The 124,783-nt window shown below is 42.9% G+C and overlaps 1 protein-coding gene across 10 annotated transcripts; it reads right to left on the bottom strand.

Moving 5' to 3' along the window:
• Window positions 1-11,106: 11,106 nt before the first annotated feature.
• Window positions 11,107-112,737, bottom strand: ATP2B3 (ATPase plasma membrane Ca2+ transporting 3). Of its 10 annotated transcripts, none has more exons than XM_032210736.1 (22): window positions 112,533-112,737; window positions 93,455-93,652; window positions 89,798-90,055; window positions 87,878-88,003; window positions 85,369-85,499; window positions 77,689-77,706; window positions 73,954-73,987; window positions 68,321-68,485; window positions 65,600-65,814; window positions 63,795-64,037; window positions 60,081-60,322; window positions 57,794-58,028; window positions 54,647-54,826; window positions 53,724-53,811; window positions 53,400-53,506; window positions 48,498-48,689; window positions 41,992-42,205; window positions 39,305-39,516; window positions 36,848-36,955; window positions 34,953-35,135; window positions 25,845-25,931; window positions 11,107-11,430 (listed from the first exon to the last, which is right to left on the bottom strand). In XM_032210736.1, exons 1-22 carry the CDS (start codon window positions 112,735-112,737, stop codon window positions 11,107-11,109), a joined length of 3,765 nt encoding a protein of 1,254 aa, XP_032066627.1. The 10 variants fall into 10 exon arrangements, with proteins under 10 accessions (XP_032066627.1, XP_032066626.1, XP_032066631.1 ...); XM_032210735.1 differs by having other exon boundaries at window positions 73,954-73,995; window positions 85,374-85,499; XM_032210740.1 differs by lacking the exons at window positions 25,845-25,931; window positions 77,689-77,706 and adding an exon at window positions 83,520-83,523 and having other exon boundaries at window positions 73,954-73,995.
• Window positions 112,738-124,783: the final 12,046 nt, after the last annotated feature.

Raw genomic sequence — 124,783 nt, 5'->3', positions numbered from 1 at the left:
TCTTGTTCTTAATCTGGATGTTTTCAGTATTATTATTCTTTTTCAAATGTTTTTAGTATTTTAACTGTAATATATACAATTATATAGTTGAAAGCTGCCCAGAGTTATTGGCTGAGGTGCCCTACTGTAGAAATTGAATGAATGAATAAATGAAAAAATGAATGAATAAATAAATAAATAACATTGAACCTCCCTAAACTTATATCTCATTTTACTTGCATCTTTTAGACAGTTGGGAATTCAGTATAAAACTGTAGCTGTTCACCTTTGAGGAACCGAAGCAGAGATAAGCAAGAAATACCTCACATAAGACCAAGGAGACATTTGACTTTTTCTATATAACATAATTTTGTTCTTCCAAAGACAGGCGTTCCAACCATTTAGGCTGTATCCTTGCTCTATTAATTAAAAGCAATGCAATGCCAAAACTATAAATTCAATATCGGGGGGGGGGGGGGGGAGATTTTCACTTTCATGTTTTTTAAACATATATCTAAAATACAGTGTATTATTTGAAGTAAGTGATCTAGGTAAGTATGGGAATAGACAGGTGAATATCTGGACAGCTGATTGTATCTCTCAGTAGAAATACCATGTTTCCCCGAAAATAAGACAGGGTCTTATTTTCTTGTCACCCCCAAAATAGGCGCTTGGCCTTATTTTCAGGGAGGTCTTATTATTTTTGAGGTGCAGGAGGCCCCTTAACCTCGGCCTGTGGCCCATGGATCAGCTGATCCAGAGAGGGCTGGAAGTTCTATCTCTGTTTCTGGCACACTCTTTCCAGCCCTAGTGTCTCTGGGCCTGCCACTCATTTTGCAGCTGCCACTAAGAGAAGCGGTATAGTAGCTAGGATTTGTGATAGTGGCCTCTGCAAGGCTGTTCCATGTGGATGGCAGGGCCATGTTGCCCCCTTCCCCCCTGCCAGGAAATAGTGGGGACCATCTGCGCATGCAGGTAAATATTTTAGGGGAGGTCTTATTTTCAGGGAAACAGGGTACATACTGTATTTGTAGAACATGTGTGATACACGTATGCAGCACTGTGGTTCTCAAATTGTGTTGCAATACCCTAAAGGGCCACAGCTATGGGATATTTTAATTTTTTGAGTAAAACAGTGATGTGCAACGCCTGCGGAACACTGCAACTAATAGCTTGAGATAATTCAGTTTTGGCTTAGGGGTACCTTGAAAATATTACTGAGACATTAAAGGCACCATAAAATAGAATTTTGGCCTAGGAGAAAACTTTGGAAATGTTTGGCATATCATATGAGCAGAACATTTTGTTTAATTGACGATTTTAATGCCAGGAGCTTAGATTTAACACGAGACAGGCAGGGCTTGTTTAAAGTAAAATAATTCTTGCAAATCAGCTGCATCATCTAGATCAGGGGTGTCCAACCTTAAGTCAATTTAAGACCTGTGGATTTCAACTCCCAAATTTTCCCTGGCTAGCAATGCTGGCTGAAGAATTCTGGAGTTGAAGCCCACAGGTCTTAAAAAATGGCCAAGGTTCGACATCCCTGATCCCGATTTAATCTCTTTAAGATTAAAATAGCATTTTACAGAGATACCACACAAATGGGAGTTTGTCTAGGAACACTGATTACAATTTTCACTTATGTAATATTAGTATTTTTCAAGTGTGTGTGCATGATTTCTTGCCGCAGTTAAGTCGATCATCTGAGGTAAGGAACTTATGGGGACATCACTCATAGTCATGAATTTAAAAAAAAAAATCCTCAACTTGAGAGAAAAAAATAACCAAGCCAGAAAACAGGAAAAAGCTGGCAACCTCTCAACTGTTTTGTTTTTTGTAGCAGCTGGGAAGAGAATGCAAAAAATGCTGGTGGATTTGCTAGTGGATGAAGCTGATTGGGACAAGGGATTATAGAGTTTTTTGTGTTGTGTGAATAACATCACTTAGTAGTGGACTTAAGCTTGGTCTTTCCCTTTCGCAGACATGGCCTTTGTTTTAACCAGGAGCTTCCAAATAGTGTCTGAAGTTTATAAACATGAGATGGTGAAATAATTCTCCATAGCTTCGGTATTTTTGAGATAATGGAAAGAACGTGAATAAGGTGTTCCAAGCAATGCACTGTGTACTCTCCAAGCAGTTCATACTCCATGCTATGGATACAAGGCAAAGGCTTCTGATTCTATGCCAAAGAAAAAACATACCCCTTTAAAACTGATGTATGTATGTATGTATGTATGTATGTGTGTGTGTGTATGTATGTATGTATGTATGTATGTATGTATGTATATGTATGCATTGCTTTCATTGTTAAGTATATCTTCTTAACCATAAAGGCTAGAAACTTGTGTCTTTCTAAACTAACATTGGGATTTTGGGGAATTGAAGTCCGGTGCTGCCTTTCTCTGGAGTTTGGAGCAGTTTTCAGTGCCAGCAGATTTAGTTGCAAGGATTTTTGAGAGAGAACTTGGTTCATGGCCTACGTTTCTAATTTTTGTACAAAGAACATGGTAAGAGTATAAAATGAGGTGAAAAACCTAGGAAGCATGACTTATGGAAGGAGAACTCTCAATTCTTCTCGGTCACTTCTGTATTTGTGTATATTTGTGTTTCTGCTGCCCCTCGTGTTACCTCTCACTACCCTTGTCTATTTCCATGATGGCAAGTCTATGGCCCGCGTGCTGGAAGTGTCACACAGAGCCATCTCTATGAGCACGCGAGCTGTCGCCTGTTGCTCTTCCGGCTTCCAGCGCGCTGACCCGCTAGCTTTCACGTGCATGAGAGCACCGGAAACTTAGAAGAGCAGCCGCCCGGTGCGCATGCGGTGCTGAAAAGGTTCACCAATACTCAGAGGTGGGTTCCTACCAGTTCGCACCTATTCGGTAGAACCGGTTTGTCAAATCTACCGAACGGGTTAGAAGAGGTTCCACCAGTGGACCCAGAAAGCAGGCCACACCTACAGAAGAGGTTCCAAACTTTTTTGAAACCCACCACTGGTCCTTGGATATGATTATTCTACACTATCATGCTCCTATTTATAAAACTCAGTGCCTCTGTGAAAGGTAAGGATGACTACTGCGTTTGTGGTGCAATCAGAACATTGCGGGTGTTGAAGTTGTTTTAACGCGAACCAAAGATGCCTTTTAAAAAACAAGTTTACATCATATTCTTATGCCTGCCAGTGCTGGGTGTGGGGTAATTTAAGGTGGTTCTGACAAGTGTCGTTGGCATCTTCATATCCGGTCACATGGGCGGCAAGCCACTCCCATCTGGTCACATGGGCGGCAAGCCACTCCCACAAAGGAGGCCACACCCACAGAGTAGGTTCGAACAATTTTTGAAACCCACCACTGCCAATACTGGTCTATTTATTTGGATGTGGAAGCATGTGCCATTCTGGGTCATATGATTGGGGGATTGTCGGAGAAGATGCTGCCAATTTGATATCTTTTTCTCCTCAAAAATACTTTTATTTCTTCCCACAAGACATGCCTCCAGTTGTTAGACTATGATATTTCTCCACCACTTCCTTTCTCACTCAGTTTGTCACTTTCTTCTGACTGAAGTAGTTCAAAGCAGCTCCAGATTTCCTTTAATGGAACAGAGCACATTAGAGATGCTTTCTTGCATCTAAATTTAAGGAATTTGGACTTTCCCAAATAAAGATTTAATTTTTTTAACCCAAGAAGAATGTTTCAGCACACACAGAAAAAGTGCTCCTACTTTTTGAATGTCTCTGTTTATACTTTCGTTCTGCTTTATAAATTTATGCCTTTTACATTTTTTTTGGGGGGGGTGATGAGTAAAAGGATACCCTGTTTGATTGTTTTGGTAATGTTTACAGTTTTGAGGTTTTAAAATTTTACATATTTTAGTTCCTGCCATGGACATTTTATATAAATGTTTTGGTTGCTTGAAATGACTGTAAACTGTGGTATGGCAGGAATAGAAATAAATAAATAATCTGGGACAAGAGAGAGGAGCTTAGCAAATTCTGGATTTCTGCCCAACTATCTCTCTCATCCATCATGTTTTTTCTGGAATGTTTTCTCTCTTACCCCCTGGCCAGGTTCAGTCTATTTTCAAACTCCAGTTTTTTTTGCTGGCTTTTTCTGTCATGCCACATTTGGCTTCCTTCTGTTCGATTTTCAGAGATTTGGCTGATGGACAGAGAGACATACGAACAGATTTCTGAGCCCCTTTTCGTAGTTTCTTTCTGGCATGGTGCTGACTTGGAGAGGGGGGGAAAAGTCTGTTTGCTGTGATAGTTTTCTACAGAATTTAGCATTTTTATAACACAATCTTGTAGGCGTTGGTTCAATCCCGCTTTCATTGGAATGGATTTCAGATACATCTGTTTAGGTCTGCATAGTAGCAGCAGCAAATAGTAGCAGGATTAGAACTTTAGAAGAACGAGAGGCAAGCTTAAATAGAGAAACAATGGCTTATACTTTTGAAACATTGTGAAGCTCAGTTTGATCCAGTAATCCTGAATAGTGGTGGATTTAGGGTAGTTACCACACATTCCAGTGGAAGACAGTGGAACTTTTAAAAAGAACTAGGTAAATTCTTAGAGGTCAATTATTTTAGTTATTAATACTGATGGTAAATGGATCTTCCACATTTAGGTATACATTTGAGCCCTATTTCTTGGCAACACCTAATGTGGCATCTGTCTGACTCGTGTCTGTCTATGGAAAGGAAAGGAGTCCCTGTGGATTTTACTCTGCTAGTCATAATGACTATAGGGGGCGGTGCTCATCTCTGTTTCAAGGGCCATTGAGCCAGCGATGGCTGAAGATGTTTCTGCAGTCATGTCGCCAGTATGACATCACAGAGCGCTGTTATGTTCCCACTGAAACGGTACCTATTTATCTATTCATATTTGCATGCTTCCAAACTGTTAAGTGGGCAGGAGCTAGGCGCAGACAGGAGCTCACCCCAACACACAATGCTTGGGTCTCAAACCTGTGCTGTTGGCTTTCCAGCTGACAAGCCCAGTATCTTAACCGCTGAGCCATCTTGCTGTCCATACCTTATTGTTGTGACCCAGCAGGAGCCGTTGGAGCTGCCGATGGACTCCGATAGCGAGGGACCCTATGAGTTGGCTCTGGAAAATGTGGAGGACCCTGGGCAGGATTCAGACTCTGAGCAGGGAGCAGAGAGGCTGGTTGGCCACTAGGAGGTGCCTGAGGCATGGAGCAGTGGTGAAGATCAAAGGGAGTTTGTCCCTGATGCCAGGCAAAGAAGGGCAGAGCAACGGAGGCGGCAGTTACGGAGACAGACTCATAAGAGATAATCAAGCCCAGGTGGTTGTGGCTTTGCTCCTCCCAAGAGAGTATATAAGAAGAGACTTTGGGAGGAGACCTTTTGCAGGACACAACCGTTCATACCAAGCTGGAGAAGCTCTTGTGTGTATTGTATCTCTTATCTGTGGGAGTCTGGGTTGCTGCCACAGTCTTGCCTGTGAGTAATTACAGTGAATAAAGCGTGGCTAACAGTAAGCCTGTGTCGGCGTTAATCACCAGATGGAGGGGGGTCAGAACACCTTATTATGAAATTCCCTTAATTTTTGCCTAATTTGTATTGGAGAGAGAATTCTGAAAGAGACACATCTTCAGCCAGATCCAGCAGGGCAGTTCTCGTACCTCACGTAATTCAGTTGCTGCATATTTCTTGTCTTAACAGAATAGCCAGATATAGTCACTACAAATACTATTCTTCTGCAAGGAAGCAGAGAACGTTGTGCTAGATATCTGAGTAAAGTTGACTCAACTTTTAAAGGAAATACACTACAAGTCAGCTACTCTTGAATTTTACCTTCTGTCTAGGAATTGGTAACAGTGCATTAATGTAAGCCGCCCAAAGTCACCTTGAAGTGAGATGGGTGACAAATCAATCTAACAAGTAAATAAATTAAAGATAGATATTAATGCAGTGTTTCTCAACCTTGGCAACTTGAAGATGTCTGGACTTCAACTCCCAGAATTCCCCAGCCAGCGAATGCTGGCTGGGGAATTCTGGGAGTTGAAGTCCGGACATCTTCAAGTTGCCAAGGTTGAGAAACACTGCATTAATGCAATCCTAATTAGGCTGCAGCTAGTCTCCCTGGAGCATCAGCTGTTCCTTAAACACGGCCCACTGTTTACGGTGCTTGCTTGTCTGTGCCAGTTGGCCATTCATGAACTCTGAAGCCCTTTGTTTCAGCCATTGCTAAACTGACTGACGTTTGACAGGCATTTGCAATATACGAGCACGTGCACAAATGCAAACACATCATATCCATACATTGTTTCAAGCCGTCAACTAGAATTTGGTGCAGAATTCAAAAATTGATTTGGGACTCTGTTCCAGACACAGGAAAAGAAGAACTTAAATGCATCTTTTCAGTCTTTCCATGAAAAAAAAAATCTATTGCCCCAGGTTCTGTAATGATGCTCTTAAGCAGCTGGAAATCAGAAATGATTAGTGTTCTGTGACCCGTCAAATGCGCGCCTGACAAAAGCGCACCGAAAAAACCGCGGCGAGAAAACCGCGAGGTCGAAAGCGCTCCCACAAAAGAGCGCCGACAAAACTGCACCCACAAAAGCGTGATTAGGGTTAAGGTAAGAGTTAGGGTTAGGGTTAGGGTTAGGGTTAGGATTAAGGTTATTATGTTGTTTTTGCGTTGTTTCTTGATGGCGCGCTTGCATCGGCACGCATTTGTCGGCGCGCTTCTATGGGCACGATTTCGACCTCACGGTTTTCTCGCCGCGGTTTTGTCGGCGCGCTTTTGTCAGGCGCGCATTTGTCGGTGAACCTTAGTGTTCTACTTTGGATTATCCAGAGATTCACCAGCAGATCCTAAACTGTCTTCTTTCTGGATCTGATGCATTTACATCAATGCATGATGTATCCTACGTAAATTCATCATGCATTAAAAGGAGGGAACAGTGATAAAGTGGTGTGATAGGAACAGATTCAGGTAGATTGGTAATACCTACTAGTCCATTGTTTGGCTGTTCATTATGCTCCAGAATTTGTGGTAGTGATGTTTCCTAGTCCTTCCTATTGATGCCAAGGACTAAGCTGGAGATTTTCAGCTTCTAAAGTTTGACTCCGATATTGAATTACAGATAATCTGCATAAGTATTGCTATACAGAATTAAATCCAGGATGCAGTTAAGTACAACAAAAGAGTGTTTTAAAAAACTACTATAAGAAGCAGGGGTGGGTTTCAGGCGGTTCGCGGCGGTCCCCGCGAACCGGTTGGTCGGTGAACCCGGAAGTAAGTAACTTCCGGGAACGCCGAAGGATCCACCCGCCCGCCCGCGTTTCTTACCCGGTTTTGACGAGTTCTGCGCTTCCACGTATGCGCAGAACGCATACAGTGCCTGTGCGATCCTCCAGGAGCAGCTGGAGCATCGCACAGGCGCTAGTACGCATGCGTGCACTGCGCGCGTGCACGAGGACGCCGCCGGCCCCGTTCCAACCGAACCGGTTGGAACGGGGCGAGAAACCCACCCCTGATAAGAAGTGATAGGTTTTGTCCATGTGAGGCTCTTTTACTGAATGAGGCTAGTTTCCCCCAATAACCCGATGGCTTTTGTAATAACCAGATCCATTTTAATAAAACCAGTTCCTGGCTACTTCGAGCTTTATGCTTGTGGATTTTTTTTCAGTCTCTTTCATTAGGACAAATGTACAAGCACTGTTTTTTAAACTTATTTATTATTCTTTTTTTTAAAAAATCCCCTTCATCCTCTTCCCATTAGAATATGGTTTAGAAAAGAAATGTCCCCCCAACAAGAATGGATTCTTCTCCCCTCTTCCCCCTTGGAGTGAATGTCCTTTTCCTTCCCAAGTTGTGAACAAAACTCACTTGTAAATGGCTGGCAAATTTACAGCGACAAAAGTGACCTTTTTCTTTGTTTGAATATTTTTTTTAAATATTTATAATTGTTTCTATCAATAATATCTACAATATTGAATGAAAAGAAGCCCAGGTTGAGACAAAAGTGTTCCTTGGCTCCATTCCCCTTCCCTGAAAACTAAATGATTTTAAGATTTTGGATTTTTTTTTTTTAAAAAAAAGAAAACATTCAGATGAGGAAAAAAAGCAGAAAAAAAGCTCGCTTTTGTTATTTTGTTCTTAGAAAGAAAAGACGGCAACAAAGAGATTTACAGATGGGTTTGGCATTTGCCCTTCCGAAGGAGGGATGGCTTTTCTGATAGTGCTGTAGCTGGTATTTTCAAGCAGGCTTGCCCTAGGAAATACAAAACATGTAACATGTTGAATCATGATGAATGGTCAGTTGTAATGTGATGGGTGGAGGAAAATGACACTGCCAGAGTTCTAGAGGGTCTCATCTCTGCAGCCTAAGTCAAACAGTCTGAGGATGTGTGCCCTTCACCCCTCACCAAGTACTACTTGGTCATCCTATCGGACTGAGAACCAGGAATGCCTTTCAGATGGCAGCTGGTGCCACTCCATGTTTGAAAACTATTAGGGATTGAAGCTTTTCAGCAAACTTTCATATTGAAAGGATTTGGACCCTCATAATTCATTTAAGACCGTACATAATTTTTTGTCCCTGGCAACCTTTACCTCTTCTACAGCATTTTATTGCCTACTACAATATCAACTTTTACTATTAATGTAGATATTTTAGATTTGTATTGTTTGGGGGGGGGGGAATGCTGAAATCATGTTTAACCCAGTGCCCTTCTGGTGATAAAAAAATAATAATTTGATAGTTATATATGACAAAATCCAATATACTGGTACTCTCTTGAATTTTGATCAGCGTAGGGCCTAGTTGATGCTGTACAATTATTTTCAGTATGTCCCTCTGTAACTGGTCTAACGTATATTACTGAAACTTTTAAATGTGGTGGTCTTCACTCAGCCACAAGTGCCTTAGACAATTTGCTCATTTCCTCTCAGCCAGCACAGGATTATTAGCAATAGCAATAGCAGTTAGACTTATATACCGCTTCATAGGGCTTTTAGCCCTCTCTAAGCGGTTTACAGAGTCAGCATATTGCCCCCAACAACAATCCGGGTCCTCATTTTACCCACCTCGGAAGGATGGAAGGCTGAGTCGACCCTGAGCCGGTGAGATTTGAACAGCCGAACTGCAGAACTGCAGTCAGCTGAAGTAGCCTGCAGTGCTGCATTTAACCACTGCGCCACCTCGGCTCTTGTAAAACTTTAAACTTTATTGTAAAGTTAACACAAAACAATCCATAGCAGCCTACTTAGAGCTTGTGAGAGGATATAAGTGAAATGTTAAGTCTACTCGGAGGATTAGTATAATATAAAAATCAAGAATTTTCAGGAACTATTTCTGTTCTCTTGAGCATTTGATACAGGAGATATAAAGGACTCATAATATGCACTTTCCCACAAATTAGTATTGGCACTGGAAATTTTCAAGGCAGCTTCCCTGAAATGAAGCTCATTTCAGTGTTGCCTATGGATTACTACATCTGTTTTCCATAATGTTCCTCCAAACCCTCTGTGTACATTGAGTCTTGTATTTTGTCTTATTGGCGGGGTTCCATCCCCCCCCCTCCAAGATGCAGTTTGAATTTGCTTATTGAGAGAATTGCTAAGGCTGAGCTCAGTTCCTCATGTGCAAAGAACTAGACCCAAGGCAAGTTTTGTCATGAAAGTTTTGAATCCATTTGGAATCTCAGAATTAGCACATACTGCAGAAATATCCTCCCAATCAGTGCAAAGTGGGCATTTCGAAGTCATCGTAACTCAACTAGACTCTGGAATAAGATAGAATACAAAAGTAATTTTAAAGTGGTAAATTCAAGCTGCAGTGTGGAGATGAATAGCCATTATCGGCCATGCAGTCTTGTGCAATCACTGCATGTATATTTTTCTAGGTTTACTCACAACCATGAGGGTAGGAAATCTTTGCGGTGGTAGTTGGTGTTTTGAAAATTAAATGATTCTCAGATATATAATTTTCTGACAAATCTGTCAAATAATGCATGCTCTAATTTAGTGATCTTACGCAACAGGAAAGATGTTCTGTTCTTTCTTACAAAGTATAAACTTTATCTTCTTTTCCCACCCTAAATTCTCTGTATCGTTCAGTTATTGGATGTTTGGTAAAATCACTACCTAAAGAAGCATACAGATTGTGAGCACTGGTGGAGGGGAGGGGGGGAGGAAGAGAAATGCCCCCCTCAAATGGGACCCCACTTTTGGTCACTTTTTTGTGAAATTGCTGAAAAGGCCCAAATTTGTGTCACTGCAATCACACCCTACTTTCAGTCACACTATATCTGCACTATCCAACAAAAATCATCATCATCATCATCATTTTGGTTACTCATTGTTCCACAGTCAATTCCCCTCCTAATAGAAGGGAATCTTTTTTTCTTTTTCCTGGCAAATCCTGATATAAAATACAAGCTCCAGCAAACAATGTATTTTTTTTTCTTTTTTCTTTAAAAAAAGCAAAATTGCCCCAGACTGAAATTCCATTGGGGGAGGGGGAAGAAGAAAGGAGAGTTTGATAACAGGCATGCGTTATGATCAGAAAATCCGTTAATACATCTGTCGGTTGGTATCATATATATATGTATATATATATGTATATATATTTTAGGATAATAGTTGTCTAGATTATTCCTCTTTTTTTCCTTTTTTTTTTTGTTTTTCTTCCTTTTTCTGGTGCAAATATAGTTTCTTTTTTAAACATTGGGGCTGGGGGAGAGGAGAAAAAAGAGGTCCCACAAGAAAAAATCAAAGCAACCCCCCCAATTGCAGAATCATTTGTGGGTTTGGTGAGTGTGGTTGTGTCCAAAAGCACCCCAAAGAACAGATTAGAGAAATGGGTGGTTTTCCTGTACACTCCCTGGGCTCAGCCCAATGCTCTCGCGTGATTGAAGAAAACTTCTCTCCCCCTCTACGATTTGCTTTCCTTGCATCAAGTCAGCGTGTCTCTGGTTGCCTGAGCCATCCAATGGCAGAAAACCTTGTCCTTTTCCACTCCATTGAGTCCAAGAGGTGAAGTGTCATCTCCTGTCGGCTTCCCATCCTTCCTTAGCTAGCCTACCTCCCGGGAGGAACTGGACACCTCTTGTTGTGAACAAAGTCAATTCAACTGGTTGCATGGTAGGGTTGTGTTAGAGGGAGGTTTCCATGCTGTGGAGTGGGCTAACTGGGCTGCATGAGGAGGTAGGTGTCTTGCTGACATCGGTGCTAAGGTAGATGCCACTGTCGATGGCATTGTTGTTCTTGTTGGGAGATGGTGGGGGACTGGCCCTGAAGTGCTGTCTTAGGGGACCCTCGGTCTCCTCCACGTCTGTATCGTCAATGAGAGGAATGTTGTGGATGTAGTCGTTGATCAAGAACTCAGGCGTTGTCATGAAATTATGGATGGAGGTCTTGGTGTCTGGCTTCTCCAGCCCTTCATAGAGTGAACTACGGAACGCTTTCACTACGCGGATCTGCAGAGAAGGCCAAAAGGAAGGAAAAGAGAGTCAATGAAAAGTTGACTTAGAGCTGCCCAATGCCAGGCCATATTTGCGGATCTTGCTAATTGTCATCCTTTGCCATCTCAGCTTGATCTAGGAGAAGGCTGAAGAGATGGGATAGGAACCATTAATCCTAAATATAATTTCCGCCTGATTCCAGCCACTGGACATAAGGCAGTGCTGACCAAGTGTTATCAGTGTTTCTCCACTTTGTTGCAAATATCCTAGCAAAGGGGTTCTCTGCACTGAAGGCAACTTGACACTACAAATATGTGTTAAATCCGCATCATTTTAATGGTGATATAATCCTGCAGGACTGTACTTTAGTGATGAGACTAAAACTTTGTTAGAATTGCCTTCCCTTCCCCATTTAAAACATTGCAATTCCCTTGGGATAAGGAATGACTATTAAGCCAATATAAATATTGTGTCAACATGTGTGGAAAAACTTTTTACTAAGGATGCCAGCAACTGAAAGAATACTTGAAAGGTCTATGCTTACCTACCTTCCAAGGATTATTATGAGCAGAAACTAAAATTACTAAAATAAGATGGTGAAACAGCAGCTGGGTTATGGATGACATCAATTTAATGCTGCTATGCCAGATTCTCACTACCATATTGCTACTCAGCTCCTCTGCCTTCTCTCTATTCTTGGTGTTTGTCCAATGCTCCCTTTTTTATTGTCCATAGTTTGTCTTGGGTTAAGAGAGCCGAGGTGGCGCAGTGGTTAGGGTGCAGTACTGCAGGCCACTTCAGCTGACTGTTATCTGCAGTTCAGCGGTTCTAATCTCACTGGCTCAAGGTTGACTCAGCCTTCCATCCTTCCGAGGTGGGTGAAGTGAGGACCCAGACTGTGGGGGCGATATGCTGACTCTGTAAACCGCTTAGAGAGGGCTGAAAGCCCTATGAAGCGGTATATAAGTCTAACTGCTATTGCTATTGCTATTAATCAGAACTGGTCCTGTGACAAATTGCTTAACATGTAGCTGAGGAGAGAGGAGCCTTCAGTCACAAGGAATAAAATGAAAATGGGCGCAGAACTTAAAAGAATGAGACGTGAATGGTTTAAAAAAAAAACAGGGATAGGAAATGAGAGGAATATGTGGACAACTAAATATTATGCTTAGTGACAATCCAGCAATTGTAGAAAACAGCGTTTGCATATGTGTGCAATGTGGTGGTGGTGGTGGTATTAGACATGAGTTAAATCTAAAGTAATGGGAATGAAAAAATGAAGGATTCAACCTCATTCAGGAAATGTCCATGTTCTAAGAAGAGCCGAGGTGGCGCAGTGGTTAGAGTGCAGTACTGCAGGCCACTTCAGCTGACTGTTATCTGCAGTTCAGCGGTTCAAATCTCACCGGCTCAAGGTTGACTCAGCCTTCCATCCTTCCGAGGTGGGTGAAATGAGGACCCAGACTGTGGGGGCGATATGCTGACTCTGTAAACCGCTTAGAGAGGGCTGAAAGCCCTATGAAGTGGTATATAAGTCTAACTGCTATTGCTATGGCTATTGGTTGAAGGATTGGGAATGGCATTTTGTACTTGCTTGTGGCTTATTGTAAGCTAGTCTTACTTCCTCCATACTGGTTTCTTCCCTGTGACCCGAATCTTGCTCCAGAATGGATGCCAGCATTTCAAAACATGGAGAAAAATCTAATCAAATGGTTCACTGAGAGTCGACCCTGACTTTCTCTTGCTTGTTCCAGCGACATAAGTAAATGTACCTGCTGCTTCTTTTAAGGAGGCACTGGGGAAATTCCACCCCACCTCCCTCCCAGTGAACCTGGCTGCCAGCTTACATCTCAAGACATTGTGGCTGTAGTGCGTTATGAGTACATATCTCTGGGCACTTTGCATACAGCATGGAGGTCAATGTTTTATAATCTATGGTGGATTTTGGTGTGGAGAAGGAGGGACTTCTCTCATGCTTCTTGGATAGGACTAGCCCCTTTGGTGAAGGCCCAGAAGGTTTGGTGATGAAGAGGAGATACATAAATGTTGATAGGGTCGTGACCCGTCAAAACCGCGGTCCACAAAATCGCGGTCGACGAAAGCGCGCATTTGACGTCATCACAGCGCGACGGAAAAAATTAAAAATTGAAATAAAAATAAAATTAAAGCAAGCCGATTCACATAAAGGTAAGGGTTAGGTTTAGGGTTAGGGTTAGGGTTAGGTTAAGGGTTAGGGTTAGGTTTAGAGCGTTAGGGTTACGTTTAGCGTTACGTTAAAGGTTAGCGTTAGGTTTAGCGTTAGGTTAGGGGTTAGGTTTAGGGTTAGATTTAGGCTTAGGTTAAGGGTTAGGTTTAGGGTTAGGTTTAGGGTTAGGTTTGGGGGGGTTAGGATAAGATTTTCGCTTTATTTTTACATTTTTCGATCACAGCGCGATGTTTTCGTCGCGCTGTGATGACGTCAAATGCGCGCTTTCGTCGACCGCGATTTTGTCGTCCGCGGTTTTGTGGTGGAACCGATAGGGTTGCATGCTTAATGGGGAGGAGAAAGATTGAGGCAATCCTAGCCAATTGCATGCATCTGACTGTCTTCTTGCCACATCATGCTTGGGGGCCAGGATCCAGCTCCTTTATCAAAATGATGAGTTGGGGAGAATCAACCTGAGAAGTCTAAAAGAGACAGGCAAAGCCCTCCAAAAATTAGGAAAAGTAAACAAATTGCAAGCAAAACCAAATGAAGAACGAAACTCCCAAACTAAAGCAATTTGGAAGCATGCAGTAAGGGCAGAAATGTGGGGTCAGAATTCCCAAAGGCAACTTATAAGATACCGTAAATAATGGAGCAGAAGGAACATGATGTTGGGAAGTTCCTTAATTATCGTTCCTATCTTGGAGAGAAATGTGTATGTGTGAGTGGGGGAGAGAGAGAGTGGGAGGGAGGAGAGAGATGAGAGAAGACAAGGGAATAAATAAAACATTTAATTCTAAAAGTATTCAATTGGTTGCTGTGTCTTTACGTATATATGTGTGCAGCAGGGGGCTTATTGCAGAGAGGCAGGGAGGCAGATTGTTGTGCAATCTTGTAAACTGGAGAGACATTACCTTCAAGCCAGAATTGAACAGAGGCTTTGGAGCTCAAAGCTAAAATTTCCCTCAGCTTTAGCCGAAGGATCTGAGAAAATGGAAAGATGTTCAGTTTACTTTGCACCATATTTGGAACGTCTGTTTTGGCCTTTAGAGCCAGTTTAGGGTAGTGGTTAAGGCACCAGGCTAGAAACCAAGAGATGGTGAGTTCTAATCCTGCCTTAGGTATGCAGCCCAGCAGAGGGATCTTGGGCCATTTGTGCTAAGATGAAAGTGACAGCATTGCAAGAATCCCAGCAACTCAATTATGTGGGAGTCAGTTTGATGTAGTGGTTAATGCACCAGGCTAGAAACTGGAAGACTGTGGTGACCAGATTTTCAGATTGGTAAAGTGGGACACCATTGACCCGGGGGGAACGACACTTCAGAGAAATAAAAACTTTTTTTTTAACGGCGTCCTTTTTAAAATTGTTTTCTTTCTTTTGAAAAATCGGGACTTTTTGAACACACTGCGGGACACGGGACAAATTATTAAAAATCGTGACTGTCCCGCCAAAAGCGGGACGTCTGGTCACCTTATGCTATTCCTGCCTTAAACACAAAAATGGCTGGGGAACCTTGGGCCAGCCACACTTGCTCAGCCTAGGGAGGAGGCAAGGTCAAACCACTTATGAAATCTTGCCAGGAAAATTGCAAGGGACGTATCCAGATAGTCACAAAGAGTCAACTGTGACTCAATGGCACAAATGAATAAATAATTGGCTTTTAGTCCAAGTCTTAAATTAATCACAGAGAATTATTTTGACACCAAAATCATGTCAGGATTGAATTCTAAGTATCTTGCTAATTTCATAATTCCTTAATAGAGATTATTCCCTCTGACAATGTCTGGTAAACCCTATTTGCTTTAACACAGTTCAGTGCCAAGTAGATTTTATGTTCCTTATTGTGAAGTTGGAAATAATCTGCTGTGATCTAATCCTAGTTTCTGTTACAGACATCTTCAAAATAAATTGGGGCATTGATTATTAAATTGTTCCATTTCAAGAGGATTGGTATGTCGCATCCACTGTTAACTTCTGAACGGGGAACCATTTCGATTTTCTGCTTAAATCCAAAATGGCTTCTGTTAATTTTATTTAAGCAAAACATTATTGTTTTGTTTCCTTAATATTTCTTGTTTTCAGATCTGCTGGATCATACAACCACTTTGAGGATGGTGGAAAACATTTTTAGGAAGGGGATACTTTTAAGTACAAAAGGAGAAAAATAGCTGCATGTGACTTGACATCAAGTGCATTTGGATCTGCAACTCGGAGGGCAGAAGGGGAGAGAAGCATCTGTCGGTTATTAACGATATGCTTCACTTCTTCGTTTGCAAAATGTGAAGGAGAAGTGCGCCCTACTTATTTTGCAGAGGTATCTTGATTTGCCTACCTGCATATATGCAACCTCAGCTAGGCCCATCTCCATTTGGGAGTGGGTTTGGTATGTTCTTATATAGAGCCGAGGTGGCGCAGTGGTTAAATGCAGCACTGCAGGCTACTTCAGCTGACTGCAGTTCTGCAGTTCAGCTGTTCAAATCTCAGGGTTGACTCAGCCTTCCATCCTTCCGAGGTGGGTAAAATGAGGACCCGGATTGTTGTTGGGGGCAATATGCTGACTCTGTAAACTGCTTAGAGAGGGCTGAAAGCCCTATGAAGCGGTATATAAGTCTAACTGCTATTGCTAACTGCTATATATGCCTCACCAAACCCAACAGATGGTGGATAGGCTACCCAACTGGGCTAAACATTTCAGCAGATAGGCTAGAAGTTAAGTTGAACTGAAGGAAAAAAATGAAAGAATGCTTTTTTTTTTCACCCTTAAAATGACTGGAAACATGAAATAATTGTTATTCTGGGGAGGGAGGGAGGGGGGGAGGGAGGAGAAACCAACCAAAACCAGCATTCCCCAAGTATCTGTTCAGTTTTGTTGTTGACATCATCAGGCTTGATCCCTAAATCAAGCCATGGACCCCGTGGGCAAGCTGACCTCTTGGAAAGAAGCACACGGTGCTGTGCAAATGGAAGTGCATGATGGTTGGCAGCTGCCGACACATACAGCAAAAAGCCCCGCGGGAGACTTCCAAGGTGCATGTGGCAAAAGCAGAGATGGCGGGGGGGAGAGGTGGCTTTCATGCTGCAAGTAAGTCAGGGCAGGAAGTCCCAGAGAGACTTCAGAAAAGCGGAACGGCACAGACACACAGTGAAAACGCCTCCAGTTACAGCCGCAGGAGAGGAAGAGAAGAGAAAAGACCCATGCATTGTTGCAACAGTACAGTAAACGTTCGAGTATTGAGGCCCATCCTTGCTGTTTAGGGGAGGAGACGAGGGAAGAGGGGGGGGGATAATGAGTTCATGCTCGGCCATCGGGCCCTCTGTCCATGCCTCACAGGCTTCCCTCCTGCCCCTACAGTGGCCAGAAGCGACAAGAGAGAAGATGAGTCAGCAAGTTGAGGTGAAAAAGCACAAGGTGGTGATGGGGAACCCTTCCAGGACATCCATTCTTCAGGCACTTTCTGCAATTGGCATTTGATTCCTTAGCGTTACCCTGCACCGAAGCGTTTGGAAAATCTGAGTGGAAGTGTTTCACTGTCTTCTCATATTTATGTCTCTACTACAGAGGTTAACTGATTTAATAAGCATTCCTTCCTAGGAAGACTTCAGTTCAGAGCCACGAGCTTTGCTAATATATTCCCTAAGGGAAAGTGATGTGTGCTAAAAAGTCTTATCAGCATCTGTGCTATTATTAACTACCTGAAACTTCAGATCTGGGTTTAAACAATGGTGGGAATTTTGCATGAATTTATGGCCCTTTCCTTAACCAGGGAAAACAGCTGGTTCTCATCTCTTCATTAAAAGCCAAAAGTCAATCAACCGGCCACATTTTAGCTGCTAGGATCTAACATGATCCAGAGGTAAAACTGTGGGTAGATTAAAGAGCAGGACTATTGCAAACAGAGGTTGGTTAATTTTGAATTCCTGAACCCAAAGTACACGTACTCATATATGAAATGATAATTTTTGCAAGCAATTTCTGCCTGACTCCAATGGCATGGGTTCATATTTCTCTTTTAGCTCCGATTCGAAAACAGCTGCCACACCTCAGGAATAAAGCAAAACCTGCATGTGTCCAGCTCTTCCTTAAAATCCCTAAATTATAGGCAGAGATCCCTAAATGATACAGCTTATCGCTATTTTGAAGTGATAACTAGGCTGTAATGACTGGATCTAGCAAATCTCTGGAATGGAGATAAGCTGAATATGCATTTTTAGGAGTTGTTACAAGGTACTTTATCATTGAGCCAAATTTTACAAGAACTATATGGGACATAGATTTCAGAAAATAGACACCTCTTCTTTATTATTACAGTGTTACAATATTTGCATGTTTCAACGCTTGAAAAATGAAAGATAAGTAAAGATATTTAAAGATATTTTGACCGGATTGCGCCACTACGGCCCCTCCAGGTCAGCGGCCCCCGGAGGCCTCCTTGGTTTACTGAGGAGCTCCGGGAGATAAAGCGCCGGAGGAGACGCCTAGAGCACTCGTGGAGGTCCGATAGGTCCGGGTCGAAGCGGGCACTTTTAACAGCATGCACCAAGGAGTATATTCGGACTTTAAGAACAGCAAAAAGAACATACATTGCCTCCTTGGTAGCGTCCGCCGAGTCCCGCCCAGCTGCCCTGTTTAGGATAACCCGCTCCCTCCTAAATAGGAGGGAGACGGGGGACCCTTACAGGGTAAGGCTGAGGAGTATGTCCAGTTCTTGGCGGACAAAGTTGCCCGGTTTCGAGCGGACCTGGACTCCACCCCAGTAGATCCAGCCGGGACACAAGGGGAAGACTTGGCAAACCATCTCTGGGTTGAGTTTCAGGAAGTTGCCTCTGGGGATGTGGACAAGGCTATGCGAGCTGTGAGTGCCTCCACCTGTATACTGGACCCGTGTCCCTCCTGGCTGGTTGCCAACAGCAGTGAGGTGACACGAGGCTGGATCCAGGCAGTTGTTACCGCCTCTCTTCGGGAGGGGTACTTCCCCACCACGCTTAAGACAGCGGTGGTGAGACCCCTCCTGAAGAAACCGTCCTTGGATCCAGCTGTCCTTAATAACTATCGTCCAGTCTCCAACCTCCCCTTTGTGGGGAAGGTTGTTGAGAAGGTGGTGGCTCTCCAGCTTCAGCGTACTTTGGAGGAAGCTAACTATCTTGACCCCTTCCAGTCTGGCTTCAGACCCGGTTACAGCACAGAAACCGCTTTGGTCGCATTGACCGATGATCTCTGGAGAGCTAGGGATGGAGGCCATGCTTCCATCCTAGTTCTCCTTGACCTCTCAGCGGCTTTCGATACCATCGACCATGGTATCCTTCTGCGACGACTGCGGGAGATAGGGGTGGGCGGCACTGTTTTACAGTGGTTCTCCTCCTATCTCTCGGACAGGTCGCAGTCGGTGTTGGTGGGAGGGCAGAGATCGTCCCTGAGGCCCCTAACTTATGGGGTGCCGCAGGGGTCGGTCATATCCCCCCTACTATTTAACATATACATGAAACCGCTGGGCGAGATCATTCGGAGGCACGGGATAAAATACCATCAATATGCGGACGATACACAGTTGTATCTGTCCGCCCCGTGCCAACTCAATGAAGCGGTGGACGTGATGAACCGGGGTCTTGAGGCCGTTAAAGACTGGATGAGAGCAAACAAACTGATACTCAACCCAGACAAGACCGAGTGGCTGTTGTGTTTTCCTCCCAAAAATTTGACCAACGTACCATCACTCAGGCTGGGGGGACAAAATCTACACCCCTCAGACAGGGCCCGCAACTTGGGAGTCCTCCTGGACCCACAGCTGACTTTTGACCACCATCTTTCAGCTGTGACCAGGGGGGCATTTGCCCAGGTTCGCCTGGTGCGCCAGTTGCGGCCCTACCTGAATCGGGAGGCTCTCACAACAGTCACTCGAGCCCTTGTGATCTCTAGGCTGGAATACTGCAATGTGCTCTACATGGGGCTGCCCTTGAAGAGTATCCGGAGACTTCAGCTAATTCAGAATGCGGCCGCGCGAGTGATCGTGGGCGCACCACGGTTCGCCCACATAACACCGATCCTCCGTGAGCTGCGCTGGCTACCTGTCGATCTCCGGGTACACTTCAAGGTCCTACTCACCACCTATAAAGCGCTCCATGGTAGTGGATCTGGCTATTTGAGAGACCGCCTTCTGCCAATTACCTCCCTGCGCCCCATCAGATCGCATAGAGTTGGCCTCCTCCGTATTCCATCCGCCAGTCAGTGCCGACTGGCGACTACGCGGAGGAGAGCCTTCTCTGTTGCAGCTCCGACGCTATGGAACAATCTCCCCGTGGAGATTCGTACCCTCACCACTGTCCAGGCCTTCCGCACAGCCCTCAAGAACTGGCTAGCCCGTCAGGCCTGGGGATAAGTCTACTTTCGCCCCTCCCGAATGCCGAGTGAATGTTGTGTTTTACTGTTTAATTTACTTTGTTCACATTTCTTTCTGTATTTGTCCTTCACTCCCTTTCCCCTTTGATTGTAAGCCGCCCTGAGTCCCCTCAGGGAAAAGGGCGGCCTATAAATTTGCAATAAATACCAAAAAATACCAAATTTAAGTATGGGAATCTGGCATGTTATGGCTCAAATTCTCATTAGTGTTTTATTACCACACTCATAAAATTATCTGTGGATAATAATTATCAGTGGTTAATAAAATTACCAAAGATTGAGTAGGCAATCCTTCAGTGACAGGAGATATACGGGTAGTCCTCGATTTACAACCACAATTGAGGCCAAAATTTATGTTGTTAAGTGAAATAGTTGTTAAATGAACTTTGCCTTTTCTTGCCACGGTTGTTAAATGATATGTTGGTAGTTGATAAGTCAGGAACCCAATTGTCAAGTGAATCTGGCTTCACCATTGACTTTGCTTGTCAGAGAGTCACAAAAAGTGATCACATGAATTTGGGCCATAGCAACAGTCATAAATATGAACCTGTTGCCAAGCACCTGAACGTTGGTCACATGATCATGGGGATGCTGCAAAGATCCTAAGTATGAAAAACTCTCATGGGTCACAATTTTCAGTATCGTCGTAACTTTGAATGGTCACTAAATGAATGAACTGTAAGTCAAGGACTACTTATACTTCAAAAACACCAAGGGAGTGAGAATAGGATTTCCAAGTGGTTTGTATCGTTGTGGCTTTTGTTTTTTTTGAGAGGTGCTCCTTTGGGGCACCTATTAAGGTGAAATAAAAACTCAAATGCCATTTTCACTTTGGTACTAGAAACTATTAGGCAGTTTCATCTTAATTTCTTAGCAGTTTGGCTGCACGGTTTCTGAAAACGTCTGGAATTGCAATAATAATAATAATAATAATAATGGGAAAGGGAGATAAATTAGATCACTCTCTTTGGTATGTGACTCCAAATGAGTCCCTGCTGTGGAAAATGTGGTCTTGTGTAGAGAGATTTCGCGTATTATAAATTAGGGGTTCCGCTCTTGATGGAATTTGGGGAAACCCTGCCAGGGTTAGCTCCTATTGGTGCATGTAGTGCTCAAAGTCCCCATGAATAAGCAAAAAGCAGCAGTGATGGGATGACTTTAGGAGAAGAAGAAGAAAATAAAAAAAATAAAGGAATTGTGGGAGGGAGGGAGTGTTTCCTTGTGGTTTTTTTTTTTATTAAACATGAAAGGAAATTTCCAGCTGGTATAGAGGTGGCTCCATCCATGACATCTTGGAAGCTGAAAAGCAAAAAGGGAGGGAAACTTCATAAGGGGAGGGTACCCGGGGCAGGGACTAAGACAGGGTATTCATTTCAGGCTCCAGAGAGAGAAGATTTTTTTAAAAATTCTGATTTTATTTTTTTTAGGACAGCAGCTGTTGCGCCAGGCCAAAGCAGTACCTTAATTTGACAAAGCTATAAGCCAAGTCTATAGGTTTTATGGCCGCCTTTTTTTATTTCTTTGAAAAGGTTTATGGTTGCAGTTTAAATATTGCAATTTGCAGTCTTATAACTGAACACTGCTAGAGAATTTGTGAGGTTCCACTAGCCTTCCGATGTAATTCCTTCAATTTATAATATCTTGATATTGCTTATTGATTAAATGAAACTGAACTATTGTTCTTCGAGCAATAAACAAATCATAATTCCTGGTTTTTTTTTTAAATACACTTTTGAAGAGAGAGGGGATTGGTGTTTGAATCTTTGATCTTGCTGGTAAAGCGAATGCAATAGGAGAGCAAAGTTATTTCACCTATGTAAACTCAAAATGTGTCATGACTCAGTTAACAAATGAAATGCCTCTAATGAAAGACATACTTATTCATTTGAATGATTTATATAGCTGCCTCTCTCACAATAGCGACTTCGTTCACTGTGTTGGTGTGACTCCTATCACAGTCCACAGTCTATATAGCAATGTTGGTGAAACTTTTCGGCACCGAGTGCCGAAATGGGAGTGTGCACACGGGGAGGGGGGGGCAGAAACTGGAAGATCAGCTCCTCAGCATGCATGTGTGGGAGCGCCGGAAACCGGAAGATCAGTTGTGAGCTTGTGGTTTCCAGTGCACACGTCCCAGTCACCTAGTCTTCCGGTTTCCGGCGTGCGTGCGTGCGTGCGTGCGCAAAGACCAGCTGGCCAGCACCCCCTTGCGTGTGTAGCAAGGAAAAACAGGTTTCATCTGTACTCAGTTCATTTGTACTCTCAATGCAGACTCCATCAGGGGTGTCAAACTCAATGTCAGACCTGCAGTCATATTCCTTTTAGGATCTTTCGCCTGCCACACTCTCTGTTATTTTCTATGCTATTACTAGCCATGACACTCGATTTCATTGAGGGCCGCATCAGGGTTGTGTTTGACCTGGTTCACCGACAAATGTGCGCTCGACAAAAGCGTGCCGACAAAACCGTAGCGGGAAAACCGCGAGTTCTAAATCACGCTGATGAATGAGCGCAGAAGCGCGCTGACAACAGCGCGCCGACAAAAGCACACCAACAAAAGCGCGCCTTCAACGAACAATAACCACGAGTTCTAAACCTAAACCTAACCCTAAACCTAACCCAAACCTAACCCTAACCCTAAACCTAATCCTAAACCGAACCCTAACCCTAACCCTAACCCTAACCCTAACCCAAACCTAACCCTAAACCGAACCCTAAACCGAACCCTAAACCGAACCCTAAACCTAACCTTAAACCTAACCCTAACCCTAACCCTAAACCTAACCCTAAACCTAACCCTAAACCTAACCCTAAACCTAATCCTAAACCTAACTTTTACCTTAACTGAAATTGCGCTTTTGTGGGCGCGGTTTTGTCAGTGCGTTGTTGTGGCACGTTTATGACATTGCGGTTTTCTTACCGTGGTTTTGTCGGCAAGCTTTTTTTCGTGCGCGCATTTGTCGGGTCATGGTTTGACCTTGGGGGCGGGCATCGTCAGGCTGGGTGTGGCCAGCTCAATATCACTCATGGTGGCCAAGTGCTAAGGCAGGACTTCCCTCAGACCCTCCCTCCCATTATAACCTTCCTTCCTTCCTTTTCTTCTTTTCCCTTCTCTTCCTTCTCCTTTCTTCTTCCTTTTCCTCCTTCCTTATTTTTCCTTCCTTGCTCTCTTCCCATCTTCCCTTATTTTTTCTTTGTCTTTCCTCTTTCCCTTTCTCCTTTCCCGTCCCTTCTTGGATGCTCAAATGCAAAAGGGGAAATATTTGCTTTTCGTTTGTTTTGCTAGCCTTCTGCCAGTAAAAACGGAGCTCGGGTGGGGGAGCTTCGAGGTAAAGTGAGATCTTGGGCGCCAAAACAGTGTTACCACATAGGCCTGCTGGAAAGCGGGGGTTTTGTTGTTGTTTTTTGGCTGAAACTGCACTGAAATAAAGACTTTTACACGGGGGACTTTGACCTCAGAGGGTTTTTTGGGGGGAGAATGTGCTAATAGACAAGCATTCGGACAATGGAAGCTGCTAATTGGCCTTTCTGTTTCACAGACCAAAAATGTTTCAATCTGTTCTGTGAGCCTGAAAAGACAAGATTCCCCCGTGGAAAATGTAGGGAGGAGAAACCCATTTGCCATCCATAACATGATTCCTAAAAAAAGAAATATAATTATCAGAAACGAAAAGAAAAAAGGAACAAAAACACAACAGCATTTCCAAGATGCAGAAGGTGGGAAAAGATTCCCAAGGACATTAAAGTGATGGATATCAATTGCCCAAAGAGCGGACAGCAGCTCGCTGGAAGGGAGGAAAAGAGTTTAATATAAAGGCAGCCTTTAGAGAGACAGAGAGAGAGAGAGAGAAAGAGAGAGAGAGAGAGAGCTGCTAATAGTGCAGCAAAGATGACAAGGCCATACTCGAAGGTTTACGTTGTAGGTTATGCCCCCATTGAAAAGCAAGATCACTGCATGTCATACCAAAAGGCACCATGAATCTACCACACCACACCACAATGCCGGCATGACCACCAGCATGGCTTTGACTGGTTCAAAGAAAAACCGAAACAAAAAGAAATCATTGAAATATTCTAAACAAACCAACTTGCCAAGAATATACCTGGGACTGGCAGCTGGAGAACGTGGTGGCTTACCTTTGAGGGTCTTTCAATTGTAGTGCCAAAAAAATGAGAAATAACTCTTTTCAAGTAGGCAAGGAAGAATTGGTACAGTTTTTGATGAGCGATGGGGTGGGTGAGGGAACAGAAAAGGGGGATAAAAGGAGCAGGGGAACCATTTCTTTTCACTGACATACAGAGGAACTGATCCATGACATCACGGAGGTGCCTTCAAGAAACACGTTCTTGCCTTTCACTTAAGAGGTCCACTTTCCTGACTTCCCATCCCCAGAATTCTGCATTTCTATCAATATTTTAGTCTTTTCTATGGACACCTTTTAAAACTCTTGAATGTCCAACCCAAGGCAGCATCTTTTTCCCAGAATCAATCTTCTTCAGAGTGATTCTTGTTTGTTCAGAAACTTCCTACAATAAACCCCTTGCTGTTAATGATAGATGAATAGTTATCTCCTTTGCCAATTTCTTCCACCCTATCCGCTCTCTAGATTACAAATCTGAGCCAGTTTTTAAATCCATTTCACTATTCAACCATCCATCAGGGACCTTAGAACATATTTTTCACTCTAAGGGTTATATTAATGCTATTTGAATTGTCATGGCTTCAGACCAGGATTCTTTTAGAAATCTGCACTTTCTACTACTAACCTTCATTACTTTAGTTCATCTGGTCCATCGGGATGTGGGAGAATGCTGTTTCAGTTGTCTCTAGCGAAGATGTGCCCAGAAGCAGAGATTTATGACAGCTCCTTCCCACCCCCACTGGGAAAAACATTTGGAGCAAAATTATATAACTCCGAAGATTCTTTGGAGGCAGGCGTACCTCTAAACCTGTTTTTATGGCAATTTGGGTGTGAAGTGCGGATGGCAAACTATCTTTGAACTTGTAGAGCCGTCTCCATGAGAATCTGTTTTGGAGCAGTTTCGGTTTATTCTAAAGGGCGTTCCGGTTGCCTCCAGATTTAATTCAGACCATCGTTGCCTTGATCTTCCGACTAAGTCATTGAGGCAGGAATATAAAAATCTACTCCAAATGTTTTGTGCCCTGATCTGGAATTTGCCCCTTTGCGCTCTCTGTGCCTCCTTCCCCATCTCTTACATGCAACAGCAAGTGACACACACCAAACGACACAATAAACACCAATCACTGTCAAAATGCGTGGCTAGATCAAGAAATGAGGGCTGGATCCCCAGCTGGCGTCCTTTCCCCTTGCTCCCTCTCATCTGAGTGCTCAGCTCCTCCCCATGGCCCAGCCCGCACCCCACCAGCTGGGGATCTGACTCCAGTCCATTAAAAACCAGCAGCCACGGAGAGAGAAAGTGAACGAGGCGAGCAAACCAAGGAGAGAGAGAGAGAAAAGGGGGTGCAGGTGGTTAAAGAAGGAGAGGCAAAGCGTAGAAATTGTATGGCTTTATAGAAGTTGGGAATCCGGCCTGCCTGAGGCCGGACAGAGTTAAAAACGGAAAGAAATCATATTGCAACGGTGGCTGCAGCAACGAGGGACTGAGGGATGGGGGGAGTGGGTGGATAGAGAGAGAGAGAAGGGAAGGGAAGGGATATTGTAGGAGGGGCAGAAATAGAATGGGGTGGGGTGGGGGGGGGTTCGGTCTTGTTTTGCTTTTTGTTTTAAATCACAAGCAGTAAGAGGAAATCAAGACTCACTCCCGGTACCGGCGCTGGCATTTGCGGCGGAGAGAATTACGTGAGTGGGGGTAGAAATATTGGTTACATCGTGCAGTTGACTGAGGACGGAAGAGCGGCGTCGGACAGCCCCCTGAAAGGAGCCGCTTCTCTTGAAGGTGCTAACTACCTCCATCTGCAGGAGAGAAAATGAGATAGAAAATTTGGGTGGCAGCGGACAGTGGCTGCAAATGGAACAGCCCGTGCCAGCCAAAATTGGCCATGCTGGGTACTTGGCCTCCTGCCAAAGACTGAAGCATTGTGTGCCAGAGACCAGCTGGTGGGAGTTGGCACCACCCTGATGTTCTTTGATGGAGAAAGCAAGTTGCACCAGCAGAAGATCGAGGAAACTGGTCACCCAAAGGCTCCGTTTCTGGATCGTTGACACAAAAGTACAAACCCACAGTTATGTTACTCCAGAATTGTTCAGGGAAAAACCAATCACTGGATAAATAGATTCCCACCCTCCTATTAAGAACAGAGCACAAGGCACACCTGAACTGTCAAACTCACTGCCGGAAGATGTGCTGAAGGGCTACGCATCAGGATGAATCATAAAGACACATAATTCCACCTTTTGAGTATCGCCAGACAGCCTCAGGCAAGGAGAAAGGGTTATAAAAACATTTCCAAAATCTCAAATTGCTGTGTTTGAATTACTTTTATAATTTTGGTCTTCAAAAACCCATTCCACCCTTCTCACCCGTGTCTTTTTTTTTAGCGTGACTAAGGAATTGCATATTGGAGAGCGAACAGTACAGAGGAGGTAAAGGCTTGAGGGATGGCCAAGCATAGGAAGATGTTTGAGCATCAACTTGATTGCATCTCAGAGGATCTCAATTTATCCTATACTAGTGTTATTCCTTCCTGTTTTCAAATTCAAAAGTAAAATGAAAAGTATACTATTGCTGTCAGGCCACATCTGGGCCCAGGGTTTCAGTCATCACTCTGCATGGGTTCAGTAAGGATAGAGCCGAGGTGGCGCAGTGGTTAGAATGCAGCACTGCAGGCTACTTCAGCTGACTGCAGTTCAGCAGTTCGGCTGTTCAAATCTCACCGGCACAAGGTTGACTCAGCCTTCCATCCTTCCGAGGTGGGTGAAATGAGGACCTGGATTGTTGGGGGCAATATGCTGACTCTGTAAACCGCTTAGAGAGGGCTGAAAGCCCTATGAAGCGGTGTATAAGTCTAACTGCTATTGCTATTGCTATTGCTATTGAGAAAGATCCAACTTCCAGAAATTCTTGAATTTTACAATTTCTTCATTCACAGGGATGGACCCTTGGATAATATTGTGCTTCATTTTTTGACTCTTTCTGAGCATAGATCACTACAGTATATAAAAGGCTACACTTACAATGTGCCCAACACTCTAAATTTTCCTACTTGTAAAAGTTTGCAGTTTGATTTTGAGTTTGAGTCCAGTGCATATTTTCACCTAAACATGGCTGAAATTTCTCCTGAGGCCAAGACCTCCATCCTGCACGTTCTTCCAAGTACAGAAATGGATTGATCTGGCATTTGAATTTTAGCTTGAGCTTGAAAATAAAACAAGGGCTTCCACAACTTGTCCTAAATTGTGTAGCGTCCCCAGCTCCCTTTTCCCTGCTCAATATCCCTTCACTTCTGCCCTCAAAGCATCAAATTACTCTGCCTAATTACAGTACTAGCCCTATAATGGAACATTGAGATCTACTTCCCATGGATAGGAGAGGAAATTCTAATCCTTTTCTGATGTTTCCACAGTATTTTCAAATAAACGTTTAATTTCAAAATGGCCGGACATAAACCTGAATAAGCATGATAACTCAGAAGGCCTACCAAATATAATACTTTGGCAAAAAGTATGAACCTTCTAGGAATCCATAACTCTCTGCAGTGCAAGCTTTGTATAGTATACAGTTCTACAGTCACTTGGAAAATAAATAAGAGAAAAGGTGAAGAAATAATAGGCCATGATGTGGATATGGTAAAAAAACAAAACAATCTTGGTTCAAAATTAGGTTATGCAAGTATAAACCTTGGAGAAAGAGCAAAGGATTGTAAATTATCAATATGAATAATATAACTGGTATAACTGAAATCTCTTGCAGCTGAGCCCATCTTTATTACAGAATCACAGAACTGGGAAAAGCTTAATTCCCTCTTCTCAGTTTAAGAAATTACTCTTCAATCCCAGAAATAATTCCAATGGGATTCCTGTATATACATGTGGATAAGCCCATCCATGGATAAGCTGACCCTCAGTTTTTAAACCAAACTAACTTTGAAAAATGTGCCACTATGGATAAACCTGTTGTTAAAATTAAACATACACCAATTTCAAGGGTCAGTTTATCCACACATGGGCTTATCTGTGAATATATACAAGATACACACAGCTGATGAGAGCTAAATAGCTTGAAATAGATCTATACTAGTCTCCCTTTATCTATTTATCAGCACAAATACAACACAAATGTAACAAAGGCAACAGTAAAAATATTGGCTTTCTGTCTGGATGGTCTCTTATGACGAGCCGATGGACAGAGAATGGAAGCAGTGAACTTCCTCCCATATTTGGGCATACCAGGGGTTGTGACTTTATATATATATATATATATATATATATATATATATATATATATATATATATATATGTGTGTGTGTGTGTGTGTGTGTGTGTGTGTGTGTGTGTGTGTGTGTGTGTGTGTGTGTGCGCGCGCGTGCGCGCGCGCACGCACATATATATATATATATATATATATATATATATATATATATATATATATATATATATATATGGATATGTTTGTATCCTTGTGAAAAAGAAATATGAAGGGGAAGGAGGAATTTAGGATCCACCTTTTGTCACCTTGAAACATATCCATTGTCAGACTCTACTTTAAATTCTAAGCATGAATGTACACCCATTTATTACATGTCTTCCCACGCTCCCTGCAAAAAAAGAAAAAGAAAAAAGAAAAGGAAGGAAGGAAGGAAGAAAGAAAAAAGAAAGAAAGAAAAAAGAAGCAAGTTTATGCATTCAGGATATTGATATATTCAGTGGGATCAGCGCATAAAACTATCCGTGGCACTTTTAGACTGGAAAGATGTATAACACCCCCACCCCCATAGAGTAGAGGTTCAGCACTATTTTTCTATGTGTGGGGAAATTTTGGTGATGTTTCACATGAAAAAACTTCCAATGTGAATATGTAGATATTACTTGCAATGGGACATTATGTAGAAAAGCTTGTTCATATGAATTCTATTGAATTCATAAATGCTATGTATTATATCAAGGAACCCCAACTTTCTATTTTTAAGAGTAGTCAGGTGTGTCACAAATAGCTGGGAAGGGGGAAAGTCTTAGTGAGGAATTATTATTATTGTCGTTGTTGTTGACATATTATTGTTAATCCAAGATCATAAAAGTTCTCAAAAAAGGAAGGCTTTATATGATGCATCCTGTTATAAATATAATTGTGTTTGAGGAGTACTGCATTCTACTCTTTCAATATAATTCATGGCTATCAATCAGGGGTGGGTTCCGGCTTCTGCTACTGCTGGTTCGCTCAGGGATGTGCTTTTGATGCACGCTATACACACATGCACAGTACTAAAAAAATTCTTATTATAGCTATTCTTATAGCAAAAAACAAGATGGCGCCGCCAATATGACCAGTTCAGGGGCGTGGCAGGTCAAGTTACTACCTACTCAGCAGAATTGATCCGAACCGGTAGGAACCCACTTCTGCTACCAATAGTATTTGGACAGTATCACAAAATCAGCATGGCCCAAAGGGAGCCTAGTAAAAGTGGAGTGAATGTTCCCACTGCATATGGCATGTCCGCTTCAAGGTGCTGGTCGTAACCTATAAAGCCCTACAGGGCATCGGACCTGGGTATCTGAGAGACCGCCTCCTGCCGATTACCTCCCTCAGACCGATCAGATCTCACAGGTTGGGTCTCCTCCGGATTCCATCTGCCAGCCAATGTCGGCTGGCGACTCCCCGGGGGAGAGCCTTCTCTGTTGCAGCTCCAGCCCTCTGGAATGACCTCCCTGTGGAGATCCGGACCCTTACTACCCTCCTGGCCTTCCGCAAAGCCACCAAGTCCTGGCTGCTCCAGCAGGCCGGGGAGCTTGTGAAACATCCAGCCCCACGGAAATTGTGAATGTTGTGTTTTTAAAGTGTTGTCTTTGTCTTTGTCTATTTATCCCCTTTCCCTTGTCTATTGTGAGCCGCCCGGAGTCCTTCGGGAGTGGGCGGCATACAAGACAAATAAATACAATACAATACAATACATGCATCTATCCATGGTACAAACATACATTGACAGCTTCTTTATATTCCACTGTGTCCCCATGTTGCTCATCCTGTTCCAAGTAGGATTAAGGTATTTTTCTTATATTTATTTTGATAGCCTCAAGCTGTCTAAAATTTAGTAAGCTTTCTCACCCCTTACCTTGGAGGAAAGTGAGGTAATGGTAGAGACTGGGAATAGAGATAAGATAGGGATTAACAAAGGGCTCAGCAAATATCATGCCAGTATTCTTATCTGCTGACTGGTAGATGGCTGAACAGCACATCAGAAATGGGGAAAGACCCACGAACTTACCAGGATGGGTTTTGCCAAATCAATCTTTGAGCTTTACTCCCCCACTTTTGCAATAGGAAACATGTCGCTTATACTGGCATGTACTAAAACTTCTTTAGGAGGTCACAAGATGGTTAAATTAGGCATACAGATCCAGATAAACCACTCAGTTTGGAGATTATAATCATGGTACAAACCAGTTTTCAGTTCTTGATCTCCTGCTGGTGCAAATGGTATGAGCAGGCAGAAGCAGGAGAATTTCCAATTGGATACCAGTAGGTTTTGGTGCAAGCAAGGCGTTTTTGAACTACAGGAACCTCCCTGCTCCCCTCTCCTTTGGTTAACCAGCCTTGTAGAAGCTGTCCTTGTTTTGACTTAATTTGACTCAGGTGAGTGTGGCGCTGTTGCTGCAACTTACATCCCAAGGGGATGAAGTTGATTTAGTAGGCTGCGATGAGGGGTCTGCCCTGAATGAAAGGAACTGGGTTTAAGCATGCCTGAAACGTCTACATTCCATCCTGGAAGCCCTGGTTCTTACCCCTGAAGGGGAAGATTGGGAGGGGAGCCAGATTCCTGGGTTCTGTCATGAAAGATGGGGCTCATGGGGCACCCTTCATCAGTGTAAGTCGATTAAGAGCCGTTGTTGTGGGGAAGGGTTGGAAGACATGATGCTTGGATGGCAGTCATTTCATTTTAACCATTCAACAGCAATTTTGATACATCACATGCTATTGGTCATATCTCATCATGCTCCTGGTCAGGGAACTTCCTTGATCCAAGAGCATCAACTCTCAAGGCGGGAACATTTTTTTTTTTACATGCTAAAAGAAAAAAAAAAAGAATTGCAACAAGGCACATGTCCCGCCCCCTCTTTGAGGCAAGGGATAGGTGGGGAAAGGCTGCAATCAGAAAGCATGTAATTAGAACATAGAAGCCAGACATGGGTGTCTTTGGAATCATGCCGCTCACATGGACCACTGGTGACCACTCATACCTGTGTACAAATGCTATAAATATCCGAGGAGGAACAGCCTACCTTCCTATGAGTTCTGGGTCCCACCCTTCCTCCAGGGACCTTAACTTGTTGTTGGGTGATGATTGCATTGGAAATTGCCCACAAATTTATGAGCGCAACTTTTATTGCGCTTGATCATCCTTGCTTTAATTTTTGTTTAAAAGGAACAGTTCTTTATACGCCCAGGTAAATCAATGCAGATCTTTATAAGCCCAGGTAAATCAAATTAATTATTAATTAGAATGATTTCGGGTTGTTTCCAAACTGCAGGATTCTAAACTTACTCAGTCATTATTTTTTTCTGCAATAAATTGTATGTTGAGTGGTAATTGATCACTTTTGTGGGGAGATATTTCACCCCCACCCCACCCCCAATCTACTAGAAGATGTAATTTAACTTTGTGGGTAATGAGTAATTTAAGTCATATATTTATAAATTTGCTTCCACCACAAATCCGCGAAGCCCTTCTGCGCGGAGACATAAGCGCGAAGACTAATTCGCGCCGTTCTAAGCGCTAAGGAAGAACGCGACCCTACCATGATGACATAATCGCGGAGGGCAAAATCGCGCATTCCCAAGCACTTAGTACTCTAAACCTAACCCTAAACCTAACCCTAAACCTAACGCTAAACCTAACCCTAACGCTAAACCTAACCCTAAACCTAACCCTAAACCTAACCCTAAAACAAACCCCTAAACCTAATCCTAACGCTTACCTTAAATGAAGTCGGCTTTCTGAAGCGCCCTTCTGTTGCTGCGCTGTTGTCGCGGCGGTGATGACTCGCGGCGATGACATCGCGGCTTTAGCGCCGCGATTTTATCGCCGCGATTTTGACCAGCGCAGTTTTGACGTGCCACGATAAATTTAGCATGCTGACTGGCACAATGTTTCAGGTTTATTGAATTGGTTTTTTAAAAAAAATAAAAGCTGAAATGGATTTTAGGTGGCGCAGTGGTTAAATGCAGCACTGCAGGCTACTGCTAGATCAGCAGTTCAGCGGTTCAAATCTCACCGGCTCAGGGTTGACTCAGCCTTCCATCCTTCCGAGGTGGGTAAAATGAGGACCCAGATTGTTGGGGGCAATATGCTGACTCTCTGTAAACCGCTTAGAGAGGGCTGAAAGCCCTATGAAGCGGTATATAAGTCTACTGCTATTGCTATTGCTATTTTAGTCCAAATATAAAGGCTTACTAAAAATACTGCCAAAACAGCTATCTGAAAAGTGAAATACATTACTAAGAAAAGAGCAGCATTAACTATCCAAAACATCTCTGTACTCATCAAAGCCACACCTCTTTAAAAACAAGTGGGGAATTTGAGAGATTGTGCTGTTGTTCCACTCCTTACAAAATGAATAAAATAAAATTTCATGAATTTTCAAAAGAAGATAAAAGAGGCACCAAAAATATATATATATATGAGAGCAGGAATTTGAGATAGATGTTTGATAACTGCTCCATCTCCATCCCAGGTAGTGAAGTTTTGACTATATGAATTCCAAAATAAATATCAGTGGCATCCTGAACAGAAGGATTTCCAATGGGATTGAAGTGGTATCTTTCATATTTTACAGTCCTATTTCTTTCTAGACTTCCCCCCACTTTTTTTCTTTCTGTCAAAATGCCACTTCCTCTTAAAGGTACAGTGCTCTTGCTGTATCAGATAAATTACAAATGCCAGATGGAACATGCATCTACCGGTAATCTAAATTTCTTGGGAACTCTGGCTTTGTGGAGTTTGTCTTACTGATAAAAGCAAAGCCCCTTCTTATATTTTAATCCATTATAATGTGTTCCATGCAGCTCGCCATCACAAAAGGAAATGCTGTGTGCACGCAGGGAGATTTCTCCTGCTTCTCATTTGATGCCCAGGGATTCAACCAAAAATTGATTGGCCAATTTTTTTTTGCCCAGAAGGCAGCCAAGATATAGCTATAATGTCTTACCTTCCCCCATATCAGTGTTTCTCAACCTTGGCGACTTTAAGCCCTGTGGGCTTCAACTCCTAGAATCCCCCAGCCAGCTGTGCTGGCTGGGGGATTCTGGGAGTTGAAGTCCACAGGACTTAAAGTCGCCAAGTTGAAGAAACACTGCCCCATATTCTGGGAGTTGAAGTCCACAGGACTTAAAGTCGCCAAGTTGAAGAAACACTGCCCCATATTCTGGGAGTTGAAGTCCACAGGACTTAAAGTCGCCAAGGTTGAGAAACACTGCCCCATATTCTTTCATTTTTCAACTGATAAACATATATTTGTCTTTCAGATGCAAATATTTCTTTCCTAAAATCCATTTCAGCCAAAGAAAGAAGGGCTTTTGAAAGAGACTAAACTGACTTCACCTTGTTTGTGTCTCGCTACACTTATACAAGGAATATGCCCAATTATGTCTTAGGTACTCATTAGTGATACAAGTTGCAAACTGGGCTTGTTTCCAATACTGGGTCCACTTGTGAACTAACACACAAGCCTGCTCTTTGTGACATCCTGTCCCTGCACATGAGCAAGGAGCGAAGTAATAAAATAAAGATTCAGCAGGCTGTTATGCGTGAGGCCCCAGCTCTAGTACCATCATGGACATTTGGATCAAGCTCCCCCCCCCCCCCAAAAAAAAACAGATACAACATGCCATAGCCAGCATTATATTTGGGCCACTTTGGATAGTAGTATATGTTATGTAGCTCTTAACCATTATCATCTTTCTCCATGGAAATGCACAAGCCACATGGTGGGGTTTAATAACCGTGTGGTCAAAGCTGAGTCAGTTTGTTGCCATAATCATATTGGATGTCCTTGGACAAGACAAAGAGCTGAGGTGGCGCAGTGGTTAAATGCAGCACTGCAGGCCACTTCAGCTGACTGCAGTTCTGCAGTTCGGCTGTTCAAATCTCACTAGCTCAAGGTTGACTCAGCCTTCCATCCTTCCGAGGTGGGTGAAATGAGGACCCGGATTGTTGGGGGCGATATGCTTAGAGAGGGCTGAAAGCCCTATGAAGTGGTACATAAGTCTAACTGCTATTGCTATTGCTATTGCTATCCTGTTTGAGCTACTTTTCTTACTTTATCTGATGAGCATCTAGCTGTATGAATTATTACCACTAACTCTACTACAATGTTCCTTATTGGTACTGGTATTATACTGACTATGGCACTACTGTTACAATTGCTGTCACTGTCTTAGTGGCAGATTCACTGTCTTTTTCTTGGACAATTTTTCAGTAGCCCAACAACAACAACACTCCCCCCCCCCCAAATCACCATCCCATTTCTGCTTCTATAAGCTGCCCCTGTTCATGCATCCAAGCACGGCATTCATTAGTTTATTCTCTTGAAACAAGGCAGTGTGGAAATGCTTGGCATTAAAGGTCTCTCTCTCTCTCTCCACCAGGCATGAGCATCAGGGTGAAACCACCATGTCCTGGGAAGGGGTAGGAGATAACCAGATGAGAGGTTTGTCTTCAAGTCACCGCTAAAGCAAAGGAAGGATTGGGTAAGGGGGTGGGGTGGGGAGGGAAGCACTAGTCAGAATCAGATGTGAGGAGGCTCCTCCCCACTGTCTCATACCTGGGTCTGGATGCGGTTGAGGCCACGGAACCACAAGATCTGGCCACGGCGCAGCTCTCGCTCGGCATGGTCAATTTCCTCCTCATCCTCAGCCATTTCCTCATCTGTCATCTCATCCTTACCAGGGCCATGTCCTGCTTCCTTCAGGCATTTAAGATGGTTGGTAGGGATGGTGGCAATGACCTGCAGTGGGGAGTAAATACCCAGTCTTTTCTCTGAATAGAAGATGCTCTACATGGGGCTGCCCTTGAAGAGCATTCGGAGACTTCAGTTTGTCCAGAATGCAGCCGCGCGAGCGATTGTGGGTGCACCTCGGTACACCCACATCACACCTATCCTCCGCGAGCTGAACTGGCTGCCTATAGGTCTTCGGATACGCTTCAAGGCGCTAGTCGTCACTTATAAAGCCCTTCATGGTATTGGACCTGGGTACTTGAGAGACCGCCTGCTGCCAATTACCTCCAACAGACCGATTAGATCCCACAGATTAGGCCTCCTCCGAATTCCATCCGTTGGCCAATGCCGATTGGCTACCACCTGGAGGAGGGCCTTCTCTGTGGCTGCTCCGGCCCTCTGGAACGAGCTCCCCGTGGAGATTCGGACCCTCACCACCCTTCAGGCTTTCCCCAAAGCCCTTAAAACCTGGCTGTTCCGACAGGCCTGGGGCTGATGAGTTCTTGTCCCCGCTCGAATGGTGTGGTTGTTGATTGTTTTAAATTGTGGTATTGTTTTGTCCGTGTCTTTTTTGTTTTTGTTTGTATCCCCCCCCCCTGACTTGGTTTGTGAGCCACCCTGAGTCCCTCTGGGAATAGGGCGGCATAGAAATACAATAAAATCGAAAATGGAAATCGAAAATCGAAATCGAAAGATATCTATTGCTCAGTTTCAATATTTTTCAGGGGGGGGAAACAGTAATAGTGATGGGACATGGGGCAACCACAGATCGCTTAATGAAAACAAATAGCTCAGTAGGCCATGGATGTGGAAAAGACATATAGTGCCAAGGTGGCGCAGTGGTTAAATGCAGCACTGCAGGCTACTTCAGCTGACTGCAGTTCAGCAGTTCGGCTGTTCAAATCTCACCGGCTCAGGGTTGACTCAGCCTTCCATCCTTCCGAGGTGGGTAAAATGAGGACCTGGACTGTGGGGGCAAGTTGCTGACTCTGTAAACCGCTTAGAGAGGGCTGAAAGCACTATGAAGCGGTATATAAGTCTAACTATTGCTATTGCATATTCCATGCTAGGTGTCAAGCCTGAATTTTATCGGGATGTGGCTTTTCACCAGCAGTGCCAACATGATGTATCCAAATAAATTTGTTCTTTGAGGAAAAGCAATGCCTCGGAGTTCAATCTGTGGTGGATGCATTATTTGGAGCCTGACATTAAGGGTGATTAGGAAATACTCTAGATAATACTACATTGCAAAAATATACAGTTGTAATATAAAAGTAGTATAATAATTTTATGCAAATCTATAGGGCAATGGGTGAAAAAGAGCAGCAACAGTTTTATAGGTCTGGAGCATCTTATCTGAGGACCCAGATTGTTGGGGGCAATATGCTGACTCTCTGTAACCCGCTTAGAGAGGCCTGAAAGGCCTATGAAGCGGTATATAAGTCTACTGCTATTGCTATTGCTATTGCTATCTATGGGCAAATTTGAAATGAAGAAGATTCCCTTGAAAAAAAAAGTGGGATAGATAAGTATGGGAAGAAAGAGAGGTATACAATTCTATAAATGGTGCAGCAAAAATGACTAAGAAAAACTTTTCTTCTCTCCTGTTTCATATTTTTTTTTGGGAGGGGGCATAAATCTGAAAACAAGACCTGGAAGGAAATACCAGTACTGATGGAGAAGTAAGATAGAGCATATACTGGTGTAAATGATTTCCTTACCTGTCCCCAGACGAGTTCCCCGAAGCCCACAAAAAGACACCACAGCCATTGCTCTGCGTTCAGTGGAGAACAGCTGAATGGTTTCCCCCCAAACTGGACAATGACGATCTGTAGGGTGGGAGTGGGGAGAACAGAGGGATGGTAAGTTGATAGCCAACTTTTTAGTACTAGAAGAGACTTGCCTGAACAGGACAGAAGGAAAATCTGGGTCAGATGCAGGACTAAGAACAGATAGGAACAGATCCAGGATCTGAGGAACCAGATCCTCAGGTAAATGTAAGAAAAGGGTTTGAAAACAAAGGACCAAAATATTATGTGTTGCAGGGTAAGAAGCACCAGAGGTCTGATGCTCAATGCAAATAAAGTATCTGAGACAAACTGTCTAAATACAAATAATCCATGCATGCATGTATCCATCCATCCCTCCATCTCTCCATCTCTCCATCTCTCCATCCCTCCATCTCTCCATCCCTCTATCCTTCCGTGACCCGTCAAAACCGCGCTCGACTAAACCGCGCCCGATTAAACTGCGTCGCTGATGTCATCAACAGGGCGACAACAGCCAGCGCGGAGAAAGAAGGGCGCTTTAAATAGCGCTTTGAAAGCAAGCCGATTCAACTTAAGGTAAGGGTTAGGTTTAGGGTTAGGTTTAAGGTTAGGTTTAGGGTTAGGTTAAGGGTTGGGGTTAAGTTAAGGGTTAGGGTTAGGGTTAGGGTTAGGTTAAGGGTTAGGATTAGGTTTAGGGTTAGGTTAAGGGTTAGGTTTAGGGTTAGGTTAAGGGTTAGGTTTAGGGTTAGGTTTAGGATTAGGTTTAGGGGGGTTAGGTTTAGGTTTAGGGGTTAATTTTAGGTTTAGGGTTTACAGCGTGCTTCTGTCCCCGCGCTGTTGTCGCCCTGTTGATGACGTCAGCGACGTGGTTTAGTCGGGCGCAGTTTAGTCGAGCGCGGTTTTGTGGTGGAACCCTATCCTTCACTCCGCCTCACTATATAGACCATGTAATCAACTCCACAAGAAGGCTAAAGCTACATTAATAGAGATCAGAATCAGAATCCAACACATTTAAATAATAATAATAATAACAGAATCTTCCAAGCCCGGTTTTGCTGCCCCTCCTCCCACTTCTTATATTTCCTGTGAGTCAGGAAAGCATCTGACTGATCCTCTTCCCAGTATTATCTTGTTTCTTTGGGCTTAAAAATAACTCAATGTCTATTTGTCCAGGTAAACCATTTGTACATTATTTCCCTGATGGTAATATTTACTCTCCATACTATCCGTCTGCGTGTACACAATTTGTATTTTAATGGTATTTATCTTCTGTCAACTTTGCTTCTCTCTGTCTTCCAAGTCTATTCTTCCAGTTGCCGTCCTCACTGTCAGGATTCATACTTACAGTATGTCTACCTTGTCTATCTGTGAAGTGTCATGGACCTTTAATAACTGCAATCTACAAAGGCATGCATAAAACATTTACAATTCATAGAGACACAGATACAGGCACCACACACACACACATACACATATTGTATGACTATTGAACTATTCATTTATAGTTATACATCAGCTTTCCTGAACTAGCTACCTTTAAATGTGTTGGGATTAACTAGGATGGGAGCATTGACCATACTGGCTGAGAATCTGAGAGTTGCATGTCAACACATTCAGAGGGCACCAGGTTATGGTGGCACAGTGATTAGAATGCAGTACTGTACTGCAGGGCTAACTCACTGCTCGCTCCAGGAGTTCGATCCTGAATGGCTCAAGGTTGACTCAGCCTTCCATCCTTCCGAGCAGTGGTGGGTTTTAAAAATTTTTGGAACCTACTCTGTGGGTGTGGCCTCCTTTGTGGGAGTGGCTTGCCGGCCATGTGACCTGGTGGGAGTGGCTTGCCAGCCATGTGTTCTCTCTCTCTCTCTCTCTTTCTCTCTCTTTCCTTCTTTTGTCCCTCTGTCCCTTTTTTCTTTTTTTCTTTCATCTCTCTCACTCTTTTTCTTTCTATTTTCTTTATTTATTTCTTCCTTTCTCTCTCTCTCTCTCTCTCTCTCTCTCCCTCTCTCTCTCTCTCTCTCTCTCTCTCTGTGTGTGTGTGTGGCAGTGGTGGATTTCAAAAAATTTTGGAACCTCTTCTGTAGGTGTGGCCTGCTTTCCGGGTCCACTGGTGGAGCCTCTTCTAACCGGTTCGGTAGATTTGACGAACCGGTTCTACCGAACAGGTGCGAACTGGTAGGAACCCACCACTGCGTTCCGAGGTGGGTAAAATGAGGACCCAAAATTGTTGGGGGGGGGCAATATGCTGACTCTGTAAACCGCTTAGACAGGGCTGTAAAGCGGTATACAAGTCCAAATGCTGTTGCTATTGTTATTGTGGAAGTCCACAGAAAGAGGAAGTACGTGCCTCTTTCCCATCTTTTTCTAACTCCACCCAGCTTTTTACAACTGTTTGCTGCAAGAATATACCTGTATGCCAAAGGTGCCCAAGACAATGCTGCAGAAGATGGGGTTGCCAAAAATGCCATCAAAGACATTGCGCTCTCCGTGGATTTTGCGGGCATTGATCTCATTGAACAGCTGCATCATGACAAAGGTGTTAAAGATGATGGTGTAGTGCTCCGAGGGCGGAGAATGCAGGGGAGCGTTGCGGCCAGAGTCAATGTCAAATATAACCTCTCCTGCAGGGTAAGGAAAGGGGGTAAAGCAAATGCATCATGGACCGAGAAAGCCAGTTCCAACCAGCCAAATTCATCCCTCCACCGAAGTTCCAGTTTGGTGTTGTACCGAATGGACGAGTAAGCCCCCACCTCAGATTCACTCTTGCTGCTTACCTATCAGCCCCTCATGACAGATGACAAGCTGCCAGCCCAGACATTCAAATCAACATGTTGGGATTGGAATCCTAGATCTTCTTGAGAGATGCAAGACTTCTTGTTAGGAGGGATCTTACTTTAGCATGTAAAAAAAATAAATAAGGGCTTCTCCCTCAACCCCACCCTTTCCAGGGGAAAGAGCTTTGGTTCTCTTGGAAACGGCAGAAAAGGAATACATAGACGTGTGTTGTTACGGTGAGTGGGAGAGAAGGAACTAAGATTCGCCTCCAGTTCTGATTAGAGTGGAATTTCCAGTTTACAGCTGAATCTAAAGGAATTTGATTCAAGCCCAGTCTATTCTTTAGAGCAGGAGTGTCAAATGCAAGGCCGGCACGCCGGATCCGGCCCTCCGGTTGCTTAGATCTGGCCCGCGGGGCTGCCCTGGAAACAGCAAAGAGCTGGCCTGTGGTGCCTCTGCCAGCGGAAACCGAGCTTGGGAGCCTGTTTTCATTGGCAGAGCGCTCCGGCCACCACAGGTGTTCCTGACACGAGTGATGTCAAGCTGGCCATGCTCCCCCCCCCCCGCAAGGTAAAACACAACCCCGATGCAGCCCTCAAATCGAGTTTGACACCCCAGCTTTAGAGTAACGGGGAAGCTAAGAATTCTGCTAAGTTCATCGTAAGTTCATCTTCATCGTTTCCGGTATCTGTTGTTTCTATACAAGCTCAATCACATGGGGCTTTGAAACTTGGAACTTCTCAATAAGGGTGGAGATAGCACCTATGCATGGGTTGACATGGTCCGTGCTCTGATTGGACCGAGTCCGATTACTAATTAATTAACCACTATATAACCCCACTCCATTAGTGGTACCACCCAGTTTTCCGACTCAGTCCACTCAATTCCTTATATTCCTTGTACTCCTGAGATTGTTGTTCTTCGGAAGTTGAGCTCGGGCCCTTCGGGGTTCCATTGCATGTTGTAATCTTTTGCTTTTTGACTTACTGTTCTGACCCCCCCCTCGTTCCACACCAAAGCACACTCCGAGCCAGAGATAAATTACGGCATTTAATGAACAAACAAACAGGCCCTTGGCAGCAGCCCAGCACAGACAAGCTTGGGCAGCAATAAACACAGATAAGGCTTGGCAGCAATCCAGCCTGCCAAGCTCACACAAAGTTCTTCGACATTCGATTCTGTGTTGACTTCTGCAAAGAGGGGCGTGTGCACAAGGAGCCTTTTTATAGTCTGGAGAGGAGCCTAATGACCATCAGCTGAGTGCAATTACCTCCTGTAATTGCGTAATTGTTCCTGACGCCTATTAGCTCTTCGATGGTGTGCATCTAGGAACAACTCACTACTGGTCTCCGGCTCACTCTCCCTTGTCTCCTCCACACTGGTCCAGGGCTCAGACGCCTCCTGGTGGCCAACCAGCCTCTCTGTGCCCTGCTCAGAGTTGGAACCCTGTCCAGGGTCCTCCATATCCTCCAGAGCTGACTCAGAGGGCCACTCGCTGTCGGAGTCTGGTGGCAGCTCCAACGGCTCCTGCTGGGCCACAACACTTACTAAATTTGTTTTTATTGGGGTAACACGAGGAGTCTGTCTTTCTTTTTCTTCGCCAGAAAACTGGGCGGTACCACTAATGGAGAGGGTTATATAGTGGTTAATTAATTAGTAATCAGACTCAGTCCAATCAGAGAACGGACAGCATCAACCCATGCATATAGATGCTATCTCCACCTTATTAGAAGAGGCGTATCAGGTAAGTTACCAAAGTTGCCCTTTCTTTACATCAACTTTGCAACTTGGAGCATCTTTACTGCTTCCTAGTTTAGAGGAGCAGTCTCTTCATCCGAACTTTCCCGTAGCTCTTTCAAAATTCTGACTGCGGTTTTAGCAATTCTCTGTTTTTATCCCCTCCATTGCAAATTGTACTACAAGTGTCTATTCAAAGTTGAAAAGGAAATTTTATTTCTTGCTTCCCCCCCCCCCAACTAAAGTTTGATTCTATTTATACCTGGTGAAGTTGATCTCCACACCACCACCACCCCATCTGAATGACAAACAGACGGTGCTATGGAATTATTTTTCTCGCCTGTCTTTCATTTTTCCCCCTTTAAATTTGGGGAAAAAATGTAGCACAGGTTGTAAAACTCTTGTCTCGCATGCCAGGAATTAGGGATAAAATACCCCCGGAAGAGAGATGTGACAGTCATCATTATTGAATTGCCTTGATGAGGCAAAACTAGGCCATAGAAACCCAGAAAATTTCTGGGACAGTAAGTGGAGTTCTCCAACCTTTTACCTTCTACCCTTCCATAGTTCCCTTATAAACTCACCCACAAAGAGGAGGGTGAAGATGATAATGAGCTGGTACACAGCATGGCCCAAAATATTCTTCATCATGGTCCGGGATATGAGGGGTTTGTTGCGTCCATAGGGTTTGCGCAGCAGCAGGGCCTCAGTTGGGGGCTCGGTGGCAAGTGCCAAGGAAGCAAATGTATCCATAATGAGATTCACCCACAGCATCTGTACTGCCTTGAGAGGAGAATCCTTTAGGAGAAATTGAGAAGGAAAATTGTAACATCTCCAGGAAGTGAAGGAAGCATATACCCATCCACCTCTAGGCATACTAAGCATACTCTGTCCACCTGAAGATACCAATGGACTTGCTTAGAAATGAACAAACTTTCTTGTAACACAGTCAGTGCTAGTCAAAGCCACTGGTTCTTGGGGTGTATTAGGTGATACTTCATCAATATATTTATCTATGTATCATCACAAGGGGCATTTCCAGGCAGAAGTTCTCAAGAGAGATTGAGGCCTTATGGGAGAGCAGCCATGCTACTCTGTGGTAATCAAAATTCAGAAGGAATCTGGTAGCACCTCTGTTAGGCAAAAAAGGCTGCTATCAGGCTACTTTTGAATTTCAGCTTGAGTCTATGCTTCCACTAAGTGCTGAGCTTATGAATAACTGCCTCAAAATCAAAAAGAGGAGGAAATGGAGAAGGAATCCATCAAGAATGAAAGGAGTCTTGCTTTCCTGAATTTACTTGTTGATGGACAGCTCCAAAGACTCGTCCTTGTGCTCCATTTTTATTCTTTTATTTTAAACTGGATTGAATTGGACAGTCCTTTAAATAGAAGATGACAGTGAAGAGAGTACTGTATTGTACAGTTTGGGAGTAACTTGCAAGGTACAATTGACAGGTAGGGAGAAAGTTAGCTCTTTCACCTGTGGTATCTCCCACCTGTTATTTCCCTCTGGAAATCTCTGCAGTATCATTAAAATTAAAAAGGAGTTGGGAACCAAATGTCTGCCTTGAACTGAGTCACTCTGACTCTACTCTGGAGATCTGTGAGTTATATACTGATATCAGAGTATAAATCATTGGGATAGATTAGCCACTTCTATAACTTGGTGTACAGACTTCAAATGTTCTATTGATTCAATCTGCTTTTCACAGTCTCATTAGGATCTGGTATGTAATAATCTGAATTACAAGAGTGATTCAGTGCAAGAACAATGCAAATGTGGACGTGTTTACTTCAATAATTGCTGCATCTTTCTGTCAAAAGCTCCCTTTTTATGGGAGAAACAGGAGGATTGGGTACAGCGATTATCTTTGTTAGCACAATCCTTGTGCTCCTTTCCTTGAGTGGTAGAGCAGAAGAACTAAGGGGAAAGAAGATAACTACTTAGATATGTCAGCAAAGACTCAATCGTCCAGGCCAAAGATATCATGGCAACTGGACCAAAATTTGTTAATCTGAGATGTTTCGCTTACCATCCAGAAAACTTCATCAGTCAAAAAAAAAAAAAATAGGCAGAGATTTTTTTAAATTGATTTTTTAATAATTTTAACAGATGAAGCTTCCTGGAGGGGAAGCGGAATGTCTCAGGTTAACAAATTTTGGTCCAGTTGCCACGATTCAACCTTTTAGATGACTACTTAGGGTTTGGCAGATGCTCGACTATTAATATTGGGGGCTGCTGGGGCTCATTTTAATATAGCATAATTTTTCATTATTTTAAAAAAATGCTTTATAGTCAGATTAATAGCATACATTTACAGATGTTCATCTAATTATTTTTACATACACACATACAAACACACACTTGTCTTTTCTGAAATGAAAAGGTGATTAAATGCATTTAATTCAGAGGTTAAAATTATGAGAGGTGGTGGTACTACTACTACTACTACTACTACTACTACTACTACTACTACTAACTGGGAGGTAAGTGGGTAATCCAGGATGTCTCCAGAGGACACTGTGTATGTATGCATGTATGTATGATGTATGCATGTATATATACAGTATGTACACACACACAACTACTAAGGCAACAGGTAGTTATAGGTATAAATTGTGCATATGTGTGTAAGGGTGGGTGTTTGTGTGATTGTGTGACTCATGCCCACTCTTGAATCCTCCCATCACCCTAGTTCAGTGCTATAAGAGAAATTGCTAAATGGAGGTGGAATTTGGGGTCAGCCTCATTTTCAGCAAAATCTTACACATGACAGATGGTATTTTTCAAAAGTCATTTTCCATTCTGTTAAATACATGTCAAAAATGTTAAGGACTTTCTGAGCTCAGTGCCTTCCAGATGTGTTAGAACTGCATACTGCATACCGGCTGGTGTCAAGCTCCTGGCTTCGGATTAAACCCAAATTAATTTTCTTTCCAAGCATGAGTCTCCCAGTCTCATTGGCAAGACGTGCTGAGATGAAAGGGGCAGGATTGGAAGCATTCCAGTAACCCAGCTGTTCCCTAACATTCAACCACTGTATATCCCAATAGATACTATGGAAAGAGACAGTTTGATGTGGTGGTTAATACACCAAGCTAGACCATAAATTCTAAACATGCCTTAGGTACAAAACTGGCTGGTTGATCTTAGGCCAGTAACTCACTTTTGTCTCTTAAGAAGAGAAGGGCAAGCTACTTGTGAAAATCTTACCAAGAAAACAGCAGGGACTTGTCCAGTATTCACCAGGAATCAACACTGATTTGAACACACACACACACACACACACACACACACACACACACAAACACACACATATATAGTCCATGTTTTTATTTTTGACTGTATTTCCATGAACCAGCAAACAGCCAGATCTTTTCACTGGTAAGGAAGGAATTGGCAGATGTCTCTCTTTCTAAAGCTTTCTTCTGAATCTTTATGTCTAGGGGCAGAATTTTGGGATTTGTCGCACACCTGGACAGATACTCAATTAGCAATAGCAATAGCAGTTAGACTTATATACCGCTTCATAGGGCTTTCATCCCTCTCTAAGCGGTTTACAGAGTCAGCATATCACCCCCACAGTCTGGGTCCTCATTTCACCCACCTCGGAAGGATGGAAGGCTGAGTCAACCTTGAGCTGGTGAGATTAGAACCGCTGAACTGCAGATAACAATCAGCTGAAGTGGCCTGCAGTACTGCACCCTAACCACTGCACCACCTCAGCTCTTCTAGAGCAGTGTTTCTCAACCTTGGCAACTTGAAGATGTCTGGACTTCAACTCCCAGAATTCCCCAGCCAGCGAATGCTGGCTGGGGAATTCTGGGAGTTGAAGTCCGGACATCTTCAAGTTGCCAAGGTTGAGAAACACTGTTCTAGAGAAAGAGAAATCTATGACCACTGCAGGAAATTTAGGAATCAAGTATCTGAAAAAATTTCTGCTTTACTACCTGTATAGTCATGATAATGTTGGAAGGTCTCGTCCAGCTGCCCTCACCATCTGTTTGTTTAAAATTTTTTAAAATTTACATTTATTAGCAAGTAACAAATGATAATACAGTGGAGTATATATATACAGGCAAAATACAAATAGCCTTATTTAATTAAATTATTTAGAATGCTGGACCTGGATAGTAGGCAATCATTATGTCTGTGTTTAAACCAGATGAAATAAAAAAAAAATCATCTTGTGTTTTATCATAATACAGTACTACCATCTTTTTAAGTTGGGTTTTCCATTAGGATTATTTCCTAGAATCTCTGGCATCATACAGAGTTATTCAGATCCTTTCCTGATTTCCAGGATCTTGCTACTGTCTGTCTCACGGCAACCAGGAAGAAAACTATTAATTCTTTATCTTTCAAAATGTTGCTTGGGTTACTAAAAAACAAAAAAACCCTCAACGTTCTAGTAAGTTCAATTTAGGAGATAATATATACGTAGTCCTTGACTTACAAGCACAATTGAACTCAACATTTCTGTTGCTCAGTGAGACTTTTATTAAGTCAGTGTTTCTCAATCTTGGTGACTTTAAGTCCTGTGGACTTCAACTCCCAGAATTCCCCAGCCAGCATAGCTATGCTGGCTGGGGAATTCTGGGAATTGAAGTCCACAGGACTTAAAGTCATCAAGGTTGAGAAACACTGTGTTAAGTGAATTTTGCCCTATATTTCAATCTTTCTTGCCACCTTCTTGTTGCTGTAATTGTTAAGTTAGTAACACAGTTGTTAAACAAATCTGTTTAATGACTTTAAGATTTAAGATTTAGTTTATTTGTATGCCGCCCTTCTCCGGGAGGGACTCAGGGTGGCGAACAACTCAAAAGGGGAAAGGGGATACAAACGCAATACACGTAATTAAATACACAAGAGTCATACAGCCATACAAGTTGAGAGGGGAGGGGAACTCATCAACCCCAGGCCTGCCGGCACAGCCAGGTTTTGACGGCTTTCCAGAAGGCCTGGAGAGAGGTGAGAAGGTCACAAAAGGTGATCACATGACCCCTGGACACTGAAACTGACATAAATATTGGTCAGTTGCCAAGCACCTGAATTTTGATCATGTGACCACGTATGATGCTGCAAGCGTAATATGTGTGAAATATGTGTGAAAAACTTTTTTCAGTGCCGTCGTTATTTTGAACAGTCACGAAATAAATTGTTGTAAGTCAAGGACTATCTGTATCCTATCTGTATCCTATTTCTTTACATTTTCTACAGCATATTTTGCCCTTCCCATCTGGGATCACATAGATAGCAACCTGAAGGAGACTATATTAAGTTTTTTAATTTTCCAAGGCTTTCTTTTCAGTTTTATTTACATGTTGTCATGTTTTATTAGCATTTTAACTCAGTTTTATAAATTGGTCTGGAAGTTTTATTGAAGGATAGTCTGGAAAGAAAGTGGAATAAATAAAAAATAAAATAGAGTCAAGCTTCATCATAGGTCTAATGAAAGAAGGGAATGATGAAGACATTTTTAAAAATCCTTTGCATCTGTGCTTTAAAATTCATGGGGGGTTATTTGATTCTATACTGTTCATTATTCCTCAATCCAGTATATAATCTTTAAATGGACTGACCCAATAAACACAAGTTGTAAGTAATTGGAGCTGAAGCATGTTTGACTGTAGGTGTAACCCAGAGGTGGGTTCCTACCGGTTCGCACCGGTTCGATAGAACCGGTTCATCAAATCTACCAAACCGGTTAGAAGAGGTTCCACCAGTGGACCCGGAAAGCAGGCCACACAGAAGAGGTTCCAAAAATTTTTGAAACCCACCACTGGCGTAACCTAAATTTATAGAAAGAAATCCATCTAAAAAAGAGTGAGAAGTAGCTGGTTTTTATGTGCCTCCATGCACATTTAACTAGAAGTGCTTTGCTGACTATTTACTCAAAATTGTCATTTGCAGAAAGTAGCAGATCACCTAATAATGCCTTGTATCTATCACTGTGTGGCTTGAACCAAGACGTGATCAGATCTTGGGACAATTTTAAGCTGATTTATCTAACTTCATTGTCCATTGACTCTAAACCACCCGTGACATCAGGAAATTTTACCATAGAGCAGTGTTTCTCAACCTTAGCAATGTTAGGATGGGTGGATTTCAACTCCCAGAACTTCCCCAGAAAACTTACGAGAACATGTATCACAAAAGACATACACATTTCCTTTATTAGAGTGGATTTATAAGTCCCCCACCCTCAGCCAAATATGAGGATCTGGTTTCACTGTGTAAATGAAGACTCAATCATTCCGGTCAAAAACATCTAAAAAGATTAAATCATGACAACAGGGCCAAAGTTTATTAAACTGAGACGTTTCATTATTCATCCAAGTAACTTCTTCAGTCAAAATGAATAAAATTAGGTTAGGCAGAGAATCAGAGAGTTGTTGGAATGTACTAACTCTTGCCACATCAACTGCAAAGGATTCTCCCTGAAATGTGTTGCATTCAATGTATTGGAACACTCCAAAATGATGTTGCACAGAAGAATACTAAAACCTGTTCTCTATCACCCCAGAGGGAAGATTAATGGATTTAAGTTACACAAAGGCAAATTCCAGTCAAAGAATTGGAAACAGCTTCTTAGCGGTAAGAGAAGTTCAGTGGTGAAACTAATTACTCGGGGAGGTAATGGGACTTGCATTGAACAGCTCTCAGTTGGGAACATTTTTGTGGATCACAGATCTGAATTTGTTGGCTTAGTGCAGTGGTTCCCAAACTTGGCAACTTTAAGACTTGTGGACTTCAACTCCCAGAATTCTGGGAGTTGAAGTCCACAAGTCTTAAAGTTGCCAAGTTTGGGAACCACTGGCTTAGTGGCTCCTTCTAAATTTAAGGTTCTAAATAAGTTATCATGATTTGATGAAGGATTACCTCTCCTTCTCTTAAGCTCTCTCATCTTTGAATCTTCATTTCCTATACAGTCATCTAAGACACACACTCACATACTTTTTACACCTGGGATGTGAGAAACAGCTGGAACAGATCATCCCATTGTATCCCCATTGTGTATTTTCCCAATTTCTAGACCGTCCAGGCCTCCATCTTCCATTTACTGCTCCACCTTGCAATGCAGCCCACCTGGGTGATGCAGGCCCCGGTGAAGGCTACGATGACGGCCACCACATTGACAGTGAGCTGGAACTGCAGGAATTTGGAGATGCTGTCATAAACATTGCGACCCCACATCACCGCCTTGACGATGCTGGAGAAATTGTCATCAGTCAGGATGATGTCAGAGGCCTCTTTCGCCACATCGGTGCCTGCTATGCCCTGAGGATGACACGAAAGTAGAGGGTTGGTACGTTCTTCTTTTTGCGATGAGTAAAAAACAAATAAAACACCCTCTCCCTTTCCCCCTTAAAGACTGTAATGATCCCAATAGTTGTGTGTTCTAATAGTATTTTCATTGATCTAATTCATCCATTGCTAACCCTATGCCAATTAAAACACATATGTTTATTTATTTATTGATATGCTATATGGTTGTAGATGGGAACTCTGCATTATAACATAACAATATTCCTGAAAGCAATAAAGTCAGGAGAGAAATCACAACAGAATCAAACTTTATAAGCTTGCATGTTTCTCCAAATCTATTATTTTCTTGACAGAAGTTAAACCCAATACCTCCTAACAGTAATGGGGAGCAAATGGCAATATTCCTGGGGATTTCACTAGACTGATTCTTTAATTAAAACACTTGTGATCTCTGGTTAGGACCATCCCAAGCATTGGCTAAGTAGGGGGAAAAATTAAGTCTGCACCCCAGGTCAGGTATAAAGGGCAAATCAACAAAATATGTACAAGTGTCTTAAACCTCCATCACTTAACACATGGGTAGGCATTCCTAATAAGTGATCTTGCCAGTGTGAACTCCCTTTCAGCAGGGATAGGATGGACACAATGTTTAGAGGCCAAAGTCTCTAGAGTCGTGGTAGAAAGTTTTTGACTTGTTTTGTACATCTAAATCAAATGCTGTCTTGTTAACTTCGGGCAGAGCTTTTTCTGGACCAAGATGTGTGGGTTGAGACTCTGCAGTGTGACATATTATTGGCTGTATGCTCCTTCCATTTGAGGATGCAGCTAGGTTTGACTGGTCTCATAAAATATACCTGCTAGATTCCCCACAGGGGTTCCTGGGTATCCCTGATTCTTCTCCCCACCCCACCCCTAGTCATTCCCTTTTTCTCTCCTCTGTTCTCTCTCTGCCAACATCACCTCTTCCTTTAGGAGAAATAAGCACCAGCTCCTGATTTATTTACTGTACTTCTTTCCTGTAAACACTGTAGGAGGAGAACTATGTTAATCTATGGTAGCCAAAAATTAGGAGTTTAGTGTGAACTATTTCATCAGAAGTGTGGAGTGGTTAAGCAGATGCAGCATTTAAATTGGGGCGATGCTTCCTTCCCCCCCCCCACCTCAATTTAATTTCTACATCAGTTTAGCTACTCCATTATTCTGATGAAGTGAGCTATGGCTTACAAAAACTGTTTTTTCTTTAAAAAAATGTGTTAGTTGGAAAAGATGCTACCAAAGTTAGATCCACACATTAAAGGGGGGAAAAAAGAGAGATAAAACTGCATTGTATTCTACAAGGCTAAGAAAGATAATTAGCTAGCCAGCCAGCCAGGAGAACTTGACTAAGAAGAGAAACAGAACCTTTGATACAAATACACAGACATGCATACACACACCTTTGAATGCCTCGGAAACTGTGGAACCCAGTTCTGTGTTCTAGAGTAGCAACTCCAAAATGACTCTGGGTGACTTACAGTTTTAAAAGAATGCATAATATAAAAGAAAAATAAGAAAACCTAAACAAAACCACAGAAGTAACCAAAGAATGTCAGGGGTTCCACAAACTCTCCCATCCCAGGAATGGGAAGAAGAGAGTCAGATTGTTAGAAATTTATATAATATTTAAAGGAGGGATCCACATAATATTTCTGGGGTTTAGCTCCTTAAAGTAGTGAAGATACAGAGCTGTAACATAGGTACCCATTTCTACCTGCACCACTGTATGTTGGACCAGCTGTGGCATCAGGAAACCCATGTAGATTTCATTGCAGTAGTTCAATTGCAAGGGGACCAGACATGAATGACCATGTGAAGGATCTTCTACTCAAAGAAAAGCTACAACTCCATGAGAACAACCTCCCCCCTCAAGTTGTCCAATAGTCTTGGATGGGGAGATATAACACCAACCAAGATTAAAAATGAAATCAACTCAGCCTTAGCCACACACTCTTGTCAGGGTTGAGTCTGTCCCTCCCTACCCAGAGATGAACAGCCTCCAGACATAGGGCCACTACATTGGCAGCTTCAACTGCGCCACTCAAGTTGAGATGCACAATTGGGTATCATCAGCATAATGACGATATACTGTTATTTGTTAATGCCTGGAATAGAGTTCTGTTCTATCCTAGTGATAATACTGAACCCCAAACTGACATATGACTTCACCAATTGTTTCATGTAGATGTTAAAAAGGAGGGACAAATGGTTGAACCTTGAGGCACCCCGTAGGTGAGAGCTGCAGGTTATGACTTTGCGTGTGAGATGTATGTGTGCACCTACAGTGTCATGTACCTAAATCCTCTTCAAATTCTCCCAACATCTTGCAGCAGAATTTTTCCCACGAATATGTACTAACTGTTGGTCATTCAGTGTTAGACCAATAATACACAACGCCCGTTCGTTGCATCGCTGAAAATCTGCTATCTTCTTGGCATCATCATTGCTATCTGGATTCCAAGCAGTTACATCCAGTGGATTCTGTACAGCATCCCATAAACCTTCCCTACGCAGGAGTAGACTGCATTTCATAGACCAGGAAACATAGTTTGTTCCATCCAACCGGGTTATCATTGATAGACTTGTTAATGGGTCGCTCGCCATCTTCTCCAGGATAGTACAATCACCAAATAAACAGCTGTCTGTATGCGGTATTGCGTATCAACACCAACTCTCCTTTAGCTGCGTCTGGTACACTCTGGGCCCATAACCAGTGTTAGGTAAGCTCCCAGTTGGGAGAGCGAGAACGTTCACAGAAGCGTTGTGAGAGTTGTGTTGGAGAACACACAAACCAGCATACAGAGAGACTGCAGTTTAAATAGGCTTTTACTTTCGTGGAGATAGAGGTATCAGAGTCCATCAAACAGTCCAAGTCATACACGGATAACACAGTCAGCCATCAATGTCTTTCAGTTAAGGGATAATCCAAATAGCATAGTCCATAAACATACAAACAGTCCAGTACTCAAAGTTTTCTAGCAGTTGCAAAACTTACAATAGCTCACGGCACTTTCTAACAGCCAGCTTCCAAAACACTCAGATCAGATCAGCCCAGCATCTAACAAACAGAGAGCTAACAGTCATTCTGGCTCCCTCTTATGGCCGATTGAGGAAAATAGCAACCAATCACAAGGTTGAGAAACACTGAGCTAGTTGAAATAAACCTTTAAGTTTTAGGTTAGATTTCTAAGTAATTTGCAAAGGATCCAGTTTGAAGTAGAAATCCCACGCAAGAAAAGAAACATCTAAACGGCACTTGTTCTGTTTATTCTTTTGACTTCCTGTATGAATATATGGCATAAGGAATAAGAAATTCTGAAATGCTTGTTATCAGCTTGCTTACTTGCCAGAGAAACGAGGGACCAAAGGAAGGAGCAGTGATGGAAGTGACATCCCTGCTCCTGATCTGGAAAAAGCAACCACCACAGAGCTACAATTCCCAATATTTCCTCCCTCATATTGCAGACTGGCTACTGTTTATCCAGAACTGTATTGATGGTCAGTAGGAATGGGCTGGATGGAGGTTTAGCAATAGCAATAGCAATAGCAGTTAGACTTATATACCGCTTCATAGGGCTTTCAGCCCTCTCTAAGCGGTTTACAGAGTCAGCATATTGCCCCCAACAACAATCCGGGTCCTCATTTCACCCACCTCGGAAGGATGGAAGGCTGAGTCAACCCTGAGCCGGTGAGATTTGAACCGCTGAACTGCAGATAGCAGTCAGCTGAAGTGGCCTGCAGTACTGCACTCTACCCACTGCGCCACCTCGGCTCTAAGGTTTATTGAGCTTGTAGTCATTAATACCTTTTAAAAAGTTCCAGCTCCAGGTATTTGATTGATATTTAAATTAGCTAATGATTTCCCATGGCTGAGCCCCTTAAGTTGGACGTAATCCATTTAATTCATAACTTTGGCATCAATGCTGATACAGAGTAGCGGGATACCTTGGATCTGGGCCCCCCTCTTTTCAGTTCAAGGTCACCTGGCTCATCTGCAAGATCAAATCCTATAAGAGCCGAGGTGGCACAGTGGTTAGAGTGCAGTACTGAAGGCCACTTCAGCTGACTGCTAGCTGCAGTTTGGCGGTTCAAATCTCACCGGCTCAGGGTTGACTCAGCCTTCCATCCTTTCGAGGTGGGTGAAATGAGGACCCAGACTTTGGGGGCGATATGCTGACTCTGTAAACCGCTTAGAGAGGGCTGAAAGCCCTATGAAGTGGTATATAAGTCTAACTGCTATTGCTATTGCTAAATCCTGGGGGAAAAAAACCCTCGCAAATCTGCAGAAATTGCTTATGCGCGCAGCGTTAACTGATGGCTATGATGCCTCCATGGCACCTCCCTCCCCACCAGGCCCCTCATGCAATTTGCATTCATTTCCATGGAAAATGGCAATAAGCAGATAATCATACATACAGCACTTGCTTGCTTTTTTGAAAAGGCAGACCCTGCCTGTACCAAGCACAGGGGGACGGAAGGGCTGATGGCGGCTGGGCCAGCATTGAGTTAACTAGTACGTACATCTGTCACTGCCGCTGCGACGCCAGGAGGATGCTGGGCTCATCCCACAGATGAAGGACATGCTGTGAGCTCTCTTTTTATATTATGTGTGTCTTCACCCTAGTTCCCTGTGAAGTGGATGTCCCTGTGGACACAGGGGAGGGAATTCAGTTCAACTCCTCTTACCATGGCAAAGCCCACATCGGCCTTCTTGAGCGCGGGTCCATCGTTCGTTCCATCCCCAGTGACAGCGACTACCTGGCGCTGGTCCCCAATAGTGCTGTCAATGATGCCTTGAAGGTCAAGAATGTGAGTTAGCCAGTGGCCAGTGGGCTACGATCCAAATACATCCCAGAGCTGTTTGCATCGTTAGGTGGACATGCTTTCAGAGAAATTCTGGGCTGCATATCTGGAGTTTGATTTGGAACAGGAAATAAATCCAAATCCTGGGGAATTCTACTTCCCACCACCCCGTTTTGACTGAGGACCAAGAGATTGGTGGGATCTTACCTTTCACCAGGGTGTGCTTATCAGTAGGTGATGATCGAGCCAGAACTCGCAGCTTCGGCCAGATTTTATCAAGGCGTTCTTGTTCTATCTATAAATATAGAAAAGTAGTATGTGTAGTACAAGAGAACATAGGAAGTTTGCCTTAGCTCATTTCTGCACCATCAATTTATAGCATCTCCTGGAGGCACCCAACCATCACTGGCCGGAATAATGCACTCAGACTTTATATCACTTCTAGGATGGCTGGATGATACTCAGGAGGTGCTATAAGTCCTTAGTGTGGAAATTCTGGTATGAGAACTTTGTGGGGATTTCTTTTTAAAAAATGTGAAGGGTGTTCAGAATCTTCCTGATGATTGGAGTTAATGAAAAACTGAGATTTGTTCACATTGAAGATCTCTTGTTTAAGGGGGGGGATCCTCTTCCTGATCTCCAAACAAATTTCCATTTGAGCAAACCCTTTGAGGAGGGAAGCTGCTATTTCAGAACTTATCTCCCTGACTTTGAAATTGCAGGAATAGCACCAGGGACGTGCAGTCAGGGGAGGCAAGGGAGGCAGAGCCTCACCACTGTCATCATGAAAAGAAAAGAAAATGTAAAAGGAAAAAGGCTGAGCTAGTTGCTGCCAGAGTCATCGTGGATGACTCTGCTTAGTGCCCTCTACAGGAGGAGGCGGGAGAACGAGGTGCCTCATCTAGTCTGAGAAGAAAAAGAATGAAGGAAAACTTTTTCGCAAAGGAGAAAAACAAATGCTGTCGCTTTAAATCGGAACTGAGCATGCCTGGCTGTGGAATTCTGGGAGTTGAAGTCCACAAGTCTAAAAAAATTTGAAACCCCTGTGTCAGTGCCTCACCAGCCATAAACCTCACCGCACGTCACTGAATAGCACCTTTCCAAAAAACTTAAAACAGCCTCTTTGATACCTCTCCCTTCTCATTGCGGATCCTTCGGTTGAAGTCCTTTCCCTCCAGACACAAGAAGTCCTCCCCTGGTTGGATGATGCCACATTTGGCTGCAATGGCCCGAGCTGTGTTGATGTTGTCTCCTGTCACCATACGGACAGTGATGCCAGCACGCTGGCACTTACGGATGGCCTCTGGCACCTGGAAAATGGACACACGGTATATCCAATTAAAGGCATTGATTGCTTATAACATAACACACTTCTTGTTTTTCCACCTCGGTATTGAATCTGACATCCAGACTGGGAATCTTAGTTTTATATTTCCGAAACATAATTCAGATTTCCTTGCTGGATTCATATCCAAAGCAGGGACGTGCAGTCAGGGGAGGCAGGGGAGGCAGAGCCTCACCACTGTCATCATGAAAAGAAAAAAAAAATGTAAAAAGAAAAAGGCTGAGCTAGTTGCTGCCAGAGTCACCATGGATGACTCTGCTTAGTGCTTAACTGTTTAAAAAAGCCTCTAAAAAAGTGCCCTCTACAGGAGGAGGCGGGAGAACGTGGTGCCTCATCTAGTCTGAGAAGAAAAAGAATGAAGGAAAACTTTTTCGCAAAGGAGAAAAACAAATGCGGTCGCTTTAAATCGGAACTGAGCATGCCTGGCTGTGGAATTCTGGGAGTTGAAGTCCACAAGTCTAAAAAAATTTGAAACCCCTGTGTCAGTGCCTCACCAGCCATAAACCTCACCGCACGTCACTGATCCAAAGTCATCAATTAATCACTATTTCACCTCTAAAACAACTAGCAAATTTGGGGAAAGTGTCCGGCCTGGAAGGCATCTTTGACATTGGGTCTTCAGGTCTGCCACATTTTCTGTTGTGGGAAATGGGAGGGGGGATTATATGGAGTATGGGAGATATACTGCATAGTCTAAATAACACTCCTTTCTCAGAGACTCAAGGCCACCTTGTCCTGCACCTGGAGGGGTGTGACTTGGAGGCATCTCCAGTTGTGCCTGATTGGACCATGTGATGGACATGTGGGTGCTGGGCAGGGACTTGAACTTTCACTTGCGTGGGGAAAACCTGGAAGCTTTCAGATTCGGGTTTTGCCAGATGTGCCAATCTTTAATAAAATGGAACTTTGAGGTAACTCAAGCTTTGGAATCTTTGTTTGTTGGGGTGTTACTTGGAACCCCGACATAAAGTAGAAGCCGGGGGGGAAAAACCCCTGAATCATAACCTTAGTCTTTTTCTTTAAAATGTTAGTGGGCAGCTTCAGCATATTTTTGTTTTTCTCATCCAGGCTGCTAAGATATATCTACACATTTGTCCTGATATTGTGTCACAGTCACAATGCTCAACTAAAATAGATGGTTAATGTCAGGAGGACACAATCCTGCCTAGGAGACATATTATTCATCTTAAAAGCCTTTTCCTAAAGCCAGAGTTGTTGAAATTCATTGTCATTAGACTGAGGATGAAAACAATCTATCTATATATGTATATAGTGAGGGGGGAAAAAAAACTATCCATTGACTTCACTCTATTTAATCATGTTCCCCATCCACGATGTCTTCTTTTCACACAAACTAACACAAATGCTTCCTTGCACAGGATAATTAAAATATATGCCTTAGTTCTTTCTTCTCTGCACTGACATCCAAATACTTTATCACGTAAAGTGCTTCGTGTCTTTTAAAAAGTTGAAACAATTATGCTGGTTTCACAAGTGCTAGCAAAAGTGGGAGAGCTGTTATTTAGCACAGAAATCCCAATGGATCTGACCAATGGAAATCTCCTGTAGCAACTTCCCCAGATTCTCTCTGGCCCCTAAAAATGTATTAAGCTTTTCCAAACTTGTCTTTGTAGCCAAAGGATTAAAAACATGATTCTCCCTGCATGACGGCGCAGTGGTTAGAATGCAGTATTGCAGGCTAATTCTGCCGACCTGCTAGGAATTCAGTTCTGACTGGCTCAAGGTTGACTCAGCTTTCCATCTTTCCAAGGTCAGTAAAATGAGGACCTAGGTTGTTGGGGGAAATACGCTGACTCTATAAATCGCTTAGAGAGAGCTGTAAAAGCACTATGAAGTGGTATATAAGTCTAAATGCTGTTGCTATTGCTATTTTCTTAAATGGAAAGGAAGCTATTGTTATGAAGCTTAATTCCGGGCTATTTCAAGACAACTCTGACTTTATCTGTATTACAGAATTGAAGCAGCTGTGCTTGTCCGCTGGGCCATAGTGACTGCTGAAAGCAGAATAACATGATAACAGAGTTGGAAGAGGCCTTGGAGTCCGACCCCATTCTCAAGCAGAAGACCCTATTCCATCCCTCTACAGCAGAGGTGGGTTCCTACCAGTTCGCACCTATTCGGTAGAACCGGTTCGTCAAATCTACCGAACCGGTTAGAAGAGGTTCCACCAGTGGACCCGGAAAGCAGGCCACACCTACAGAAGAGGTTCCAAACTTTTTTGAAACCCACCACTGGTCCTTGGATATGATTATTCTACACTATCATGCTCATATTTACAAAACTCAGTGCCTCTGTGAAAGGTAAGAATGACTACTGCGTTTGTGGTGCAATCAGAACATTGCGTGTGTTGAAGTTGTTTTAACGCAAACCAAAGATGCCTTTTAAAAAACAAGTTTACACCATATTCTTATGCATGCCAGTGCTGTGTGTGAAGTAATTTAAGGTGGTTCTGACAAGTGTCGTCGGCATCTTCATATCCGGTCACATGGGCGGCAAGCCACTCCCATCCGGTCACATGGGCAGCAAGCCACTCCCATCCGGTCACATGGGCAGCAAGCCACTCCCATCCGGTCACATGGGCAGCAAGCCACTCCCACCCAGTCACATGGGTGGCAAGCCACTCCCACAAAGGAGGCCACACCCACAGAGTAGGTTCGAAATTTTTTTGAAACCCACCACTGCTACACTACCTCAATTTGTTTTTACTAGCCAACAGTTTTACTGTAGCCCTGTCCTGTTTCAGCTTTGATCAGTCATTGGGAAGAAATGGGAGATTGGAAACTTAAGGGTTGATTTTCCCTGACAAAACAAAACACAACACAGCACAAAATCCACTAGGGAGGGACTGAGAATCCGAAGGAGCACACGGGTAGGTTTGTTCAGAGAAAACCCACCTCCATCCAGCCATTACCTCTGGTCGCACAGGATCCTCAATCCCCACCACAGCAATGCAGGTCAAATCTATCACAATATCATTCTCATTTTCCCAGTCAGGCTCCTTCCCTGCTGGAAAGTCACGGTAGGCTATGCAGATAGTTCTCAGCCCATCGCAGGCCATGGGCTCGATCACTTTCTTTACGATTTCATCTCGGTCCCTGGGCCGGAAGTTGCGAAGCTCTCCGTTGCTATTTAGAATGTTTGTGCACCTGTAAGAGGGATGAACACACACACATACATACGTACGTACGTACACCAAAAGGAGTTTATACAGAATCCTTGCTGCTTAGCAGAGGTGGGTTCCTACCAGTCCGCACCAGTTCGGTAGAACCGGTTCGTCAAATCTACCAAACCAGTTAGAAGAGGTTCCACCAGTGGACCCGGAAAGCAGGCCACACCTACAGAAGAGGTTCCCAAAAAATTTGAAACCCACCACTGACACACACACACACACACACAAACACACAGACTCACACAGAGAGAGAAAGAGAAAGAGAAAGAAAGGAAGAAAGAAAGAAAAAAAGAAAAAAGACAGAAACAGTGAGAGAGAGATGAAAGAAAAAAAGGAAAAAGGGACAGAGAGACAAAAGGAAGGAGAGAGAGAGAGAGAGAGAGAGAGAACACATGGCTGGCAGGCCACTCCCACCAGGTCACATGGTCAGCAAGCCACTCCCACAAAGGAGGCCACACCCACAGAGTAGGTTCCAAAAAAATTTGAAACCCACCACTGCACGTGTGGCATACAAAAGCTTTATAGGTTAAAAACAGAACCTTGAGCTGGACTCAAAAGCAAATTGCCAACAAAATGCAGCTAGAACAAAGGTGTAACATGCACTGTTCTAGGCATGCTCTTAACCGCATTATTAACTACAACTGTAAAAGTTGAAGAGAGGGATAGAACTTGTTTATAGGTTCCTGCTTCTCCTTGTTTCTTGCTTGATTTTTTTTGGGGGGGGGGTTTGTCCCTCACAATTGGCTGCTTTATTCGTTGTTGATTGTCTCCATTGCGAATGTATCCTCAAATGAGGTACACAGATAGTCATAGAGAAGCTCTTAGTTTTAGCTCATCACCATAGACCAGTGGTGAGATTCAACCTGTTCGCACCTATTCGGGAGAACCGGTTGGTAATTTTCTAAGTAGTTCAGAGAACCGGTTGTTGGAAGAAATCTCCTTTTGTTTTTCCCCACTTTACAGGGCTAATCCTGTAAGGAAGGCAGGAAGGAAACATTCTAGTGTTGTTTCTAGACTAATCTTTATTGACCTGCTTACAGAAACTGCCTCTCCGGTTAACCCTTATGACATTGTAGCAGCTAAGGCGAAGCGCCCATCGACCTGAGTGACTTTGAGTTGCCCACGCCCACCCAGTCACATGACCACCGAGCCCCACCTACCCAGATGGTCCTTAGGGCAGAGAACCGGTTGTTAAATTATTTGAATCCCACCACTGCCATAGACTCATATTTATTTGAGCTTCTTTAGCCTGCTTCTCAATCCAAAATAAACTCTTTGTTTGGATTCCAATAGCAGGCAGATAAAAATGCTCACTTTTTATAGTCGGAAGAATTCCTGGGATATTTCGATTGGGAATGTTTCAAGGTTAACATAGGGAACTAAATGGACTTATATGGACCACGCTGGGGCACGTTTCACAAGACGAGATAGTCTTGCCGACTTTAAGCGTGGCACAACAAAACCGCGCTCCACTAAAGCGCGCCCAAATAAACCGCGTCGCTGACGTCAGCAGCAGCGCGACAACAGCGACGGCGGAGAAAAAAGGGCGCTTTAAAAAGCGCTTTGAAAGCAAGCCGATTCAAGTTAAGGTAAGGGTTAGGTTTAGGTTTAGGTTTAGGGTTAGGGTTAGGTTTAGGTTTAGGGTTAGGGTTAGGGTTAGGGTTAGGGTTAGGTTTAGGGTTAGGGTTAGGGTTAGGTTTAGGGTTAGGTTGAGGGTTAGGGTTAGGTTTAGGGTTAGGTTAAGGTTTAGGGTTAGGTTTAGCGTTAGGTTAAGGGTTAGGTTAAGGGTTAGGTTTAGGGTTAGGTTTAGGGCTAGGTTTAGGGGGGTTAGGTTTAGGTTTAGGGGTTAATTTTAGCTTTAGCGTTCACAGCGTGCTTTTTTCGTCGCGCTGTGATGACGTCAGGTACGCGGTTTCGTTGAGCGCGCTTTAGTCGAACGCGGTTTTGTGGTGGAACCGACTTTAAGATAGTAGCCTTTGTCCGTAGGAAGGTCCCCTTTCTCCATTTATATAATGCAGAGCAGACTCACTTTTTGAGGACAATTTCGGAAGCGCCTTTGCTGAAGAGGCGATAGCCGCCATCAGGCATGCAAATGACGGTGCTCATAGATTTTCGGACAGAATTGAAGGTGTAAACCTTGTAGAGTTTCTCCTCTGGCATGTGCTCGCGGACAGGCTGGTAGTCACGTCGGAGGGCAACCACAAAGCCCAGCAGTGAACATTCGGTCTTATTGCCCACCTGGCGTGGGAGACCCCCTTCTTTTTCTGGAGGCTGAAAGAAATGGAATGTCAGAAAGGAGAGACACCCAGTTCAGTTCTTCTAATGTCATCACTTCTCCCCGCGAAACGGTGTGTGCGTGAAGGAATGGGGATGGTGGATCATTTGAATCAAATTCTTGGCTGCCAGAATTCAGGTTTGTAAATTGCCTTTGAATCTAAGGCAGGGATATCCAAACTTGGGAACTTTAAGACTTGTGGACTCCAACTCCCAGAATTCCCCAGCCAATTCTGGGAGTTGGAGTCCACAAGTCTTAAAGTTCCCAAGTTTGGATATCCCTGATCTAAGGCATATCTATGTGATAGAAAAATTGATTTAATGATTGTTTTGGGAAGTCTAGATCTCTTTAAAACTTTTTAGCATTCTTATCAAGCGTGTCAAGCTTCAAACGGTGTTTTGTCAACAACACTAGGATTTTTAAAGAAAGAACAAGCCGTTAAAACAGCAATTTGATAGCCTATCAAGGTAAGTATTTGGAATGTGATTCTGGAGAATTACTCTTTCTGGAGAGATTTTAAGAAAACCAGTATCCTGAACCCTCCCTCTAGTCTAGACTCTAGAGATAGATCCCCCAGATGTTGCTGGTTTACAATTTCATCTGCTTCTGCCAATACCATGAGTCATAACGGATGATGAAAGTTTTTCTTCGGCAACATCTGGAGGATCAGGGATTTATCACTCTGCTCTGGTCACTTTTCTCCAAGTTGTGCTGACTTCCTCCAGTGGAGTTTGGTGTGACCCAACAAATGCGCGCACCACAAAAGTGCACCGACGAAACCGCGGCGAGAAAACCGCGACATCATCAACGCACCTACAACAACACGTCCACAACAGCGTGCCGACAGAAGCGCAATTTAAGTTAAGGTAAGGGTTGGGTTCAGGGTTAGGTTCAGGGTTAGGCTCAGGGTTAGGCTCAGGGTTAGGTTCAGGGTTAGGTTCAGGGTTAGGTTCAGGGTTAGGCTCAGGGTTAGGTTCAGGGTTAGGTTCAGGGTTAGGTTCAGGGTTAGGTTCAGGGTTAGGCTCAGGGTTAGGTTCAGGGTTAGGCTCAGGGTTAGGCTCAGGGTTAGGCTCAGGGTTAGGTTCAGGGTTAGGTTCAGGGTTAGGCTCAGGGTTAGGTTCAGGGTTAGGTTCAGGGTTAGGTTCAGGGTTAGGCTCAGGGTTAGGCTCAGGGTTAGGTTCAGGGTTAGATTCAGGGTTAGGTTCAGGGTTAGGTTCAGGGTTAGGCTCAGGGTTAGGTTCAGGGTTAGGTTCAGGGTTAGGTTCAGGGTTAGGTTCAGGGTTAGGTTCAGGGTTAGGTTCAGGGTTAGGCTCAGGGTTAGGTTCAGGGTTAGGCTCAGGGTTAGGTTCAGGGTTAGGTTCAGGGTTAGGTTCAGGGTTAGGCTCAGGGTTAGGTTCAGGGTTAGGTTCAGGGTTAGGTTCAGGGTTAGGTTCAGGGTTAGGCTCAGGGTTAGGTTCAGGGTTAGGCTCAGGGTTAGGCTCAGGGTTAGGCTCAGGGTTAGGTTCAGGGTTAGGTTCAGGGTTAGGCTCAGGGTTAGGTTCAGGGTTAGGTTCAGGGTTAGGTTCAGGGTTAGGCTCAGGGTTAGGCTCAGGGTTAGGTTCAGGGTTAGATTCAGGGTTAGGTTCAGGGTTAGGTTCAGGGTTAGGCTCAGGGTTAGGTTCAGGGTTAGTTTCAGGGTTAGGTTCAGGGTTAGGCTCAGGGTTAGGTTCAGGGTTAGGCTCAGGGTTAGGTTCAGGGTTAGGCTCAGGGTTAGGTTCAGGGTTAGGTTCAGCGTTAGGTTTAGCGTTAGGTTTAGAACTCGCAGTTATTACTTGTTCGTTGAAGGCGCACTTTTGTCGGCGTGCTGTTGTTGGTGCGCTTCTGCGCTCATTCGTCAGCGTGATTTAGAACTCATGGTTTTCTCACCGCGGTTTCGTCGGTGCGCTTTTGTCAAGCGCGCATTTGTCATTGAACCAGAGTTTGGTTGGTTCAGAAGGAAATTGTGTAACAATCTGCAGATGGTAAGTCCCAGAACTAGAAATAATTTTAGCAGTCATCCTTATGCCTTCAAGAATGAAATCTTTTCTATATGTCCCCCCAAGACTGGGAAAGGCTTCCATTCAGCTCCATCCCAAGTGATATATAACTCCACAGTTAGCAGTCATAGGTTCTCCTCCTTAAATAGAAATAACCTTTTTGCAGATGCTGCTGAATGGCGGCCTGATCCAGTAGCTCTCACAACTGGTCTGATCGCTAACTGGAGCTCATTAGAGCCTGCCAAGGAAATGAAAACAATGGCTAAGCTTACTGATCTAGAACAAAATGGGATTTGATGCTGTGGTTCAGCCTCTCTTCTTCTAATATCTCAACCAGAAATGCTATTCCATAGGACAGGTGTGGTGACAGACTAGGCACATCTCTGAATCCCCACCAGATGCCACTCCTGAGGGGCAGGGATGCCAACTCGGTTAAATCTTACTGGATGGTAATCCAAAGCATGCAGTTCAGCTAATAATCAGGCTCTGTGCCCTGAAGGGCTTTATAAGTAACAGTCAGACCTGAAAGTCCATGTTATGTTGAATGGGCATAGCAAGGTACACCCATAACTACTTGCATGGCTGTATTTGGATCGGTGGTGAGAAGTTTTCAAGGGCAGCCCCATGCAGTCCTCACTTGGACTAGACAAGAGTTGTCCAAGGTATGGTTGACTGCAAATAGGACATCCCAATGGAGAAATGGGGGGGGGGGGCAATTGGCACACAAGGTAGATTTGTGCAAAAGCTGCACCACCTGCTCTACAAGCAGGAGCTGAGAATCTAGGAGGAACCCCCCCCCCAACCTGTATTTTAGCTCTACCTGGGGGAAGACCACACCGCCCAGAACTAAAGACAGAAAATCTTCAGATCCATTTTGCATGAATTCAGCTTTCTTTTCCTAAATGGCCAGTCTGGTTTTCTCCATATTTAGGGATGGTTGTTAGGGATATTCAAGAAACCTGCCCTTTTCTTTTGAGTTTCCTGAGATTCCACCTGTTTTTTCTGCTTGCCGTTCAAAATATTAACGATAGATCATTTTTCTCCACCTGGACTTTTCCTCCGGAAACTTAAGAGCGCGGCTTGTTAGCATTCCAACTGTTGGGGAATTTTAGCTCTTCTTCATGTCTGCTATTTTTAATTTACTACTAATTGTTCCCAACTTAAATGTCGCTTCAAGTCAAAGTACAGAGATAAATCTTACACCAGTGTTAGATGTTAGTCTTAGCCCTTCCCCATATCACCCTTAATTCTTTAACTTGCTTATCATGGAGATAATAATACTTGTTTATTTCACAGGGAGCTACGTTTCCCAAGACTGTAGCCAACATAGGTAAGGGTGATGGGAACTACATTTCAACAGAATCCATAGATTCCCGCCTTGCATAATAGTACTGCAGTTATGGACCAATGTAGCCTTAGGAAGGAGTGTTTCCCAAAAGGGGCTACTACTCACTAGTATCTTGGTGGTATAGGCACTGTTGATAGCAATGGCATGCACCAGCAGATCCAGTGTCTTGGATGTCAGGCTACTGGGCTCAGGCATCTCCTTGTAGTGAGTGTCACCCATGTAGGACTGCACCACTGTCATGCGATTGGTGGTAAGGGTCCCTGTCTTGTCCGAGCAGATGGCCGTGGCATTGCCCATGGTCTCACAGGCATCCAAATGCCGGACCAAGTTGTTGTCTTTCATCATTTTCTATAGTCAGTAAAAGAGATTAAAATTATGCATATATATTTTTTCAAAAGGAGAAGAGTGAGCAAATTAGGGCCCACCATGTTTCAAGTTTCAAGTTTATTTATAGGCCACCCAATCCCGGAGGACTCCGAGCGGCTTACAGAGAGGAAAACAAAAATAAAATAAAATAAAATAAAAATAAAATAGACAAGTTAAAAAACAACACAGATACATTCATTTCAGTCGGGGCTGAACCTCAACAATGAAGTCAACAGCCCCAGACCTGCCGGAATAGCCAGGTCTTGACAGCTTTTCTGAAAACCATGAGAGTGGGTGAGGTCCGGACCATCCCACCCACTTGTATTCCTGCAGTGTTCCAAGAATAGAGGAGGGCAAATTTTGAGTCCTTGTTTTGGGGGGAATTGGAGGATTTAAAGGACAAAATTCCAGCTGCCTAGTGTATCCAGAGTACCCCTTGATAGCCGAGAGCCGAGGTGGCGCAGTGGTTAGGGTGCAGTACTGCAAGCCACTTCAGCTGACTGTTATCTGCAGTTCAGCAGTTCTAATCTCACCGGCTCAAGGTTGACTCAGTCTTCCATCCTTCCGAGGTGGGTGAAATGAGGACCCAGACTGTGGGGGCGATATGCTGACTCTGTAAACCGCTTAGAGAGGGCTGAAAGCCCTATGAAGCTGTATATAAGTCTAACTGCTATTGCTATTGCTATAATCCTGATCCAAATACATTTGTATTTTTATGCAACCATATCACGCTGTAGAGTTATATTCAGTGGGTAATCAACTCTTCTAAGAAGCTTGACCTCTGTAGATGCCATACGCTAAATAAAAAAATAAATAAAATAAAATTCCTCTAAGATCTTTTTTCCCAACCCAATTCTGTATGTGGATGACTGATTATTGCTTCCTACCTAAAGAATTTTGCATTTTGCCCTGTTACACTTCATGCTGTTACTTTCATTTCTATAACCTATCATGATACTTTTGCTTTATTTGAATATTATTTCTATCCTTCCACACACTGTTGTTTCCTCTGCACATTGGATAAGCATCCCATTAGCCTTTCCATCCCACTTATTAGTCCAAAAATTAAAGATCATTAGATACAGGAATGATACCTTACTCTAGTTGGACGAGAGTCATTAGACAGCTAACCATTAATGACAATCTAGCTAATTGTCCTATTTCACTGATGCTTAAAGTAGCTTGCTGATCACTGTACCGTGGATACTTCTTCAAAAGTTGGTATTCCTATAATTTATGAAGTAAATTACTGATTTTTAAAAAATGAATTAACCGGTAATCTGGTGAAAATAGATCTTGACAAATGCATGCTGATTCCTAATAATGGCTGCATAATTTTCAAGACGATTGATGATGATTTCCCTTGTGATTTAGTCCACAATCTTCTCAGTCATTCCTGTTAAGCTGACTTGCACCAGAGCTTCAAAAGGAGATGGCCACCAGAGAACATTTATGGGAGCAGATGACGCAAGAGGATCCAAGCTAAGGATCCAGCCATGTATTTTAGCGAAAACCAGTGAAGGCACTAAGGATATAATGCTTACCTTGACAGAGTAGGCTAAAGAGATGGTGACAGCCAGTGGCAAGCCTTCGGGTACAGCTACTACCAGGACGGTGACCCCAATAATAAAGAACTTGACAAAGTATTGCACATAAACAGGAGTGCACTCAGACATCCACGTCTGCCCGTCAACAACAAAGGCTTGAATGATGAAAAACAGGACAAGGATGATGACTGTGATAGCTGACATCACCAGCCCTAGCAGGATTGGAGAAAATAAAGAAGAAGAAGAGAGACAGTCAGATGCAACAGCAAGACCTGAATCTGTGAAATTACACACCCTGCAAATAAGATTGTGTCTTGAGAACATTTTGTATTTAAAAGCTAGAATGTGAGAAGAAAATTCCCCAAAGGGCTTCTTGGCACAAGGCCCAGACAATTCCACAAATTTCCACTCTTAAAATGGGAACGGATGGGACCTGTTGCTGTCTACACAGCCTTCTCCAAGCTGATGGCCTCAGGATTATATCTCTTTTCCGTGACCCGACAAAAGCACGAACGTCAAAAGCGCGCCGACAAAACCGCGGCACTAAAACCGCGATGTCAAAAGCGCGATGACAACTGCGCGCCGACAACAGCGCGCCGACAGAAGCGCGATTTAAGTTAAGGTAAGGTTTAGGGTTAGGTTTAGGGTTAGGTTTAGGGTTAGGTTTAGGGTTAGGTTTAGGGTTAGGTTTAGGGTTAGGTTTAGGGTTAGGTTTAGGGTTAGGTTTAGGGTTAGGTTTAGGGTTAGGTTTAGGGTTATTTTTAGGGTTAGGTTACAGCGCGCTTCTGTCGTCGCGCTGTTGTCGTCGCGCTTCAGCGCTCATTCGTCGGCGCGGTTTTGTCGGCGCGGTTTTGTCACTGCGGTTTAGTCAGGCGCCCTTTTGTCGTTCGCGCATTTGTGGCGGAACCTCTCTTTTCAGCAACATAGATCTCTAGAATGGGAGTGAAAGCTATTAAAGAAGTTCAAAACATCTGCCGGACAATGGATTGAGGGAGGCTGGTCAAGGAAACAAAACAGGTATCTGGAGAAAAGAAGAGCAATCTCATTCCCTTTCTACTATGTTTATAATATGAACCTAAGGGAGAGTCATGGTAACGTTATAATAATGTCTTTTTCCCATCTCACAGAGATGGGAAATTCAGCTTCCCAGCAGCATCTGCTCAGCACTTGGGCAAGGTTGATTCCACCAAAGGACCAGTTTTTAAGGGTCCCCCATACTACAGGTAACAGACCCATTTAAGAATAAGTGCCTTAATGGGTAATGGGCAACTGGGTGCAACTGCAATGCCTTTATGGGTCAAAAATTCCAATTTAATTAGCAGCAAATTATCTACCAGATACTATGACCTTTAAAGCGCTCCATGGCTTAGGCCCAGGATACCTGCGAGACCACCTACTGCCACCGGTAGCCTCCCATCGTCCAGTGCGATCCCACAGAGTTGGCCTCGTCAGGGTGCCGTCGGCCAGACAGTGTCGGCTAGTGACCCCAGGGGGAGAGCCTTCTCTGTGGGAGCGCCTTCCCTCTGGAATGAGCTGCCCCCGGAGCTTCGCATAATCCCCGACCTCCGGTCCTTCCGACGCACCCTAAAAAGTTGGCTTTTCCAGCAAGCCAGCCTGGCCTGAACAAAACAAATCAAAGTATTGGTTATTGTTCATTTTAATTTGAATTCTTTTTAAAAAATGTGTCATTGTTAATTTTAATTGGGTTTGGGGATATCCTATTTAATTTCTTTTTAACTTTTGTAGTATGTGTTTCTTTTAATGTTATACTTCGCCCTGAGTCCTTTGGGAGAAGGACGGCATATAAATCGAATAAACCTCAACCTCAACTATGTATTTATACCCTCCATCCTCCTGAGTGCAGAGTTAGCTTTAATAAGTAGTTTATTAATTGATTAGCATTACAGTCGTATCAAATAAAACACAATAAAACAGGATAAAGTAATCAACAAAAAACAGATTAAATGCAGTAATAAAACCGATACATAGTTAATTCAAAGAATCGGCTTTCAGATAAATACATCACCTCTACATGATATCCCAATTTGTTTGATATTACATTTTCTTAGCTGAGCCGCCTTAACTATAACTCCGCAGTTCTGCCCATCGTAAGAACTACAGGCATACCTTGCGTCTTCATGTACTGTATGCTGAGGTGGCGCGGTGGTTAAATGCAGCACTGCAGGCTACTTCAGCTGACTGCAGTTCTGCAGTTCGGCTGTTCAAATCTCACCGGCTCAGGGTTGTTGACTCAGCCTTCCATCCTTCCAAGGTGGGTAAAATGAGGACCCGGATTGTTGTTGGGGGCAATATGCTGACTCTGTAAACCACTTAGAGAGGGCTGAAAGCCCTATGAAGCGGTATATAAGTCCAACTGCTATTGCTATTGCTATGCTTATCTCAGAAGGCAGAGAGCAGGATGAATTAGGCTTCCCATGACCCTGAGTGCCGTTTCAGTGTCAGGGTTGGTTCATTATCCCTCTAAAACTATTAAAACTGGATTAGAACATTGGCAAAGAGTAACTGCTGGGTAAGTAATTAACGTGACATCAATGAAAAGACAAATCCTTGCCTGATTCATACATGATGCACAACTGACCTCCTCTCAGCCAAGGATATTATTCATTCCTTTATTAGCAACGGTGCTTCCAAGCTCAACTTCCCTTCCCCAAAGGAAAGTGTCCAATGCAGCCACCACCACCCCCACTGCCCCCGTACCTGCTTTCCCAATTTGAACGGCCAGTTTGGTGAGCTTCCCCTGCAAGACAGATTTCTCTTTTTTGGGCACGCTGGATTTCTTCTTCTCCCGCTCTTCCATCTCACCACCCTCGGCACTTTTCAGAGGTTGCATCTCCATGGCAACTGCCCCATCCTGTTTCTTGGCTGGGGAGAGAAAGGAGCAAATATGGTTCCACCCAGAAGTGCTGACACTCTGTTATAATTCTGCTACTATGCTTGCCCTTCTGTTTCTGTGCATATGTGTGTGTGTGTGTGTGTGTGTGTGTGTGTGTGTGTGTTTTACTTTCCTTGATCCAGTTGTTCATAAACAATATCCTGGTAAGCTATAAAAAACAAGGCAGATCTTTTCTAGTGTAGTGATCTCCTTAAAAAAAAAAGTTATTTATTGCCTGTAACTGAAATCACATTTGGGTTCCACCACAAAACTGCGGTAGACTAAAGCGCGCTCGACAAAAGCGCGTACGTGACGTCATCACAGCGTGACGAAAACAGCACGCTGTGAGCGGTAAACTTAAAATTAACACGTAAATCTAAACCTAACCCCCCCAAACCTAACCCTAAACCTAACCCTAAGCCTAACCCTTAACCTAACCCTAAACCTAACCCTATACCTAACCCTTAACCTAACCCTAAACCTAACCCTAATGCTTAACGTAACCCTAACCCTAACCCTAACCCTAACCCTAACCCTAACCCTAACCCTTACCTTTATGTGAATTGGCTTGCTTTAAAAGCGCTTTTTAAAGCGCCCTTTTTTCTCCGCGGTCGTATTTGTCGCGCTGCTGATGACGTCAGGTACACGCTTTAATCGGGCACGCTTTAGTGGACCGCGGTTTTGACGGGTCACGCACATTTGGTATTAATCCACCATGATGCTCAGTTTTGGGTTAGCAAGATATGTGAAGCCAGACATAGCGGTTTATAAACCGTGGCTTATGGTTTAAAGCGAAATATAAATCCAACCAATTGTAGTTCAGTGAACTAAGTACTTTTTAAAAAAAAAAAAAATCTTAAGTCTTGGAAAGAGGTTTGAACTTCTGTTGAAGGCATACATGCAATAAGTTGTGGTTCTTTTTGTCATTTTGCAACCGTTGCCATAATCAAAACGGATATATTGGGTGAAGCAGAATTTGCCCAATGTTAGCTAAGGCTGTTGTGGTTTTTCAAAATCACTTTTTACCGCAAGTTGCATGATTCATTCCTGGAATTTTATAAAGTGCGTTCCCAGGCAACATCACAGTTCATTATAATAGACCTGTGCTTTTCTATTCTGCATTTCTGTTCTGAATGTAGCAAGTTGTTTAAGGGAAATGGTGTTGTTGTAAAATATATTTTGATTGCTAATATTAAGTGTGACCTGGATTTATACCGTGGCACGACAAAACCGCGGTCCACTAAAGCACGCCCGATTAAAGCGCGTCGCTGACGTCATCAGCAGCGCAACAACAACGACCGCGGAGAAAAAAGGGCGCTTTAAAAAGCGCTTTTAAAGCAAGACGATTCACGTTAAGGTAAGGGTTAGGGTTAGGGTTAGGGTTAGGGTTAGGTTAAGGGTTAGGTTTAGGTTTAGGGTTAGGTTAAGCGTTAGGGTTAGGTTTAGGGTTAGGTTAATGGTTAGCGTTAGGTTTATCATTAGGTTAAGGGTTAGGTTTAGGGTTAGGTTTAGGGTTAGGTTAAGGGTTAGGTTTAGGGTTAGGTTTAGGGTTAGGTTTTTGGGGGGTTAGGTTTAGGTTTAAGCGTTAATTTTAGCTTTACCGCTCACAGTGTGCTTTTTTCGTCGCGCTGTGATGACGTCAGGTACACGGTTTCGTCGAGCGCGCTTTAGTCCACCGCGGTTTTGTGGTGGAACCGATTTATACACATAAATGAGTTATGACTTTGTCATTTCTCATAACCTGTGGACTAAGTCACTATGGCTTATTTAACCATCAGTAATTAAATTATTGCTCTTCCTCTAAGCTTTCTCACTTACATCTATGCACACTAGTTATCTAAACAAAAGTACCGCCATTCTCATGATTCTCAGTCATACAGATCATGGTTGACCCAAAGATGCCTTTTCAAGAGGCAACTGGACTTTCTTCGTTTTTCCTTGAATACATTTTGCTTCTCATCCAAGAAGCTTCCTCAATTCTGAACTGAAGAAGCTTCTTGGATGAGAAATGAAATGACTTCAAGAAAAACCAAAGAAAATCCAGTTGCCGCTTGGAAAAGGACCTTTGGGACATCATTCCCACGCATTTTTTTTCTTGGAAGTTCTTCCAATGTATAGAACACATCTTCATAACCAACTTAGGCTGCTTTAACTGCAGTTATTTTCGTGGCACGACAAAACCGCGCTCCACTAAAGCGCGCCCGATTAAACCGCGTCGCTGACGTCATCAGCAGCGCGACAACAGCGACCGCGGAGAAAAAAGGGTGCTTTAAAAAGCGCTTTGAAAGCAAGCCGATTCAAGTTAAGGTAAGGGTTAGGTTTAGGGTTAGGGTTAGGGTTAGGGTTAGGGTTAGGGTTAGGGTTAGGTTAAGGGTTAGGGTTAGGGTTAGGGTTAGGTTAAGGGTTAGGGTTAGGGTTAGGGTTAGGTTAAGGGTTAGGGTTAGGTTTAGGGTTAGGTTAAGGGTTAGGGTTAGGTTTAGCGTTAGGTTAAGGGTTAGGGTTAGGTTTAGGGTTAGGTTAAGGGTTAGGTTTAGGGTTAGGTTTAGGGTTAGGTTTAGGGGGGTTAGGTTTAGGTTTAGGGGTTAATTTTAGCTTTAGCGTTCACAGTGTGCTTTTTTCGTCGCGCTGTGATGACATCAGGTACGCGGTTTCGTCGAGCGCGCTTTAGTCCAACGCGGTTTTGTGGTGGAACCGTTATTTTCCCAGTGAGGTCTAGAAATGTAGGTTCCATAAAGAGAAAGAGATTTTCAACAAACATTAGGATCCCTTATAGAAATGCTATATTCAGCTGCCATGGATGAATAAAACTTATTTTCATGATAGGTCCAGAAATTTTGCATCACAGGTGGGACATACTTTTCTCTGATTCATTCAATGCATATTGAACCTAGAGAAAGGCAATCTATCAATTGAAGAAGACACTCAGCTCTTTTAAGTCTGAATAGCCATTACTTTCCAATGCTTTAACAGGAGTTTTGCCAACACTGTCATTGGCACAAGATGCTTATTTTTCTAAACAGTCATATTGCATTTTATTCTTCCTTGGAAAGAAGCTCATTTGACAGGCCTACCGCCAAAAAGGTTCAATGCTCAAAAAGTTCAACATTCAATTCAAAATCCAGCAATACAGACATCTAGTGTAGCATCTTAGTACCATATATATCATTTTCCTTTTTTGGCAATATTATAGAGAACGTTGATTTGTCAAAGCAACTCTGACATTGTCTTGCAGATGGAACCATGCTTCTTTTAGCTTAGACATGAAGAGAAAATAGAACCTGAGTAAAACATATTTGCATGCCTCTAATACTAGGTTGTAAACTGGTAGAAAATCCAGGATTGGGTAAGGTCCCCTTTAAAACTCTGTGTGTTAGGTCAAGGTGGGAATGTGGGCATCCAGATGTTGAAATCCAGCCTTTATCAGTTGTGGTGGCCATGGCCAGTGGCTGTACAGAATGAGATGCACTGAGATCTTATCTACCAATCTAACCTAAGTGCATTATCCAACAAACAATTTCTACTTAAAAACCTCAACATCCACCATCTTCCTTTTTTAAAAAAAATTCTGTTCTTTGCTTAACCAGATGGGTTTACTTAAATCTGAGGACTAAATTCACCGTCATTCAAACATCAATTGCTACTATACTCTAGTATCTTAAGATTCGACAGCACCTCTAAAGATGTAATTCCAACATTTAAGGCTAACTACCTGTTGTGGCCCGGCAGGAGCCGTTGGAGCTGCCACCAGACTCCGACAGCGAAGGGCCCTATGAGTCGGCTCTGGAGGATGTGGAAGACCCTGGACAGGGTTCCAACTCCGAGCAGAATGCAGAGAGACTGGTGGGCCACCAGGTGGTGCCTGAGCCTTGGATCAGTGGGGAGGAGACAAGAGAGAGTGATCCAGAAATCAACAGTGAGTTGTTCCAGGATGCACGCCGTCGAAGGGCTACTCGGCGTCAAGAACAACTATGTAATTGCAGGAGGTAATTACGCTCAGCTGATGGTCATTAAGCTCCTCTCCAGACTATAAAAGAGACTGCTTGTGCCACACCCTTCTTGCAGAAGTCAACGCTTGGACTAAAGAGAAACGAACTTGGCAGGCTGGATTGCTGCCAGAGTTTGTTTGCATTGCTGCCAAGGTTTCTTGGACTTGCTGCCAAAGTCCTTTTCTATTTGTTTATTTGGCTTTCAGCCACCGAGAGTCTGGACTTGCTATTAAAAGACATTCTCATTATGCGTGTCTCGGCTTTCATTACTGGACGGAGGAGGAGGGTCAGAACACTACCATATATATCCGTGATTGCGAACCTATGGCACGAATGCCACAGGTTGCATGCGGAGCAATATTTGCCAGCACGGCAGCCCTCAGTTGATTTTCGGCCTTCCCAAGGCCCTTTTCACCCTTCCCAGACTTGGACTCCCACGGGTGTGTGTGTGTGTGCGCATGTGTGTATGGGGGTCATGCATGCATGCACAGGTGGGCGTTTCATGCATGCGTGCATGATAGCACGCATGCACACAATTTGGGCACACCTTTAGAAAAACCTTTAGCCATCACTGACATATATTATGACCCTAAATACAGCTGGTTTGCTGTATTTTGGTTGGTCCTAGCACCGGATGATTGACATGTTCCTGGAAGAGCTAAAAGACAGGTCAAAATGACACATATTTATTCCTAAAGTGATGAACTGAACTTGATAACACTTAATTAACTAATGGGTTATAGAGGTTCTCCGAGTTTCATTTTCCATGTGCAGACTTTTATTAACCATCTAGCTAATATCTTCAGCGCAGTGATCTTGGATCAGTGGTGGGATTCAGCCAGTTCGCACCTATTCGGGAAAACCGGTTGGTAACTTTCTAAGTAGTTCAGAGAACCGGTTGTTGGAAGAAATAATAATGAGAATGTTTTTCCCCACTTTACAGGGCTAATCCTGTAAGGAAGGCAGGAAGGAAACATTCTAGTGTTGTTTCTAGCCTCATCTTTATTGCCCTGCTTACAGAAACTGCCTCTCCGGTTAACCCTTATTACCATTGTAACAACTAAGGCGAAGCGCCCATCGACCTGAGTAATGTTGAGTTGGCCACGTCCACATGGTCACATGATCACTAAGCCCCGCCTACCCACCTGGTCATTAGGACAGAGAACCAGTTGGTAAATTATTTGAATCCCACCACTGTCTTGGATACATTTGCAAATTAAAAAAAAATATGAAATACAAACAAAATAAATGAACAGACAAGTTTTAAATATCTTGACCTCCAGATCATTAGATCTGGACATTACTGTTGGGGAAAAATAGTTGTTAAAAAGAATACATTGGACCTTATGGTATAACTAAAAAAATATTGAACTAGACTATCAAGATCTGGAGAAGGTGATGTCTTTCTGATATAGCTGGCATTCCAACTAAATGGAGGAGGCGCACAAGAGATACGATGGAGAAACATTTACCTTTGTTTTGATTATTCTCCACAGCCCCATCCTGCTGCTTCCCTACAACAGAAAAAGGGAACGACAAACACAGGACGCTTGAGAACAGACAACACAGCGCCAGTGCAACAAGCATGCACACACGCACACACACACGCACACAAACACACATACATACTACGGAGAGCATGGATTGTGATAAAACTCCTCCCAATATGCTCTGTAGGCTTTAGTCACTTAGTCTTTTCCTAGCTGATCCCCATCAATTATATAAGAGCCGAGGTGGCACAGTGGTTAGAGTGCAGTAATGCAGGCCACTTCAGCTGACTGCTATCTGCAGTTCGGCGGTTCAAATCTCACCGGCTCAAGGTTGACTCAGCCTTCCATCCTTCCGAGGTGGGTGAAATGAGGACCCAGACTGTGGGGGCGATATGCTGACTCTGTAAACCGCTTAGAGAGGGCTGAAAGCCCTATGAAGCGGTATATAAGTCTAACTGCTATTGCTATATTGGTCTGCAGCTTCCATTATTGCAAACCAACAGGCAATGGCTGGTTGGATATGGCAGGGGTTGTAGCCTTGTAGAACACGTGGCTGAGGATCATTAACGCAAGGGCAAGCAAAATATAGCTGTAGTTAGAAGAAATGAGCCTCATTGGGTGGCTTTAATGTACCGCTATATTGAAATCAATTGTATATATTGAAAAGAGGGGGGGGGGATAGTTTTAGGTTCCTGTAAAAAAAAGGAAAAGAGTGGAATCTCTGCCGATTTCAAGGATAAGATGTTCAAACAGGCTAAGTGAAAACAGAGTAGAAAACATTTTGTTGGGGGGGTGTTACTTGGAACCCTGACAATGGGATATGTGAAACTGGGAGAAATGTAAATATAGTAATGAACATAGAGGAGATCTAGTAGTATTTAAAGTAGAATGTACTAAGAAAAAGAAACACCCTCTCTTTTTCTTAGTACATTCCACTTTAAACACTAATAGTAAAAAGGTTAAAGCATTTTGGATAAAAAATATGGTGGTTTATGCAAAATGTTCTTAAAAAAAAGGATAAAGTCTACCCCTTAGTTATTTTTGTTAGGTATAATTACTGATTGTACAGTTATAGAGACTAACCTGATTTTGCATTTAATAACTGCAGCAAGACTTTTGGTGGCGCAATACTGGAAGAAGGAAGATTTGCCTACTATTCAAGAATGGACATTAAAAGTAACAAACCTAGCAGAGATGGCTAAAATATCAGCATATCTCAAGGACCATTCAAATGAAAGACATAAACTGGAGTGGAGAAGATGGATTGACTATACTCAAAATAAATACGGGACTAAGAAATTCCAGATAGCTTATGACTGAAGAAACAAGGAATGATATAATCTGTTTAGACTTAGCCTAGCAAAGAGGAGTTAAAGCTCAAATGAAAGATGATACTAATTTTTTTAAAGTTTATCTTAGAATATCTTTGTTAAAGATTTATACCCTGTATTGGTTCTGGGAAGCTGGGGGGGGGGAGGTTGGGGGGGTTGGGTGGGGAGGGTAGGGGGAGGGAGGTAAATATTTGTAAAAGTTTTTTTCCCCAAAATTTTCAATTAAAAAGAAAAAGAAACATCCTTTTCTACCAAAGCACGTTCTCCTTGAAGAAACTACACCCAGCACAGTTGTCCCAGCATGACTTTTTAAAAAGATGAGAGAAGTCTTCTTCATAAATCACAACTGACCATGTGATGATTTTGGTTGATGCTGGTAGTGACAGCATCACTTCTTGTGGATGCTTCAGGCAAAACATCTTATTGTCTCTGTCTCTCTGCCTTGCTGCCTCCCTCTCTTGTTTGACCTCGTTTTCCCCGGAACAAGAGAAGGCCTGGTCTCCTCATCCTTAATATATTTATTGGCTTCCCGCTCGAAGGTACCAGATGTTCTACTTTCTTAAAAAATGGTTGTTTATTGGAATGGATGCTATGCTACAAAAGCTCTCCAGCCTGAGTTTATTTGACAAGAAAGGCTAAAAAAGAAAAAAATAGGTATACATTTCTTAGAGTTCTTCATCAACTGTTAGAAGGCGAGATACATTATACATTTATTTTCCTTTTATCCAGAAGAAGTGAAACTTGTTCTCTTTTTTTAGTGTTATGTAAGCAGCCCCTGTAATTTATTGTATCCCCATTGTGATGATTAGGATTAAGATTCAGGGAAGACTATAAAAACAGGTTCCACCACAAATGCACGAACGACAAAAGCGCGCCTGACTAAACCGCGGTGACAAAACCGCGGTGACAAAACCGCGCTGACGAATGAGCACTGAAGCGCGCCGACAACAGCGCGGCAACAGAAGCCTAAAAATAACCCTAAACCTAACCCTAAACCTAACCCTAAACCTAACCCTAAACCTAACCCTAAACCTAACCCTAAACCTAACCCTAAACCTAACCCTAAACCTAACCCTAAACCTAACCCTAAACCTAACCCTAAACCTTACCTTAACTTAAATCGCGCTTCTGTCGGCGCGCTGTTGTCGGCGCGCTGTTGTCGGCGCGCTTTTGACATCGCGGTTTCAGCGCCGCGGTTTTGTCGGCGCGCTTTTGACGTTCGCGCTTTTGTCGGGTCACGATAAAAACAACCTTTAGAATGAGCAGACAAGTGCAGATAACTACTAAGAGGAACAGCAAGAGCTGAGCATTGCATTATTATGGTTGTCCAACAAACTAGCTAGATATTTAGACTGGATTTGACATTTTTCTCCACCTATTGAGACTTCCCTATCTGTTCACAACAATGTAAAGTCACAGCTGCCAGTTCTTTAGCTGGTATTGGCCTCCATATGTAACAGGGTCTTCTCAAGAACCCGGAAGGTTGTAATGGATCAGCATAGTCTATGCGTGAATCTAAACAGTGTGGTCTTTTGCTATTAAAAGATGGAAATGTTGTCAATGTGCCGATTTTCTAAGTGCCGTCCAATATATTTTTTTGGCAGGGATCCAGTGTGCTGATATCCACTGTCTCATCATGGCTGGTTTATGTCACCATCTTTCTATTTTGATTTTCAGATCTTGATACTTAGGGATCTTCTCCAATTCTTTGTCTTCTGTTCTGCATCCCCTGGCATTGCCAGATCAATTATCCGCTTTTTTCCTTTGCAACCAGCTGATGAATTTTCAACTAAAATTCATCAGCTGCCCAACTGTAGTGGCATGCATGCCGCTGTTGCAGACTTAAACTGAAATGTGTGGTGCCTGATGAATGCATCTCTTTCTATGTAGAAGAACCATCATTAAAGAACATGCCAGAATTAGAGAACATGAATAGATTTCCACCAGGGATGGAACCTTTTGCTTGCAATTATGGCATGTTTTCAGGAGGCAACAAGGGGTGTTTCTTTCAGCTCCTGCTTATCATCTTCCTGGAATACTGTAAGACTACATGGGCATTTGATATGAACCAACATCTCTTCTTCTTAGGTTCTTATGGATGCTCATAACTGGTTCGTGTGGATGATTATGCATTCCTTGGATACTCAGAGATATAGCTGTGCACACATATCCCCTATACCAGTGGTGGGTTTCAAAAAAATTTCGAACCTACCCTGTGGGTGTGGCTTCCTTTGTGGGAGTGGCTTGCCGGCCATGTGACCTGGTGGGAGTGGCTTGCCGGCCATGTGTTCTCTCTCTCTCTCTCTCTCTCTCTCTCTCTCTCTCTCTCTCTCTCCTTCTTTTGTCCCTCTGTCCCTTTCTTCTTTTTTTCTTTCATCTCTCTCACTCTTTTTCTTTCTTTTTTCTTTATTTATTTCTTCCTTTCTTTCTCTTCCTCTCTCTCTGTGTCTGTCTGTCTGTCTGTCTGTCTGTCTCTCTGTGTGTGTGGCAGTGGTGGGTTTCAAAAATTTTTCGAACCTACTCTGTGGGTGTGGCCTCCTTTGTGGGAGTGGCTTGCCGGCCATGTGTTCTCTCTCTCTCTCTCTCTCTCTCTCTCTCCCTCTCTCTCTCTCTCTCTCTTTCCTTCCTTTTGTCTCTCTGTCCCTTTTTCCTTTTTTTCTTTCATCTCTCTCTCACTTTTTCTTTCTTTTTTCTTTTATTTATTTATTTATTTCTTCTTTTCTTTCTCTTTCTCTCTTTGTGTGAATCTGTGTGTTTGTGTGTGCGTGTGTGTGTATGTGTGTGGTGGATTTCAAAAAAAAATTGGAACCTCTTCTGTTGGTGTGGCCTGCTTTCCGGGTCCACTGGTGGAACCTCTTCTAACTGGTTTGGTAGATTTGACGAACCGATTCTACCGAATAGGTGCGAACTGATAGGAACCCACCTCTGCCCTATACTCTCAGTGCTGGTAACCTTTGACTTGGCCTTGAGAAGGAATCCGTGAAAGAAGGGACCCAGCACAGAGAGGATGTTGGCATTATGTATGCAAAAGGGAAGCCACAAGAGGGGCCAGAAGTAGTGGGTCTCAGGGAAGACAGAAGCAGCATTAATTTGACAACTGGACTGGCAGCCATTGTGAGGGGCAGGCCTGGCCAAGGAATGTTGTATTGTGGGGCACCAACTGGTTTTGTGCCAAGGTACCTGTCTGCCTCAGCAGTATAGGCATATGCAAGTGTTAAAGGAGATATCATTCATTGACCAATCCTTGCAACAAATTGTGCAGGTGCTGATATATTCTCTCTATGGCCCTAGTACTGGGATGGCAAAGCTATGGCACATGTGCCAGAGGTGGCACGCAGGGCCCTCTCTATGGCCACGCGCGCCATCGCCAGCTGCTCTTCTGGTTTCTAGTGCGTCTCCAGCTGGTCTTCATGGGCACCAGAGGGCTGGAAAACATCCTGAAAATGGCCCGAAAAACAGCCACAGAACAGGCCATTTTTCGGGCCATTTCCAGAGCATGTTCAGGGTGTTTTTCAGCCTGAAAAATGGCCTGAAAATAGCCCCCTAAACCAGCCTGAAAACAACCTGAAAACAGCCCCCAAAAGAGCAGTGAAAAATGTCCTGAAAATGCCCCCCAAAACAGCAAAAACAGGCATGCGCATGCTGGCCAGCTGGTCTTCGGGTTTCGGGTGCTATGGCATATGCACACGGTTACACATGTATTCCAGTTTGGCCACTCGTTGCCAAAAAGGTTCGCCATCACTGCCCCTTCAAGCTTCTGCTGCTGAGAGCCGAGGTGGCGCAGTGGTTAAATGCAGCACTGCAGGCTACTTCAGCTGACTGCAGTTCTGCAGTTCGGCTGTTCAAATCTCACCGGCTGAGGGTTGACTCAGCCTTCCAGCCTTCCGAGGTGGGTAAAATGAGGACCCGGATTGTTGTTGGGGGCGATATGCTGACTCTGTAAACCGCTTAGAGAGGGCTGAAAACCCTATGAAGCGGTATATAAGTCTAACTGCTATTGCTATTGCTATGATATTATCCATTCAGTCATGTCCAACTCTTAGCGATTCTATGGGCCACGTCTCTCTACGTCTTCTGATTTCCCAGGACTTCTCTGAGTTGTTCTATGCTCTGGCTGGTGTCAGCTTGGATGTCCAGCCACTGTATTCTTTGGCAGCCCAGTTTCCTTTTACCATTATCTCTTCCAAACACAATTGCTTTCTCCAATGAATACCCCCGCATGACACGGCCAAAATAAGTGAGGCAATGTTTTGTGATTTTTGCCTTCCAGTGACATAGCTGATGTTATGTGCTCCAGTACTAACCTGTTGGTCACTTTTGCCATCCAAGGAATATGCAGGAGTCTTCTCCAACACCACAGCTCAAATGAACTGATTTTCTTCCTGTCCTGCTTTTTTTAAGGTCCAACTTTCACTACCATAGGTAGCTACAGGGGGACACATTCGAGCGCACTAAACTACATTTCATTGACAGGCTGATGCCCTTGCTTTTCCATTATCAACTCATGTACAGTGCATCATTGCTGCATGACCCAGTGCAATCTGATGCTGCACTTCTGGGCTGCATTCACCGCTTTGAACAATCTGCAACTCCAGGAGAGTGAATTTTTCCTTGCATTCTATCTCTTCACCATTCAATTTTATTTTCGTATTTTCATTCCTCGCGGTGGTGCTGAGCTTGGTCTTTTTGATGTTTTGATTTTGCATTTAATAACCGCAGCTAGACTGCTGGTGGCGCAATACTGGAAGAAGGAAGACTTGCCTGCTATTCAAGAATGGACATTGAAAGTAACAAACCTAGCAGAGATGACTAAAATATCAGCATACCTCAAGGACCAAACGAGAGATACAAACTGGAGTGGAGAAGATGGATTGACTATACTCAAAATAAATATGGGACTAAGAAATTCCAGATATCTTATGACTGAAGAAACAAGGAATGATATAATCTGTTTAGAGCTAGCCTAGCAAAGAGGAGTTGAAGCTCAAATGAAAGATGATATTAACTTTTTTTAAAGTTTATTTTACAATGTTTTTGTTAAAGATTTATATGCTGTATTGGTTCTGGGAAGTCGGGGGGGGGAAGGTTGGGGTGGGGTGGGGGGGAAGGGTGGGGGGGAGGGAAGCAAATATTTGTAAAAGTTTTTTTAAAAAATTCTCAATTAAAAAAAGACCAAAATTCTCACTTACTTTTTTTTTAATCTTTTTGATCAGATGTTTCTGAGATGGGAAAGGTATCATCCTTCAAGCAGAACCAACACAAAATACTGGAAAAAAAACTAGTTTTTCCCGAAGAAGAAGGAGGAAGGAAAAGGAAGAGGAGGAGGGGGGGGGAAGAGGAAGGAGGAGGAGCAGAACCCTGCACCTTTATATGTTTCTATACAGATTGTGGAGATGCTATTAACCATCTCCACTATTTTTGATACCTGTCTTCATCCAAAAGCTAGATCTAGAAGACAGGGGAGTGGGCAGGAGACTTATTCACTCATCTCTTTTTTTTTTTTTCCTGTTGAGATATGCATAGACCATAGGGGAAAAAAATGTGGAGTGTGGTGGAAGATAATAGGAAAAAGAGACAAGACTATTAGTAAAGACATTTGCTTAGATTGTTGAGCCAAAACCTGTGGAACGATCTACCCGTAGAGATCCAGACCCTTCCCAGTCTTTCGGCCTTCCGAAAAGCCACTAAAACCTGGCTGTTCCGGCAGGCCTGGGGCTGTTGACCCGATGAACGAGGTCCAGCCCCACCTAGGTTGAGTGTATGGTGTGTTGTTTTTAAATCTGTTTTCCTCTTTCCCTATATTTTTAACTTTTTATTTTTACTTTTGTATTTTGTAAGCCGCCCGGAGTCCTACGGGATTGGGCGGCATATAAATTTATTAAATTACAATTACAATTAGTTAGGCTAATTCCTAATTTCTACTTAGTTTTCTCTGATACTGAGTTGTTAATAGATAATTTGTAGGCCAGACCCTACCAAAACTAAGTTGGAAGGGTATCATTTTAAAGTACTTGTGATCTTTCTTGCACAGGATGGTCATGGGGGAAAACTTCCCTCCTATATTGTTTCACAACTAAATGAAGGTTTTGAAGTGAGGAGTCAACAGTGTACTGATGAATAATTTCCCTGCTCCATAAAAGAGGCAAGAAAAACTGGAGTCAGGTTTCTGCTCTGCCAGATACATGATATCTTAGTTTCAACATCAGAACCCCCCAAAACAAACAACCAATACGTCCACATTTGCTAACAAGCAACTATATTTTATATTAGTGAAAATAATGGATAATTATTGTGGCACTAAACACTCATCATGGCTGATGTTAATGATGAATGGTATTGTATCATTTTGGATGCAATCACTTAGCACTTGAATTAATGCACTATGCTAATTATTAATGCATTATGACAGTGGGCCAATTTACCATTGCATTTAAACCCGTGACGTGCGGTGAGATTTATGGCTGGTGAGGCAGTCCTCTCCCACGACACCCCACTGACTAAAGCATTGAGAGAGTGTTTGTTTGAGTGAAGAAACAAACACACGCACGCACACAAACGCACACACACAAATTACTTACAATTACTTACAAATTACATTAATTTTGAATTCCTCCCCCTCCCTCCGACCCACATACCTTTTCCAGCTGTTTCACAATCACAGAGGATTTCAATTCTGCTCTTGCCTGCCATCATGAAAATGTAAAAATGTAAAAGGAAAAAGGCAAAAGCTGCTAAGGTCAGGCTGGGTTAGCTGCTGCCAGAGTCCCCAATGGATGACTCTGCTTAACTGTTTAAAAAAGCCTCTAAAAAGTGCCCTCTACAGGAGGAGGCAAGAGAACCACGTGCCTCATCTACATAAGGAATTTTTCGGCTTTTAACCCTTGCTTAACTCTGCTCAAGTAATCATAAAGTCAGACTAGATGAGGCATGTCGTTCTCCTGCCTCCTCCTGTAGAGGGCGCTTTTTTAGAGGCTTTTTAAAACAGTTAAGCACTAAGCAGAGTCATCCACTGTGACTCTGGCAGCAACTAGCTCAGCCTTTTTCCTTTTACATTTTTTTTAATGATGACAGTGGTGAGGCTCTGCCTCCCCTGACTGCACGTCACTGATTTAAACTGACTGTGATGGGCAAAGTGTATGTAGGATGGGATTCCCAAACAATTTCACATCCAGATTCTGACCAGAGTTATGTCTGCTAACTTGCAAATAACTAACTAGAGTAAAGTCACCACAGTATAACATGCATCTTCCGACAATGACCTGGGAACAGGGAATGTTAAGAAGACATGCAGGAAGGAAAAGGGTAAAACAGGAAGCTAACTTATTATGGAGAGAGGTGGTTAAATAAGTAATGTGAAATTTATTGGGTGGGGAAGATTGCTTGACACTGATTGGCTAACATAGTTTTTGACTGAGACATCGGCAATGGTTCAGCCAGCAGAAGTTTCAGATTAACAGAAATGGGTTTTCGTCAAAAAAAAAAATGGAAGTGTTGTAGAAACCATCAGGGTTTATGAACAAATTATCTTATTAATTAATTAAGCAAATGTACATGGCCACCCGATTCACGCACAACTCCAAGAGGCTTGCAACACGAAAAATCCACAACATAAAAACCCCTGAACTCCTCATTAGACTAGTTAATAACAAAATAAGGTAATAAATTAAGATGCCATTTATTTAAAGTCCCTTTGCTAAGAGGGATTCAGTGCTACTATCCCCTTAGCTCAATTGTTCTTTGAATAGGGATTAATTGCGCTGTAGTAGATTTTTAAGAGCCAGGACTAAATCAATACAATTTTGAACATACATAACAAGCTAACACAGAAATAGGTTGCTTATTATTCAGATGGGGATAAAAAAAATGGAATTTAGGCAGAAGGGAAAACTTTTCTCTTGCACCATTTTTTTTTCTTTGAACATTGGCTATTTGTTTTACACTGATAGGGGAAGAGGCTGCCGCAGTTTTTCTAATTTCTTAGAGAGTTAACATGGTTAATAAGTCTTGCTATACGGAAGATGCAACGACAATGAAGCAAATGCCAAAGCTTTGAGTTGCGCCCAGTTCCTTGTTGAGGCAGATTCCCCCCAAAAAAACGATGAACCATAATTCAGAGTGCTGAGTCAAACTTCAGCACTATTCATCCAAATGTACTGACTCAAGTGTTATTGCACAAGTATTGCCCTTTCAGTGTTCTCCCAACTGGGTGGGAGACACTTTTCTGTCTATTGCTGGGACAATATTTCAAATAAACTGATCACATGGATGAATGGCTTGAGCAATGAGCAATGCCTATGATTGGTTGGCTTGGATTCTTTATACCTTCTCCCAGTCGTACAGGGAGATGAAGGTGACGAAGCAGGGGTCAGAATGCAGTGAAGGACCGTGACCCGTCAAAACAGCGCTCGACTAAGCCGCGCCCGATTAAACCGCGTCGCTGATGTCATCAACAGGGCGACAACAGCGAGCGTGGAGAAAGAAGGGCGCTTTAAATAGTGCTTTGAAATCAAGCCGATTCCACTTAAGGTAAGGGTTGGGTTTAGGGTTAGGTTTAGGGTTAGGTTAAGGGTTAGCGTTAGGGTTAGGGTTAGGTTAAGGGTTAGGTTTAGGGTTAGGTTTAGGATTAGGTTTAGGGGGGTTAGGTTTAGGTTTAGGGGTTAATTTTAGGTTTATGGTTTACAGCGTGCTTCTGTCTCCGCGCTGTTGTCGCCCTGTTGATGACGTCAGCTACGCGGTTTAGTCGAACGCGGTTTAGTCAAGCGTGGTTTTGTGGTGGAACCGTGAAGGACAGCCAAGGGACTTCACTGGCATGTAAGGAAGGCTTCTGAAGCCAAGGAAGGAAGGAATGGTGAGAGCAGAAAAGATGAGTGGATTCCTAACACTAAATGAGGCATCTTTGGAAAAGAATGGGATCCAATTAAAAGAAGGTACAGTAGGTGATAAATCAGCTTTACCAAAACAGCCTTTCCCAACCTAATGCCTTTGAAACTTTAGCTCCAAAAAGCCAGGATTCTCTTGGGAATTTAAGAATCATAGTACTGATTGTAAGGAGCGTTGTGCTGGGGAAATTGTTATATGGAACAGTCCTACTGAGCCAGCATTCAGCAATGGTTCCAGAATATTTATTTTACCCCAGTTCTTAGATAGACCCAGAGCGGTGTCTCTCAACATTGACATCTTTAAGATGCATGGACATGTTGGCTAGAGAATTTGGGGAATTGATGACCAAACACCTTAACATTGCCAAGATTGAGAAATACTGCTCCAGAATATGACCAACCTACTCTGTGCAAATATCTCTGCATAAACATCTCTTCCAGGGGTGGGTTTCTCGGCCCGTTCCAACCGGTTCGGTTGGAACGGGGCCGGCGGCGTCCTCGTGCACGCGCGCAGTGCACGCATGCGTACTAGCGTCTGTGCGATGCTCCAGCTGCTCCTGGAGGATCGCGCAGGTGCTGTATGCGTCCTGCGCATGCGTGGAAGTGCAGAACTCATCAAAACCGGGTAAGGATTGCGGGCGGGCGGGTGGGCCCTTCACCGTTCCCGGAAGTTACTTACTTCCGGGTTCGCCGACCAACTGGATCACGGGGACCGCCGCGAACCAGTTGAAACCCACCCCTGATCTCTTCCAACGCTAGCAAACTCTACCTAACAAGTAGACTATCCAACTGAAGTAGCCTAGAGAGTGCTATTTGGGAATGATGGTTAGGTTGGGGTGTAAAATAACCAGAAGGCTCAGAAGGGATCTAAATGGCATATCAATAGCCTTGGTAGATAACAAGGGGAAGCAAGCAATGCTCAAGAGGAGGGTGCATGAATAAATGTCGTGATCAGAAAAGGAACATTATAATAAGGATCCATCAACCTGAAGTCATCCTTGGGCCAGTTATGCAGAAACTATAGATAGCTTCTGCAAGTGCTGGATGTTTTTGAAGACATTTATGTGGAGCAGCTCCGAAATTCATCTTGATGCCCTGGCTTCAGCCAACAAGACAGCTGATATGAGCATGAAGACCGACATGCAGAGGTACACTAGGGAAGTGCTTACCTGGACCAGAGAGCAGACCTTACCTTTTTTCTCTTTCTTTTCCTCCTCTTCCCCACCAGCACCCAACAAAGTGAAGATGATCCCAGTCTGTGAGTTGACTCCAACAGCAGAGATAACCATCCGCCCGGAGCCTTCCATGACGTGGGTGCCTAAATCAAAAGAAAAGTCGAAAGAATACAAAATGGAAATGTTAGGAACCCGAGAAATAGATCTTCTGGATTCATTGCTAGCTGAGCTATTCTGGAAAAGGCACAGCGTCATTTGAAATCTACTTGATGGCAAGATTAGCAAAACTTTAGCAAAAGGTTCTCATAGGATTGTGCAGTACTTGGGACCTGAAGGGAAAGATACGTTTTGGAGCCCCTGTCGCAACTCCTTAAAAATGTATATGCTGCCATTTAGTGTAGATATGACTAATTAAGGCTTAGTCCCCAAAGCTATTAAATAGCGGTAAAGTTTAAAGCACTTCCCAAAATACATGGAATGCCTTAGCACCAGAGTGATGTCATCCTTTTTGAAGACAAAGGAATGTAGCTTGTGGGCATCTCCTGAAATGCATTGAGTCTCATCGCCATACAATGATGAGACATCATCTATCTCACGGGGCCACTGATCTTTTGGAGCTGACTCAGTCCCTGGGTTGTTCCTTAGCAAGTAATGAAGGCACTTTGATACTTGCTCCAGAGTGAGAGATTTAATATGAAGATGCACATCTTGGCTGCGCTGAAACTTTTCTTTTGGCATCTTGCTTTTAAAAGCTCCATATTTCCAATCAGTGTCAGTAACTTGTATGATTCATGCCAGTGATCCGTCCAAATCATTATGTGATCTGGCTGTGAGCATAAATCAAAAGATGAATGGGCTTTTGGCTGCCTCGTGCCTGTGGTGTGTGTGGGACCTTTTGTGGCTTAGAAAAATATTTGGATTTTTCTGGGGAAAAGCGGACTTGGAGTTGAAGGATGTAAGGCCAATAGATTGTGACTTTTCTGTTGTTACATCATGTCAACTGTCTGCAGAGCCCAAATGCAGGTGCTACAGATATATTTAACTCTTAGAAGAGCTTCACGGGGCCCAGAAGCCTCTGAAGCATTTGCTACTCAGTGTGAAAAATAGAAATGAGCATCTTTCCACCATTCCTATGTTCCAGTTAAGCTTAAGCGTCAATAGGCTTCCCTTGCTTTGTGCCAAACTTGATGTTCCCTGAAAACCTCTCATAAAAAGGAATTTTCAGAAAGGAAGATACCATCCCCCTGGGAAAAATGGGCTGTGTGGAATATGGTGCCAAATTCTGTTACCTAAATGCACCAACAAATGTGTAAATAAAGTTTTGGAGGGCAGAAAGGTTTTTTTTTTGAGAGAGAAAATGTTCAAGTAGTTTCAGTGGGAAAAACCTTGGCATGTTTCTAGAGCTTTGATACAAATTTATACTGGCCCAAATCACATTCTAGACCAGTGTTTCTCAACCTTGGTGACTTTAAGTCCTGTGGACTTCAACTCCCAGAATCCCCCAGCCAGCATAGCTAGAGCTAAATAGCTTGAAATAGATCTATACTAGTCTCCCTTTATTTATTTATCAGCATAAATATAACAAATACAACAAAAAGGCAACAGTAAAAAATATTGGGTTTCTGTCTGGATGGTCTCTTGTGACGAGCCTAATGACAGAGAGTGGAAGTGTGACCTTCCTCCCATACTTGGGCATACCAGGGGTTGTGACTTTAAGTATATACCTCCCACCCTGGCTGGCTGATAAGGAGTCGTTCTCTGTAGCTCAAATGGTTAACTCCCTGCCTGGGAGGCAATGGAGCACAGGTTCGAATCCCAAACTTGGGTATGGCTAGCTGATGAGAGCTAAATAGCTTGAAATAGATCTATACTAGTCTCCCTTTATTTATTTATTTATTTTTATATATATATATATATATATATATATATATATATATATATATATATATATATATATATATATATATATATATATATATATATATATATATATATATATATATATATATATATATATATATATATATATATATATATATATATATATAGACTTTGAATTGGTTTTAACTCTTGACAAGTCCCTGCAGTTCTCTTGGCAAGGATTTTCAGGGGTGGTTTGCCATTGCAAACTTCCTAGGGCTAAGAAAGAGTGACTGGCCCAAAGTCACCCAGAGGACTTTGTGCCGAAGGCAGGACTAGAACTCCTAATTTCTAGCCCCGTGCCTTACCTGCCAAATCTTACTATCTCAGTAACTATATTAAGCTATTACAACTATATTGAGTTGTAATGGAATATATGAATGACCTTGTGGAAAGGAGAGGAAGAGATGCTGCTTAGGAAACAATCAGATAAGAGAGGTAATAGCCTGTAGTTGCATAACGGCAGAGAAAGAAACTTAGTTAAAAGTTTGTGCCTTTAGACTTGTAAGATTCTGTCAATGTTAATGTAGCTTTAAAACAAAGTAGAATCAGTTCATCTTGTCATGTTTCTTGCCTGGGAGCACTCTCAGATGTCCCTCACCTGATAGCAACATGGGATCTTTGTCCACTGATTTGCGTACATGATCCGACTCCCCCGTTAAGGAGCTCTCATCTATCTTGAGATCGTTCCCCTGGATAAGCACTCCATCTGCCGGAAGCAGGTCACCTAGGAGAGAAGAGAAACGGTTAAGCAATTAACTCTATCAACCAATACTGGTGGCCTACTATCTTATGCCCATTAAATACAATGGATGCCGCACAGAGATACCCATTTTGTTCCCTGAATTACTAAGTGAGCAATAAGCAAGTTTGCTAATCAAGAAACAGGGATACACAGTGCTGCTTCTTAATGCTTCCAGTGGGAATTATATAATATATAATATATAATATATAATATATAATATATAATATATAATATATAATATATAATATATAATATATAATATATAATATATAATATATAATATATAATATATAATATATAATATATAATATATAATATATAATATATAATATATAATATATAATATATAATATATAATATATAATATATAATATATAATATATAATATATAATATATAATTATATAATTATATAATTATATATATGTGTGTTGTATTTGTGCTGATAAATAAGTCTCTTGTGACGAGCCAAAGAATGGAAGTAGTGATCTTCCTCCCATATTTGGGCATTTGAGACCCCTTTGGGGAAAAGGGCGGCATAGAAATTCAATAAATTCAATAAATTCAATTCAATACCGGGGGTTGTAAATCTATCTATCTATATCTATATCTATATCTATATCTATATCTATATCTATATCTATATCTATATCTATATCTATATCTATATCTATATCTATATCTATATCTATATCTATATCATCTCTATCTATCTATCTATCTATCTATCTATCTATCTATCATCTATCTATCTATCTATCTATCTATATCTATATCTATATCTATATCTATCTATCTATCTATCTATCTATCTATCTATCTATCTATCTATATCTATATCTATATCTATATCTATATCTATATCTATATCTATATCTATATCTATATCTATATCTATATCTATATCTATACCTATCATCTATCATCTATCTATCTATCTATCTATCTATCTATCTATCTATCTATCTATCTAGAGCTAAATAGCTTGAAATAGATCTATACTAGTCTCCCTTTATTTATTTATCAGCACAAATGCAACACAAATGTAACAAAAAAGGCAACATTAAAAATAATGGCTTTCTGTCTGGATGGTCTCTTGGGATAAGGCGATAGACAGAGAAAGGAAGCAGTATGCTACCTCCCATATTTGGGCATACCAGGGGTTGTGACACACACACACACACACACACACACACGTGTGTGTGTGTGCGCGCGCGCGCATATTTGCAATAATTATATTTCTGGAATTAAATGTAAAGAAGTACAACAAAATAGACACGAAGACAGCTGTGCACATATTTGCCACTGCCATTTTTATTGGAAGGTGAATGGGGGAAGGAACAGTTTATCTAAATCCTGGTTGGATGGGCAAAACAGTGTAAGTTTCTGTTGTGTAGATTGTTTGAATGAGCAGAGTACTGTGGTCAATTCATTGCATTCCTTGAGAAACAAGAAATGAAAAAGCAGTGCCATAATGAGGGGGGGAAAAGCTTTTGTCTAGACGCAACCTTAGATAATCTTAAGTTTTCATCCCTGATGCCCCATTGTAAGCTTTGAGACTAAGCATCTCTGCATTACAAGTGTAAAAGAAGCTCCTATAAAGTTGAACCATCAGCCCCCTCTGGGGCACCAGGGAACACTTTGTTTACCAAGTATGTTTGGCCTTCCCAGAGACAGAAACGAGATATCAGGATTGTTTTTAAATCCTGTCCCTGGGGTATCTCCATGCAGCTGAATTTGCATTTGCAGACCATCCACCTCCTGCCTTCGCTCTCACCATATTTGATCTGGGCGATGTCTCCCACCACCAGCTCAGCCACGGGAATTTGGACCTGTTGGCCATTGCGGATAACAGTGAATTTCTGTTCCTGTTCTATGCGGCTTTGCAGACCTCGGAACTGCTTCTCCTTGCTCCAGTCGTTGAATGCTGTGACCAGGACTACGCAGATCACTGACAGTAGGATGGCAGCGCCTTCAATCCATCCAGCTTCTGACTCACCCTCATCCTCTGCACCCCCTGACACGTTCCCACAGACTGGAAAGAGAAAAAAAGGAAAGCGTTGGTTACAGGAAGGCTCCTTAAATCAGAAAGAGGTGCCATGATTCTATCAGCCACAACATCTGGGGCTGCAGGGGAGTAGAGGTCCAACCCGTGACCCGACAAAAGCGCGTCGACAAAACCACGGTGACAAAACCGCGACATCATCAACGCGCCGACAACAGCGCGCCGACAGAAGCACGATTTAAGTTAAGGTAAGGGTTAGGGTTAGGGTTAGGTTTAGAGCGCGCTTCTGTCGGCGCACTGCTTCAGCGCTCATTCGTTGGTGCGGTTTAGAACTCGCGGTTTTGTCACCGTGCTTTTGACGGGCGTGCTTTTGTTGGGCGCGCTTTTGTCGGTGAACCGTCCAACCGTCTGTTTCTCAACTTCAGCAACTTTCAGATGTATAGACATCAACTCTCAGGATTCCCCAGCCATCATGTTGGCTGGGGAATTCTGGGAGTTGAATTCACACATCTTGGTGTAAATAGCGAGGGGGTCCCTACCTCCTCCTTACAGTCCAGTCTTCTTCACAAACCGCTACAGACCTGAGATTTCCTAGGAATGAGGCAACAGCTATAAAGGTTGCTGACTTTATCACTCAATTTTCCAGTATTAGTAGTGCTAAGTCTCATGCAATTTTCAAGATGAGGTCCCCTAAATACACAGGTGAAACTCGAAAAATTAGAATATCGTGCAAAAGTTCATTTATTTCAGTATAATGCAACTTAAAAGGTGAAACTAATATATGAGATAAGACTCATTACATGCAAAGCAAGATAGTTCAAGTCGTGATTTGTCATAATTGTGATGATTATGGCTTACAGCTCATGAAAACCCCAAATCCACCATCTCAGAAAATTAGAATATTACATGCAATCAATAAAACAAGGATTGTACATACAACAATATCGGACCTCTGAAAAGTATAAGCATGCATATGTACTCAGTACTTGGTTTGGGCCCCTTTTGCAGCAATTACTGCCTCAATGGAGTGTGGCATGGAAGCTATCAGCCTGTGGCACTGCTGAGGTGTCATGGAAGACCAGGATGTTTCAATAGCGGCCTTCAGCTCTTCTGCATTGTTCGGTCTCATGTCTCTCTTCTTTCTCTTGGCAATGCCCCATAGATTCTCTATGGGGTTCAGGTCAGGCAAGTTTGCTTGCCAATCAAGCACAATAATCCCACGGTCATTGAAGCAGGTTTTGGTGCTTTTGGCAGTGTGGGCAGCTGGAAAATGAAGTCAGCATCCCCATAAAGCTCATCTGCGGAAGGAAGCATGAAGTGCTCCAAAATCTCCTGGTAGACGGCTGCGTTGACCCTGGTCTTAATGAAGCACAGTGGTCCAAAGTCCTCTTTTGTGATGAGAGCAACTTTTGCATCTCATTTGGAAACCAAGGACCCAGAGTATGGAGGAAGTATGGAGAGGCCAATCAAGCACAGTAATCCCACGGCCACTGAACCAGGTTTTAGTGCTTTTGGCATTTTCTGAGATGGTGGATTTGGGGTTTTCATGAGCTGTAAGCCATAATCATCACAATTATGACAAATCACGGCTTGAACTATCTTGCTTTGCATGTAATGAGTCTATCTCATATGTTAGTTTCACCTTTTAAGTTGCATTACTGAAATAAATGAACTTTTGCACGATATTCTAATTTTTTTTGAGTTTCACCTGTACATATTATTAACCTCGTTGTTTCATCTGTTGATGCATACAAACCATTGCAAAATTGCATAGAATTGGGTATTTCTCCTATCTATTTCAAATGGATTGTGGGAGAATTTGGAGTTTAATATTTACCTATTAGACTCATTAATAGGTATGTAAATGGATGGGAACAGAATTAAATTAACCGGAACACCCTGATCTTGCAGTAAAACTGCTAAAATAAGTCTCATCTCTGAGTGTTGTTGTTGTGTTGTTGTGCACATGACTATCCCTTTTGCACAATACAAGTATGCAAATATAAATAAAAAAGATGAAGCAGCATAGCAGGCATAGGGATGAGTCATCATGAAGAAATGTGATGAAGTTGGGCAGACCAGGGGTGGGTTTCAACCGGTTCGCGGCGGTCCCTGTGAACCGGTTGGTCGGCGAACCCGGAAGTAAGTAACTTCCGGGAACGGCGAAGGGCGCACCTGCCCGCCCGCGCGCCTTACCCGGTTTTGACGAGTTCTGCGCTTCCACGCATGCGCAGGACGCATACAGCGCCTGCGCGATCCTCCAGGAGCAGCTGGAGCATCGCACAGACGCTAGTATGCATGCGTGCGCCACGCGCGTGCACAAGGACACCGCCGGCCCCGTTCCAACCGAACCGGTTGGAACGGGGCGAGAAACCCACCCCTGGGGCAGACCAATATGCAGAATCCAAGTCTCTTGACTCACCCAATTGATCTGCAAAGGCAGATGGACCCACCATCTTAGGACAGGGCTTTGATGTCATATCCACATAATTACCACAATTGTTCCTCTCCCATAGTGAAGCTAGCAAGAAATCATGCTAGTCTAAATCTTGCTGTCCTTGCAAACTATATTCTAATGGCTGTGATTGGTGGTTTCCTTGATGTAAATCCCAGCTCTGCCCAATGTCATATACCTACTGTGCATCCTCCAATTATAGTACATACAGTGTTCTCATTCAACCCATATATTACAGTGCTTTGCTCCCCCTCAGTTCCTATTATGCTGTGGACTAATTGAACTAAAAGTCTTTGAAACTATGGGCTGATTGGTTGACTGGTTGACCCATGCCATCCCCATTGAGGTGCTAGTCAGTTTCAGGGAATTGCACTCTCTAGGTCCACCAAGGACCTTCCATGGTTTATCTACAATTTATATTAGGGAGTATCTCCTTTGAGGGCAGTTTTCCTGCTCATTCAAGAAGACATCCTTTAGGGTTCTTGCTTTAAAAGTTGAGAAGAGTAAGAGACCATGTCTTCTCCATGGCTGTCATGTCCCTTTGGAACAGTTTCTCCCTTATTGCTGAGATTTGGACAGCCACCATTTTGGATAATTTTTAGAGAATGATCAGAAGAATGTTATTCCTTTGGGCATTCAGAATCCAAGCACTATCTGTTGTACTGTTGTCTTATCTGTAGCTGATGGGTCAAATGCTACTGTTGTTGTTATGACTAGTTTATGCCTTTGATGAGGAGCTCGCTTGATTTATTTTAGGGATCTGTTTTTGGTTGTGTGACAAGAATGGTATATAAATACTCGAATCAATCAGTTTCTGGCACTGGATGGCCATGGGGCATTGTGGGAGGTTTCAATGGTGGCACTCAGTTGTATTTTCCCATAATGCTCCAGGGGAATGCTCTGCAATTTCTTGAAATGAGAAACTCCATCCATGTGAGGATGTCATGGCAGAGACAGCAAGGATCCAACCTTACCTTCACTTTCTTCACCCGGTGGAGCATAAAAAGACAGTCCCAAGGAGATGATGGCCGCAATTTCCAGAATGATCAGGGTCACATCCTGAAGTGCCTCCCACACTAATTGCAGGAAAGTCTTGGGCTTCTTTGGGGGAATGAAGTTCTGTCCGTAGATCTGTCTTCTCTTTTCCAGATCAGCTGCGTTATCAGAGAGACCTGGAGTCGAAAAAGAGAGGGGTAAGAATGAAGCCGCAAGTCTGCTTGGCCTCTTTGGGAGAGGCTAGAGAATGTCAATGCACCAGGAGAAAAATGTGTTAATCAGCTTTCCCAACTTGTTACCTCGGGAACTAGACTACAATGCCCATTGTCCCCTGCCTTAAGTTACCAGGGGGGAGAAAGAAGGCTGTTCTGTTCCCAATATTGTATCATTCTCCAGACGTTCTATGGCAACCTATGCTTATACTTTTAATGTTTTAAGTGGAGTCTTGCAGATGAAGGAAAAGATTTACAGTATGCGCTCACCAACCCACCTCAGATAACTCTAACTCTTGCTTGGAAATTAAAATCACTGTAGGGGAGAGGTAAGGGAAGGAAGAAGGGGAAGGAGAGGAGGAAGGAAGGAAGTAGAGAAGGAAGGGAGGGAGAAAAGAAAAGAAAGAGAAAATAAGGTGGTGTTACAACAGGCGCTAGGGATGGTAAACAAAGCAATCCAAACTATACCTTATAACCTTTTAAATGGAATAACAATAGTATAAGAATGGCAAAGAAAAAGAATAACCATGTGAATGTATACCTATAATTGTATGTAAGAGAATAAATGACAGTAAGAATATAAAGCACAATATAGGTAACAATATTTTGTTATAAATAGCTAAGTATAAATAAATATAGAATAGTACATAAAAATGGATAACGATTAAGGGGACCATGAATGCAAGATAGAAATGTATAGAAGGGAAAACACTAACTGCAAAGAAACCGATACGGAACTGCTGTAGGATATATGATCGAACTTCTTGTTCCTATGTTGTTTTAAGTCATGTGTCTGTTTCTGTTGATGTGTTTATGTGTTTAAAATAATTTTTTTTAAAAAATCACTGTTGCTATGTAGGTGAAGTTTCCTAGCTTTCTTGATGTTCTCTTGTTAGTGGATTGCTGGGGGATTCCCAGTATGGAAAAGAGTGATGTAAAGCTGCTTATATCATGATCTTGGTTCCATCAGAGGTGGGTTCCTACAGGTTCGCACCGGTTCGGTAGAACCGGTTCGTCAAATCTACCGAACCAGTTAGAAGAGGTTCCACCAGTGGACCCGGAAAGCAGGCCACACCTACAGAGGAAGTTCCAAAAATTTTTGAAACCTACCACTGGTTTACATGAAGTAACTAATGCCATAAGAACAAGAAACCAAGCTATGTTCATTTATCTATTTAGATTTATATCTAATGTATAGCTCTTATTTTACAGGTAGTCATCTGTACACTTTTGTAGTTGCCTGGAGATGACCGCAATTGAGCTCATTTTTTTTAGTAAGACAGTTGTTAAGTGAGTTTTACCTCAGTTTTACAACTTTACTTGCCCCATTTGTTAACACGAGAATTGTTAGGTTCTTAAGTGAATCCGGCTTCTCCATTGATTTTGCTTGTCAGAAGATCACAAAAGGCAATCACATGACTCCAGGACACGGCAACTGTCATAAGCAGGAGGATTAAGCATTAAGGAGCCAAGGTGGCACAGTAGTTAGGGTGCAGTACTGCAGGCCACTTCAGCTGATTGCTATCTGCAGTTCAGCAGTTCAAATCTCACCGGCTCAAGGTTGACTCAGCCTTCCATCCTTCTGAGGTGGGTGAAATGAGGACCCAGACTGTGGGGGCAATATGCTGACTCTGTGAACTGCTTAGAGAGGGCTGAAAGCCCTATGAAGCGGTATATAAGTCTAACTGCTATTGCTATTGCTATGAGTCTGTTGCCAAGCATCCAAACTTTGATCCTGTGACTATGAGGATGCTGCAACAGTTGTGTAAGTGTAGAAAACGGTCATAAGTCACTTTTTTCAGTGCCATTGTAGCTTTGAATGGTGTTTAAAATGAATAGTTGTGAGTCAAGGAGTGCCTATATCACCTTTTGTTCACCCCTTCCCCTCTACAACCAACAGCCTTTGGTGAGATAGGTTGGATTGGGATGGACTTGAACCTGGGTGTAGATTTGAACTTGGATGCCTTGATGTCAACCCAACACTTTAAGCCCTATAGAACAAAATAAAAGAAGGAAAGTGTGGGTTTAAGTCTAAAGAAGGGATCCTTAGCAAATGCCTTTGCTCACTTAAAAATCAGCAAGAGATACTCTATATTCTTAAGTGTTCAGTTAGGGCTTTGAGGACAAATTCTGCATATCCAATAGGTTTCAGTTTAGGCCCTTAATGGGGGAGAAAGAGACTTCCTTCTACTGCAGAATTGTAAAGGAAAGGCAACACATTTCTGATTTCTATTCTCCTCCCATCTCTCCCCCTCCCCACGTAAAATCTGGTTCAGAGGAATAGGAGAACTAGGATAGTTAAACGCTTTTCTGGTTAGGGATTTTTTTTTTCCTGTCATCATTTCATCAGGACAAAGCAAGAATAATCTCTGACTTTTAGAGAGTTACTAAAGCCCATGTATCGTAAAATAAGTTTGGTCACAGTAGTCATTTTCAGCATGCAACAGACACTATGTCTGAGTCCAAATGTGGAGTCCGGTACTACTTTCCTGTCCATGACTTTTGTTATCAGCTTGGTCTGGATCACAAATCACAAGTGACAAGTAGTTTTACAATCAGGGTAAGCGGTGGGGGTAAGCTGTCAGTGGTCTAGGCCCCACTCTGCAGAATGATTAGGAGGGCCCTCCTCCCCCAGAGGGAATATATGGCTTCTATTCAGTGGTGGGTTGCTAGCCGGTTTACTACTGTTTTGTGCATGCTTGCGTGCGCAATGCTTCTGCGCATACACAGAAGTGTCCGGGCAGGTGGGCGAAGCCTCCCGCTGCCGCCACTACTGGTTTGGCCAAACCGGGCTGAATCGGGAGCAACCCATCTCTGCTTCTATTGTATTTTGGAGAAAATAAAAGAAAACACAAGGTCATCTAAAACAGACCCTATTAAGCCCAGAGTATGAAGCTATGTAAACAGCATCCTGGCCTACATCTTTGTAAAGAAAGTCTTTCCTCTAGCATTTGACTAATACATGTTTACTAAATCCGCCTCAGCCCAATCTTCCCACCTAAATATTCCTTCTTCGTTTTCTAACTCCTTCCTAGCCAGGGGTGCTGTTAAGTCGGGTCAGAGGTGGGTTCCTACCAGTTCGCACCTATTCGGTAGAACCGGTTCATCAAATCTACCGAACCGGTTAGAAGAGGTTCCACCAGTGGACCCGGAAAGCAGGCCACACCTACAGAAGAGGTTCCAAACTTTTTTGAAACCCACCACTGGTCCTTGGATATGATTATTCTACACTATCATGCTCCTATTTATAAAACTCAGTGCCTCTGTGAAAGGTAAGGGTGACTACTGCGTTTGTGGTGCAATCAGAATATTGCGTGTGTTGAAGTTGTTTTAACGCAAACCAAAGATGCCTTTTTAGAAACAAGTTTACATCCTATTCTTATGCAGGCCAGTGCTGTGTGTGAGGTAATTTAAGGTGGTTCTGACAAGTGTCGTCGGCATCTTCATATCCGGTCACATGGACGGCAAGCCACTCCCATCCGGTCACATGGGCGGCAAGCCACTCCCACAAAGGAGGCCACACCCACAGAGTAGGTTTTTGAACAATTTTTGAAACCCACCACTGAGTCGGGTGTACTGTTTTCACCAAACCAAAACTATATGAAGGACCTTCTCCTCTTCACGAGGAGAAATCTGGAAGGGAACTGAAAAACGTCTCATTCACAGCATAGTCAGCCTGATCATTTCTGGTCAAGTAAGGGTAGGATTTCAGAATCTACCAATCAAACAAGCAAGAGCCACCATACTGAGGCAGGGCAGGCTTGCCCCAGATTGGGCTGCTATCCGCTCAGATTCCCTCTCTGCAGTGTTGGGGCATTAGCCCAGCTTCCTCTGGAAGTTGTGAATGTCAAGGCAGAAGCCAATGGTTATAGGCTGGCACTTCAAAGACTTGGCACCTGTGGTGAAGGAGGAGGACTTCACTCCAGGGGGGAATTCAGTAGCTCCTGGGAGATGAAAGGGCCAACTGGGTGGCACTGCAGTTGTCTTCTCTTCCTTTGCTCACTTTTCCTTAGCTTTGTTAGGCCCTTGTTAAATATTAAAAATGCCAGAGAACCAGGCAAGCAGCAGGAACGACAACCCGGAGTTTGCTCTCAAATGCCCTCCACAGCTGGCCCTCAGGTGCCAGAACAGTGCCTCTGCTTTTCAAGACAAGGAGGCAACAGAGCAGCAGTTCAAATTACAGAGGCTGGGTACTCTGGATGCTAAAAAAAAAATACATATTTTGTTTAATAAAAGAAACTAAAGTGTTATTTTAGTCAGCCTGGTAAGCTGATTTGGGTGAGCTTAAGTATATGTACTCAATCCAGTAAACCCTCTAATATATGAAAGGAATAATAATAATGAAGTGGATAAAAATTCAACCTGGCAATGGGTTGCAATTGGAACATTAAAAAAAAAAAGAAACTGAAGGCTTGACAACTGACAATGGCTTACAACTGGAACATTAAAAAAAGAAAGTTCAATTCAGTTCAGTTTATTGTATTTGTATGCCGCCCTTTTCCCCCGAAGGGGGACTCAGGGCGGCTCACAACTCGAACCGGGGAAGGGGGATACAGACAAAAGTTTAAAAAACAAACATAACAATATATAATTTAAAACTCACAACAGTCATACCATTCGAGCTGGGGGCAACAGCTCTTTAGCCCCAGGCCTGTCGGAACAGCCAGGTTTTGAGGGCTTTGCGGAAGGCCTGGAGGGTGGTGAGGGTTCGAATCTCCACAGGGAGTTCGTTCCAGAGGGCCGGAGCAGCCACTGAGAAGGCTCTCCTCCGGGTAGTTGCCAGTTGACACTGGCCAGCGGATGGGATTCGGAGGAGGCCTAATCTGTGGGATCTAATCGGTCTAGTGGAGGTAATTGGCTTGATGTGAAGGCTTGATGTCGGCTACACATGTCTTGTGAGGCTCATTCAGCTTAAAGTCAGCTTAAAGCTCAGTGAATTGTGCAAACCCTGAAAAAGAGTTCAGTATATTTGCCTACTATTCAAGAATGGACATTGAAAGTAACAAACCTAGCAGAGATGGCCAAAATTTCAGCATATCTCAAGGACCACTCAAACGAGATATAAACTGGAGTGGAGAAGATGGAGAAGATACTCAAAATAAATATGGGACTAAGAAATTCCAGATAGTTTATGACTGAAGAAACAAGGAATGATATAATCTGTTTAGAGCTAGCCTAGCAAAGAGGAGTTAAAGCTCAAATGAAAGATGATATTAACTTTTTTTTAAAGTTTATCTTAGAATATCTTTGTTAAAGATTTATACCCTGTATTGGTTCTGGGAAGCCGGAGGGGTGGGAAGGTTGGGGGTGGGGGTGAGGTTTGGTTGGGGAGGGAGGTAAATATTTGTAAAAGGTTTTTTTTTTCCAAAATTTTCAATTAAAAAGAAAAAGAAACACCCTTTTCTACCAAAAGTTCATTTTAGAATGTTTTTGTTAAAGATTTATACCCTGTATTGGTTCTGGGAAGTCAGGGGGTGGGGGGAGAAGATTGTGGGGGGTGGGTGGGGGGGTGAGGGTAGGGAAGTAAATATTTGTAAAAGTTTTTTTTCTTTTTTTTCAAAATTCTCAATAAAAGAAAAAGAATTCAGTATAGTGAATACACACAACCACAAAGGAGCTATCTCTCTAATTAACTAGTAAGCTTTCACAGGATATTATAATGTGTAGGTGCAATTTCATTTTGTCTTCTAGGCAGGGGTGGTTCCGGATCCCGATGCAACCAGTACGGTGCAACGCGGCCCAGCGTCCACCACATGAATGCACGCAGCACACGCGCACACTCGTGCAGCGCACACCCTTCCGTACTTACCACCTGTGACATTCCGCAACACCTCCACAACGCTCCAGCTGCTCAGCGGAGCATCGCGCAGGCTCTCTGTGCGTGCGCAGAAGCTCCAAAGAACTCAAATATCGCTAAGGAGCATGGGCGGGCGGGCTTCCCGGAGCACCGTACCGGAACGGTAGCCGGTGCTCCCAGCAGGTACCAAGGCGTACTGGTCATAACCCACCACTGCTTCTACGCTTACCAAGTTGACTACAAAAAATCTGGCTTATTCCTCTGTGGTCTTAATATCTTGTTCAGGTGAAGCAAGTAAAAGCAGAAACTTTTTCGCATCATGGTAGTGATGATAATATAATTTATTAAAGGTGTATGCCACTGAATTGCTCCTACTCCTGACCGCTTACAAGATAAAAGACAATAAAAAGTCCACTTGGCAAGAAGGTAAAAATTTTGTTCACTATTGTTTGTAAAGAAGCTTCTGGATTAAGACACAGAATTTTAAAAAAAGTAGCACCATGGATGCCAGGATCCTCAAAGGAATTAAAGTACTTCAGCCTTTTGGGATCAGATCAGTGGTGGCTTTCAAAAATTGTTGGAACCTACTCTGTGGGTGTAGCCTCCTTTGTGGGAATGGCTTGCCACCCATGTGACCGGATGGGAGTGGCTTGCCGCCCATGTGTCCGGATATGAAGATGCCGACGACACTTGTCAGAACCACCTTAAGTTACCTCATACACAGCACTGGCATGCACAAGAATATGATGTAAACTTGTTTTTTAAAAGGCATCTTTGGTTTGCGTTAAAACAACTTCAACTCATGCAATGTTCTGATTGCACCACAAACGCAGGAGTCATCTTTACCTTTCACAGAGGCCCTGAGTTTTATAAATATGAGCCTGATAGTGTCGAATAATCATATTCAAAGACCAGTGGTGGGTTTCAAAAAAATTTGGAACCTCTTCTGTAGGTGTGGTCTGCTTTCCGGGTCCACTGGTGGAACCTCTTCTAACCGGTTCGGTAGATTTGATGAACCGGTTCTACCGAATAGGTGCGAACTGGTAGGAACCCACCTCTGGATCAGATGTTAATCATCAGGGAAAAAATATATGATGGAATGTTACCCAATGTTTTGATGGGTAGATCCATTTGTAAGAGTGTTTTCTACCAGCCACAAATCATTTACATCCCAAAATGTAAACTAAGGAGATAAAAGTATTTGTCCAAAGGGAGCCCCAACGGATTATAAAAATGCCAAAATACAGATCCATTCTTTTGATTGCTATTTTCTGTTCTAACACACATTCCACAGAAGGACAATGCAGGATATACAGAGAGATACAAAAAACCCCGACCGAATGCAAAATAGAATCTGGGTTTGAACTTCAGAAGCCCGGGGACTAGTAATACCCCCAGAGGCCCAACATGTTAAAAATGAATCATCTCTAGCAAATACAAACAGACAAAACATTCATGCTGCACACACCAAAGCCAGATGAAAAGCCAACCACATCACACAGACTCATACGCCACACGGCCTACTGCATTTTGAAACAACATGCAGACATAGATATAGCCCAGGCAAAATTTATCCTCCAACTCTGGCACTCTTCCAAAGACTCCCCCCCCCCCCCGCATTGTTATTCTTGGAGCCTGGAGACATGACAGACCAATAAAAAGGACATATAAGGTCGGTGCTTCCTAGCAGAAATGTTTTTGAGAACTAGCATTATTATTATTAGCTAAATCAGGACGGGCAAAGAGCCCAGCAAACGGCAAGAAGATTGTCTTCAGGTTTATGGGTTTCACCAACATCACATTCCAAAATCCAGCATTTTCTCACATTGTATTGATCTCCCTTCTTGTTTGACGAACCTACAGACTCAGTGGTGGGATTCAGCCAGTTCACACCGATTCAGGAGAACCGATTGGTAACTTTCTAAGCAGTTCGGAGAACTGGTTGTTGGAAGAAATCTCCTTTTGTTTTTTCCCACTTTACAGGACTAATCCTGTAAGGAAGGCAGGAAGGAAACATTCTAGTATTGTTTCTAGCCTAATCTTTATTGCCCTGCTTACAGAAACTGCCTCTCCGGTTAACCCTTATTACATTCTAACAGCTAAGGCGAAGCGTCCATCGACCTGAGTGACATTGAGTTGGCCACGCCCACCCAGTCACATGACCACCGAGCCCCACCTACCCAGATGGTCATTAGTGCAGAGAACCAGTTGTTAAATTATTTGAATCCCACCACTGTACAGACTGTATACTCATTTGCATGGACTGATTTCCTATTTTTTTACTCTAAAAAGTACCAATAGAACTTGGCGATGTTATAAACTAGAGTGGCCAGTGAATCATCACCTCAGAAATGGATACAAGAAGAAATACAATAAATTTCCAATGAGTGGAAAAGACTGTAATTAGAAAAAACTGCTACTCAGTCTGGAGACCAAGAATCCATTTTGGGTAGGTATCTCAAAGGCCTTTGGAGCTTCCCCTTCACACGGAACACCAACTTTAAATTGACTGGGAATGGACATGGCATCCACTGAAGAAGTCTTTGTCCAGAGTAGAGATGGGCAACCTTTTACCCATCAAGGGTAACAATTCCAAGGGAATGGGGCCATTTTGTTTTATTTTTTCCAAAAGGTACACACACTCAGTGGTGGGATTCAGCCAGTTCGCACCTATTCGGGGGAACCGGTTGGTAACTTTCTAAGTAGTTCAGAGAACCGGTTGTTGGAAGAAATCTCATTTTGGTCCCCCCCCCCTACTTTACAGGGCTAATCCTGTAAGGAAGGCAGGAAGGAAACATTCTGGTGTTGTTTCTAGCCTCATCTTTATTGCCCTGCTTACAGAAACTGCCTCTCCGGTTAACCCTTATTACCATTGTAACAACTAAGGCGAAGTGCCCATCGACCTGAGTGACATTGAATTGGCCACGCCCACATGATCACATGACCAGTGAGCCCTGCCTACCCAGCTGGTCATTAGGGCAGAGAACTGGTTGGTAAATTATTTGAATCCCACCACTGCACACACTGTATATCCGCTTCCATGTGTACATTTCATGTAGGTTTAAAACCCATATGTTAAATGTTCTACTATACTTTATTCTGCCTGTTTATAGGTTTTTTTTGGGGGGGCAATCAATTTTACCCCCAAAATCAGCTATGATTCTTTGATGCAACTTTGAGCAACTGCATCTGATCCCTTGCCGTGTCACAACTTGGGCATTCACAAAACAGAGGAATGTCCTCTGTATAGTATGTCTCTAATAATAATAATATTACAGTCCTAAAAATGCTTAAAGGAGAACACTTCAACACAATGCGATTTTCTTCTGAAACAAAAACCCAAGCAGTATCCTTATTGTTTCCTGAAAAACAATAATTACTCTAACACCCTTTTTGTATACAGTACATCACATTGGATTCAAAACATTTGATCTACACTTTTGCAAAACTCTGTTCCTATAGGGTGAGCCTATAGAACAGTGTTTCTCAACCTTGGCAACTTGAAGATGTTCGGACTTCAACTCCCAGAATTCCCCAGCCAGCATTCGCTCAGTTTCTTCCGTGGATCAGAACAGCAGTTGTTAAGTAGTTATGGTGCAGAAGGCTCTCCAACAGTCTTCTGAATTCTACTCTTCCTTGAAAAGGTGAATCTTTCCTGCCTTAAATTCTTGCCCATCCGTCATTTTTCTGCTCCACCCCTACCTTCAGATCAGCAGCTTATTCCACTTGAGGAATAGGATTGGAAAGAAGCAGTGGGAGGAATAACGATGACAGTTTTTTGGCAGGTTAGTACAGTTTCAGGGCCTTTCCACCACCAAATTCTAATGCTCACCGCCCACCCCTGAGTCAGCAGAAATCCATACGAGCATGAAGTTGGCTGACTTCCTTGCCAATCTCTATTCTACTCCATTGTCTGTTTCAAATAACTTTAGCAATCTGTCTTTCCCAAGATAATTGATGGGGACGAAGACCAAGTTCTACAGAGAAATCTGTAATGCTGGGGAAAATGGGAGAAAAGAGGAAAAGACAACCATGCGCAGCAAAGTAGGTGGATTAAATTAGACTGGTAATGGTTGTGTTGTTAAGACCTGAGGCAGGTTGGAGTTAGATCACCCTGCAGAAGATTTATCACAGTGGTGGGTTTCAAAAATTGTTTGAACCTACTCTGTGGGTGTGGCCTCCTTTGTGGGAGTGGCTTGCTGCCCATGTGACCGGATGGGAGTGGCTTGCTGCCCATGTGACCGGATATGAAGATGCCGACGACACTTGTCAGAACCACCTTAAATTACCTCACACACAGCCCTGGCATGCATAAGAATAGGATGTAAACTTGTTTTTTAAAAGGCATCTTTGGTTTGCGTTAAAACAACTTCAACACACGCAATATTCTGATTGCACCACAAACGCAGTAGTCACCCTTACCTTTCACAGAGGCACTGAGTTTTATAAATATGAGCATGATAGTGTAGAATAATCCTATCCAAGGACCAGTGGTGGGTTTCAAAAACTTCTGGAACCTCTTCTGTAGGTGTGGCCTGCTTTCCAGGTCCACTGGTGGAACCTCTTCTAACCGGTTCGGTAGATTTGACGAACCGGTTCTACCGAATAGGTGCGAACTGGTAGGAACCCACCTCTGATTTATCAATGTGATTGCTAAGCGTCAACCCCTACCTGATGATGTACAATCAGAAAATCAAAGCCTACGGGTTTTTAAAGGACTCAAGGGTGCCCTTGGATAGTGTCAGAATAAGGGAAAGCATCACTTTAACATCAGTGCAGCTAAGAATAACTTGACTGTCTTGCTCATGGACCGGGAATAAAATGAAGGCCATGCCAGGAGGATCTGACAGAAAGAAAGATATCATCAGGGCATGTTAGATAAAAGTGAGGACATGGCCTCAGGCAGCTAGCACAGCGGTCCCCAACCTTCGTGGCTTGGCAGCCCTGGGCGGTGGAAGGGAAATGGGGCCGCGTGAGTATGCATATACATGTGTACTGCTCAATTTATGCGAACTTGACTCGCACAAGTTAGGTTGTGTGTATGTGTGGACACCACTGCTCATGGAAGCCAGCCCACCATTAACACAGCACAGTTGTGGGCCATAGGGCCCAATGCTTGGGAACCCCTGATCCAGCACATTGACCTGGGCTCAATAGGAATAGGGAGGCAATGTAATCTGTCAAAATCAGAATCCTTTTTGAAGATCCTTTAGCAGATTAACAGAGTTGGAAGGGACCTTGTAGGTCATGTAGTCCGCCCCCCTGCTCAAGCAGGAGACCACACCATATCTGACAAATGGCAGTCCAATCTCTTCTTGAAAGTCTCAAGTGATGAACCTCCCACAACTTCCAAAAGCAATCTGTTCCATTGGTTGATTGTTCTCACTGTCAGAAAGTTCCTCCTTATTTCTAGCTTGAATCTCTCCTTGGTCAGTTTCCATCCATGATTCTTTGTCGGGTGCTTTGAAAAATAGCTTTGACCCTCTCCTCTCTGTGGCAGCCCCTCAAATATTGGAAGACTGCTATCATGTCTCCCCTGGTCCTTCTCTTCACTAGACTAGCCATGCCCAGTTCCTGTAACCGTTCTTCATATGTTTTAGTCTCCCGTCCCCTAATCATCCTGGGTGCCCTTCTCTGCACTTTTTCTAGAGTTTTCTTCCAATAAAGAGAATCCTTTCTTCCAATAAAAGATCTTACAGGAATCCAATAAAGGGGCACAAGGATGATGCAATGTGACCAGTGGTGGGTTTCAAAAAAATTTGGAATCTCTTCTGTAGGTGTGGCCTGCTTTCCGGGTCCACTGGTGGAACGTCTTCTAACCGGTAGATTTGACGAACCGGTTCTACCGAATAGGTGCAAACTGGTAGGAACCCACCTCTGACTGTGACCAATGTATGCCATGGTTGAGGAATTAGACAGTCAAACTTATTGAACCTCATGGTAACCAGACCAACGGGCTTGATCAGATCAGAATTTAGCTCCAGTTTATTGTCCCTTGTCCAGCCACTTAACAGATAGAAAAAATGAAGAAAAAAAAAAGATAGTCCAGGCAATTTATTATGAAATTTAAAACAAGAGCAACAACTGCACCATCCTAAATTCCATCCCCAAACAAATAGGTATACAGTATGAACCACCAGTTCACTACTGGGGTGCCGTATCAGAGACAGCTCCTCAAATGTAGGGCTGAGAAAACTCAGTCGAATTGCTAATGCCTGGGGAGGAGGGAATGAATAGAAAGAAAGACTAAAGAAAAGAAGGCAAGAGATGGAAAGGAGAAAAGGACAGGAGTGGTGTGAGCAAAAGACAGTGTGTTTGCCGAGTGGCACAGGGAATATGGATCATCCAGGAATGCTTGTTGATTTTTGTTCTGTGTCAGTGAGAGCCACAAAAATCAATTTTTCCCTTGGGTTCTCTGTCTGGATGATCATCTAACCCCTTTCTCGTTCTGGTTGTTCTTTGGTTGCTTTTTCCTCCTCTCCTATGCTCCTTCCTTCTTTCCTTCCTTCCTTCCTTCCTTCCTTCTTTCCTTCCTTCCTTCCTTCCTTCCTTCCTTCCTCATAGCACTTGCCTGCTGCCCTGTTCTTCCTTGCCTGGTTCCCCTCCTCCCCTTCTCAGTACGATGGGAAAAAAGCCTGCAGCTCCCTGCAGCAGAGAATGAAACCAGCCTTGGCTGCAGCAACCTCAAGGACAATTCAAGGAGAAAGCAGCAAAGGAAGAGAGGTGGAGGTAGGCAGGCAGACAGAATGGGTCTGCTTTGAATTCTCTGGTGCTTTCCCGGAGCTCTGCTGCTTTCCTATACTTGGAAACCCAGATTGTTTTATACAGAGAGCAAAGCAGGCAAGGGAAGCCCTCAGTTCGCCTGTCCTTTTAGAACAGTGTTTCTCAACCTTGGCAACTTGAAGATGTCCGGACTTCAACTCCCAGAATTCCCCAGCCAGCGAATGCAAAATCCAAAAGAACCCCAGAAGTTCTAGTGCTCTTTGTCCATATAGTCCAGCACTGCTTGCCTCTGCAAGAAGACAGTGATATCTTTGGCCCAACTTTGGAGTTGGAAGATAGAACTCAAAATGATGCTGTTGTATAATGATGCTGTGGAGTATAATGTTACTAGCTGTATATTTTTGCTGTATCTCTTATGTAGCTCCTTGGGAATAGAACTTTTATTATTTTGCCAATCTGGGCCCAGTTATGACTTAATTGATTATAGAGTTTACACCCTGAAGGAATCAAAGGATATATTCTGATAATTCCAGTGGTAATTGGCACACTGGGTGCTATTCCAAAAGCACTGGAATTACATTTAAAACAGTTAAAAATTGACAAAATCACCATCAGTCAAATGCAAAAAGCCGCACTGCTTGGATCTGCACGCATATTACGAAAATACGTTACGACATCCTAGGCCCCTGGGTGGGGCCCGACTAGTAACCAATGCCAAATCCGGCGAAACAACTGGCCGCTGTGATACAATTGTATAATAATAATAAGTCCAGATGAAGGCAGTGGCAAGACACTTCTATATCATTGGCCAGACAATTATATAGATGTGTACATGAATTCATCAAGAGTTGAGCTCAACTTGAAGGAAATGTTCTTTTCTTTTGGAAAGTATTGGTTCTAGATTTAAAAAAAAAAGAACACTGATATCTTAAATCTTGCACCAAACACCAGGAAATATGTATATGGATGCATTATATAAAACCATACATAATTTCTTTGTAAATAGTTTCTTTTTCCCTTCCACCCTTGAGCAAGAAATTTGGACATGTGATGTATCACTGCCATTACCAGGAGAAGAAAAATCCAAAACCCTTTTGGAAAACAGCTGAAGAAAATAGAGCCAAGGAGAAAGAGTTGACTCTACCACCCTTAAACAAGTTGCCATGAATTGCGTCAAGAATGCCTAAAAATCTATATCTCAGAACTCCTACAATCTCTGCCCTTGTGATACTTAGGCTTAGAAAACCAGTGGGCATTTTTTAGGCAATTGAGCTACAGAACAGGTGTTTCCATAAACAACCATATAATTGACCAGTTCTGTTTATTCAGCTTGATGACCCTTGATTATGTGACTAGGGAACCTACAGAAATGAGCAGGCTAAGATTTTTGTTTCATGGAGGGGATTAGAATTCATTTTCCCTGGGTGTCCATACAACGTTAAGTTTAAGAGAAACCTTAGGCACTGCTGAGAAAATTACGTTGCAGTTTCTTGGAACTTCAAGGGCTGTCATGGTTATTCACCACTGCTTAGAAATACAATTTTCTTTTCTTGCTCTAGTCACCTGAGGAAGAGTCACAACTGGATGGGGCTTGAAATGGGTGAAATGTATCAGAGGTATCAGAGCCCCATGAAATGGAATATTTAAAAGGCCCTGGAGATCCAGTAGGGTAGCCTAAAGCCAAAACCTCTATGTCGGTTTGTTACTTTTCCCTGGAGATGAACTGGATTGAAGGAAAAGGAGCTGTTTTGTTCAACCATCGGGGAAGAACATAAAGCACTGGGTCAAATCACCTCCCGAACAGTTAAGCCGTCTATCTTCCATGGGTCACTAAATCAAGCCTCTCGGAATATTTCAAGCTTTAGTCTGTATAAAGTCCAGTCAAGCAGCGTAATTCTTGCCATGTCAAGGGAATCAAAACCAAGAGATTTGGGTTAATATAGATTGATCTGTCTCCACTACTCTATTCACAATAGTGTGAAATTGGACTATCTTGGTAAATCTTTCCTTCAATTGCTTTAAGCCCCTAAACGTACTAACTAAAATTGAATATAGAAGAGTGTTCTTATGAGCCAATATGCATAGAATTGCACACTTAGTCATGGATTCTGGCCTTTTCTTTTGCTTTAACATTAGCTCACATCAGAAGAGAATATTTTCCAGTATTGCACCAATACTGGAAGAAGGAAGATTTGCCTACTATTCAAGAATGGACATTAAAAGTAACAAATCTAGCAGAGATGGCTAAAATATCAGCATACCTCAAGGACCATTCAAATGAGAGATATAAACTGGAGTGGAGAAGATGGATTGACTATACTCAAAATAAATATGGGACTAAGAAATTCCAGATAGCTTATGACTGAAGAAACAAGGAATGATATAATCTGTTTAGAGCTAGCCTAGCAAAGAGGAGTTAAAGCTCAAATGAAAGATGATACTAACTTTTTAAACTTTTTTTATTTATCTTAGAATATCTTTGTTAAAGATTTATACCCTGTATTGGTTCTGGGAAGCCGGGGGGGGGGGGGGAGGTGGGGTGGTTGGGCGGGAGGGGAGGGGGAGGGAGGTAAACATTTGTAAAAGTTTTTTTCAAAATTTTCAATGAAAAAAAAGAGAGAGAGAATATTTTCCCTGTCCGGAATGTAAGAAACTTCCTTCACATTTTTGCATATTTACAAAAATACAGACTATCATTAAGATGTTAGAAAAACTTCTAGTTCTTTGCTGCATATAGCAGTCTTCCGTGTTTCTGCAGCCCAGAGATAGTAACAATATGTTGGACCATAGTGACCAACCAAATGCTTCCAGTCAAACTCTAAGCCGATCATAAAGCCATTGGAACCCACTCTCTTGTGCCCCATAGCCCCTTGCCTGTCATGCTGGAACTCATAGCAATAATGAAGAATAGTTACTGAAGAATAGCCGTGCAAGCGATATTGGGTGTACCTAGGTACATCCACGTCACACCGATCCTCCGCGAGCTGCACTGGCTACCTATTGGTCTCCGAGCACGATTCAAGCTGTTGGTTATTACCTTTAAAGCCCTACATGGCTTAGGGCCAGGATACCTCCGAGACTGCCTACTGCCACATTCCTCCCAACGGCTGGTGAGATCCCACATGGTGGGCCTCCTTCAGATGCCGTCAGCCAGACAATGCCGGCTGGCGGCTCCCCGGAGGAGAGCTTTCTCTGTGGCTGCTCTGACCCTTTGGAACGAGCTACCCCCAGAAATCCGGACCTCGCCCACTCTCATGGCCTTCAGAAAAGCTGTTAAAACCTGGCTATTCTGGCAGGCCTGGGGCTGTTGACCTCATTGTTGAGGTCCAGCTCCGATCGTAACGAATGTATGTGTGTTGTTTTTTACATGTTTTTATTGTCATTTTTTAATTATTCTTCTTTCTTTCGATGTAAGCCGCCCGGAGTCCTCCGGGATTGGGCGGCCTATAAATCGATTTAATAAATAATAAATAAATAAATACTTATAGTCTGAATTTCCTCCAATATGACTTTTAAAGCTATCCAACCTGGAGACAAGCAACTCTACAGCTTTTCTGGTGGGTGGATTCCACAGCGCAACCACGTTCTGGAGGCAGAAGAGCATCTCTTAGTTTACCTTGAACCTCCCACCAAAGAGCTTCCTTGGGATAGTCTTGTACCACTGTAGTCACTTTTGTGGGGAGATGGCTCGCTTCGCCAAGAGTGCCACTTGTTCAAGCGATTTGGAGTTTCCCCCCAAGTAATCTGATTACAGCAAGAAAATAAAACTCTAGGGCAGTGTTTCTCAACCTTGGCGACTTCAAGTCCTGTGGACTTCGACTCCCAGAATTCCTCAGCCAAAGTCATCAAGATTGAGAAACACTGCCCTAGGGGGATATGGTCCAAATGAGTTGTGTCCAGCCCTCTAAGTCTTGGAGAGGCACTCTGGTGTTTAATGGATAATTGAGGACTCTGGAGGGATGGGAACGGCGCAATGCCATCACTAGGGAGATTGGCACTTGATTTAGATCATCTCCCACTTGGAGGGCTTTTGAAAAGAAGTAAGAAAATGGAATCCTGTGCAAAATTGTGCTCTCTGTAATCTGTGATTGCTGTCAGACTTTGGTAGGATAATCTCAAGTGTGGGGGTGGGCTTTGGAGGATGGGGGAAAAAAGGACACAGAGGGCTGTAGATTGCCCACCCCTTGATCTAAATGAAAACTATTGGGAAAGTAGAGAGGATAGACAAGTTATTGGAATTGCTCCTTTGGTCTATCCCTGTAGCTTTGGATAGAAGGAAAATTACATGGCTTTGTTCCTTTCTCTTACAAAGGCTCATTACACAGATATCCAGCTACCTCACACATATAGCACTCTGGTTATTTGATTCCAGCATAGGATTGCACAAAACACTTGTCAGATTTAGGCAACACGTAATCACACCCTTCACACATATTTAGAAGCTTCAAACTTCTTCCTTTTAATCGTGTTCACCCTCCCACCCAACTCTCTGGAGCCTGTTGCTAGAAATGGTGACAAATAAATGATCTAGGCAGACACTAACTATCCTGACAAAGTTCACCCCGGGCCACTTGGGAATAAGTGATTTAATTATATTTCTGTGTCAGGTGCCAGGAGTGGATATTTAAGGATGCTAAGCATCCAATTACTGAAAATAATGGGTGGGTGGGTGGGTGGGTGGATGGATGGATGGATGGATGGATGGATGGATGGATGGATGGATGGATGGATGGATAGATAGATAGATAGATAGATGATAGATATATAGATAGATAGATAGATAGATAGATAGATAGATGATAGATAGATAGATAGATAGATAGATAGATAGATAGATAAGATAATTGATAGATGATAGATAAATAGATGATAGATAAATAGATGATAGATGACAGAAGATAAATGAAGGATGGATGGATGGTGGGTGGGTGGATGGATGGATGGGTGGGTGGCTGGATAGGTAGGTAGGTAGACAGACAGACAGACAGACAGATAGATAGATAAATAGATAGATAGATATAATTGATAGATGATAGATAAATAGATGATAGATGACAGAAGATAAATGAAGGATGGATGGATGGATAGTGGGTGGATGGATGGATGGGTGGGTGGGTGGATGGATGGGTGGGTGGGTGGATGGGTAGGTAGGTAGGTAGGTAGGTAGGTAGGTAGGTAGGTAGATAGATAGATAGATAGATAGATAGATAGATAGATAGATAGATAGATAGATAGATATTGATATTGTCAATATATCATGTACTATAGGAAGCATACTCTAGGTGAGGTAAAGGGAACCTTGCTTTTAAAAAATTCTAATTCTTATGTCTGCGTGAAATGGCTTTTCTATAACAAATATGTCACATTGGTCTAGACCTCCATAGCATTGTAATTTGAGATAGTGCCTTCATTTTGAAAATCAAGCAATTCCACTTTGATGCCTCAAAGTTAAAGGGTTGAGGTGATCCAACTTGATGAGACCAGGTGCTATCACGGGAAGAGGCCTCTCTGCATGCATAGCATGTGTCCCCCAATCATTTTGACTTCCTGTTTGGGTAGCCAATCCAATGGCTGTTCCCTTTGACACAGCTTCCCCTTTGACTTTGTTTTGAAAGGGTTTTCGGTAGTGCCTCAACATCAATGCAGGTATATATACTCCTAAATAAATATTGCCACTAAAATCAGTAGGTCTGATTAATTTGTTAAGAAAGTAATGTTTTAATTCTTGGAATAATAGTAGATTATTTAGGGACAGGCTAGATTATTAGTTCTAGTTCTTAGAGGGTTAATGGGTTACACTATGTAGCACTCTTAAGATATGTGTAGTTGACTTTGAGATGGTGGGTTATAAGTCATAGAACAGTTTTAATATAAGCATTTTAAAAGAAAGGAATGGCTACATTTTAGCAAGTTTCCATTGTGATATTGAGACTACAGGTATAAAGAGAGGTCGAAGCATCCTTAAATAACAACGAGAACAATTTGACATTATTGAAAGTGATGAATATGAAAAATAAATTGGATTTAAACATTTTGTAAAGGACCCTCTTAAAATGATAAAAGTTATTACTTTGCATTCCTTAAAATGTGCGATCCTCTGGCAATTCTTATTATACGTATAATAATGCATTTTGCTTCCTTTATTTCATGCCACTGATGTCCCTTAGATGGTAAGGATTATACATGCTTTTCCTTGCTTTCATCTGCAGTGGGTCCTAGGGAAGCCCCTATTTATTCTGCTGCCTATGTCTTTGGGTCCTGCTCCCAAGTCCTGACCTGATGATCCCACTGATTATGAGCCTGCCCAAGTCATTTATCTGGTACCTTCAGTGGGGGACGTCTTGAGTCTCCTGCAGAGCCCGTTGACATCTGTGTAGGTCTCCTGGACTTTCTGGAGAGCTTCAGGCCCACGCAACTCCATAAGGGAGCGCAGCTCCGACAGGGTGCAGCCAAAACCACCTGCATGGTTCATTTCTCGCCGCTGGTTTTTGGGATAAAAATCCACAGCGCTGTTGGCCATTTCTCCCATGTTGGAAGTGAGCCGCAGCCCAGCTGGGTACACTGGGCAGAGGTGTGGGGGATGAAGAGTAGACTTGAGCTATGTTAGTCTGGTAGACGGAAGGAAGAACCTGTGAGGAGGGGAACAGAGAAAGGCATACATTGGCCAGAAAGAAAATATCATCTATGCAAAGAATGTCCACACCCACTGTTTCTGGGTTACAAATTCTTCTTGCTTACCTGCTCAGTCCTGGCTGTCTCCTGGATTCATTCTATAGAGCCTCAGGGGTGGGGCCACAAGGTTTTCTAGAGGCCAGCCAGCCAGGGGGCCAAGCCATGGAAGAGGCAGAGATGAAGGCCTTCTTAGGGTTTGGCACAAAGGGTTTTCCTGCTGCCCAAAGGAAACCTGTTGGAAAAGCAACAGTTGTAATCAAGCTCCTGCCATTCATTCACGTCAGCAAAGCCCGAAGCTCTCAGGTCAACCAATGTCTGCAATGGCACATAGAAATAAGTCAGGAATGTATAATTTCCATCAGCACAACAGTTGCACTAGACTTAAGGCAGGGATGTGCAGTCACTAGAGGCAAGGGAGGCGTGGCCTCACCAGTCATGAGGAAAAGAAAAAGAATTTTAAAGAATTTTTTTAAAATAATTAAAGCCAAGGTAGTTGCTGCCAGATTCACAGTGACTTGGAACAGTGCTTTGTGTTAACCATAGGAGGAGGCCAGAGAACTAGGGGCCTCTTTTGCATAAGGAATTTTTCGCCTTTTAAGAGTTAAGCAAGGGTTAACAAGCAAAAAATTCCTTATGCAAATGAGGCACGTATTCTCTCGCTTCCTGTAAAGGGCATTTTTAGCGGCTTTTTAGAGTTCTCTGGGAGCAACTAGCTCAGTCTGACAGAGCTCTGGCCTTTCATGAGGGCAGGGCAGGGAGAAGCAGAGTTGAAATCGTCTCTGAAACAGAGCTGGAAAAGGTGCGTGTGTGGGGAAGGGGAAGGAATTCAAAAAGTTTGATCGGAAGGCAGCAGGGGAAGGCGGGGGTATGGCAGAGGAGCTGCTTTCAAGCCTTTGGAAAATATATCCAATCCAACATCTGTGTTTGTGTTTGAGAGTGAGTGAATGAGAGAGGGATCGAAGTTCTCTGTGTGCATGTGTCTGTTTGAGAGAGGGGGGAGGGAGGGAGAGAGGGAGGAAGGAGGGGGAGGGAGAAGAAAAAGAATGGGAAAACTTATTTTGGAAGGGGGAAAAATGATGTCGCTTTAAATCGGAACTGAGCATGCCTGGCTGTGGAATTCTGGGAGTTGAAGTCCACAAGTCTAAAAAGTGCCTCACCAGGCCTAAAGCTGACCGCACGTCACTGATCTAAGGGCTAATTCCCCCAAATAGGCTTGGCCAGGACATGTGTGTCTTTCTCCATGTGAAGAGTTTAAAGAAGCATAATAGGGGCCTTTAAATATCTCTAAGACTTTATGTTCCTTTTCTTTTCCTAAATGTTTTTTGGGGGAATCCAGAGATCTGCAAAAAAAGGGTGTTGGTAGCCCATGGGTTTTGCACCCTTCCGCTAAGCCCCAATGTATCATATTTAAATTTAAGCCAGTCTGTTGTATGAACTCAAACATTAATGTTTGCTGATCAACATTTTATGGCTTAATCAATGTGCCTCAGTCAAGAACTACGATTAAAACATTGCATAGTGTAGTATGATGTGCAATTTAAAAACACGTTGCTGTCTCTCCAGCTTCCTTAACCTTTCCTGGTTAATCAGATTTAATTTGTTGATATTCTTTAAAATGCTATTTTCCCAGGAACAGCCTGCAGATCCCAAGGGCCTGAATAAAAGTTGATATATTATAAAAGACAGCAAGATTAAAAAAAAAAAAGAAGCAAAGTTGTTATTTAACTACAAGCAGGGTTTGGAACCAAGGGATTAAATATAAACTACTTTGCATATTATCCAACCCTTCCTTTGTCTTTTTAAATATATTGATAAAAGTGGGATACAAATGTACCAGATTAATAAATCAAAGCTTCAAGCATTTGAATCAAGCAATAAAAAGAAATTCCTCAATATTCTTTGTAACATACCATTTAAAAGATGTAAGAATGTAATACATAACACACCCAAACACATGCACACACACACAAACATGCATGCATAAATAAACAAACAAACAAACTATCCCACATCAGTTTTTTATTATAGAGCAAAACTGATAAATTGATAACAGGAATTGTCTTATAGTCAGTTAAAAGAGGGGAAATAAGTGCTTATTTCTAGATCTGACTGGTAAATATACATAATGTTTGGGGGGGAATGGATATCTGCATAGTTCAGACTGTAATGTCAATTAATCACTAATGAAAAGAAACAGGTCTCATGTTTGAATATGAAAGATAAACCAAGCCTACAGTTTTCATATAAATCTGTGAGTTTCAGCCAAAAAAGAAAATAGATTCCTAATTTTTAAGGAACCCGCATGAAATTGGTAAATTTACCTTAGGGCTCAATAATACTTCATATTCTAATTTTAAAAAGTGCTTTGGAACATGGAGATGTTTAAAATTTTCAAATTCCTTACAACAGCTAGCAATAGCAATAGCAGTAGACTTATATACCGCTTCATAGGGCTTTCAGCCCTCTCTAAGCGGTTTACAGAGAGTCAGCATATTGCCCCCAACAATCCGGGTCCTCATTTTACCCACCTCGGAAGGATGGAAGGCTGAGTCAACCCTGAGCCGGTGAGATTTGAACCGCTGAACTGCTGATCTAGCAGTAGCCTGCAGTGCTGCATTTAACCACTGCGCCACCTCGGCTGTGTCTTTTCCAATGGATGTCCTCCATTTGATTTTTAGAAATGAATTTGAAGTATTCCTCGGTCCTAATTATATAAGTATGTGTGAGTATGTTTCCCAAGTGCTCTGTATCCAACACAAACACATGACATCTCTCAGTGAGTAGTGGATTTAAACCTGGATCAGGAACCAACCAAATCAGCCAATGTTGTGAATACATCTTCATATGTGGAGGTAAGGGTATCATACAGGGTGAGCTGGTAGGTATAATATAAGCATATATAGGCTTTAAGATGTATGGTGATCATACTAAATGATTCATAAGTAGTAAATGCAATTAGTGTAACATATCTAGATTCAACAAGTAACCTTATAATTATGGCTTCTAAACACCTCTTCTAAAGTTCAAGAATTTCCAAGACTCAACTCAATTCTGCTCTGTTTATTAATTGCCTTTATGTAATTCATTCCAAATATATAATCTGCAACATTTTGAGACTACGGTTAGAAAGAGGGAATGGGATATTTGAGCAATCAAATGTTTGACTTCCAGTGCTGTCTTCTTGTCTTCAAAAAGAGCATATATAAACACAAAACACCTAATGTAAATAAGGTATCTGTGTCTCATTATCTCCTGCTCCTCCCTTGAGGGTGAACATTTTCTTCATAGGATTTCAGAGAAACAAGGCTCTGGCCCAATGGGGCTGCTACTATCGAGGAATGAAACACCACTTTTCAGTCTTCCTTCCTTTCTCCCATACAAATGATTATTTTTTCATCCTCCCAAATCAACCTCTACTAGGAAAGAACAAGCACTGGTACCCAGTATAACAGCGTGGAGATAGTGATTCCAGACTATTTCCTTTATGCGAATTGCTTTACATGTATTCGACTTCTTGATGGTGCCCGGGGAACTTCAAAATTAAATATATTTTTAAAATTAAAATGATCAATATTTTGAAAGATACCCAACTTTCAGGAGAAAGTTATTCTGCTACCTGAAATATCGTGAAATTTCAAGTGAGGACGCTAATCTCTTGCAAAAAATTTAATGAAAATGCCAGTATTGTACAAGTTTTCAACCAAAAACACTGGTTGAACCAAAAATATCTTTCAAATTTGGGTAGCACTTGAGAAAGTGTAGGGGTGTGGAAACTCGGGACCACCTGCAGTATCTTCAAGGACCACCAGTGGTCCTCCAAGCACAGGCAGAAAACGTAGATTGTACTGTACAGCAAGTTATTGACAAGGCGAAGGAACTGTCCAGAGTACTGAAAAAGACCTTTCAGCCAGTTTTCTGTTTACTACTATTGATTCCAAGATATTCAGACAAGTGGCTAATACAGTATTCATGCTCACATTTTCCCCATGATTTATTATCTATTCTCCACCCACAATTTATATGTGTAATATCATATCATATGATATTACACATATAAATTATAGAAAATCCCCTGCTTAGTTATTGCTGAGATTGCTTTGAAATCTATTGTAAGGAATTTTGTGTTGTATACCGTATTTCTATATTGCACTGTTCATTCTTATTTTAAGAGGGATGCTTTAGAAAGTTTAGAGGATACAGGTTGGAAGTAGATTCCTCTCTTATATTGAATTTGCTTGTACTGTTCAGTAATCCTGTCAGTGAAAAAAAACAGACACCAGCCATTCCCTTATTTATCTCCAAAAGAGACTGATTTTGTAGTCCAATGTGCAATTTATTATTTGTTTTTAGAAGGGGGCCAATCAGTAATGTTTTTGATTTTATCAATTATATAAACTGGGTTATCATTTGTCAATTCTAGTATTAAAAGTCTAGAGTTGTTTTGGCTCTATAGCTCTGGCTCATTGTGGCATCATAGACTTATTTCAACAAGGAGAATTCAATTCAATTCAATTCAATTTATTGAGTTTGTATGCCGCCATATTCCCGAGAGACTCAGGGCGGCTCACAATAAAAAAGGGAGGGGATACAAAAAATAAAATAAAAACAACAATTTAAAATTCTACAACAGCCATAACCTCGGATGGGGCTGGATGGCTCAACAGCCCCAGGCCTACCGGAACAGCCAGGTCTTAACCGCTTTGCGGAAGGCCGGAAGGGTAGTAAGGGTCTGGGTCTCCACGGGAGATCGTTCCAGAGGGCCGGAGCAGCCACAGAGAAGGCTCTCCCCCGAGGAGTCGCCAGCCGACATTGGCCGGCAGATGGAATTCGGAGGAGGCCTAGTCTGTGGGATCTGATAGGTCTTTGGGAGGTATGTGGCAGGAGGCGGTCTCTCAAGTACCCAGGTCTGATACCATGTAGGGCTTTAAAAGTAACGACTAGCACCTTGAAGCGTGTCCGGAGACCAATAGGCAGCCAGTGCAGCTCGCGGAGGATAGGTGTAACGTGGGTGTACCGAGGTGCACGCACAATCGCTCGTGCGGCTATGTTCTGGACAAGCTGAAGTCTTCAAACACTCTTCAAGGGCAGCCCCATGTAGAGCATGTTACAGTAATCCAGTCTTGAGGTGATGAGGGCGTGAGTGACTATCCGAAGGGCCTCCCGGTCCAGGTAGGGCCGCAATTGGTGCACCAGGCGAACCTGGGCAAAGGTCCCCCTGGTCACAGCCGACAGATGATGTTCTAGAGTCCGAATTTCTGACTTCACAAACTATCAAATTGCTCGCTATGTATAAGAATACGAATGTATTGCTATTGAAATCTCTAGTATATACAAAGTATATAAAAGTAAAAGGTTAAGGCTGCATTTTGATTATTTTTATTCTGCTACACTGAAAAAAAATGGAAATTAATGCATTTTCTTTCTTCTTTTGTTCCCCTTACTCCACACTTCTCTTTCCTTCTTTTTTTTCCTTTCCCATTTCCCTATTATCTTTGTTTTCGTTTGTATTTTATATTATGATAATGAAAATGAAATAAATAAAACAAACAAATTGTTTAAATAAATGAAAACAAGGCCATGGATCGGAGGTGAAAGTAATAGGCCCCTTCCATTTATCTTCCAGGAATAAGCATGTAAAGAAATACTGTCGTAAAATCTGAGATTTCTATCTAGGAGTCATGATTTATCAGCTATGAATTTATTCTGTCCCCTTTAAATCTATTTGCTTAGCAGCAATCAAATAAAAGCTTATTCTCTCTGTCCCAAATCTCTTGCCCATCAATTTCATTTCATGGGATGAGCCCGAGTATTACTGTTACAGGAAAGAATTCCCTCTAGTAAACATAGCAATAGAAGGAGGGGAAGCAAGGAAAATAACATATGCCACTGTTCTCCCTGGCACAATGTTCTAAGGTTATTTTATTTCTTAGGCAAGGTAAAAAACCATTCTACTATTTGAGTAGCCAAATCAAGAACTAAGCTCCTTGATAAACATATTGATATATGGACGTAGCAGGTCACAGTTCTACAGCAACATATCAAGCCAGCCTTCCCATTCCCATTGGGAATCACAAAACCAGAATTCCTGAGCCTAGATTGTGGTGAGATGGTTTAAAGTCTGCTCCCCACCACACTGCAAGTAGACTCGATAATCAGAGCCCATAGAAAGAGAGGATGCTTTTATAGCGGCAAAGTATCTTACCTCTGTAAATCATTTGGGGATCATCCTTCCCTACAATGGATAAATGAACAAACTGCTATTCTTACACCCACCAGAATCTCAAGGCTTAGTCCAAATAATTGGCTGTTTATCCCCTTTGGCCATGAGAATGGCCATGCGGATGACACAGGGAGGTGTTTTTTTTTTAAACATATGATTCTGGAGGCAGAAAGTCATCCCTTGTTATGATGAAGGCAGTCAGGGGTATAATGTCTCTGAAAATTAAGGTAGGCATTAAGAAATCTTCCTTTAAAAAAACACCGCCACAAATTTCCACTCATTACAGTGAGTCCATAACAGTATTGTTGTTTGCTTTTTAATGTTTAAATAAGTTTAATTAATTTTTTTAAAAAGAAATCTTACTTTTATCTATTTAAAGTACTTGATCTTTGCAGCAGCTGGGATATCCCACGGGCGTACATTCCACTGGACAGTGTGCTATGTTCATTTTCCCACATTGGAATAGAAAAGTTATACTGTATTAAATACTTTGTATATTTGGCAATGGTTATATAGAAATAATCATAGGTTCATCAATAATAACTGGAATAGTAATAATGATAGTAGGCGCAGCAACAATCCAATGAAAGGAAAGTTAGAGGCTCAACTATAAAGTGGATATACGATTTGTTGGAAAGTTGTATTTAAACTGTTTGCATATAATAGCTCTGTCCAGAATAACAAATAGGTAAACTGATAAACTCTTATAGGACTAACTTGCCTACTCAAACACAAGTAGAATTTTGTCCAACAAAATAAATGCATGTCATATCAGTTTCCTTGGAAACAGGGTCAACAACCTTTGGTGACCCGCACTAGAAGGGAACAAGTGAATTCTTTACAGGCTCCTAAAGGTGCCCACCACGTGTTAATAACAGGGAAGAAAGAATCAGATCTGATTTTTGGATGATACAGAAGATATACAAATTGCAATCAATTATGGAGGACATACATCCTTTTAAAATGATTTCGTTCTGTTAAAATATTCAGCTGAAAGCAGTTAAATAAAATAATGAATAGAAAAATCAATCATAAACTGTAAGGGAGCAGAAAGAAATGTAATCAGAATTAATGACCATGACCTTGGCTTTGAGGTTGTTGGGGAGAATTGCAGCCATCTCATTCTATATCTTCTCTTTGCAAAAACAGCAGAATCTTCTGGCACCTTTAGGGTTAATGTATTCCCTATTACATAACCTATTTATGCAACAATATTAAATTTGTTGGTCTATAGGGTGACACTTGGACTCCTGTCTTCTGCTGCAGTAGATCAAAACAAAGAGCCTATATATATACTGGGCAACCCAGGTGCCCTATGACTGTATTACGTTAAAATCATAGGAGAAATACTGGTTAATATTCTACTATTGACCGGGCATCCCTGCACATTGATCACTGAGAGGACAGGCTTAAAATACTTTTCCCCCAATGTATATTATTTGCTATCATTGATTGAAGAGGGTATATGTATGTGGAGGGAGTACTCTGACTGACATATGATCTCCTGGTAAATATTGCATGGTGTTTTTTGAATGTACATTTCATTTGAGAAAAGGCTGGAGGAAATATATTTTCAAGGGAGGCAAATATGTCAATATGACTTTTAATAATTCTTGAAAGAGCCACCAAAAGTCAACAAATATTATTGTTGTTATTGTTGTTGTTGTCATTATCCTTTGGCAAAGGAAACAGCGAGATATGGTACTGTTTTCCAAGGAAAAGGAACCTTTAAACTGAGTGCTTCTCAGCACCTGTCTCAGGTATACTGAGTAAAGCTTTAAATGCTTTTCTATACGAGATAGGATTCTGGCAGGTGCAACTTTGCACTTCACTTTAAACATCTGTAAGGAACCCACACCGCCGAAATTTAGTTTTCCTGACCTTAAAATATCTCAAAAGGATCCTTGGTCTATGCTTAAGTGGTCACTTCTGTATTTTGGGTTACAAACTTTTAAATGAGCTTTTATATTTTGAGTTTTGAATGAACCTCTGGTGCCATACTTCTCAAAAATCACGTGGTTAGAATAACTATCAATACAGGTTGTCCTTAAAACAATTCATTTAATGACTACAGCTGCACTTTAAAAGGTGACTTATGATTGCTTTTCACATTTATGATAGCTGCAGCATCTCTGAGATCACATGATCAAAATTCAGACATTTGGCAATTAGCATGTATCTATGATGGTTGCAATGCCCCAGGATCATGTGATCACCTTCTGAGACCATCTGAAAAGCCAGAGTCAATGGGGAAGCCAGATTCACTTAACAACAGTGTTACTAACTTAACAACTGCAGTAATTCACTTAACAATTGTGGCAAGAAAGGTAGTAAAATTGGACAAAACTCACTTAACTATTGTCTTGCTTAGCAACAGAACTTTTGGGCTCAATTCTGGTCATAAATCGAGGATTACCTGTATAGGGTAGATACAGGAGAGCAGACTCCTGGAATTCAGTTAAGAAGACCAGTGCCAATATTGTGCTAGGAAAGTGCTGGTCATTATCTGTCACTCTAGCGTTCTTTGCAGAGTAGCTTTCTTGGGGAAAGAAGAGCAATTATGCATTTATCACCATGAACTGAGAAAAATCATAATAATTGTTTGCATTTCTGCAAATTGTTCAGAACAAAAGAAGGAGAGGAGAGGAGAAGGAAGGGAAGGAAAGGGCTGTTTCTCTTTTGAACAGTTGACAATTTAGCATCCTTCTTCCTAGTCTATCTTCCCCCAAGGAATTTCCTTGCATCACCCTGTTCTCTTGCCACCTTAGAATATACTCATGCTATTGCAGTAAGTTAAGCTCAGAATTTAAGTTACTAAGTTACTAAGTTACTAAGCGTCCTTTCTCGCCTGGACTGCTGTAACACTCTCTACATAGGGCTGCTCTTGAAGAGCACCGGGAGGCTTCAACTGGTCCAGAATGCGGCTGCGCGGGTTGTCATGGGGGTAATTGAATTGAATTGAATTGAATTTATTGCATTTATATGCCTCCCTTTTCCCCGAAGGGGACTCAGGGTGGCTCACAATTCAAGTCAGGGAAGGGGGTACAGACAAGGGATAAAAAAGACGAACATAACAATACACAATTTAAAAACACACGACAACCATACCATTCGAGGAGGGGGGCAACAGCTCTTTAGCTCCAGGCCTGTCGGAACAGCCAGGTTTTAAGGGCTTTGCGGAAGGCCTGGAGGGTGGTGAGGGTTCGAATCTCCACGGGGAGCTCGTTCCAGAGGGTCGGAGCGGCCACAGAGAAGGCTCTCCTCCGGGTGGTAGCCAATCGGCATTGGCCAGTAGATGGAATTCGGAGGAGGCCTAATCTGTGGGATCTGATCGGTCTATTGGAGGTAATTGGCAGCAGGCGGTCTCTCAAGTACCCAGGTCCAATACCATGAAGGGCTTTATAAGTGACGACTAGCGCCTTGAAGCGTATCTGAAGACCAATAGGCAGCCAGTGCAGCTCGCGGAGGATAAGTGTTACGTGGGTGAACCGAGGTGCACCCACGATCGCTCGTGCGGCTGCATTCTGGACAAGCTGAAGTCTCCGGATGCTCTTCTTAGGGTACCTAGGTGCTCCCATGTTGTGCCCCTTTTAGGCGGCCTGCACTGGTTGCCGGTTGTCTTCCAGGTGCGATTCAAGGTACTAATTATGACCTTTAAAGCACTCCACGGCTTCGGCCCAGGATACCTGCGAGACCACCTACTGCCACCGGTAGCTTCCCACCATCCAGTGCGATCCCACAGTGTTGGCCTCCTCAGGGTGCCGTCGGCCAGACAGTGTCGGCTAGCGACCCCCAGGGGGAGACCCTTCTCTGTGGGAGTGCCTTCCCTCTGGAATGAGCTGCCCCCCGAGCTTCGTATAATCCCTGACCTCCGGTCCTTCCAACGCGCCCTAAAAAGTTGGCTTTTCCAGCAAGCCGGCCTGGCCTGAACAAAACAAAATAAATGATTGATTATTGTTAATTCTAATTCGAATTTTTTAAATGTTATTGTTAATTTTAATTGGGTTTGTTTTTTGGATACTCTATCTAATTTCCTTTTTAACTTTTGTAATATGTGGTTTTTTTTTAATGTTGTACACGGCCCTAAGTCCTTTGGGAGAAGGGCGACATATAAATCCAATTTAAAAAAAATTCAAGGAAACTGATTCTGGATTGTGGACTACTCTGTCTTGTCACTAAATCACATCTCAGAATCGATTGCTTTCTTCCAGAGATTTTCTAAATTTAAACCTGGCATCCCTGCTCACCCTGCTTATGCACCACCCTTATCTCAGTGGTGAGGAGCATCTATTTCCTTCTATAAACTGTATCTGTAATTTTCCCTCCTGCTGTTCCTCCTCTCATCATTTTGTTACATCCCTAACCTGACAGTGCTTTGGCTAAGAGAGACTGACTCTGCTCATTTTCTTTCACCCTGGCAAGGTGTTTTGCTAATAATAGCACCGTTCGAGATTAAAAGCATCTTAGTCAAAAGTTGGCTTTGACACTATGGGACAAATAGTCAGTTTTGTCCTCTTCTATCTCTGGCATCTCAGCATTCTTGGCTGCAAGTGGAGAGGAGCAGACCAAAGAGGACAACAGGACCTGGAAAATTCAAGGGAATTGTGGGAATCTGTCCCAGTGTCCTTTTTGGCCAGCTCATTACTGCAAGCTGATTTTAGCCTCTCAAATCCAGTCTATAAAGCTTTACCTAGAAAATAGACATAGACTAGGGGCGTCAAACTCGATTTCACGGAGGGCCGTGTCAGGGTTGTGTTTGACCTCAGTGCGGTCAGGCAGTTGTGTGTGGCCGGGTGGGCATGGACCAGAGGTGGGTTCCTACCAGTTCGCACCTATTCGGTAGAACCGGTTCGTCAAATCTACCAAACTGGTTAGAAGAGGTTCCACCAGTGGACCCGGAAAGCAGGCCACACCTACAGAAGAGGTTCCAAACTTTTTTGAAACCCACCATTGACACACACACACACACACACACACACACACACACACACACACAGACTCACACAGAGAAAGAGGAAGAAAGGAAGAAATAAATAAAGAAAAAAAGAAAAAAGAAAGAGAGATGAAAGAAAAAAAGGAAAAAGGGACAGAGAGACAAAAGGAAGGAAAGAGAGAGAGAGAGAGAGAGAGAGAGAGAGAGAGAGAGAGAGAGAGAGAGAGAGAGAGAGAAAACACATGGCCAGAAAGCCACTCCCACCAGGTCACATGGCCAGCAAGCCACTCCCACAATGAGGCCACACCCACAGAGTAGGTTCAAAATTTTTTGAAACCCACCACTGACACACACACACACACACACACACACACACACACAGACTCACACAAAGAAAGAAAGAGGAAGAAAGGAAGAAATAAAGAAAGAAAAAAGAAAGAAAGAAAAAGAGAGATGAAAGAAAAAAAGGAAAAAGGGACAGAGAGACAAAAGGAAGGAAAGAGAGAGAGAGTGTGTATGTGTGTGTGTGAGAGAGAGAGAGAGAGAAAAAACACATGGCCAGAAAGCCACTCCCACCAAGTCACATGGCCGGCAAGCCACTCCCACAAAGGAGGTCACACCCACAGAATAGGTTCAAATTTTTTTTGAAACCCACCACTGGCATGGACAGATCATCATCACTCATGTCAGCTTGACGTCACTCATTTTCAGCTGCAACAGCCTCCTGCAGTCTTCTACCAGCAAAAACAG

The sequence above is a fragment of the Thamnophis elegans genome, chromosome 2, assembly GCF_009769535.1.
Source record: "Thamnophis elegans isolate rThaEle1 chromosome 2, rThaEle1.pri, whole genome shotgun sequence".
In the NCBI taxonomy this organism is placed as follows: Eukaryota; Metazoa; Chordata; class Lepidosauria; order Squamata; family Colubridae; genus Thamnophis; species Thamnophis elegans.
The sequence above is the reverse complement of the archived record's forward strand: the minus strand, read 5'-3'. Positions and strand labels throughout refer to the sequence as shown.

Bases quoted from the DNA above. Each gene is read 5' to 3' on its own strand.
- ATP2B3 (XM_032210734.1), bottom strand. From the start codon at position 112,737: ATGGGAGAAATGGCCAACAGCGCTGTGGATTTTTATCCCAAAAACCAG. The intron at 93,653-112,532 runs GTACCAGATAAA...TTTCGACTCCAG, and splicing joins CAAGACGTCCCCCACTGAAG to GTCTCTCTGATAACGCAGCT. The intron at 88,004-89,797 runs GTGAGAGCGAAG...CTTCTCTCCTAG, and splicing joins CATCGCCCAGATCAAATATG to GTGACCTGCTTCCGGCAGAT.